We start from the raw sequence: 137,171 nt of genomic DNA, 5'->3' as shown, positions 1-137,171 counted from the left end.
GAAGAGGCTGAGCTGTCTGAGCTTGACTCCCTTTACCAGGCCAGTCTGCTGGCTGGAAAGACAGGTGCAAAACACACTTATTCACACACACACACACACACACACACACACACACACACACACACACACACACACACACACACACACACACACACACACACACACACACACACACACACACACACAAAAGAGAAAAAACATCAAGCAAGTGAAATGTTTTAGTTCTTTACTTTGAATTACATTAACAATTAAAGTATAATTTGAATTGGCATCCCTAAAATATTGTATAATAAAGCTTAAATGATTAGTTGATTAATTGATCAATCGACAGAAAAGTAGTTACCAATTATTTTGATATCAGATTAGTCATGTAATTAATTTGACTCAAATCATTGTACATTGAATTTTTTTTTATTTTTATTTTTGGACTGTTGGTTGGACAAAAAAAGGAAATTGGAAAGTGACAAATGCAGATTTCACTATTTTGCACATTTAATGGAATAAATAGTAAATTGACTAACAAAAAGAATAATAAGATGAATTAGTTAATAATGAAAATGATCATAAGTTGCAGCCATACGCTGTAAATTCAGTTTTCTACAATATGTTGTATGCACAGTGCTATTAGGATACAATTAGGGACAGTAAAGTTAAAAATACACACAATCATATAAGTAAAATGTGTTGTATGCAATATTGAAATATCATAGAAGAGTGTGTGTGAGGATGCTAACTATTCCAACATGCACAACTTCATATAAAAAGGGAAAAGGAGCCTCTTCCCAGAATCAACTACCACAAGTCAATGTTTGTTCTGTATACTCAGAAAATACTTTGTCATTAAAACTATTAGTAGTATTTTTGCACATAGGTTGCTGCAGTTGATCTGTAGATCTACTGTAATGTTTCTTACTTTTGTTTGTTGTTATTTTTGCAAACGCTCCCATTCTTGAAGAGTGATTTTGTTGTGCTGTGACATCACTTAAATAACTCACACAACTTTATACAATTCTGGCCAAATTTCAAAGTTTCAAAAGGTAAATTACAGGAAAATGTTTATGAATTGATACACAGGAGGAATTGTTAATTTGCTGAAATGGTGCAAGCATAAAAAATTGAATTCTGTGTTTGATTATTTTATTCAATAAGTCTGATATATTGCTTCAGTGGGAAAGAAGCAGAATTTAAATGGAAGGTATAAATTAGGTTGTCAAAAGGTACGGGACAAAATGTTTTACCCAAGCTAAGTTAGGCAACATTTAAGGAATATCAGAGTTTAGGCATCTGACATGTTCTGAAGAGCATTCAAATATGTTTGTGTGTGATTGCAGGCTGCAGCCCATCAGAGAGGCTCATATCCAGGGTGGGAGGGCAGGCTCGCTCCAAGACCCCCAGTGCAGACATGGAGAGGAGTGTGTATGGGGCGGACTGCACCAGCACCCCCACCTACCTCAACAAGGTAACATTGACTTAGTCTTTTTAACAGAATCCCCTCACGTGTTCACAGGTCGTCAGTTAGATCTACAGTCACCTGACAGTCATTTTTTCTCTCTCTGCAGCCAGTGACGTTGCAGGATCTGCGTTTTGGGGTGGAGCCTGATGATGGGGAAAACCTGAGACGAATCGGACGCAGCCTGAGCGGCACAGTTGTGACATCGCAACGCAGCCGCCTGACTGCAACCCGCAGCTTTGTAAGTGTGACTACCTGCGCTCTGCTGCCTCCCTGTGGCCATGCTATTAAACTGCATCTGCCTGATGTCCCACCGTGGCACTTTACGCATTGCTTCACCCTGTGCTCTTCTCCCCTGCTGTTTGTCTTGTTTCTTCCTTTCGTCCTGCTTTTCAATTTCCAATCTGTCCCTCTGCCCTCTCTGCTTCTTCTCTTCCTGTTCCACCCTTCTTCTTTTTCTTCTTCTTCTTCTTCGTCTTCTTCTCTCTGTCTCTTTCAAAGGTGAAGCAGGCTGATGTCAGTGCCTCTCCTTGCTTACTTCCTCTCTTCTGAGTCCCTGTTGCTATTCCACCACTATCATCTCCTCCATCTTCCTCATCACAACACCTTCTCATCACCACCTCCCTCCACCGCTTTACAGGTAAACACTGCGCTGAGTTATGTGACATTACAATTTAAATGTTTAAAAGAAAATACCAGTCATGTGCAACAGAATGGGAACAGTGTGCTTCGCTTCTTAGCTATTTCTAAATGTTTTCCTGATATAAGTCTAAGTCTTTTCCTGATATGTTATACATTGTCTGGTTAAAATGTTACTTTCTGGCCCAAAAGCAAGCTAAACCCTTTATTTGCATGTTACTCTATCCTGGAGATGTGAACTGATTTGTAATAACTATAAAGAGCCAATGGTGATTTTAATCTGCAAATCTGTCATGTCACATTTATTTAACAGTGCAGCAGAAATTGCAAATGCTAAAGAAGGTAATTTCTACATTGCATAAAACAACAAAAACAAATAGATATCTTTCTCACCCAGGAAGAAAAATAAACCTTCAAAATAATGGCAATGGTTCATTAAGTTTGGAAAAATATCTAAAGGCATCAACTAGATCTCAAATTAGCTGTGAACAAATACTGAGATGAGTCATTTTAACCGGCGCCTCCAGCAGAGACAGTGAGGTTTAATTCCAGCTTTCCAAAGTGTCCAAAGAGGTTTGTTTGTGTCTCTTTAGAATTTAAAAGGTGAAAAACCTCTGATGAGCAGAGGTGTCAGCTGCGATTTTCACACTTCAGCAAGTGTAAAAATCGCATCTCACTGTGTAGTTGAGGCTAATGCACATTGATCTTAGAAGTTGTTGTTTTTTACAAGATGATTTTCTAAATGTGTAATGCCAATATTCTCACAGGTGATGAAACCGGTAACTGTCTGGTGTTCATAGTCATAGTTTTAAGGTGGCCTCATATGACTAGGAGCTCTCCTCATGATGAACTGACAACAGGAACTACTTTTTCCTAAACAGATACCTCATTTATTTATACTAAATGTTGTTTGTCATGGTTTTTACCTTGTCTTTGCTGCTGGACTGACATTCACCAAACTAAATGTTGTTATATGCATACAATGACAGTGAAGTATGTTATCGTACAGTTCAAACTGAAACTCTTTATGTGGCAGTTCGTTGTTTGTGAATCAACTCTGTGTTTGAAAGTGGAAAGTGACATTTGTGGGAGACGGTGCCTGACACAGTACAGTAAAGTATTGTAGTGTTGTTGGCACCTCAATAATCACAGCCACTAACGCTCTTTATGTGTCATGTACTGTAAGACTGGATTTATTTTCAGTCTAATATGTGAGTCGTGACAATCTCCTCCATCATATCTTATTTTATTCCCAAAATGTTTTCAGCTATCTTTGTCATTTTTAAGATTCTGGTAATCTTTTATGCACTCCAGAAATCAGCTCTGCCTCTTTAAAAGGAAAAATATTTAATTAAATAAATGTTTAATTTTACATATCAATAAATAAAATAGTTAAGTTCAATTATTCAGTGTAATATACCTAACTGTATTACCTTTCAACCTCATTTTGCAAAACACAGTGTGACAACTCTTAAAGGTCCCCTCCAGAAATGTTTTAAGATGCATATAAATACCCAAATATTCTACTTTGAATAATAATTTGTGTCCTATTATCTTGTTATGGCATCTCCTTACTATCCATAGACATATTGTAGATTTCAAAATGTGAACTGCTGGGCACAAGATGTCTCCTGCGTCACTGAGTCCATTCTCTGTGTTTGTCCACTGGAGGACCCAAGGGTGCATTAGTACCCCCAGGCCTCTGACTACTGAAGCTCATGTCACCAAACAACTTTTATTTTATTCTGATAACAATTACGCTGCTGTCAGGTGGAAACCTTATAATCTAAGCCATGCATTTTGTTTTCTTGACATACTAGGTGTCTGGCAGTGACCATAATTATCAAACATGAAGAGAACATCAAACCTTGTGTTGTAATTCTGTGGAGCCTGACAAAAAAAAAGAAGAAAAAAATAAGCACATAGATTTTTGTTCTACCATCCTTTCTGTTCAAGGGCCTCTGGGCACATGCTCAATTTACCTGTATGGTAAATCCGGCCATGGGAGGAACAGTGTTTATAGATACACGCTTTAAACTTTTTCGATTTTCGGTGAGGCCAGAGAAATCACTTTCAGTAGATGAATGTGAACACAGCCTTCTGTTGTCAAACTCTGCATAGACATCATTCTGCACAGTGAAGCTCAAATATCCAACTTAAGGAACAAGAAGCAAAACAGATTTTTAAGTCGCAGAGGACTTAACATTTGTGCATAGCTCTAATCTCTATGTGACTCTACAGTTCAACACATTTCTGAGAACATGTTGTAATCCTCTGAAGTCATAAACATTGCCACATCTAGTTGTCTTGGATTTGTATAGAAGCTCACACTGGTTTGCATGTTATTGTGCGTCTCACCTGTTCTTCATTCTCTCCTCTCTCATGTTCAGGAGCTGACGGGCAGCGCAGGGAGCTTCTGGCTGTGTCTGACGGGGGTCAAGCTGTCTTCTGACCAGAGTTCTCCTCTGCTCGATTAATGTCTCACGGCGTCCAGCTCCACACGTCACGGGGCAGCAGCGCCGGCGTCCTTGACGACCTCGCCTCGACGGACCTGGAATTGGCTAGGGAGGATCAGCTAAACTCCTGTCCAGTTCCTCCTCCCTTCCTCAAACGACATGCACACGCAAACACATGCACGCACACATGCACATCTGCACTGACGTAGAGCCTCCCTCAGCGCCTGCAGCACCCTGCTTAGCCCCTCCTTGCCTTCCTCGCCTTCCTCCCCTTCTCCCCCCTTGACCCACTATTCTGTCTATGCAGTCACTCTGACCCCCCAACTACAACCTCAACCTTCCCCTTACTTCCCGGGACTGTTGTTTCTCGTCTCCCCCTGGGTTTTCAGAGGGTTTCTCTGTGCAGTCAGCCTGGCGAGCATGCCGCTTTTAGTGGTGGTGTTGGCTTGGTCGCTCACTGGCCGGGTCTGACTGGGACCTGAGCTCTCGGCAGACTCGTCCTCCACCTCACAGGATCCTCAGCTCAGGGGGAGGCCTCTTACCAAGTAGCCACGCCTCTTCCTCTTTCTTCACGGGCATTTCCTGTTGGACGCACACGTAGCCGAACTGGGTCTCTTTCAGATGGACAGCCATATTTTTTCTGTTTTTGTTTTTGGGGTTTGTTTAAACCTTTTCGTTTCCTGTGTGCGCGCACAGTAAATCCGCCCGAGGCCGAACTCTCTATTAACTAAAAGTCATGTACAGAAAAACTCATGTATGAAACCTGTATGTTAATTAATAAGACCTTATGGAATGTTGATAATGATAATTAACAAATATTGATAAACTTAAAGTGGTACTTCCTCATGTCTGCATTTCAAATAGAAGTGGAGTGCACTTCACAAGTGTCTAGCTGGAGTTTCCGCCCCCCCCCAAACCGCTCGCCGACCTATGACAGCTCTCCCGTTTCTACCGGGAGATTAAACAAGAAAAGCGCTTCCTTTTTCTCTGCTTCTTCTTTCCTTGTTTCTTTCTTTCTTGTTCTCTTCCGATCCCGCTTTCTTTCTTTCTACCAAACAGGAAACGGTAGCACCAGAAACAGGCCAGCAGGGGAGGAAAGTCGAGAAAGGATTGAGAGAATGTAGGTTAGGAAACCCTTCTCTTCTCTTTGGCTTTATCCATGAAAAAAAAAAAAAGATTCATAAGTGCGCTTTGAAAGGTTAGTTGGCAGAAGTGCACTTTCTGAAGGCTATTTGAATGAGAGGTGCTCTATCTAACTTCAGTGGCACTTATGAATTCACACTTTATTAACTCTCCCTCCCACTGAAACTGGTTTTCGAGACCTCAGATGTGAATAGACGCCCATCTTCAGCCTGAAACAGTGACATGTCCAATATGAATATGCTTTATATGATGTATATGTATTAGAGGTATATTTTCAGCCAGTGAGCTATCTTCAGAGATGTCAACCATTCCTCAGTTGTAACGCAATTATGAATATATGGTAATGAACAGTTAATTCACACACCCTCCCCCCCTTTACTATGTAGCATTCTGACATGTGTAGAGTACATTTATTATATGCTTTATTCTATTAAAAAAATCATAAAATAACAAAGTCCTTATTGAGAAACTGGCCAATGTAAAGTTCTTCAAGAATTTACTGATGTTGATTGATCGTTGTAACTAAACCAAAGGTTGGCACTTAACTCAGAGAGCGTATTTAACATTGCTGTTTTTATTTTCCATTTAGGTTCAGTTCTGATCTGTTTGTTGTTGTTTTTTTTTTTGGTTTCTTTGTTTCTTTCTTTTGGGGTTCTGGATGTGGGAGAATGTAGCCAATTGTAGCGCATGAGTCCGCTATGCAAATCAACCTTCCCTCACGATCCTGTATCAGAGACAGTCAGGAGGCAGACACACCCCACCCACGGGACGCTCTCATGGACTCTGGCAGAGACACGGAGAGGAGGAGATCTCATGTTAATGCTGCTGGTGAACTTTGTTGTTCTGCATCTACTACTATGTTTCAACCAATGGAGTGCAAAAAGAGAGCGACAAAAAAAAACGAGGGAGAGAGAGCGAGAAAGAGAGCGAATGAATGTAAACTAAAGGATGAAAGTGTGTGTCAGGTGTGTGTTTGTGAATTGACGGTCAGAGACGGAGAGAGAGAGAGTGGAGATTTAACTGCTGCAGGTGGTTTATTGTTTGTGGGTGTGTGTAGACTGTGTGTGTCAGTTCTGGGGTGGTGTTGCTCGGGGAAAGAGGGAACCTGTATTTTTGCAATAAAGTTATTACCAATGCACTCCCACAGGGGGGCGTAACCACCGTACAACGTCTGTGTCATTATTGGTTTAAAAAAAAAAAAAAAGATAAGGTGAATAGTGTCCTACTGAAGATGTTGACTTAAGTATTGGGTCTGTTCTAATAAGTCAAGTAGCTACTTGAGTGCATAGACTGTATATAAGAAATGGACGTAACATCCGTGACGTCACCCATTGGTTTGTGGACTGCTGCTCGGAAGCCAATAGTATCGAATCTAGGCAGCGCCATCTTGAAAATTTCAGGTGCATGCCGGGAAAAAAAGAACACGGATTATACTTATATGGGCATGATGTATTTCCAGTAACTGTCACAGTGACCAAGCATCTGTTGAGTCTCCAAGAGTGCAGAGATTTATCAGAGCTCACTGGGACACACATGCAAATACAAATACTATACGTAGCCCAATTAAAAGTGGAGGTTTATGGTAATATACAGTACATATAGGCAATGCTCCAGCAACAGTTGTGGTGTAAAACTTAGACTAACTAACTAAAAACCAATTATGTGTGTCCAGACACCATTGGCTGATACACGTCTGGATGCACATAATTTGTTTTGATAACGCTTTTAAAGAATCTATTAGATAACTGTAATGATACTTTATATGTATGTTGACAGTGTCAGATAAGCCTGTGCGATACAGAAGAGAAGAACAGATTAAATGTTAATATAGCTGATAACCATCTCTGGAGATTCTGCCATAACAAAGTGATTTTAATTATAATATTCATCCTAAATCCAGATTTCCAAAGCTTCAACTTCTTCTGCACTATTGATTATTTTTGGCCAAATTGATGCACAACTGCCAATTACATACTACTATACAGTATTATGGTGAATTGTAGGTTTCACTTGGCTATGAATATCACTCTGAAAAGTTATGAAGAACAGTGTGCACCAAGTGTGTGTTATCTGTAGTGCATGTTGGTATATTTCAGTTGTGGGACACGTTTGCCTCCAATCAGATTCGATTTGTGAACATGCACTTAACTTATCAAGACTGCAAGTGTGAGTATTGACCCAGTCTGTTCCTAAAAACAACATAGAAAAACTTAATTCCATTGTTAACTGTATCTCAATGTTTTCATATATATACAGTCAAGCCCGAAATTATTCATACCCCTGGCAAATTTTTGACTTTTTTTGACATGCCACTTTTTGTTCAAATGTCAAACATGACTGACAATTTTTTTTTTTTTTCCACAATGATGCCTCTTGTACATTGTCTTATTGTCTTCTGGGAGACGCCTGTGTCATTTCCGGTCAAAGAAACAACTTAAAGTTAAATTTTGACTTAAAGTAGCTTTCAGTCAAAATTTGCCAGGGGTATGAATAATTTCGGGCTTGACTGTATATAAAATGTATTTATTTGAGCAGCCCAAACAAATCCATTTGCCGTGGACAAGAAAGATTAGTATTTTAAGCCTTAATTTGATTACAATTAGGAGGCAGTAAAGACGTTTGGGGGAGAAAGATAATTTTATCACTTCTTCCAATGCAAAGTCGAAATTCATTTTAAAAATCTAAGGCCAATTTTATCTCCTTTATCATTTCACATGATAAAATGAAATAAAACTAATTGAGATCTTTTTGAGATGAATTTAGATAGCACTAGTTTAGTCTGAGGATGGCACAGGAGGAAAAAACACATTACCAAAATGAATGACATGTCAGACTTGTAGTTTACATTATGAGACACCTAGACTTTAATCAGTTTAAAGTTTAACATTAGTTTTAGCCTTCATTTTCTGTATTTTCTCTTACAGAACAAATAAATGTTTTAACTCTTTTATTGTTGCTTTTTAAAATGATATTTTAATGTATAATACAGTTTCTGGACTATCTCAATCAAAATAACATTTAAACAATTACTGCTAATATTGGTATAATTCTCTGTGTTTGCAAACTAGTAATATTTCTGCATATATAAAATGTTTCTGTATCTGTTCATCCTTATACCAAATTGTGTATCATCCACACATTAATGAGGAAGTAACTCACAATGATACAGAATCTAAACAGCATTTGTTGCATCTGCTCCTGCTGTCTCTCCAGACACTCCCTCCACATCTAATTTTGTGTCTTCCTAATTGTTGTCACTCCTCCAGCAGCTCCCACTGTTCTCCCCATGTGTTTCAGTGTATGTCTGTGCTTGTCTGAGAGGAGACAGGTGCGCTACAGTCAATGCAGAGCCCCACCAGCTGCACCTAATCCTGCAATCAACCCTGCCTACATATTCTCAGCTCTGCCAGTGTTCAGTCAGAACTATGCTTCTAGCCATTCTTGAGCTTTTGTTAGTTACCTCGTACCCAATCTGAACCTGTTTCTTTGATCCCTGCAGATCTGTCTCCTCTGCTCTCCTAAATTGGACCCACCAAGCTCCACACTTCACCTTTTGGACCTCCACTTGGCACAGCTCTGAACTCCCTGGACCTCACCTGGCTAAATTTCTAAACTTGCAATCCTTAAATTAAAAAAAAATATTTTGCTTTAATACTGTCTCCAGCCTGTCTGTGTCATGCTTGAGTTCGCCTGCTTACAGTAGCTGCCACATCAAGTTAAGTCAAGTCAATTTATTTATAGAGCACATTTAAACAGATGTTGACGTAAGTGCTTTACAGAGAGATAAAAAAGTGATAGTTACAAACCACAGGATCAAAAATAACAACAGAGTCACAAATAAGAAGAAGCAGAAGTATGGTCAGGCATGACTTCATGATGATAGCTGTCTTTAGATGAGTATTTAAACATATGAACAGAGTGGGTTGATTTAGTCATCAGTGGCAGACGTTTGTTTCTTAACTGGGTGTGTAGGATGGAGAGTAACCTGGTGCCAGTCCAAAAACAAACAGAAGAATCTTAAAATGAATTCTGTATTGTACTGGTAACCAGTGAAGAGACACCAATTAACAGTATTACAACATTTAAAATGCTGTGAAATGTATGTGTGTATAGCATTTAGAAAATGGTACAGTATGTGTAAATGTAAGAGTCAGAACATTAAAGCATTGCTGTGATGGCCGGTCTGCAGTTTATTCCTCCACCACCAGATGTAAGCAGCGATACACTGGCCTGTCACATGCATTCACACACTGCCTTCAGTCACCTCCACTCATTCACAGAAACACTGTCATCACTGACACAGAAACACGAGCAGTCTTTGCACTTTCCCAGACAGCCTTTTGTTGTCCAAGTTTTCTTTTCAAGTTGAAGTGGCAGTTAAAAGTTTGACAGTTTTTGTTGAGGAAACAGGAAGAAGGAAAACATAAAAATCCCTGCAGAGGAAAGGTGATGAATCAATAGCCATTACCTTTCACATACAGCTCTCTGTGGTACAGGGAGACATTGCATGGTTCTTTTATATATGTTTGTTTGATTGATTGACTGGGGTCAGGATGTCAGTGCTAATTGGAGGCCATTGTTACTGGCCCTCTCTCCTCACTCGTTTGAAGGCTACAATCTGCGTCAAGTTTGCAAAAGCACATGAAGGACATGAGTGGGCTACAATAAGTTTGAAAGAAGTTTGAAAAGTACTACAGTCTAAGACAGAACCAGTGGCGTAAATATCAACGATGCACCGGGGCCCAGACGCCGTCAGGGAAGGGAAAAAAAAGCAGATGTCCAGCAGCTGTATTGTTTTTGTGAATGAAATAGCTTGGGATGGGTCAGTAATGGGTGTCGCTACCTGATGGGAGGAGGAAATGATAATTTGTTCAATCACCTTGATAGCTGTAAGTCATGATGAGTTGCGATGACATGACGTTGTTTCTCCTTTCAGCAGCGCGCAAAAGAGGAAGGAAAGAAAGAAGCAGGATGAGGGTAAAGCTAAAATTACCAAATTAGACACGTTTTTTACTCAAACCCAGGCAACCCAGGCAAAACCTAGCATGCCGCTGGAGGCTAGCGGTAGCTTGCCAGCTAGCTCCGTAAATGAGGCGGCATTGACCGCCACGTCCCGCTTCTCTGGACTCAGTGGACTGGCTGTACTCTCTACTGAGAACAGCAGAGTGAGGACTTTGGACCTGAGCAGCGTCATAAATGACTTTGCTTCTCTTTGTTATGAAGTGGAATTAGTGGGATTTAAATCTATGGCAATGTACTTGTAACCTCATATGTTGAAAAAAAAAGATTGTGTGATATAGGTCCCACATCCATTCATTAATGCTGTGTTTTTGTAAGGTATATAATGAGCTGTGTTTGTCTTGATGGTTATGCTTATGGACATACTGTGCAAGATATCTTTGTGTAGCTTTGTTAGTGTCGGCTATATTTGAAATTTTGATAGTTTGGAGACATCATCAGGCTTTGAGCCCTGGTCAGGGCAGGCTGTTAGATAAGTGTTGATATGGAGCTTCGGCTGCTGTCCAGGATGAGTGTGTGGCCAGTCACCTGTAATGTTATCCTACATAGTGACAATAGCAGTTCTCTCGAGTTCTGTGTGTGTGTGTCCAAGCATCTGTGTGCGTGTGCTTGTGTTTAGGGCGGGGGTGGGGGCACAAAACAATTTTTTTTGTGCCCCCACCTACACTATTACCATGATGTTACGCTACTGGATAGAACTTGACATACCGTATGAATGATAAAGGTTTTGTGTGTGCAGGGAGATGTCAATTAGGATGTGTGTGTGAACTCATCCATTTGATCTTTTGTAGGAGTCTCTCATTAGAGACATTAATGAATGAGATGTTGCTAAGAGAAGTTGAGATCTCGTTACAAAATGTCATTAGCATTTGTCACACATGGAAACCACCAGGGAACAACTGGAATAAATGAGCGTCGTACACGTAGATAAGTGCAAACATGAGAATCTATTAGAACAAACACAGGAAGAACTGAAAAGCAAAAGCAATGACTACCTGTCTAGTATTTGTTGGTGTAGTGCAGAAGGTAAATAAAATGCTTTGGCAGAAACGAAATGAACAGGAGATATGAAAACAGAGGATAAATTAACTCAACTTCAAACTTGTCATGGTTGTTCAAGATAATGTCAAATCATTTTTGAGAAAGGCTCAGATAATAAGAATGAGTTAAGTCTGAAAACATCACTCCATTAAGGCTCATTTAGACTTGAATTGCAGTAATTACTATATGAAAAGGGAAGTGGTGTTGAAGGAAAAAGTTGAAACTAATATTAGATCTTAAAAACTCATGCTGAAATGAAGTGGGTCAACAGAATAAGTGGCAATTATGTAGTTCACAGATAACAGGATAACAACACAGATGATTCACTTTCTGAGTATAAGGACGTCTTTCAGGGCTCGGGTTGCCTTGAAGGAAAAACACACCACTGGAAGAAAGTGCAGTGGCAGCAGTACACAAAGCAGAACTCTGATGAAGACTGATATTTTAGTAGGCAGGCCAACTGGAAGCCTCAGAATTTGCTGGCTATCAACAAAATCTAAATTCAGCAACAAAAACAAAAAGAAAGCAGTAAGAGCTTCCAACTGTGAATGAAATCACATGCCTTCACCACACACCAACAATTGCTTAGTGATTAAAGCCCTCACCTGTGCACATTCACCAACTCATTTGGATGCTATTGAATTTTAAGGATTCCACTTGGGATAAACTATATAGGTAATTTTTCAGGACAAAAAAGGAAGTTATCAAAAGCTTGGATGGCATAGAAACATAAATTGGTCATACTGCTTTGTGGTGGCATAAAGGAACAACATGATATGAGAATTTTGGAACAAGCCAGGACAAATGTAATATCCTAGACACAATCTGTTACAATCAGACTGGGTGAAGGGGAGATTGAGAATTAAAAATTCAACTTCTCAATGCAAAAAGACTCGGAAAGACACTGATGTCATCACTACCACCATCCTACCTGGACACACAGCACAGCACAAAGCAGAAAAGAAAGGAAGGTGTGATGTGGCACTATGAGAAAGAGCATGAAGTAAAAACATTGCTCGCTGAACCATGACGTCAATCGGTGACATTGTCCCTTGATGTATCTAGTGGATTAGGAGCAGTCCAACAACACAATGGAAAACCTGTGAGCAGTGGGTGAAATAAAGCAATGTTAGCATGAAAGATTTAATCAGTTTTTCAATGTTCAATTGTAATCTTATCATAAATCACCTATTATATAAAAGACACAAATAGCTGCATAGTTCATTATCTATCTGAATCAGCTACACTTTGTTATTCTTGGCTGTCCTTTATCATCTTCAACAAACTTTAATTTGATCCAAATATTTTTTCAGCAACATTAGCATATATTTAAAAAGAAGGGACACCTGCACACTGTCTTCATGTGACTTTGATGTAGTGTAATGAATTCGTGTTATTTAGTCTATATTGCTTACTTACTTTTTTCTATATTTTTTTTCATTATTTTGTTCATATGTTTGTTGATATGACACCAAGGTTTCTGACCTGTGTGACACTTTCAAGCTGCCACAATTTAAAAGAGATTTCCTGTTTGCAAACCTTTGTCCCATTAACAAGGATTTCCATCCTCTAGACATCCAGTTATCAATATCATTGATACATTCTGGTAGTGTTTCAATAGGACCCGTCCTGACAGTCGCCTAACTTCATTGAAGTTAGGTGACATTTGTCACCATTTTTAAAACAGGAAGTCCGATATTTTGTTGACCCACATCCATTTTCCCTGACCTCCTTCCTCTGTGGACTTTGTTGTTCTATAACGTCACACAACTTCCTTTTCTTCTGATGGACAATACTTCACTTGAATGTCAACATGCAGCCTTTCTGGGCATTTGCTGAAACCACAATCACAGTTTTTTTTTCTCGGGTCTCAACAATGGAGATATGTAATATATAGTATAAACCTATGTAAACTCTACCACACTGGCACCAGAGAACACTTGTGCCTGTAAGATAATACTTCAACAAGCTAACTGTAAGCACAGTTAAGACTCATGAACACTGAGCAAAGACTGACATGGCAGAGCTGAGCTTAACAAGCTGTCTTCAGTATCACAAAATGTCCACTGTACTAAAGACTCTGTAATACCAACCTAGTAAAGCAATGATAGCTGCATAGATACCAGGCATAGCAACACAGGATCTAAATTAGTGTGCACATGATTGAAGCAAACCTACGTGTCTACTGTCAATTTTGAAAATATATGAAAGAACTCAGACAATGAGAAAACATATCATACAGTATGTAGGAGTATGTAGGTGCATATAAGAGAATCCACGCACTTATGGAATTACAAAGACGATAACGAGCTTTGATGGGGTTCTCTTCAAAGGATGGAATAGATAGAATGAACGTACCACAATTTCACTGACAAATTGCATTCATTAGAGTCACTTTGGGACTGAAAACTGTTGAGGAGATTCAAGGTTATGATCCAAAGAAATTACAGAAATACTAAGCAGCTGTTCGCAAAGAATAGAGACGTAGATGACATAGATGAAGACTTGAGTAGATCTCTTGCGTTTGAAGCTCTGTGTGATGACTTTTAATAGTGAAATATTTTGAATATTTACCAGTTTTGTTGCTGACTAGTGCGGTCAAAATTCTGACCATCTGAACTTCAAGTTATTGTTGCAGGAGTTATTTGTTGGTTAATCACTGCTCCCTCTTAGTTATGTAAGGTTATGGTGAAGCCTGAGAACTAGTAATATGTTAGTTTTTGTTCCCTTTCTGAAATACAGCTTTAAGAGTGTACAACTAAACATGCAACCTCCTTGTTTTTATTACTAGAGCTTTACACACAAACATGGTGACAGAAGTCAATGGAAGAATGCAAATATTAGCGACTGAAACGTCTAGTTATTTGCCAAATTACTTGAATTTAAACATCTGAATTCTCAACTGTGGGAAATGGAGCTAGTTGGCTTAGCGCTCTAACCATGGTTTCCACCATTCAACCATCAGCTGTAATAAAAATGGTGGACGACTTGAGCCCTAACAGTTTTAGAAAGGAATTCAAACACTACCTGCTTGCATCTAGACTGAAAGATAAACCAGTTGAGGGGGAGGCTGCAACTCAGAGGAAGGAGACGGGCAATCAATACAGTCACACAAAGATGTCTGATTTCTGTGTTAAACATGGCCGAAGTTCCAAAACTTGATTTGAACGTATGCTCCGTTTGCTGTCACCTCTACTTGCTCTTTGAACTGACTTCTTTATTGCTCAGGTTGTTGTGTGGGTTGTTCACTCATATTCATATATATTGGATACAATTTCATCTCAAACAAGTATGGATGTATTTGAGAAGTCAACATTTTGAGTAAAGAATGAGGAAAAAGAAGTGAAATCCTACTTCTACTGTTTGTTTATGTAGTCTCCAGGGTCTGCTGAGAGGAAGCTTCTGAGAGCTGACCAATCAGACCAGAGATGTATGATATGTCCCCTTTAAAGCCATAACACAAAACAGACTGGGGAAAACATATCCCCACTAACGGTGTCTCAAAAAGCACACTCTGCCAGATGACAGCAACAGTCAGACTTGGTTCAACCTTTTTTTCCGGAGCTCAAATGTAGCTTGTCATGGTGGAGATTCCAAAACTACATTTCTAACCTGTGAACAATACATAAGTATGAAAAGGTGTCTGAGAACAGGCTCCTTTATAGTGCAAAAACAGATGAAGGCTCATATAGTAACCAAACCAGCCAAAGATGTGCTGAAAATCATCTTCAGACGTTCCATATTGGAGGTAATATGTCAAGGAGGAAGCTGGACTTGAAAAGAACAACTGCTGATCCCAGATCATACATAGTGCAAACTCCAGATGGGCGAGTCAGAGAGAGAGAAAATCCCTTTTGAAAATGAATGAGCTACAAAAATCTGAGAATAAGACAGAGAACCCATATCAAAACATGCGGGTAATACTGGAGCAAAATCTTGACCATGTGTGATCCCACTTCAAACCCTCGAGTGGGAAAAATGTTTAGAGACTACAGACGGCCTTTCTTGCCAGGAATAACAACAAGAGACAAGAGACACTGAATCCAGATCCCATTCACTTTCTAGTGAGCTACATGTTGCATGATGGATATGGCGAGTTGACAAGACTAAGGCCTGTGTCTGAATTTGCATAATTATGACTCAACCTCAACTTTATGCAAATGAGGTCCATCCAGCACAGTGTGGCTAGCTTATAAAACTTTGATCAAACTATCAGAAACAAACTCTAGCGTACTGTTTAGATATAAAAAATTAGATTGTGTGTAACATGACCTCCATGTTGAAAACAGTAGAGCAAAAAACAAATATCGCCCAACTCGCAAGATGTCCCCCCTGGCTGGAGCATTTAGATCTATCTGCAACATTCATGTCTGTTTGGGCTGATCGCATTAAGATTGGCTGTCCTCATCTCCAGCTTGTATCAGGACTCTCTTAATTTTTAAAGATGCATTTCTGCCTTTAATGGAGAGCTCATGGAGATGCAGACAGGAAACAAGGGGAAAGAAAGAGGAGTATGATACTGTATGCAACAAACATCTCAGACAGGAGTTGAATCGGAGCCACAGCTGTAATGAGGCATGGTAACCTTTCTTCTACCAGGGTGATCTTTCCTTTTTGAAAATGAATTCATGCACGTCAAGCTTGAGTAGGTTTTCCACGGGTCCGTTTCGGATCAGCTCCAACATTTTGGACCCATGAAGACCTCTACTTTGTCCTACATTGTCCAACATAAACTTCAGTACAAAGTGAAGAGGTTGTGAAATGTAGCTCAACAGGTATGTGAAGCTCTCAACCTTTCTTATATACAGTCTATGCTCTGTACCCAAAACTTTGTTCCCGAGCATGTGCAGGGGTGTTGGCCTTACAAGGAACTACTCTCTGGAAATTGAAAATGTGATCACTTCTATCACTCTTTGGAGCCGTTTCCCAACAACCGACCTTAACTGCAATCTTTGTGGTTAAAGGAACATGTCACAGAGTGTAATTGTGACTCACTTACATGTTTTTAATAGTTTTTGGACAACAATGGAGGCCTACGGCTCGAAGTAATAAGATATATCACAGTTCATGGTTGATTTATCTCTGCACATGAGATTTGGGAATAGGAAACATAGAAAATTGCCATATCCCTCAACAAAAAAGTTTTTTTTTTCCTGATGAGCAACATGAAAGAAGATATCTATTTATGTATCCACCTATTCTCCTCCTTATTGTCTTTCTCATCTCCCTCACCTCCTCCTTCCTTTCACATGCTCTTGGCACCGGCGGCGGTGGTGCGGGTCGTGTCTGACGCCTTGGCTGCCTGTCATGGTGAGGAGCGCACGTGCGGAGGACTCACGTGCGGTGGAATGGCAGACAGACGCTCACGCTCTCGGTAGGAGAGTCATCGAGGGCTAAAAATAACCCACCAGTGCAGAAGGGAGAGGAGCTGGAGAAGACCACAGTGGAGAGAAATAGAAACTCCAGGGTTATTTTTAACTCTGTGTCCCTCCACTGCATCTTAGGCGTGACTCCTTCCCTGTAAAAACCCTTTTGCCTTTTTTATTTATTAGTTTATTTTTGTCTGCATGCACCCTTCCTGGTTTCTAAACTCTTTGTTCAGTTGAACTTTTCTTCCTCAGGGAAGCTATGACTCAGGTTTACAATGAAAATGGTTGGCATTTCCTCTTCAGTGGAGGAAATGCCTAGAAAAGATGCCCCACACATCACCACTTACAGACAGGTGCTGTCCAAGTCCAATTTTTTGGACAAATGACTGTCCTTTACCTCCAACATGCAGAGCTGGTTGTTCTGAATGAATGTTCAAGCAAGGAATGAAATATGTACAGTGTGTATATCTCAGACAGACAGCACTGTTACCGTAGCAACTATCACTTGCCCATCAGCTTATTACACGTGCACAGTCTGAGCCATTCATTTTCTCCTCCATTCAATGATTAGTTCATTCATTTAGTCACATATCGTATTTCTGTCCACAGCACTCATTGATGTTTTCCTGTGCTTGTGAGGGTACTGCAGTAACTTTCACAGAGACAAGAAAAATAAACAAATCACAAATTTAGTTTTGGAATCTGTGCAGCACATGACACCCTCTATCCTTAGATTCTCGATTCGGATATGGAAACACACACACACACACACACACACACACACACACACACACACACACACACACACACACACACACACACACACACACACACACACACACACACACACACACACACACACACACACACACACACACACACACACAGAGCTTTGTACAAGACAAAGGGAAGAAACCTGAGAAAGAACAAAAAAGAACCCCCACCTCCCAAATTGAACGATGTGCAAATGTGGTGTTTCAGGAGTAAACACCAGTACAGTTACACATGAATAGTATAATCTTGCTCGTATTAATAGTAAAAAATCAGGTCCTAAAAATGTCCTACAGCTGTAGATAATTGAATTGTTGACACTGTGTTAAATACATTTATTCAACTGTATGGACATTTTCAAATCTGTAGTTAGGGATGCCATTGTCTTTGGATGCATTATATTGTAAGATGTTTGTTATATTTCTGCTCCTCCGTCCTGTATATGTAAAGGTGGACAAATTATCAGAAACAGAAACATATTTTGATATGATGAAGTTCAATACAACATCAAGAGCCACTTCAAAATTTAGAACACAAACAAGTTAACAGCACACTTTGTGTCACAAAGGTCCAATTTGTAGCTTCAGAGCATTCACCTGCATCACATGTTCAGGACATGTGGGATGGATGATGCGGGAGTGTAGCAAAAAATATTAAATTGAATTAAAATGCTTTCTTACTTCAGTAGTAATTTCATTGAGTAACTATAGCCAGAGTTGGAGTAGTATAACTTTTCTTTGGGTGATGCATCAGAAATGGGGGATTTCATTGTGGGATTTCTACGTGGTATTACAGATTATTACAGATTGAAATTATGACATGGATGGATGTTATCACTGCAGTGCCTGAGGCATCAGATTAGTTTGTCCTTATTTAATTAATATTTGAATAATTAAGTAGCAACTATCTAGCCTAAAATCAAATCTGACTGACTGGCTGACAAAGACATCGATCAGCCAGAGGCAGCCAAACAGAGAAAAGGCAGTGTGAACTGTCTCACCTTGTTCAGTCTAATCTAATGAACACAAATAGAAAAAAGCAGTCTGATCTTTTGAAAATCAGGAACAAACTATAACATTCACAAGACGATCTGTACCAAATGCTGGCGCGCAGGTTGCTATGGAAACAGAGTGTTCATTGACTCACTTCATAGATGTCCCTGTACTCTGCTCAAGTTTTAAGAATGACTCTAAAAACAGGAAAATCTGTTTTTATCTGTGAAATAATATTAGCTAATGCTCTGTACAGCTACCAGATAGATACCAGTTGGATTTATTTCTGCACACATTTAGGACACTGATATTTTTCTTTGTAATTGGTTGCCATGACAACTAATGATTGAGAGTCAATTCATATAATATGTATGCCTGTAGTCATTTTGGTAATGATTGCTCCATTAACATGATTTGTAGACTTACTGTATAGTAGGCTTTGATCCCTCCCTGTGGACGTTGATTGACACTTGGCTCGGCTACTGCTCTGCCCTGCTCTGTGACTTGCATTTAGTTGGACTTTTGGAGCCTCTGTGTAAAGAATAGATCGATGATTTTTCTCCAGGCATGCACTTCAACTGTATTTTTTGGCTCAGGAATTCACCTCACATGATGTTAAATGAATGATGTAATTCAATATTTCACAATAAACACAATTTAGCTAAAGTAGTGTGCCTCAATGTGTGCCCATGTGTTAAACCACTCGATATTCCTAGTAAGTTAGCGTTTGATTCGGTCCGAGGTGGCAGGGTGTATTTTAAGAGTGTGAAAAGCAACACCCTGCACCCCTTATTTGGAAGGTCCTGGCTCCAAACAGAAAAGATGGCACTGACCATAAGCAGTGACTCTGGGCTTCAATGAAAACCACACCTCGCTACGTCCATCTTCATACAGACGACTACTTTTTTCCCTATAAAGATTTGACAAAATGTCCTTCTCTTAATATAACAATGAAAAATTGTACTGGAAATGAATAAATAAAAAGGTCTGTCGGGGGGGGGGGGGATTTGATTACTCATTACTGAAAAAAGTAACTCTGTCAGTAACTCTGTTTATTCATAACGCCATTATTCCCATCACTGTTCAACACATGCATACAAACTCATCAGACTGGCACGACTTTCTATGGTCTCGTTCCAGTCTCGGTCGCCATAACAAAAGGCATCCCACAAGTTTCAGTATTAGGACCAGTCCTGTTCAGCATTCATATTTAATGATAGTCTTGTCTTTACCTGTAATGTCCACCATTATGCAGATGACACTGTTTTATACTGTCTTTTTTCACTTTGTTGGTATTTTTCTAAAACAAGGTATCTTCCTCAGAATACACCGTTAGCTTTCAGTAACTCTACCCTTAGTTTTTTTTTTTCCTTCTTGACATATCCCATTATGTTTGGTTTCTCTTCTTACTGATTTTTAAAAATATAATACAAGTGTTGTATATTTGGTTACATGATTCCCCTCTTGTGTCTGGTTACATTTCAAGTCCATAGGGTTAACAATACAGTAAATTCAATTTATAAGTGCACATTCAATCAGCTGGTGTGGAATAACATACATTTCAAGCTCTTATCATGATCCCTTCACATTTGATTATCATTTAGCAAATACAACAATCACTGTCAGTAAGTAGTTATCTTTAACTCCACAGAAGATAGTAGAAGCAATCATTCTCTCAGTGCTAGATTATGGTGACGTGATTTACAGACATGTAGAAACCTTCACTCTTATTATATAACCTTTAGATTTATAACTGGAGACATCTGTGCTTCTCATCACTGTACTCTTTATTAAAATGTTGATTGGCCTTCTCTTTCCAGTAGAAGAGAGCAGCATTTATTTATGAAGGGTTTCCATAATAGTTGCCCTTATATTATAGGTTTTGATGTCACCTATTGTCCACTCAGGACTGGATATTGCTGCAGATTACTAGAATTAACATTGATCTGGGAAACATTATATACCTAGATTTTTTTATTATTTTCATTGTTATTAATATTATGGTTTTATTATTAATTATTATCATTGATATTGCACATTTTATACAGTTTGTTTTATGTTTCATAGTTACATTTATATACTCAGGTTCTTCTTGAAAATGAGATCTCAATCTCAATGTGACTCGATTAAATGAAAGTTCACAAAGAATAAAAGTCAAAACTTGCTTTTAGGGGTTTTTGATGACATTTTCTGCAGCGCTTTACATGTGATTCCTGAGCAGTGGATGCTTTTTATTTTTTAAATCTTCTCTTCAGCTCTGCCTGCTGACAGACAGACAGAGAGATTGAGCAGATTTAATGCAAGCTACACAGTTGGGTAGAGAAAAAATCATTGCAATTATTATTATTATCAGTCTCTCTCTCTCTCTCTCTGTCTCTGTCTCTCTCTCTCTCTCTGACAGGAAGTATTCCACTCTTTTATTAAGGGCTCCTAGTAGTAACCTTTTATCTGTCACAGAAATGAGAAATGCTTGGTGCCTATCTCTATATATTTTATTTTATTTCCACCTCTTGTTCCTTCTTTTGTTGTTCTCTTGTTCTTTTTCCATCATGCCCCTCTTCCATATTTTTCCAATACCATCCTCCCTGTTCTGGCATTCTGGTGAGATAGATTTTAATTGAAAAGACTGTGGTGTCAGAGGTGACAGTGGTCTCTTGAGTGGCTGATAATCAATATCTCACCCCTGTATGACCTCCTGCCATGCTTTACTGCAGGTTTCTATCCTTACATTAAATTCTCACTTGTTCATCACGCAGTCTGTCTTTACTTGTCTCGTTAGTCATTCTCTCTCTCACTGTTGCATTATCATTATCATTATTATTTACAATTTCACCCTATTTGTCTCCATCTCCTTCTCATATTCTGTTCCCTTAAAATCATTGTCCCTTCTCTCTCCTCCGGTGTCTCATATCGCTGTGCTTCATCCCTCCAGATCTGGTGGCTTAACTGTTCCCTGTCATTCATGTAATAGCCACAGCCAGAGGACACATTATTAATAATATACTCAAACAATCGATTGAAATGTTACCTGAAGGGAAAAAAGGAATATTACATTTTAATGTCAGACAAAATAGGCAACATGGTCAGATGAGACCCAACTGACTTGCTGTGATAATTTGATGTTCAGTGCCAAAGTCGCTATTAATTGTTGGTTTCAGATGTGACATATTTCACGCCAGTCTATTGTGTGTTGCAATTGCAACTGTTTGCTTTCATTCACTTCAGCTTAAACCCAAACAAATTGAGGGATTCCCACATGCATTTGTATATTATGGTGCAAGCTCCAGCTGGCTTTGATATCTTCACCACTTGAGTATTGTTTACCATTGTTTAATTCTGACCTACAAATTCACACAGCCAGTTAGCCAACAGACTGTTGTGTTGATGCAATTGTATTTTATTATCTTTATTCATCTTGTAATTATTTCCATTGCTTTTAATATATATCCTTATTATCTGAGTTGTGTGTATAGTATGGGTATTTTTAAATTAATCTTTGCAGAGAAGGAGGAATGATGCTGGCAATTAAAAACTATTTCTATATTTATTTGGGCATCTGATTATTGTTTGAAGACAGACTTTACAAATCTGTAAATCTGTGAACCTCTCATTTAATGTCTTAATTTGTTTTTATTGTGTTTGTTTGCATGGTATTGTATTTTTATGCTCCCTTGCTGCAAAAAAATCCTCTTGTGAAACTATGAAGCATTGTTATATTGGTGTGTCATCATCACCATGTTTTGCACAATATTGCACCACAATAATCAAACAAGTCAAATTGTCTCCCATTGACTCATTATTGCAGTACTTACACATCCTAACAATTCAATCCAAATCTGCCAACGTTCAGTGTGGGAAGTCCTGTGCCTTGCATGTGTCCTGTCACAGACCTGCATGTTACACCTATCATTTTTGTTACCAAAACCAAAACACACTATAACCATTAGATTAGATTAGATTAGATTAGATTAGATTTCTTTATTTGTACCCGCAGGTAAATTTGGCTCGCAGTGAGAGACATTCATACAAAACAGAAAAATGAAAACAGTAAAATAGCCACACAACTCATCATCATCCCTTTCATCATTCCATGCTGCGTCATAAAGTGCATTAAATATGTAGGGTGGCTACCCTAAAAGTGCATGGCATAAAGTGCGTAAGTGCACTCATCATCATCAACACAATCATTGTCAACATCAACATCATCATCATCATCAACTCCCCAACCATCATCAAGGGATCACAAGTTCTTATTAAGATGTATGATGGCTGCAGGGACAAAGCTAGACCTGTGCCTTTTAGTTTTGGTCCTAGGTATGGTGTACCTGCGGCCAGATGGGAGGAGCAGGAAGTCACTATAGAGGGGGTGAGACCTGTCCCCTAAGATGGAACCAGTGAGCCGCTGCAGCTGTCTTATATACAGGGCTTCTGGGCTAAGCTGTGTCTCACCGATCGTCCTGCTAGCCCATTTGACAACTACCATATTTTATTTGCTATGATCACTATTTTTGAGTAACCTTAACATTGGCACTGCACTTAAAAAAATGGTCATGTCAGTGTTTGTTTGGCAGAACGTCTTCCAGGTAAGACCTACGTTACAACATTTGAGCTTTGCTCTACATGCAGCCTGGTCATCTCTTGTCATCTGTTATCCCATCATGCAAGCCAGGGCTTTGGTGCTTCTCAGAGGAAAAGAGCGAGAAGGGATGGTTTTGTGTGGCTCACTGTATTTGGTTGGGTGCTATTTATTTAAATTGTACAGAAAGAGCACAGAAACTTCCTGCACTCATACTGAACATTGGCACAGTACAGTATGTAACTTGTGTCTCGTAGAGTCATCCAACATATGTGAAACAGAGTGGCTGATGTGAACGCACATTTTTTCCATTTCTGGTTTTGACGAGGAGCGACGGTTGGCATTTGGTATTCCTCGCAAGACATTTCCCTCTCCCCCTTAGCGTTCCCATCATCCATTCACCTTTTCTGACCAGCTGAATCGTCCTCATACAAATCCCCCAAGGAACAGTCATAATTGAACGAACTGCAGGACACCATTCAGATTGTGTTTTTATGCCTGTACAGTAGAGTCATGTATTTTACGTATACCGAGCCAATTTAACGTGGATTTACTTTCTTAAAAAGATGTTTGTTTACATGAGGACATCAGTGCAGTATTTTATGAATCATTTCACACAGGCTCAGTGTGATATGTTTACATAAAATCCCTATCTGATCTCTAAATATAGATGGAGAACTATCTCACCGAGCTCCCCTTTCTCTTTGTTCAACCTTTTAGCCAAATCCCATCTTATTTGTGACGTTTTTAGCTGGCTTTATTGTGACTTTAATAAGGTCATCTTAGATATCTGGTTAGCCCACAGGGGGATCCTATGATTCACAGTACAAAGCCATATGCCTCTAATTTCTGAGTATTTGTAGTGGTGCTGAAACAATTTTGTCAGCTAAAAGGAATATGTCAACATTTTGGGGATGTGTCATGAGTTAGATGAGAAATTGAATAACACTATTATATCTGTCCATTTAATATAAACTTCAGTCAGCTTAGCATGAAGACAGGAAGCAAATGTTCCTGTCTCTGACTCTGACAGCTCTAAAGCTCACTAATTAACATGTTATCTTCTTTATTGAATCCATAAAATAACAAAACGTGTGAATGTTATATTAAGAAAATACATCTTAATAGCAATTAATGCTGTAAAACTAGGCAGAGGGAGAAGGGAATTTGAATGTTGTGTATATGTGCATTTACACATGGGTCACACTTTGCAGGGCTGTGTGTGCTCGAGGGAAAAAGGAGATTTGCGTGTTTACTTTCTATACAGTATGAGCAGGTGGTGCGGTCCTGATTAGATCTCATTTACGTCCTTTCTTTTGTTGTCAGATGTTTCAGCAAGAACATCAAATGTCTCTCCGCGTCTAAAAATAATGTTTTGATTTGGCTGTGCTGTCCACCCACTCCTGACCCACCATTATGCTTGCTTTTTTTTTTTTTTACCCCAGAATGCTTCTCTTCAAGGGTCACTCAGGAGTAGCTGGGCATATCTGTCACATCCTCTTTTGTAACAGAAGTGGTGCACCCTTTGACATATTATAATTTTTTCCCCTTTCATTCAGTTGTTATTGTTTGGTTTTCATTCATTTTCCATATTTAAAAGCTAGTCTCTCCCACTCACACAGTCTTCATTCCCGTCTGCCCTTTTCAAAATCACATGATTAATTTTTTCTCTCCCTCATTCACTCTCTCTCTCACCTAATCTCATCCTTTTATAACCACAGATACTGGCGGAGAAAGAATCCAACTTGCTGTTTGTCAGTTTTGACATGCCCTCGTTCATCTCATCTACCAGCTGTATAAAATCACTTCCCCCACTGTGCCACTTTAATCTGTTGTATGCCATTTTAATTCAATCTGTTTGCCTTTTATATGAGGAGTACTCGGGGCAGCCAGATGCTTTTTTGTGGTAACTCCATCAAATGAAGACACACCAACCATGTTGTGATTAAGTGATGTCCTCTGTTTCATTTATTACCATCCTTTAAATCAGTACCTTGTGCACACCCATGCACCAAACTGCAAAAACTGCTGTGCAATCTCCTACTCGACCACATATCCCATATCACTTTATGAGCAGGTAATCATCTCATGCATCATACTGCAATTTTATTACAATCAGTAATATTCAAACTGTTTAGTCTTTAACAAATCCCTCCATTTCCTGTCTTATTGGAGATGCTCTCTGCTCTGCCCATCCTGGCGTGTTTATTAGGTTTATCCCCAGAGAGTTCAAAGTCTTGCATTCTTCTTGTTAGGATCTGTTCTGGGATTACATCGTTACATCACTCCCCTTGCATGTGAATTAATGTTTCCAGTGGAGCAAATCAATCATCCACCAAAGCATCAGTCCTAATTTGGTCTGCAGCAAATGTGCAAATGCAACCATGCAAAGGTAGAGCCTTATTCTTTCTTAAATGACATTTGTAAGATTTATTAAAAAATATTGGTAATATATAGTGCAGTAAAGACAAAGCACACGTTTGATTTCTACAGACGTCTGAACAGCCTGATCAATGTTAGAGGTTAAAAATGCACCAATTTAATAAAGTGGGTGCCACTGTTTTGCCCTTGAACAGGGAAAGCTCACTCGCCTCCACTTACCTGTATTGAGAACTTACATATTATCTCACTAATGTAAATTATATTTTTAACCAGTGTACAACATGGACTGTAACCTACATGCAAAATATTTTACCTTAACCTATAAAGTCCTTTAATGACTATCTTGAATTTAAATAATGGTGAAACAACAGTCGGACACTATAGCAATATGATAGCAGTAGATAACTTACATGGTGGCTGAAACTCTTTGACAACATAAAAGTACAGCATTTGTCTCTTGCTTTCACAGAACAGCAATGACATTATACCGGTTCCTTCTCAGTCATCCAGTGAGATCAACCAAAGTCCTTCTAAGGCAAGTCATCTCACTCGGCGGCAAAATTGGCCACGCCTCCGGGCAGCTATTTGGCCATAGGAAGACCAACCGGCTATCTAAATGAATAGGGAGAGAGCTGTATCTCCATGTCCCGAGGTCTAAGGGACATAAAAAACATATGTTTTGAAATCACGATGAAAATCAAACTATAATCGCTGAAAGGGTTTGATGGTTTGGTATCAAATTAGCGTTTTAAAAGCCTTTTTCCTTACAGGCATCTTGAACTGCGCATGCGCAATACTTCACAGCAGAGACAGGAGTTTGCTCACAGTCAACTTTCCCAGATCATGCCACAATTTTGGATAAAGCATTACAAAATATATGTACACAAAGTAGTATAAACTGCTGATCATGTGTTTTAAAATGTCTCTGTTGAAAATGACTTCCAAGTGTCGCAAAAACGTGACCGCGTAGGACCAGCAAAATGATTGGAGCAACGGCACCAGAAGAGGCGGGACATGTGCAAACACCGGCCATCTTGGCGTTACGTAGTTTCCCTATGCATTTCAATGGGAGTGATATGTCTCCTCTTATTATAATGTCTCTGGATCAACACCTCCAAATAAGTCAAGACTCTCAGCAAAATCTTATGCGAAATCTCGTGCACGGTGAAGTCTGGCCATGAGATCTCGTTAGACATGGTGGGAGCTGCTCAACTGAAGGCACCGCCCAGCTTAAAAACAGATGTCTGGATTCATTTCAGATTTAAAAACCACAGGAAAAGTCATATCGTAAAAGATTAGACTCAGGTTTAATTAATCGATATCATGAAATTTATATGATGATCGATTTGAATCGGATTTTTTTTTTTTTTTTTTACCCAGCAATAAACAACAATTTATATACACGTTTATAAAGCTTTGTGTCGGTAATGACTTTAAACAGGGGTAGAGGGATGAAGAAACTAGCACACAGCTCTTGCTTTTGTCTATAATGAGTGAAGAAGAGGAGCACAATTCCTCCTACTGGAGCCCTGAGGCATCACCCATAGATCCACTTACAATTAAACCAAACAGTCAAGAACCTGGTTGTATATTAGTCACACTGATACCCTGAGCAACATAGCTGAAATAAGAATTAAATTATGTGTTATGAAAATACAATACAAGTTACACACTAACAATGAAAATAAATGATATGCTGTTTCTTGTAATAGTTTTAAATTCTCCTATTAAGTGTTCGAGAACATGAAAAAACGAATCATGTTTTTTGGTTTGGCCAAAAATATGACTTGATGCTGACATGCTGCTGTCTGAAGAGCCGCTCTCTGAGATTACTCTGAGCAGCATGCATGGGAATAAATCACAATAAAATAAAATACTTTTCTCCACTGCTGTTGTGATGCGCTGTCTGTATCCTCTTTTCCCCACTGCAACGTTATCAGTGATGAATTTGTTTTTCACAGTGTGAGAAAATGGACGTGTGGTGTGCCAACATGTAAAAAGTGTCAAATGCGTGATTCTCATGTTCAATGCAGGAGAGTTGGCATCTCAGGAAACATTAACATTCATTTGGAGTTATGTATTTTGTCCAGTAGATTAACATAAGTCCAAAATTCACTCTCCTTTAGCTTAGAGGGAAATATCTAGGTTCTTAGCTGCTAAATGTTCCACTATGTTCAACAGCTAGTCACAAACTGTGTCTGTTTGGTGCTGAGCAGGTGTAGCAGGTTCTCAGAGCTTTTTCCATGAAACAACAAATCAAATAATGTCCATATGGGGTTGACTTGGAGTGCACTGAAAAATTAATCCTTTTTTGGTTTAGGCATGAAAACTTCTTGACAGTGTCTTATGGTTTGGCAGATGGAGATGGTCCTCCCCATTTTCATGAAAAGGAACAAAAGGGGTTGTTCCAGCTATGCAGAGCCTCCCTCACGCCAAAGCCAAGGAGAAAGGAGACTTCAGCCAATCGTTTTGTGTCAGAACAGCTTTGTAGATTCTGTCCTGGTCATGAGACAGTGGAAACAGCTTTTATTTTAGCTTCTCAAGCATAGATCCAAAAAAAGGCAGCCTGCCTCAAGCTGTTGTAGTCAAGTTTTTTTCATGTGATATGGTTTAGGTATCTTTGGCTTTTATTCACATGTGAGGGTGAAAAGGATTAAAGGGAAAGTTCAGAATTTTTTAAAAGTAGGGTTATTTGAAGTGCTTATCCATAGTCAGTGTATTACTAAGCAGTAGATTTGGGTTGGCACACTCTCAGTTTTGGGGTGCAGACAGGCATACTGACATGGAAGCTAAGCAACGTACTGCTGTGGACAGGGCCAGCAGTATCAATTTAAGTGTGTGTTATATTTAGAATATTTTACACCTTTACCGTGCCATCAGACAGCCCTTTCCTTTGGCAGTGGAACAGTGGAACTTCCCTCAGCAGCATAATACAGTGTGCTGCATGAATAGTAATATGGAAGGATATTATGATATGTAATATAAGCAATATACAAGTTCTACAAGCTCTTCGGCCTCCCTCACAAATCCCTCCATAAACTTGAAGTGGTCCAGAACTCATCTGCCCGTATCATCACTCGAACTCCCTCCATCCACCACATCACTCCTGTCCTCCAACAGCTCCACTGGCTCCCGGTTCACTTCCGTATTCAATTCAAAGTTCTTCTGTTAACATTCAAGGCCATCCACAACCCCCCCCCCCCCCCCCCATATCTGTCCAATCTTCTCCATGTTCCTACTCCCTCCCGCTCCCTCAGATCCTCTTCCTCCATACTCCTGTCTGTCCCCTCCGCCCGAGCAGAGCATTCAGCCGCTCTGCTCCCCGTCTCTGGAATTCATTACCACCCCAACTCAGAAACATTGATTCATTCCCCCTTTTCAAATCACAGCTCAAAACACATCTGTTTAAAACTGCCCATTACATCTGATGTCAATTGATGCATGCGTCACTTTTATATCCCCTTAACATCCTTCGTCCGCCGGCGGGCGATTTGCCCCTCCCGCGACTGAAATTATGATACGCAGCAATATATACAGCTTCAACTTCCGTCAATATGGACATGCTATACATCGTTAGAAAGGTTAGAATCTCCGCAATGCAACAATGCAGTTGATTTTACAGAAATCATGAGCACCAAACCATAAATCATTAATATTTACCGGCATGGTAAACGTGAGGTACATAAAATAAACAGCGACTCCCTACCTTTGAAGCAGTCATGAAGCCCAATTATGTGTCCATTCCTCAATTGTTTATATTCATTCTGTTCATAAGACTCCACTGATCAAAAGTATCAAAATGGTTTTTCATAAAATTATTCCAGCTTCTGAATATTGTCCTGTAAAGTCCATTGTTCACCGTCTGCCAACTTTGTTCGTCAAATAAAATCCAAACTTTCCCGAGCCTTAGCGATATTTTCCTTAGTTCCTGTATAGTGTTGTTGGGTATGCTTGTTTTTCTTATCTTCCTACCTACAAAACAAAAGTGTCCCTATCTTTTTCTGTTGAGTTTTCATCCCGGTACACCCCGTTAAAGAGACCAAGCGCTCCCAGTTTGGAGGACCAATAGGCTCGGTCTTCTGTTCTTTGAGGCCCAAGTATAGCCTAGGCTTATTGGCTATCGACATGTCAATCATTCAGGATTGTAGCCAATAAATTTACCTTTCCAACGATGGTAGGCATGTCCATGGGGGGGTTTGCATTGACATATATATATGTCTATGGGGGTTCGTAAGACCTAAACTATGAGGCCGCCTAACCTAACGTGCAGTCTCACTTCTCAGAGCATATCGGCCACCGTAGCGTACTAGTGACGCACGCTCGCCTGGACATTTAAACTTTTTTCTACGGCTATTTTTTGGATATTTTACGACGCCGAAAGCTACAAAGAGGACCAAGTATGTACTGGAAGAGGCGTTGGAGGCTTTTGGAGATGGTTATGGTATCTGAAGAAAGTGAAGATAGTGACTCTGAGAAAGAGGAGATGTTTACTGACGGACTTCACTACATCGTAGATCGGTGAGTAACGGTATCTTTGATAATGCTTTATAGATTGTATCTGTTTATTTATTTATTAATTTAGCCATGAATGAAAGCTGAATGAACGTTAGTGGGTGGGTGGGGGGGGGGTTATGCTTATTCAGAAGTACAGTAGAAAAAAGTGAAAACAGTACAGTAAAGTAGCGTTTCACAAAATGGCTGCCAGCCACTAAATCAGAACAACACAGTGAAGCCAAGGAGTGGTGGGGGAGGGGAGGGGAGGGGAGGGCGTCTGATTATTTAGACTTATTTAGACTGTAAAATACAGTAGCGTTTCACAAAATGGCTGCCAGCCACTAAATGACAACTACACAGCACAATACTTTGCAAATTGTCTCCTGGTAGCTCTAGTTTCAACTGTAGGACCAAAGTTATGCTTTTTTTTTTGTTGTGTTTTAGAATTAGGTGAGGGCAAAATAACCAGCTAGTTTTAATGCAGAGTGGGTGCAATCAAACTATCATTACCACCAATCCTAGAAGTGACTAGATTGCGGACACACTGCTAACAGTAACATCAGTAAAGATGAACAAGCCGAATTTGAACTGTGGAGCAAATGCTGTATTTTTGCTACCAAACTCTGTACCTGTCCATAATGTGATTGTCAGAACATGTTCATAAACATGTCAAAGGAGGAATGCACTATAGTCTGAGTCTATATGAGTCATTAGACTGAACACAGAAGGAACAGATGTCAGCTGTGAGGATACCATTACCATCTGTGTACTCCTCTTTTTTTCTTTTGTTTACCATATTGCTATAGGAATGCTATAGCCAAAGTGATTATCACATGCTTTAGACTGAACACAGAAGGAACAGACGTCAGATGTGTGGATGCCATTATCATCTGTGTACTCCTCTTTTTTTCTTCCTTTTTACCTTATTATCCACCCACCTATTCTGTGTGTCTCTATTGGCCTTTACACATGAGAGAGCATAATAGAGTATAATAGAGTATTGTTCAAGGATACATTTATAAGGTGAATTCAAAGCATATATCATAGTAAGTGGTACAGTATCAAACTGACGTCACTGTGTGTCCTCTGACACTATATCACTGATGTGTGTGTGTGTCTATATCGATGGCTGTGTCTATGTGAATACTGAGATGTAGAGGGTTTACTAATGGATTAACGTTGACTCTGATAAAACTGAGAAATCCCATTTTGTCATTCTGCTGGTAATCCCTGGTCTTCCTAATCCCTTCTGCCAAGCTCAGGGGCCTCTATAGGATTCAAGTACACATTCCCAACTCTTCATCACTCTTCATCTGGTGCTTTTCTCAACATTTCATCTATCTCTGATCCTCCTGTCTTCTTCACCTCTTTCCTTTCACCCTTCTCTCTCTCTCTTCACCGTCTGTGATGTTTATAAGCAGCTGTCTTTCTTCACATAAGACAGATGGCATTTATTGTCTTATGTTGTTCTTTAATATTCATTAGATTATGTGATAATTCCTTTTAAAAGCACCCTACTTTTGACTAAAAAGTGCCCACCATTCAGAATCGTTTGATCTTTTCGTTTTTTCACCATATTGTCTTACAAGTTTTAATTTGTCAAAGTGGTTCTATGGGAGCGTATGATCAACTTTATAGTGCTGACCTGTGGTTATTAATGTAAGCAGTGGGTTGAGGTGCAGGAGTATTGTTCTTGGACATTTAGGGTGCTTTAACACTGAACCAATGTAGTTCAGTTTAAACAAACAGGAATTTGTGGTAGTAGACAAATCAAAAGCTTAACTACAATCTAATGCTCAAGAATTCATTTTGAACTGACCAAGACCACATCCTCAAAGGGCTTTTTCAAACCTGCACAAGTTTCAGTTAAACAGCTCATAGTTCACTTGGATTTTTCTGTGTGAAACGCATCTGAACCAAGGAGAAAATTCAGTTTATCTAGTTTACCAACTCATCTGATTCGGACCAGAGCACTAACTATTGTCAAGTACGAGACGGAGGAACCAAGTGCGTTCGAACCCAGAAGGGCATTTATTGAATTAGGGAAGGGGAGTGGGAAGGAGAAGTGTTCAGGGTTCTGGGCTTCCAAGGGTTCCAGAGTGTCCAAGGTGCTGTGTGTGTGTGCCTCCCCAGGGAAGTGGGAAGCAAATCCTGGAGCTGGAGAATCCAGGAGGTCCTGGGGAAAACACACACCACAACAGCAGCAGATGAAAACAAGGCAGCGGCACAGTTCAGGGCAAATCCAAGTCAAAAGAGTCAAGCAGAAGGCAGGTCGAAATTACCGGGGCAGAAGAAAGATCGGAGTCCAAGACAAAGGCAGGTCGGGTTTCCCGGGATGGGAGAACAGGGCAGAGTTCAGGCAGGTCCGGGTACAGGAGTCAGAGAATGTAGGAGCAGACTGGTAACACGAGTGAGCTTGCAGATGATCTGACAAGAAATGACTGCAACACAGGACCTTAAATGCAGAGCATGGTTAATGGCAAATGCAGTGCAGCTGGAGAGTTAACGAGGCTAAGGGAGACAGAGCAGAGTGGGACAGGTGAAGGTGATAAGGGCCAATCGAGTGTAGTTACCAGGCTGGCAGAGGGAATCCATGACAACTATAGGTTTGAAAATGCCCGAAGTGTCTAGATAGGGTTGTTTTATCCACACCCAAGTATGATTGCTCTGTTCAGATCTGACCAAACATATTGCAGCAAGGGGGGAAACAAACTGGAGTCTGATTAAACTGAACTAAACAAGGCTTTGGTTTGATGCCCTCACACTGTCTTGGTGCAGTTGTATACTCCATAACCTGACAGCTTTCACACCAGCATAAATAAACCAAACTAAATAGGCAATGCACCAATTTAAACTGTCCAAAAGAGGTTAGTTGTGAAAGCAAGCTAGTCATAATGTGAGGCTGATCGTATGCACTCAATGCTCCACTTTGTGAATATGGCTGTGCACTCTGATTTGGGAATTGAGGCCTGCATATTCATTCCTAAATTAGCATAAAGCCTCAGTAAGCTACCTGATGAACTGCAGAGTTTTCATTGACAGATTTAGCTTTCACTGCTTAATTTGTTCATATTGAAAAATGTATTCCACTTGCACAGCTGCACATTTCAGCATGAAAAATAATGTGAAGAAACAGCTGCAGCCGAAGTTGATCCAGTGAAATGATTCTAATATTAATATTAGTTCATATTTAGTTATGAGATTTGCATGGTATCTTTGGGGAGAACTGGACACAGCAACTTGACACATGCATGTAAATCCCAGGTTCCCACGAATATTTTTCATGGAAAAAGGAAGCTGACTTTGACAAGTATTCCAGGATTTCCCTTCCCAGTATTCAACCTCACCTATCACGTGGGCCTCCACTAGCCCAACATTCATCTAGACATTGTAGATTCACAAGATGTCTTTCTGTTGTCACCTGTGAGCTCTTTGTCACAATTACCGCTGTGAGTCTTTTAGTAATAACAAAAATGCTGTGTGGGTTCCTGAGAGGAAGAAATCATTGAACTGTATAAAAACTGTTAGTGGTTGTTCGATTTTTTTTTATACAGCAATAATGAGAGTAAGCCATCTTCCTCAAAAACAAATTCAGTCTACTTCTCAGAGCTCATTAGCATTTTATTTGGCATTTGAAATGTTTTGTTTATTGCCTGCATTGCATTTAAGATACAGGCTTCCTTTTTTGCAATTAATGATTTCCAATGAAGAATATATTGTTATTCCATTTCATTTAGAGATATACGATTGTTACCAATTCAATTTCAGGCAGGAGTTACATCACCAATTAATATGATTATTATGAAGCTGCTTGTCAGAATAAGAACACATCATATAGATAAGTCTGCAAAGAGGATTCTGATGAAGAATCAATAAATATACAGCAGTTTGTCATTGTTAGTTTAATAAGCAATAATAAATTGGGAGTGCACGGAGGGGATGTTTGTGCAGTGTTTCAGGCATGAAGTAACAGAAGGTCACTTGTATAACCCAGGTTCCCTCCAGCTTCCCGTACATGGAATATGTTGAGTAGAGAGAGAGTCCTCATACTATACAGTAAGACTGATATTCTCTAATGCTGTGACATCCATCATTGCTGCTAATTTTTCCCTGAAGGTGCTCCACTTGAGTGATTTTATGGAACATCTGCCCTCAGCCCGAACAGCTCCTGGAGAAAGTGTTTCACAAAATACATATACCCCTATTTTGCTAAGTAGTATTCACTAGGCCATTTTCATATTTATTCATAGTAGACAATATTTATTTTGTTGTTACATTGATTTTCAACCACAGCTGTATCATTACAGTGTAGGTACTATATGCAAATTAACCAATGTAAAATATGTGTCTCCCAAAACACTCCCATCTACCATGTTACACTAGTGATAGCAGACACTCAAATATAATGTAATACTATTAAATACTTTAAAATATCAGTACATTTGGAAGAAAACTAGCTCCATGATTGAAGCTCTAATATTGTGTTGTTTATACAGATACAACAGAGTCTGGGAAAGAAAGCACCTGGTATGTTTACACTGATCCATATATATACCTAACTCCAGCTTACTCCAGCTTGCTGTTTTTGTTATGATCACTGCACATCAGTTCGATATATCCAAACTCAACGAAAAAAAAAGTTTTGTAAGTCAAAATAAGCCTCAGTAAAGAGATATGATGCTGCTCAATAACTTTGCTTTTGATGCTTTGCTGGGCCAGAACACACCGTCAGTAGAGTTAGTGAGTCGGGTTGGACTGGACGCATGCAATGCATTCTGGTTGTTTTAGGATTGCCTCTTAAGAGCCTTTTCCCAGTTTTCTCTAGTCAGAAAAAAAATAATTACATTTCTGCAGTGTAGGTGATCTAGTTTTAAGAAATCATCTTATTCACAGAGGAGACTATGATGATTCCTTTAAAGTACATCATCTGTGCTTTGCTCATCCCTCTTTGCCTTCAAACATATTTACATCAAATAATGAACTGAAACCAAATGGTTTTGGTTTGGAGTGCCCCTCTCATAGTCCATAGGTTGTTATCCACCTAAGTAGGGCAAAACAGTTTTGTTTACTTTAATACAATTTTTACAAATAGCCTCGAGTGAAATAGTGTAACAAGTAATAAGTCAAAACAGCAGCTTAGAAAAAAACAAAAACATGTTTGTAAGCTTATGTTACATAATATTGTTACTTAATCGCATTACCATTATCCCTGAGTTGAAAACCTTTCCCCAAACATTTTATTTAAAATGTATGACAGTGTTAATAAGTGTAATGATCAAACCTTATTATAACCTTATTATATTACACTTAAAGCAGATCATTGCAATGTGGGGAAAACATGACTGCATGATGCATTAGATATTGTATTTGACTTTTCATTGCATACCAACAAAGAAACGTAGACTTTTATGTGTCATAAAGAATAAAATAATAATAATAATCCTAATAAAAATAATGATAATTCATATAGGGCCTGCTTACAACCCAAGGACGCTTTACAGAGAAAAAAAAAATCAAACGAAACAGATCAAAACAAAATGATTTTGTGTAGTTGGTTTGTATGGAAGTGCTTTGCATTCAGCATGAATGAAATGAAAAATTAATGGAGGTGTTATCTCATAATTTTGACTTCCATATCTCACGATTTTGACTTACTATCTCATAATTAGGGGAAAGATCTAATTATGAGAAAAGTTTAAGGTGCTTATCGATCATAATTTGAGAAGACAAGACAGAGTCATGATGACCTGATTTATTCCACTTTTATATTCACCTTGAGGAGAAAAGATTGGGTAATTAGCAGATAACAATGTTGTTTTATCATGTGTCTTTATGTACATGAAGCATCTCATAGAGGCCAAAGTGACCTTACTAATTGTAGTGCTTGTTGTCATTGTTTGTGTGTGTGCTAAAAGTGAATTCAATCATGTCTCTGTCTTCTCAAATGATGATTAAACTTTCTTATAGTCATATTTTTATTATAATAATGAAATCCCACAATTAAAAGAACATATCTCATAATTTACGAGACCTTTTCTTGTAATTATGAGATAGTAAATCATAATTATGAGACAAGGGCCTATGATCATTTTCATCGGTGGATACAATGTGCACAGGTGGGTTTCCTCTCACTCTAACAGTAACCTATCAATACATTACTTTACAAGCACTATTTCAATATTTTATTATATTGCCTGTGTGGATAGCAACAGCTGCAGTTCATTAGTGCTTGAATAATTTCTGTCTGTGATGTATAAATAGTCTGCTGATGTGTCCCATAATGTGCAGTAAGTCAGTTAGTGTTAAGTTCATAATACAGAGCCTGTTAACATGAACTTAGAGTCTTTCTTTTTCATGTTCATTTCTCTTCCTCTTCTTTCCAGCTCATGCCAGAGGCTGTCCCGTATCCAGAAGTTGCACTACATGTGGTATTTGTATGTTGCCTTTTTAGCCACAATGCTACTTTTTCTCTTGATTTCACCAGCTCATCGTTGTCAGGCTCTGACATGGCTTTCCACTCTACGTTGGAGGGGTGGGGGTGGGGGTGGGGGGGTGTAGAGAAAAGAATAAAAGATGTTAAAGCCATACAAAACTGACATAAACAGAAGATACTTGAATGTAAAGTAGTAAAGTAGGTATTTGATTTACTCACCTCCAATTCCCCATGATACCTGTTCCATGACTGCCTCTCGTCTGCTCCACTCCCTCTCCAACAGTCTCATCCATCTCTTTAGAGGGTCCGATCCTACATCATCTTCACGTCCTACTTCAAAACAAGTCTTAAACTGCTCATCTTCACGTGTGTGCTCCATTTGTTCTTCCTCTCCTCCTGATTCCTCAGACTTCTGCTGGTCTTCATTCACTAGTCAGGAAATACAATAATCAAATTAGTTCTATAATGAATACAACTAATTTAAGATACTGTTGGAATATACTCTAATAGTGTATGACTTCTTTTTTTTTAATAACTCCATGACATGATTTGCATAGACAGGCTCTATTGGAGCACCTAATGTAATGCAGCCATGGTTAGTTCCAGTTCCTGACAAACAGTATATGCATGACTGTACGTTAGGAGAAATTAATGTATTTGTGCTGTTTTGATAAATGAAATGATGCAATGTATAACAGACTATTCAAGTATCAACTCTATACCCAGATAGCAAAATTCTTTTGGCCCATATCTGGCCCACACCTGACATGTTCATCCGGCCCACATACAGCATGGAATGATGGCACTTGGGCGGTCCGCTCATGTTTGCCAAAAGTGGGCCATAACCAAGCCATCACAATGCCAGATGTCAACCAAAACACACCAAATAAACCAGTTCGGCCAAGACTGGCCCAAATATGTTTCAACAAAGGTGGGCCAAGTATGTTTCCTTATATGTGGGCCTCTTTAGGCTCACATCCGGATTAGTCATTGCCATACTTGCCATATTTCGGCCAAAGATGGGCCATATTCGTTTTGTGATATTTGGCCCAAATGTAGCATTTACTACATGGGCCAGTTTAGGTTCACGTCTGTTTTGTCCGGGCCAGAAGAATGCCTACAGTGCCGGATCATTGCCTCAAGTGGCCCACATTTGCATGCTATCTGGGTAACACTACTGCCCATTAAACTTTGCAAAGAGAAAGATTTTAGATGTTTTTGTTTGCCAAGATCTTCATGAAGCGCCTATCAACATCCATAATTTATTTCAAGTTTTTGCAGCTGTGTTAGCCTCTAATTCCTTTCTGCATTGCATTATAGTGTCCAACAACAGCAGATTTAAAAATCAAGAGGAGGTACCTTTCCATTTTGATTGGCCCATTGGTTTGTGTTATTTAGGTGTCAAAATTGTTCGCTCCCTCCCCATAAACATCATTTTACCAGTTGAAGTGCTGTGACTCCCTCCCTCTCTCTCATGGGCAGAATCTAAATTTAACATTCCTCCCAGACTCTTGTTTATTTCCCAGGGTCTTCCAATATTCCTATTAAAATCATTTGTACAAATGTTAGACAAAACAATTAAAACGTTTATTTGGGCTGGCAAGAACCCCAAGAGCATGTAGTGCAGTACTGCAGCGAAGCAAATGAGAGACGGAGGGCCTTGCATTGCATAACCTTTTATTTTAGGGTTGGGTAACTAAAAGTTCATGCCTGGTGAAACTCTTCCAACCTTGATAGACATATAACTAAAGACAATTTGTCCCATCTATTGTCTCTGGAGGCTCTAGTCTTTGCCCCTATTACTTCTTCTTGTCCCAAATATATTAAAAACCCAGCTGTACTCTCGTCTTCAAAAATTTGGAAACAATTCAGGCAGCATTTCAAACTTTCTGTCCAAACTCCATGTGGCTCCATCACTTGTTTCTTCTCTTTACTTTAGATACAGCCTTTACTTTGTGGATAGAAAAAGGCTTGGCTCCTTTCCCAGCTTCTATTTAGAGAGCTCATTTGCCACTTTTAATGATTTCCACGTTAAGTATAATCTACCACAATCTCATTTGTTCTGGTATTTTAAAGCTAGTAATTATGCTCGCACATCTTTTACATCTTTCCCGCAGCTTCCAGCAGGTTTTCTTGTCATTAAGGTACTTTCTCTGCCTAAGGCATGGGGTATGACCTAAATTTTATATGACCTTATATGACCCTCAGCTATGGCCTCTTATGGAAGTTGTTAGGGGTAATTGGGAGGGAGTTTGAGCTTGATGTGACAGAATAGTGGGAAGAGGAACTAGTCAGGATCAACTCTACATCTTCATGTGCCCATCTAAGTTTAATTTGGTTGAAAGTCCTGCATTTCACAAACGCTAAGCTTAGCTGGTGGTTTCCAGATATAAGTGATAGGAGGAATTTGTAACAATGCCACTTGAAAAATGTCAGTCATAAAAAATTGTGATATTGATGATTTGAGATTCTTAATATTTTCTACTCCACTGTTTGTTTTCACATTTCTTGTCCTACTGGGTTATTTTATCCTAATTAAGCTATGATGTATTAAAACATATATTTATGTTAATCTCTCTGAATACTTACAGGTTGGTGGTAATCCCAAACTGTTGCTTCCTTTAAAAATATAGCGGGTTTCCCAGTTTTTGCGATCCCACTCAATAATAAGCTGTTCAGTGATTTCCTTGGTTGGCTTCTCATCTCTGTTTTTTTCTGACTGTTTGTCACTCCTGTCTTCCTCTGATTGTGAATCATCTGTGTCAGGGTTGGCACTGTAGTAAAAAGAGCTATTTCCTGCTATCATCTCCTCCATCTTCTCCAGCAGTTCTGTTACCTGAGCGCTGGCTGTGCTTGTATTGTTAAAGACATGATACCTTTTCCCACATTTCTCAATGAGCCAACGGAGAGGCTTTCCTTCACTCTCAATGTGCTGCTCAATAGTTTTGTCTCCCAAAGTGTCCCCAAATGTGAACACCACAATCACATGTCTCCATACTCTGTGCCCAAGAAGCCTCATGTTGCCCTCTGTGACTCTTCTCTGCTCCTCAGTAAAAGATGTGTCAGTCGGCACTACCAGCAAAATGACATTTGGTGATGGTGAGCATAGAGACACGCCTTTTGAAATCTCAGAATTCACAGACGAGGGGGTAAATGTCACTGGGAAAAATTTCCACCATCCAGGAGTGTCCACAATGACAACCTGTCTTCCAGCCACCACACCATTTTGATTTTCAGCTGTCATCGTTCTGTTGCCAGATGGAAACCCCTTGACACTCAAAATACTGTTTCTGGTGGCGCTTTTTCCAGAAAACACCCATCCAAGCATCAAGATTCTCAGGTTGGGTACAGCATCTGCATAAACATACACAACCACACATTTGTCAATTTAAAATGGAAAAAATCCAGTTTATTACAACATGGGTATTATTTTTTTTTTTGTTCTTATCATTATTTCAATTGCAACCAAATAATCCAAGTTTAAATATAATATATGTTTTCATAGCTACTGTATCAACCACATAGCATGGTATGCAATAGTTAATGGAGCTTGCTCTTGATCAGCAGCTTTGGAGAACAGTACCTGGAGGCAGACATCAGCTGTGTATGTACAGACCAAAACAGTTCAACTGGGAGCATCTGGCGCCAAAGACCATGTGAGACAATAAATATGATCTCCATGTCATAAATGACCACCTGTTATCATGTGATGACGCCTGAAACCAGCTTGATTTCCCTAATTAAGAGTGTGAGATGAGGTCAAAATGTACTAAGTAGAGATGTACAGTACCAATCTATCAACCACCAAACTGGAGTTACCTGTCGCACAGAGCAGCACAGACAGTAGTAACACAGCCTCATACGACATGTTGGTGTGGAAGTTCTTCAATATGAGAAGAAGCTCCAAGTTTTTTTTTAAAGTTCATGTTTTATAGGAAAATACAGTTGGTTTCCATTAAAGAAAGGTCATACAAAAGATTTTGTAATTTTGTAAAGAAAATTGGCAATACCCAAACTTTGAACTGGCAAGTCAGATTTGCTCAAATCATTTCTGTTGGCTATGATGACACAGTACTCACCAAAGCAACTTCTGAATGCAGCACTGCCTTGAAATAAACACACTTATACCTTATACATATACTTTGGACATTTTAAAAATTTGATCTTAAACATCCCGACATGTATTTGTAATTGCTTTGTATTATTGTATCTTACTTTATCTTTATTATTCATTTTATTTTCCTCAATGATCTCCTGAGTATAAAAAATGGTTGCTACTTGGTGACTATACAATGCCATTATCAAGATGAATGATGGTCAAAGTTATGAAAATAAGAATTTTCCTTCAAAGGGAAATCATATTAATTATTAAGCAATTCAACCAACCTGCCAGGAGATCTCTGAGCTTTCCCCTTTGTTCTTGTGACTGTACACGCAGCTCCTCAGCTTTTTTGTACACCTCCGTCCTAGCCTTCTCCGCGCTCTGCATCAGCATGCTCTCAGTTTCATAAAGGCTCTTTCCTGTCACCATGGCGTCAATATTTTCAAACAGCTCTTTCACCCTCATGTCATCGGCATCATCACAAATAACGTGATATCTCTTACCACAGGCCTCTAGAAGTGACTGGAGTGGTGCCCCTTCCCTCCTAATGTACTCCTCAATAGTTTTGTGTCCTACATGGCCTCTGTGGCTGAAGACCACAATAGTGTGACCCCAGACCTTCTCACCAAAACAGTGCTGCAAGTGCTCCTGTGTTGCCCTTTTGTTCACATCTTTAAATGGCATTTCAGCATTAATCACCAGGATAAAACAATGAGGTCCGGGTGGACACAGAGACACGCTGAGTATGGCTTCTGTCTTGTAAAGTTGTGGTGTGTCACAGAGGTGATATCCTCGAAGCCATCCGGGGGCTTTGACCAACATGACTCTTCTCCCAAATACTTCTCCCGCTCCCCTCTGGCAGCGGGATGTTTCATCTCCAGGATCAAATGCCTTTTTTTTCAGGATGATGTTACCAACAAGATATTTCTGTGAGCTTCTTGATCCCACGAGCACTGCGTTCAGCTCTGACAGAGAGAAAGAGACAGAGATAGTAAACAGGAAAAAATCCACATGAAGACAGAAAGACTAAATAAATCATCTATCATACACAGTTTGAGAGTTACTTTATGGTCTCACCTTTCGCTGATGCAGCTTTCTTCATATTTTCTAAAATGCGTCTTTAACAATGAACAAATACGACTTCTAATGTGTTTCATTCCTTTTATGTCTTGCTGTTGTCTGTGTAGAGCAATGACTGCAGCTGGAACTGTTTTTGTGGCAGTGATTTCCTCGTGCAGAAACAAGACCAACAGCATATTTTCATTTCGATGACATCACATAAATGGTACAGTAGGTGCTGCTCTGATAAACATTCAAATTTTCCTGGTTGATTTCTAATCTGCGCACTTGCAACTTTCTATCACTTAACACATGTGCTGATAGTTTGCTTCCTCCTTTTATACTTTTTTCTTCTTTCAAGTGTGATTCATTGTGATTTGAGAATTTACAACTACAACAACATATGAGTCATTTCTCACATCTCATCTCAAAAATCACGTCTCACAAATTCTCACAGCCTCTAAATGCAAAACACTAATGAACACTGATTTACTAGAAGATAATAACATTTTCCTAGAGGCTCAACAATGCCTCTCCAAGATGGTTTTTGGCTCTCCTGGCTGTCTCCATTTCCAACAGTTTTGCACCTGGATTCAGCCTCACCTCTTGTCTCTTCCTCCCATGTGTGATCAATGTTTTTGTCTTTGTCTTTCTCCATTGTGGGCATGGCTTCCCTCTCTCTTTTCCTTCCTTCTGTGTTTGAATGGTGTGACGTGTGTTGTACCCGGTGCGTATGTGTTATCTGTCCTCTTTCCAGGTCTCCATGATCAGAGGAGGTTGTATAACTCAGGTCCTATCTGTTTAGCAGCACCTGCAAGTTACTCAATGCCCTTCTGATCATATGCTTCATATGGGTTATCAATATATCAATCATTTAATCATCCTGTTTATATCTATTGCATGTCTGTCTGTTATTCTATATGGTCTTGTATTTTTAATGATCACATTGTTTTTGTTGTATCCTGTAACCATATTTCCATTTTGTATTTTGGTATGAGCAGGAGAGAAATGTTAGCAGCCAGGAGAACAGATAATTCTGTCCGTGTCAACTACTGTGTCCTAGAAACTCTGACATTACTGACGCTATGTTGTTGGACTGGTTGATCTGGATCAAATCCAGGTCCCAGAGCAGCTTACTAGTGTCAGACTCTACCTGCTGTCTCTGCCAACTCCCCTTACATAACCAAATTAATAGGAATACACACACACACACTCAGATACTGGATAATGTGTTGTAAATATGAGTTCAACAAATCGCTGACAGTGATTTCATTATGTGGTGGTCATGACACCCAACTATAGTTTGTGCTTCTATTAGAAAATAAATAGATTGGAAATTTGTTTTGCTTTTTTTTTTTTTTTTTTAAATAGCTAGTACATCTAATACCAGTGTGCCAGAAGGGGGACATGGAGAGTCCAAGTAATTATTCATGTTAATCCAGCTCCATGGAGTCAAACAGTACATTGTTTATTTTGGCCATTAACAATCCACAATGGTTTTTTTCTTTATGAAAGTCCTCTATAATTCTGGGTTGGAAAATTGCACTATTACACATTAACATAATTTGTACTATATGTTAATCGGATTACTCTTCTTGTAATTTAAAGAACAAACTTCTCATGAGGTTAAATGTTGGCAAATACACTGTGCTCCATTTTTATTCAGGAAATAAGGAAAAAGGTGCCAATACCCAGAGAAATATTGATTTGATTCTCGTTAATATTCTTCACTATGCAAACATTTTTCTCTTTTCTGTTTAAAAAAATAAATTATAGATAGATTATAGATTAAAATAAGTATTGCATGTCCTTTATGTGCTACAGTGTGTTTTCTCTGTACATGGCAAATTGCTTGTTATTTTGTATCATGTGATCTTTTTTGTTTGCCTAAACATGAGCGTGCAGGTTGTAACATTACATTAATAAAAACTTGTGTGCTTGCAAACTCAAATACCCTTTTTGTGCATACTATCTACCTTTTCTGTTTAAATGATCTGAATAAGACTCTATTCTTTCTATTTGGCTGCTTATCAAAAATCAACCTGATAAACACACAAAACACACAAAATATCATTTAAAACAGCTGAATAGAAAAGTTTGAGGTTGTTTGATGCAGCATAGTTGATTTATCTTTGGTTTCTGGCTACCATTTAATAAAAAAAATCCTCCAAATATTTTCAGTTCAGAATATTTCATTGACATAAACCTTTTTTCTTTGACAGCTGTGTGAGTCCATTTTAAAACATGCCCAGGTGCCTTTAAAGCTCAGTTTGGGGAAGAACAACTCAGTGTCAAGAAGGTTAATGACCCAAAGGAGGGTCCAGTGCTGAATATTATAATATAATATAATATATAATAAGTTATATAATTACAAAATAACAATGAGCAGCTGATTAGTAGTTGAAAACTGTAATTATATATTGAATACCAGCACCTCAACTGACATCTTAAAAGGTGTTTTTGTTGCTATGTGTGGAAGAGACTGAGAATATAGCTAAGAAAAGATTGCCTTTACCATCATCAAACTAACAAGAAACCCCCTTTGGGAAATTCCTTTGCACTTCCTGCAACCTTTTAGAGGAAGTTACCATTGTTTTTAACTCTGAGACAGAGGCTACTCTGTTTACTATGCTACTGGAGGAACATTAAGCATGTGGATGTGTGCTTTGATGTTAGCACACATCCACATGTGTGTACCTGTCATCTTTATTTATTCCTATTTTGTCTGACAGCCTCCCAGCCCTGTCATGGGTGTGTTTATGTGACTGCAGGTCTCAGTAACTGACATGACACCTACAGTGTCTGCTGGATTAGATGCCCTCAATCATCTTCACCAGCATGTCTTTGTGAAGGTAAATGTGTCCCCCAAAATCATCATTGCTCCTTGCAGGGTTTTGTATCTCACAGTACAGTTAATGGGTGTGAGAGTTTGACTTCAGGGGTTAGAGTGATATAGCGTACTTTTTGGAGGTTGTCAGCTCCTAAAGTCAGAAGGTGTCAAATAGAAGAACAAATTGCAAACTTCAGCCTTTAAGCCAAAATGGACAAGAAGTTCTTAAAGTCCAGATTTGAGAAAAATAAAACACTTTGTTCCAGACTGAAATATCTCAACAACAATTGAATTGATTCTCATGGAATACAAACATGTATGATCCCCAGAAGATAAACTCTTTATGACTTATGTAATCTCCAGACTTTTCGCATGTTTTTGTTGATTAGATGGATTGCAATGAAACATTTATGTCTTCTTCTTTTTTTCACTTAAAAAACAAACATCAGCTTGTTTGCAGACAAATAATATCTCAAATTGAGCTGGAAATGTTCTCGCTACCAAAATGAAAACTATCTTTTGGTTTATAAGTAATTAACTATCAAAATAAACTCTTATAGTGTTCTGTTACACAGTAAACTCATTTTGTAAACGTATCTTTTCATCTAACTGTTTTCTGTTACATAGCTGACCCGTCCTATATTTTTCAATGTACCTCTGTCTTAGTTTTCTAGCCTAGAGTTATCCATGTCTTCATCCATTATTTGAAGTAAGTGGTGATTTCTGGGAATTTGTAATAACAGTAGCACATTCTGACCCACTGTGTAACACCCAGACAGATTTTTTTAAATGTCAGTTATCTTTGGTCTCACACTAACCTCAGCTGTCAGATATGGGCAAACACTTTAAAAGCAGCTGACTGTAATCTACTTGTTTTTGTACTTAATTTGAAAACAAGATCGAACAATCCGAGAGCTGTCTCTGGTTTACCAATTTACGACTCCTTTTATAGTGTGAAAAAGAGCACTCTGTCCTCAAAATGGACTGACAATGTTGCCTAAGGGAACAATTTAGTAGTTCCTATGAAAACAGGAAAAAATGGGTTCATTGTAGTAATTTCCTAGAAAAGAAAGAAAACTGGAGATATGAGTCACACCTTGGACCTCCATCCACTCATACATTGCTTTTATGCCCTTCTGAATGCACATGCTGAATAAGCCAAGACAGACTTGAAAGGCCACTTTCACCTTTTTTCATCATATCACTTTGGAGATGGATGTAGTAACTACTCTTCCTGTTGTTGAAGAACCACAGTTGGATGGCAGCATCCTAAACCAACAACGGTCAGGTCTCCTTCTCTTAGATCCCTCTAAATTCTCCAGCACTGAACCACGTCCACACTAGGCTGGCTACGTTTTTAAATACATTCCTTTCTCTCAATTTTGGACTTTTTATCCACCTAAAATTGAATTTTTCCAAATGGAAAAGCATGTATAAATCTGAAAACACTGGCTTGGCTTGGTAGAAACACTTTCTTTCTCTCCCTGAAATTGTTGTAATCATCAATCCAGTCAGTCTGGCTGCCCCTGGTTGTATAACAGACCCATGGTGCTGCCTTGGTCAGCCCACAGTTTTGGGGGCTTTGTCTAAGGCAAACGGTGCCAAACTTAAGCATCCTATCTGTGTTTTTTAGGGATGGACTTGTGTCTGTGGGCTTTCTTTCCCATGAACATCTAATTAGTTATTAGTGTGGTTTTGAATATTTGAAATCACTGCTGGGTGTGCGGCAGTGATGTCACAGCGTACAGACACACCCTGGGATATACCTCTACATCAATGCTGGAAGATGTGAAGATGTGAAGTTCAAACCAAGATTGTCAGTGAGTGTAAAGTTGCTTTAAAAGCATTGGAGCCATTATCAAGGCTGTCAGTCACAACCTTGCTTTACTTGCAATGACAAATGTCGTTAGCATAAACCAGTTAATTTAAAGATCCTTTCCAGATATGTTTTAAGATGTATAAAAAACTTAATTTTGAATAATAATTTGTGTCTAATATCAGAAAATGATCTTGTTACCCTTACAAACATTTCCAGCATCTATGAATATATAAATAGTTTTTATTTCAAAACTTTAACTGCTGGATGCAAGATGTCTCCTTCTTCACTTAAAAGTCAAATATCAGCACACTGGAGGTTTCAAGTTTCACATCACACTTGTGCAACTTGCATACTGGACCATGTTTGGCTCCAAACTAGCTATGATGTCACAGATCATGGCGGACTATTAATGTGAAAGCAACCTAAGTGTGAAACTCTGGACATACATCATCCTTCACAGTGAAGCTCAAGCATTCAATAACAGAAGTAGCAATAAGCAAACACATATTTGAGTGGAGGAGGACTGTAAGTTTCAATGCCTTACAGAAGAGTGAGTGGGAAAGTCAATAGAGCATAAGGAATTGATCTGTACTCATTGAACCAGGATCATAATTAATAACTGTCATTTTTTATGGTCATTACAAAATGAACTGACTCAGCAATCAGATGAACCATTGTTACAGGCTGGTGTTTATGCATCATTTCAGTGTCATTCCTGCATCAGTGTAAATGTTTGTACTTTATGTTTATGTACATTTTATAGTGTTACAATGTACTATCAGACTTTATAAATTGTTTAGATAGACACTTTGTTTATTGACATGTACAACAGCAGTTAAACATGCCTGCAATATCGTGAACACATAGACATGCCTGACCTGGTTTGGGTCACTTGGATTTGGTCAACTTCATTATTCTTAAATCTGAGCTGCTGCGTTAACAACGTAGAACCTTGGAATTAAAAACAACCTTTTTAACCTGAACAGGAAAATGTAGGATGGAGGGAAGTAGGGGCGAGGGGCTCATGAACACAGAGTTGTATTGTTTTAGCCTTTGTATTAGTTGTGTTGTTTGTATAATGCTACTGTTGTCTAAGTCCAGACCCAGATTCTGATCCTCTTATAATACCAGCCAGAATTCTCCATCACGGGACCAGATATTTTGTTGGTCTTCAGGCTGCCAGAGGGTTGTGTATACACAGCATTGCTTGCTCTCACACATGCAAACACAAACACACAAACCAAGAAACCAAAATAAGACAGCAATAAAAACTTTCAGCACCAATATTTGATTTAATACTAAGGTTGGCTGAAAGCAATGTTGTCACACCATCCTGGGTGTAGTACAAAGTGTTGCTTCCCTCTGGATTTATCAGTGAAATCATTCTCATTTTATTATGTTATCACAGGGTGGCAAGACTGGAAGGCGAGAGGAGTAAACAACAGATACTCAGATCTGACAAATAAGGCCACACAATGAGACAAGTGGCAAAGTCTCAAACCACCAAACCTGTTTTTCTTTAGCCATAACGACTGGGCTGCAGCTGTCATTAATAAGACAAGGCATTGACTTCCATTCATTGTGAACAGCCTTACCCAAACCCCATTGTTTTGCCAGTTGGTCCCCACAATGTCAGTGTTTCTAGAGGTAAGAAAAACACACACACACACATCAGATTGTGGTCATTTTTGGGGACACACACATATACTTACATCATTCATTTCCTGGAGACTTGCATTCATTTCCTGGAGACTTACCCTAAGCCCTAGGGGGGACCCTAATCGTAACCCTTACCCAAACTTTAACCTAACCTTAACTTTAACCACTGACCCAAAAATGATATTTTTGCCCAGTAGGGGACACAGCTTTTCCCCCCCACTTGGACAAGGCATCCCCAATTAGTTGGTCTTTAGTCTGACATTTGTCCGCAAAAGTAGCCTATGACAGTCACACACACACACACACACACACACACACACACACACACACACACACACAGACTGTCAAATGCAAAATATACAACACCCATGCAGGAAGGATATGTTTGTTTGTAGGAGAGTTCAGTGAGAAGGGAAGAGGATAGATAAACGTTTAAACATGTTGCAACCCTAAACTCACATGCACTCTGTCTATGTGTGTGTGTGTGTGTGTGTGGATATTGGGTGATGGAGAGAGTGTTGAAAGTAAATGATTTAGTACAGTGCATGGCATGAGAGAGGCAGACGTGCATAGAGCATGGTGACCTTGGGTATGCCTGGGTCAAGCCTGAAAAAGGTGGTCAATACCCTTTGCACACAAGATCCTGTCAATCAACCTCTCCGTGACCAATCACATCTTTCTACAGCGTTAAAAACCTGAATTCCCACTGGGTTAAATCTGATCCATTGTCTCCAGAATTTCCTCATAGCAACACTTACTATTCCAGAGGTAGGTTAATCTGATTGAATTTAAGAGACTTGAAGAGGTAGTTATCCTGTATTATGGAGTATTAGTCTGCATTAAGGTGCATTAGCAACATATTATTGTTGAAAATTGAATACTATGGAATAGGGTGTTATATAAACGGTAAAATGGGTTATGGGGGCAGAGGTTAGGTTGCCCTTGTGAAGAAAAATTAAAGACAGACCCAAAAGCAAGGATTGATGTAGTGTGGAAAGGAGGTTAGAGAATCAAGGATGTCATAAAAGATAGGCATTGTAAGACCATGCACTAGAATAAACAGAAACTGAAAGATGGTCATGCTGAAATTCCTCAACATCCTTCTTCTGCTCTTGACAATTGGCTATTATTCTCAATCTATCATTCAACCTCTGTATCATTCAGTCTGTCCGCAGGGTAGAGCGCTTTCAGCTAAATGTCATCTTGTATCAGTGAAAGGGAAAACATGCTCCTGTTCTCTCTCTCTCTCTCTCTCTCTCTCTCTCTCTCTCTCTCTCTCTCTCTCTCTCTCTCTCTCCCGCTGTAGTAACTCAGCTAACCCTTTGTACTTTCTCCTGAAATCATGAGACAGACAAATTAACACAGTTATGCATAGATTAGTACATCACTGATCTCTGTTACAGCTGTGTATCCTGCTGCAGCATGAGATAAACATGAACATCAAGCTGCGTGACTCACAAACATGTTTTTCTTTTCGTTCAGCTCGAGAGGGAGAAAATACATTTTTAATTTTGTATTGAAGCAACAAATCAGAGATATGATTCTTACTTTAAAGAGGGCATATTGGGATTTATACTGTAATGATGTCCGATGTCTATATTAAACATGAACCAAGGTCCAAAAGTTAAGATGAGTAATTGTAAAAATGCTCCCTGCCAGTCAAAAGCCAGATATTCAACCTGCTCTGAACACTTCATTGTAAAAGTCAAAGGTTCTTTCATGAGTTGTTCGTGCTGTCCTTTTGCATTGTCAGGCTAGAGTAGAGATCAAACATGTATGAATGTATCTAAGAAGGTTATATTTTAATAAGAATAAGAATTCATTTTATTTTAAAGCACCTTTCAAGAAACCCAAGGACACTTTACAGAGTGAGTACAAACAATCCAATAGCCAAGCAATGAATAAAAAGAATATAACAAGCAACAAAAATAGGATAGAACAATACCCACATACACACATACACACAGTACACAACAAGCCAACACAAGCCCACATACTCACACTCACGATAAAAGCACATTCATAGAACAGCCTTAAAGTTAGGAGGTAAGAGAGAGCAAGATTAGATTTGTTACATTGGAGATGGAAAAGCCAATCCGACCAGGTGAGTTTCAAGTTGTGATTTAAATGAAGCAACCGATGTGCACTAACGAATATCCTGAGGGAGAGCGTTTTCAAAGATTAGGACCTGCCACACCGAAGGCCCGGCTGTAGCCCATGGTGTGGAGCCTGGAGGGGTGAGTGATAAGTGGGCATCAGAGGAACATAGTGTGTAAAGACATGGATAGATAGGTAAGGAGGTGCCAGACCATCAAATGATTTGTAAATGAGAAGATTATATTCATTTTGAGTAAAGAATGAGAAAAAGAAGTATAACTTGACTACTGCTGTTTATTCAAATAGCAGAAACTTCCAGAATCAAACCAATTAGAATAGAGTCACTGGGATGGGGCCCTGAAGGGACAGGAGCTAAAACAGCCTGTTTTAGAAATCGGCTGATTTGAGGAGCTGTTTAAATGGCCAGTATAAAATAATTACGGAGTTTTTTAAAAACTGTAAATCATGCAAACATATTCCAGTAGAGCTCTAGGACATAAACATAGACTGTTTATTTAAGTCCATCTATAATAGAGATAAATTATAGTATTTTTCAACCCAATTCATATTCTCATACTGTAATTGTTGCCATTCAGACACCTGTTTTCCTACTGCTTCACATGCTTCACAGTAAACAGCCAAAGTTTGACAGACATTTCCATTAGAGATTAGTTAGAGACAAAAATGCCGAGCTGAAAGGAGACTGAATATTGTACTTCCATTCTTCAAGTTGACAGAAAAAAAACTCCAAATGAATACTAATGTTGCTCCACATCTGCTGGATGTGTTATCAAGCAGCTGTTTGCTAATAACTTAAAAGGTGTTTCTATGTCTTCATGTTCAATTTTACATTAAATAAGTTTACTTAAATTAGGAAATAAAAAAACAAATACAAATAAAATCCTTTACAGTCAGACTTATTTATTGTCTTCATTGTTTTACATTCTTAAGCAAAGAAGTGAAAAGGTTGTGGGGATGTATTGCAGAAAGAGGGGACAAGTGCAGTGAAGGTGGTATGCAGATGTGTGTGTGTGGGGGGGGGGTGGACAGCTCAGGTTCATTACATTAAGCTGCAACAAAACAAACAAAGAAGATGTCCCACGTATTAAAGGTAAATGCAAAAATTTAAGGGACATTATTCATTCCTCACAACCACCACCTATCCTCTCTAAATACTTCATTACTTATTTGTGTGTGTTGATTACAGCGTCCAAAGAGGAATATCCAACTACAGGCTGGAGCATTGCTGTAAAAAATGCTGCACATTTTAACCCATGCATGAAAAATACTGTGTGGTGTACATTAACGTTGTGTAAGTAGAATTACATTAGGATCACATTTTGCATATTGTTACATGCCATAGTGTGGTGTGTGTTTGTGTGTGTGTGTGTGTGTATGTATGTGTGTATGTGTGTGTGTGTGTGTGTGTGTGTGTGTGTGTGTGTGTGTGTGTGTGTGTGTTTTGCAGGTGTGTTCCTTGGATGGTGCCTCGCAGCTGGTGCCAATCAGCAATCAGAGTGGTCTATAGGAGAGGGGCCCGAGGCCGCCAGTGTTCAGTGGACTGCTGTAGTGATCCTGGGAACTGTGTCTCACCAATTCACTGGTTTTTAGTGTGTCTGACATCGATAGTGATATCCTACTAGTGTGTAGTGATTTTGTGTTTGTTTTTCTTTCTTTCTTTAGTAGTAGCCTAGTTTTAGGATCTGGTGCTTTTCCTGAGTTTTGCTTATGGTGCATTATCTTCCCTCCTTTTGAGTGGACTGTTTTCAGTCTAGGGTTAGACCTTGTCATATTCAGTTTTTGGAGGATCATCTTGTGTTCTTGCTTAGTTTTTTGAGTTCATCACTGATGGGAAATTATAATGTCAGCACAGCTTTACCACAGTTGATCTGACAAAACAGAGACTGGGGAAAGACCAACTTCCCACATTTCCCACTCAAAAATAATGAATATAATATTTTGGTTAGAAAAACAAATATAGTCTAAGCACACCTTACAAATGGTCCTGTGTGAGGGGCACTGTGTACAAGAGTGCTCTTAATACTTAGGCAGCCATTGATTTTCTAACAATTTCATAGTCATCTACACCTCCCAGAAAATGAAACTGGTCTGTAAGATGGACTCTGGAGGTTTGACACATAAGCATTGGTACTTATACAAGTACTTATTTATTTTGGCTCAAGCATTATGTGAAATTTGTTCAAGATTTTAAAGTGGCCATCAGTTTAAATAGACATTATTCCTCTTCTCTTGACGTCCCACTGGCTTGGTGCATGTCAGGGTAAAGCAAGTAGTCAGATAGAGGGGATTATTCATTTTGGCCTGAGGGTGGTGCCTGAGGAAAAAGTCATAGGTCATTAAAATTGAAAAGTTTCATCTACTGAACACTACTCACTAATGTTTGTGGTAATCCACCAAACAGATTTAGATATGTATTGCCTTGAGGTAAAGACGTAAATGGACAACTGACGCAGACAGCCTTAGGGCCTGCCTGAGAAAACACTTCAGGAACTGCTGCAGTATTTCCTATACAATCATGTGTAGAGTTTTGTTGAATTCATTAAGACTGTGGACCAGATAAATTAAGTAAGACTGTGGACCTGATAAATTATTGAACATTGTGGGCCAGATTAATTAATTAAAGAAAAGGGGAAGAATTGTGGCTATATAAAAACATAAGTGCTTTACCTCACTTCACCTGAGCGTACATGCACAAAGATGATCATGAAGATGAATCATTTGAAACTCACTAAGGCTGCTCTCTCATTTTTTTATCTGCCAGATGACTCCCCTGTTCTGGGAAAGGCTGTCTGTGTGTTGGCTGGCTTTATCTGAAATGCTGTCCCATCAGTTGATCTAATAGCAATTTTTATTGAATCTCTTATTTATAAGAGGGTTTGAAGTGCTCTTTTGTGGAATTCTAGGATAAAGTGAAGTGAGTACAGATGTTATTTGGTAATGCAAGAATGTTATTTTTATTTGCCTAATAAAATCTTTTAGGTACGTAACACAACTTTAACATATAACATAAAACCAAGTAGGGTTGGGTGGTAATGCAGGATCATTAACTCCTATAGGTACCATGTAGCTCAATACCTGCAGGCTCAGTGAAGTTCAACATAAAAACCACCTTGTTGTGGGAGATGGTACAGCAGTTAACACAAATTCGGCCTTTAAATACCCTTTAAGTGTACAGGTCGGTAATACAGCTTCATTTCACTAAATGTAGCTGTACATTTTCTAAAAAAGGAGACGATTTTGTGACCAACAAGAATCTTTCCAAGTCAGTAAAAGTAAGAGTGATTACTTCCTTTCCTCTGACACAGGAAGGTTTGTTGCCTTCCTACACACTTTAGAGTGAGCAGTCTCTGATCTCTCTCTGGCCTTATAGCTTTAGTATGGCACACACCATGTTTTTCACTTGATAGTCCTGTGCTCAGGGTCCTTACCCTCTTCTTGTTGGACTGAAGTAGTGGATGCTGCCTCAGGCTTCTCTCTAAACTCCTATTTTGGTCCGGGGGGGGGGGGGGGGGGGGGGTGTGAGGGGGTCCATGGTCTAAGAATTGGAAAGACGCTGTTGTTAAAACAGATAATTGAATCAATGGCTTAGTTTGGGATATTAACTGCTCTGTAGTCAGATACTGTCTTACAAAGTTGCCAAAAAATCGATGCTCAGATTTGGCTTTGGCGTATGCTTCTACAAGTGTCTGCTATGGATCCATGCTTAAAAAAATCAATATCAATATAGTGTTCCTAATGACTGGCTCATGTCTTACTACCCTTTATTTATCATGAAAGGACAATTTGGTGGATCTGCTTTTGCTATATGACTGTTAGTATGAGGAACTCCTGTCCACCCAACAGGGACTAAAATGAATTACTCCAATGGGGGAGTCAGTGGGCTGACTTCTTCGGATGTGTGAGGGGAAATCTTTGGGAACCCTTTGGCCCTGTGAGAGGGACTCAGAGGGATTCCTTGGGTGGGACCTGACCTGTGCTTTGGGAGGTCTTTATGCTTCTTGCTGTGAACAAAAGGGGAAACAATAAATCAGGAACAAAATGAGGATATTTCATTCAACTGACCACTAGGTAAGTAGAATGAGCTCCATTACTTGAACCTAATCTAACACATCAGAATTAGAAATATTACAGGGTGGTAAATCAGGCAAATACACTATATGAAACACTGCACTTGAGGTGTTTATCTTTAATAGCAGCAGGGAGAAAGATTGTCTTCTTTAGTGTGTAATTGCATTCAAAGAAAATAGCTCCTGACCTGAATCTTGTATGGGAGAGCGAAGTGACACATCCACAACCTGCTTAACTCACTGGCTGTATGGGTAAGTCATGTGGACGCCCAACTGGACCCTCAAGCAGGTCAGCTTGAATATCTTACAAGAATAGATCTATCTCGCTAACAAACTGACACCTGCTCTCTAGTATAGCTGATGATCAGGTACAATAGTTAGCTAGCTGTCTTCAATGTGCATGCATGCACAATGTCCAGGTCAAAGGACAATGTATAATTAATATTATTATTATTGTTGTTGTTTTATTTTTAACACATACATTTTTTAATTGGTATTAAGATCAAGATATAATATAATGCTACTAACATAATAATAATGATGACAAAAATAATAATAATAAGGCAATAAATATTCAAGGTATACATTTAATTTGTATGTTGCTGAAGACTTGATCTTGTTAAAAATGTCACCTGTGATTTAAAGTATTGTATTCATCTTTAAAGTATTGTATAAAACTATTCATCATTAAACGACTAATGACATTATTTCAAAGAACCTTCAACGGACGGTCAGTCACGCGCCCACTGGTCACTGACACTGTGAGGCATCCCCGGGGCAGGGATTGGACGAAAGAGAGAGAAAGAGAGAGAGAGAGTGAGAGAGAGAGCGTGTGTGTCTTTCCCACCCCTCCACAGCTGCTGTACTACCAGTGGCTCTGTTAGAGCGGGATATGAGAGCAGGGCGGTGATGATGAGTGGCCACTTGGACTTTTAGACCATCTTATCTGGACTCTACACCTCTTTAGTCCACTTTTCACTAACGCAGCCGCTTTCCATAAACTACAGTGGACTTGGAATGGATTCTAGGCTGTTAATTGGATCGGGGATCCCCACACCGGATGCGACCACCCGGGCACCCTGGAACATCAGCTCCATCACTCCACAACGGCTCATGGAGTTGTCTCCAGTCGCCACAACTGTAAGTATCCCGCGCCCACTTTTATTTTAGTTTTCCATGGTGGCTGGAAGGAATACCCCGCGGTGTGACTGGATAGGTTCTGTGCGCCGCAGCGATGCGTAAATGCGCCGAGATCCAGTGCTGCCAAACGCAAATTCACAAAAACTGGCAAAACAGACAAACATCTGTCGGGTGCTCTTTTTTTCTCAAACAAATCATTCATGATATTTTAGGAATACAGCAGAGCAAGGTGTGAGTGAGCGGGATGATAACTCTCAGTGAATGGATCACACCATCCTCTGCTGCGCATCTGCGCTCCGTTCAATCAGCACCGGACTTGAATGAAGGCAGGAGCACGGCGCAAATTCCGATATCTCTGTTGTTTCTTCTGCGTGTTGCAGTGCAGGAAATGGTTGTTTAAAAGCATCCGTGGGTGTTGTGTGTCACGTCTGTGGTGGAAGTGTGGATCCTTTTTTTATTTATTTTTTGCTCCAGCATCTGTGTGGAAATATGTCGTTCGTGTAGTTTCCTTACAGTATTGCTCATAATTAATTTAATCTGTGGTGAGTTCAGGTACCACTCCTGTCATCCATTCCAGATAATGTTTTGTGATATAGTTCTATATTATCACTATTTGTGCCATAAATCATATAAGCCCTATAATGGCTTTATCTGTCAGGAGCGATTTTAACATTCTTTTCTTTTCTTTCTTTTCTTTTCTTTCTTTCTTTTTTTTATCAAGTCAACTCTGCCACATTATTAATTCACAAAGTCAGGTTACTCCCAGGAAGAATGTTTTCATTATTAAATCTCATGGATGAATCAGATTCCATCTCTCCTTGTCTCCCTCTCTATCTGAGAGTGGGATTAGTTTACATGTTTAGCCTTCAGGAAAATCATTTTAACCAGTGTATCCACTGGTCTACACTACATCCTCTGTACTGTATGTAAAAAAAATGGTATCAAAAGAAAGTACACTGCCTTAACTTTGCCCCAGGAGCCCCAGACAGATATTATTTGCTTTGAGAGAGAAACAGCTGATTGAAAGACACACTGAGAAACACATGGGTGCACTGCCACTGTAAATGTAGTTCAGCAAGTGGGAATGGTTCAGTTCGGATTGTGACTTTGAAGCTCAGACCTGCAGGCTTTACTGTCTGCAGTTTTTGTGGTCTTGTCTTCATGGTGGGAGTGCTGGGAAAGCTGATACTGAAGTTATGCCTGGGGGCAGCTACTACAGAGACAGATGGGATCTTCTACTCAAGAATAAGTGTGGTTTTCATTTAAAAACTCTCTAGGTTTTCTTTGTGTTTCTCTCTGGAGCTGCCTTTTCCTTTTACCACTGTTTGTTTATTCCCCCCCCCCCCCCACCCCCATCATCCATCTAATCTATAGTTTCTGCACAATTATGAAAATATGTGTGCAACGAATGGATGCTTCTTTGTAGGTGTTCATGCATGCAGCATGCATTAGTGCGCAGAGGTGTGTTTGTGGAAATGAAACCATGCATGTGTGTGAGTGCCAGTGTGTCTGTATATCTCTAAACAGAGTGTGTGTGTGTGTGTGTGTGTGTGTGTGTGTGTGTGTGTGTGTGTGTGTGTGTGACACTTTGATTCTTCTGACTGCTCTGCAGTTGATTAAAGTGTTACCTGGCAAACAATGCCTCTGAAGTTGCTGAAATCCATTTATCTACCAACTTATTGATAGGCTGATTAATGACCTCCTTGTGACATTTGGCTTGGGGTCAAATTCACTGGGTCAGTTAGTTTGAGACCATTTGTTATGTTGTGGAGCGGGGTTTCCACTGAGGCATAATCCCAGATCCACTGTCTGTAGTAGCCTTTCATGCCTAAACATTACATCAGTTGACATTTAGGTTCTGAAATTTTTATGATAGTTGTCACTGTTTTAGAGCTCAGAAATTTGCACTGACATGACACTGTGAGTAATACAAACTGTAAACTTTAGACATGCCTGACATGTGACCTTGTTCTGCCAAATATTTAAAACTGTGTCAGTTTTGCATGCTTCTCATACACTGTAAAAAAAAGAAAAAAAAAGAAAAAGGACTGCCATTTTGAAGCCTCAAGTTTGGCCATTTGACGATCGCCATCTTGAATTTGACTGATACCATCTTTGATTTTTGTTATGTAATCAACATAGTCATCATGGTGGTGACTTGTCAATCAAAGCATACCCTGCTTTATTTTCTACTTTACTCTAAATGAGACCATAATTTACTAAATGAACATCAGGCTGAGATGACTTAAAATTAGGGATTGAGACCATAAACGTATTCGGAAACGGTTTACTGAGGTAATAAATCAAGTGAGAAGTTCGGTCATTTTCTCATACTTTAATCAGAGTTGTTTTGGAGCCAGTGAAGTTGTCCTCTACTAGCTACAATATTAGAAAGAATGCAGATTTAAGGCACTTTTCAGACTGGCTGCTACCCGCTTGATGCTTGCTGGGTAGGTAAATGGACCTGCAACTGTTCCAAAAAACTACCTGCAGGTAAACTCAGATCCTCTAATCATACCTTTTTGAGTGGAAAAATAGGGGTTCTGACAGGTGATTCAGAGCATGGCACAATCACTCCCACTAATAGCAAACTATTGAACACTGGTGTGATTCCCTCAACAGTTTCTGACTTCAGGGGGTATTGTTGACATGGTCAGTAAGTGCTTTTAGGTGTCATCCCTTCACTAGTCATATTTACCATTGACTGTTTGATACATTTATTTTTTTAGTTCTTCTGAATTTATTGTGGGAAAACACCAATTTCAATTTGAGGCTATTAGACTGATCTAAAAAAGTATGATCTCACCCCAGCGAATGAACTCACAGATGGGCATCTGCATGTTTTTAGCAAGGGTGAATATTGCACTCCTTCTCCCTTGCTTATTCATTTGACTTCTGACAAGGACTCCAAAAAAGGAGATTTGGCCAGTAACGTGCCATGTGGGTGTGACCAGTGGACATGGAAGAATTTAGTGACAGCAGTGTTAATGTTTTGCAACAATGAACATATTTCATATTGCCAATATAATATATTACTGCATAACAAATCAGTTTCCTGTCCCTTCTTGAACAAACTGTTTTCAAAATCTGTTTCCCCTTTTTCGCTCACCCTGGCTGTGCAATGTAGGTCAGCTGGTTTCATAAACATGTGGGAGTCAGACATCAGTGTGTGTGATGCTGATAATAGTTTTGAGGCAAGAGACCAGTTGATAACAGGTCCCACTGGTAGGTGCATAGAGGGTGGCTTTGTCCCATTCGCATTTGCCCTCTTCACTGCAACACGGAATTAAACCTAGAGCACACATTCAATCTCTTGCCAGTAATTTTACAGGGCAGCATTTGGAGAACAGAAAAGTGTTCTCCATTACTTGTAGTGACTCTTAAAGGGATACTATATACTTCTTTGACTGTAGTGCCTGCTGCTACTACAGTATAAATATATCTATCTAGGAGGAGTCAGAGACTCACCTTGTTTTATTATTGATACTGTTGCCTCAGAATCTAGCAGAAACATGCTATCTCTGTCCTGTATTTCAATAGCTCTTTTGAAATACTTGTTTTTTGAATGTGTTTGTCAGTTTCTTAAGTGAGATTGGTCACAGTCACCTGTAGCCTTTGTCAGGCTGTCTAAACTTTCACAGTTCTGTCTTCGTTTCTGCCATGAGGCCCTCTGGATAAAGCATGTCCTCAGCCCCTGGAAGATCCACTACACCCTTGACCCCTGCCCCTTCCCCACTGTGGCATTCGGATGGCCTGAGTGGCTCTTGCTGCAGATGTCTGGATTTTTCCAGCATCTATAACATAGTCTTGTATTGTTCAATGATTTGGAGCAGGGTGATTACATATTCCTGGTCCCCTTGACTGCATTTGTCAGGGAGTTCGCTTGTCACAGAGGCCATTTCTTCATGTGTCCAAGGGCGGTAGACATACATTATTTCCCATTTCCCATTATAACCTCCATCATTTTTCCTCTTTGTCTGCCTCTGGTGTGTTTGCAGGGAGGCTGTGGATTGTGACTGCTTTGCTTGTCTTGACAGAGTTTCTTGGGTTGAGTCTCTAGAATATGAAGAGGGCTGAAGACTGTCCCATCGCTATTCAGTCCAGGTAATCTCAAACCCTGTCACACAGTCCTTGACGTGTGTCTGGTCGGCTTGCCTCTGATTGTAGTAACTGGTCTGGAAGTGGAAACTCACAGGGCTTGATACTAAGATCCCAAATAGTGGGTACTAAATTTCAAATGCAGTGCAATAGATTGTGCGTTTCGTTTTGCGGGTGATCTACTAATAATAACTGTGTAAATGAAAACAGGTGCAACAGGGTGGAGACAGCAGTATTTAAATAAGGGTTTTGCGTGTCTGAATGGAGAGTTTGAACGAGCAGAAAGCTGCGAGCGCAAAATGAAATGTGATCAGGTTCTAATGGAAGAGGTTAACAAATATATTGAGTTATAACAAAAACAAATATTACCAGAAAAATCGACATATGGGAGATTATTTGTGACAAAGTCAATGCTGTTAGTAAAACCAAAAATATTCCACTCCAAAAATATTAACATGGGTGGAAAAACTCCGTCCTGTGCGTATTCTGTCATTGTGCCTCCATCTCCTCCTCTCCACAGTAACAGAAGTCACCAGGGTGCAGTGCTCAGCTGGTTAATACCTGCCCTTCAAAGGTTTTATTAATAGACGCAGAAATACCTTCAGGTTTGGTAAATCACAATGCGTGTGCTAAATAACGTATTTGCATTTTCTCCTCCCTGTATTTTGCGCACTGGGGTTGAAACGCCCCACATTGCATATTCATTATGGCAAACATGCTTAATGGACATTTGAAAGACGCTAACCTCAGTGTTAGTAGATCAGCTTGCATATTTTTTGCTGGTGATGTCAAGTTTGCACACATTTTTACACACGCAAACCTTTAGTAAATCAGGCCCACAGTGTTTAATCCACAACTATAGCTGCCTTCAAGTGCCTGGTCTATGGTTTTCACTCATATTGATAACATTTTTTAAAAAAAATGTAAATATATATAAAGACAGAGGCATGAAAAGGTTGCGTATACCACTGTGTGTTTGTGTTTGTGTGTGTGTGTGTGTGTGTGTGTTTGTGTGTGTGTGTGTGTGTGTTACTTACTTATGGCCTGAGTGAAGAATCTGTTCTTCAGTCTGCTGATATGTTATTTGAGAGTCCTGTAGATCCTACCTGAGGGCAGCAGGGAGAGGAGACTGCTGTATGGATGTGATGTGTCTTTAATGTCTGCCTTTACCTTTCAGATGTCTTTCATGGTCTTCAGTACTCTATCCTCCTTTAATGTCAGATGCTGTGTCACGAAAACTGTTGTATAATCCTCACAGGCAGTCTCTGCTCGTCAGAGTTGTTTACAGACTTTCCTCAGGGGGGGTAGACTTTTCGTGTCCTAGGCGACTTGTAGTCCAGCCACGCGCAGAGTCAAACCTATTTGGGAACAGATGAAGAAAGGAATGAGAAAAGCATCCCAGATAAGCCTCCAATTTGTCTTGGCAATTCACCTCTTGCACTTGACATTAAGGTTTCTCAGTACAGTATTGTCACACTTTCTTTAATGCTCAGAGCATGGCTCACTCACACTCAATATGGACATACAAGCTGCTGCAGAGGAGTGAGCCCTGAAGAGTGGGGTGAATCCTCCTTTCTCTTTCACACCAAACCTCCAGGAGGTCTTGTGACTGTTCTTTGCATGGTTATACCCATACAGGCATGCATTTATAAATGTTTAGACAATAATATGCCTCACACAAGCAGCTTTTTAAACTTAAACACATTCATCTTGTAAAAGCAGGATTTACTTTTCACCAGTGACTACTTTAGGGCTGGGTAGTCTATTTTCAATCCGTTGTTAACCAAAAACTATTAAGAATATGTCAGTGAGCCACACCATTAGAGTCTGAAAATGTGATCATTGTTGTTAGCCTTTGAAACGGTTTCTAAACACATTAACATATCTAAACTCCTCAGGGCAAAGGAACAAATCACCCAGTGCAATCATGTGGCTCACTGACATGTTTTTAATAGTTTTTGGACAACAACAGAGGTCTATAATACCTTTAGATATAGAAGGCGTTGGATACATACACAATATTTGTAACTAGAGTAACTTCATTGTTGGTTTTACATGAGATTTGTTGACAATAAGTAAATTACAGAAAAGCACTGACTTAAAAAGATCTTTCTAATATTGATACAAAATATGGCAAATGTTTGAAATATTGCATAATCATTTCCAGTGCAATTAACAATGTTCCACTTTCATGCATCACATCAAACAAACTCTTTATTCATGTAAAACAACTATTTAAATAAGTCATGGTGTTAATTTCTGCATTATAATGTACTTGGCAGCAGTATTTTTCACATCAGAATCTTGAAATAATCTATGATATGAGATATAAATAGGGAATAATAATATTTGACTGTAATGGATCACACTAAGAAAAAGATAGCAAAGAAAGAAAAACAAACACATATTCAGACTGTGTGATCACCAGAAATTAATGGCCACCCTCCACCCTATAAGAAACTAGAATTCCCAGTGGCTATTACACACTGATCAATACTGGCTATAGCCTACGATATATAACCCTAACCCATATATAAGTGAATTTTCATCTATTGTTAATGCCCATCAGCTGAATTACATTGTTCCACAGCTATCTGTTAAAACAGACCTGACACAGATTATAAATACTTGTTTCTAGTGAATGAATACATTTCTTTGTTGTAAATGAGCCTTTAAGTCAATTAGTTTTGGCTGTCATAGTGATGTTTTCTACATTTTCTATCCATGCACACAAGCACGAGTGTGTATGTGTGTGTGTGTCATACAGTATGTTGCCTATAAGCAAACGTCTTTGCATTTACATGCATTTACATGTCTTTGTAAATGTTTAAGCATGCATATCCAAGTGTGCATGGCTATTTATCATTGTATGTACAGGCATGTGTTCCTTTTTTTTAATTCCTATTTAATTCCAACAGTGGACGTGTAATTCTCACTCTGTCTCTCGCTCCCTTTTTGTCTTACAAATCTTTGTCCTTCTCTATCTCAATTTATTTGTCTTTGAATCTTAAATCACTGTGCATTAGACAGCCACAAAACGATTTACATTTATATTACTTGCTCTCCCCACTGATGAAAAAAAACCCACTGGTACCTTGGCTTCAGCACGTGGTCACAGACTTACAGTACAAATGTGTGCCCATCTCAGAGATACAGACACCCACCATTTCCAGCTTTAAATCCCACACCAATACATGGACTTGCATGCCCTGCTGCCTTTGCTTGCTGCTCACTGTGCATCTCCTTCCTCCTCGCTGTGTGATCTGCATTAATCTGGCCCCGAGCAGCTTGAGCTGGGAAACACACGACATGAGAGAAAGCAAGAAGGAGGAAAGGAGTGAATGAGAGATTTTGGGAATTGAGGAATAGTCTTGAAGGCGGGAATCAATAAGGATCGGGAATCAGCATTGGTAGCAGAGAGGAGAGAGATCCATCAGGGAGAGCAGCAAACATGTGAAAAGGAGAAACAGACAGACTGGGGAAGAAATGAAGCAGGCGGGGAGAGAGACCTTGAGTGTGATCCACCACATCACTGTTGGCGGCGTCAGACTGGATCTACGTGTGTTTATATTCCACACATTCACACACACACACACACACACACACACACACACACACACATACACACACACACACACACACATACACACATATCTGCATACCACCTTCACCGCACTTGTCCCCTCTTTCAGCAATACATCCCCACAACCTTTTCACTTATTTGCTTACATAACCACTCAATCACTTTTCATGACACCATTCAAACGGCCTCCTTTCAGTAATGAGAGCTTGTGACTCTGCAGAAAAGTAGGACTACTGAAGCAGATGTTGGACACTCAAGCACATGTGTGTAAGCAGACGCACACAGAGACAGACACACACATGAATGCTTAAGTGTGGCTGCCAGGATTAATGAAAGGAGATGTGTGTGTGTTCCAGTTGAACACTAAGGAAGAGTCCTGGCGGGTATGTTTCTGTTTGTGGATGTTATTGTGCATCTGCTTGTGAAAAACACAGTGAGAGTCACAAGAAAAAGGTTAATGCATGGGTGTGTGGAAAACCTTTCTGAAATGAATTCTCAAGTGGACCTGTGTGCTCTGTGATGCAGAATACTGCTGTCAAGTGAAAACCATTGACAAAAAGTTAATGGTACAGTGATGGTGTGTAAGTAAGCACATTTATTTAAGTACTGTACTTATGTAGTCTACACATCTGAGGTACATGTGCTTTACTTGAGTACTTCCATTGTATCCTACTTTACACTCCTACTGTGCTGCAATTCTTGCTCTATTACATTTATTTGACAGCTTCAATTATGAGCTACAGATTCTGATTTCGCATGAATGCATCAGTAGTAAAAATCCAATAATATAATAGAAACATGCATTTATTTTTTACACTAAACGCATAATGCTAATAATACTTAAATATTTTTACATAAGCACTATTTTCAAAGCATGAATGCAATGGTGTATTTGTGTATTGTAGTATTGCTTCTTTTACTTTAAGGGGACATATGCGTTTTTTTTTTGATTTTCTGTTATTTATATACCGTTATAATTTTGGATATCTCTGTTAAATGTAGGCTAAGAACAGGTAAAAAGGCTCCTTTCAAGCTTTAACTGCTGGTGATGTTAGATTGTTCACGTAAAACAGCCATCTGTTACATTCAGTTACAGTCTTTGTTGCTAAGGTTGTTCCTATTGTACACTCACATATTGAGGATCAGATTATGGCTCGAACATGCACAGATGTACAGTATTTGAGAGGTTTCAATTTAAAGTAAGGAGAAAAAAAAACATACCACTATTATGTAGCCTCCTGAGCGAGAAGTCTGCCGAGATGCAGCTTCCAGGAGCTAACCAATCAGAACAGAGTGGGCTCACAAGGAGGGGGGCCTTAAAGAGACAATATCTAAAACAACCTGTTTCAGACAGAGGCTGAACAAATGGGCTGCAATTAAGGGTAAGATAAATAATTTTTCTCCAAATGATTCAAAGATATTCTAATAGAGCCACATAATATAAATACACACCTGGACATGTGTAAGTTATTTCCTGTGAATACTTCTTTTACCACTTAGAGCAGGGGTGTCAAACTCATTTTCATTCAAGGGCCACATACAGTACAGACCAATTTGATCTCATGTGGGCCGGATCATTAAAAAGATGGAAGGAAGGAAGGAAGGAAGGAAGGAAAGAGGCAAAAGGAAGGAGGGAAGAAAGGTAGGAAGGACAGATGGGAGGAAGGACAGAAGGAAGAAAGGGAGGAAGGACAGAAGGAAGAAAGGGAGGAAGGACAGATCGAAGGAAGGACAGAGGGAAGAAAGGGAAGAAGGACAGATGGAAGGAAGGACAGAAGGAAGAAAGGGAGGAAGGATAGATGGAAGGAAGAAAGGGAGGAAGGACAGATGGAAGAAAGAAAGGAAGGAACAAAGAAAGGATAAAAGGAAGGTAGGAAGGACAGATGGAAGGAAGGAAAAGAACACAGGAAGGAAAGTGGGCCGGATTGCACCCCTTGGCGGGCCGGTTCTGGCCCACGGGCTGCATGTTTGACACCCCTGACTTAGAGTGTCCTAAAGACTAAGGTGGTAGAAAACTTTGTGCGTTCATAACTCAAATGCAGTGTTTTTATTTTAAATTCTATGGATCAATATTTTTCGTCTCATGTACAGTACATCAACATGATGATCAAAATTCACAAAATGAATTTCAGTGTAAGCTGAAGTCATATCAAATCATGTTGTAGAGAGGTGATTCAGAGCCAACATAAATATGTCCACGCTCTTTAAACCAGCGAATAGAAGAACACAGAGTTAACATCAAAAAGGAGAAACACATCTGGATGAAGCAGTAAATCTACAAAAGAAAGTAAAGCAGTTACACACAGTCTTTTCAACAAAAGTTTAAAAAAAAATAATTTAGAACCTGAGTTCATTCTTCATTCAAAACAGTTCATTGATAGTTCATTGAGTAGGTCAGCATCACTCAGCCACTGGATTTCAACTCAGTTTTATTTTCTTTCGTGACATCATATATTCCCTGTGGGTCTTTATGAGGAGTTATCACTGAGATTGATCCGTACTGATTACAGCTTAATTTCCTCTGGCCATAAACTCTGGGCTGGTAACCACTTGTGTGTGTGAGTATGTGAGTTTATGACACTGTATATCACACAGTGTGGAAAATACAAGGACTCTAGGTGCAGAGTTTAACAGGAGTTAACAATGAGGAGGGGACTCAAAAGGCATCTCTGCTGGTTCAAGTAGGGTAGGAATATAAAAGGTAAAGGGTCGAATATAAAATCATGTAATGAAATATAAATAGGATCAATTCTAAACACCTTTTCTGAAGTCATTTCAAGATGTATGAAATAAGATTTTTATAATTGATCATTATGCAAGTCATAGTTAGATCCAATATAGATGAGATTATTCTTAAGACAAATACAAATAACAATGTATTATTTGCATTAGTTGAAAAATACTTAATACACATTCATTTCTCACTCTACCACATTTATCTGAAAACTGTACAAACTAATTTACAAATGAAGACTATACATGCAAAATATATATTAATTTATATTTATGACGAATCATTACAGATATTTTTATCCGATTTTTATACATACATACATACATCTATTTATTTTTAGTGCTTTTTCCACTGTAGTATATGATATAAATATTCAATACCTTCCATGACTGCTTTATAGTGTATCTCTGCCCCTGAGCCATTGTACTTGTTCTTTTGTGTTAATGTGAGTTTTCAAACCTTGTCATTTACAGATAAGTGTGAGCCTTAAAGAGTTTTCTTTGTTGCTGACAGGTCGATAGAACTCAGTCTCTTCATGACCTTCAAAAAAGAAACATCTACTATAATAGGATCAACTGTTAAGGGAGGACACTTATTTACGGTATGCTGCATGAAGTCCCCTGACAGTGTTTTTAAAGCTTGTAATAACACAACAAACCAATTAATATTACCATAATTAGTTTACTCAAAATACTATCAAACTGCCTGTATTATCTGAATGGAATTTATTTGTGGATGGTACATTATCTCTTACTTTAGGGGCTTTATCTCACACTTGCCAAAACATTGACATACAGTGTTTTACTGTAATATGTAAGCATTAAAGAATAGCTACATGTTGAATTGGTATAGCGGAGTACAGATTTATGTGTTTAAATGTCAATTACAAACCTTTTTATGACAAAAAACATAAGAGGGTTAAACACAATACCAAGTTATCAAATTTCCTTGACAGCAGTGATCATGAGACCAGCAGTGACATCAGCACTGTTTTTGGATTACATTGCTATCCCATCATGACTTCATATCAGGATTTCTTGTTAACACATCCCTTCTTGTTTTTTTTCTGTTTCTAGGGTTCCCTTGTTCCAAGCCACCCATTTCCAACGGCAGACGTGCCGGACCATGCTCACTACACCATCGGTGTTGTCATCCTTGCTGTGGGCATCACGGGCCTTTTGGGAAACTTCCTAGTCATGTATGCTTTCTGCAGGTACTTTTTTCCCCATTTCAGCTTCAGGTTATGAGCGAGCTTCCTTCTTACTCAATGCCAAGTATTTGTGTGTATTGGTGATATTAATACATGTGATAATGATATCCGATATATTCATTCATAGTCCAATATTCATGAAGGTATTTCAATAGCTCTCTCTCTCTCTCTCTCTCTCTCTCTCTCTCTCTCTCTCTCTCTCTCTGTGCGTGTGTGTGTTTGTGTGCAGGAGCCGGAGTTTGCGGACACCATCAAACATTTTTATCATTAATCTGGCAATCACAGATTTCTTCATGTGTCTCACCCAGACACCGATCTTCTTCATCAACAGCATGCACAAGCGGTGGATCTTTGGAAGGAAAGGTAACACATGCAACTTTATTATGTAAGATTTTTACACTTATTATATTTAAAAACGCAGCGCAGAATACCTGACACAAAAACCAAAACACGACCTTGGGAAGCAAATCACAACTTCACAAACATACTAAGCATATAATAGACTCTTTCACTTGTGCATGTGCATGCACAAAGAAAAATCATTAACATTTACGCACGTACTTTGATTTCACCAGGGACTTGTATTGTTTCCTTATCCTTTAGAGTGTGACCTACAGTTCAATTAAGATTCTATACATGCAGACACATGAACACATACAAACCTGCTATCCTCTGTCATCCTTTTATGCCACAAAGGAAAAAGCAGCACCAAAGGCTTACTCTGCAGTATAAAAATTTGATCAATCAAGATACAAGATCCAAGATTTAGTTTATCATTTTCTTGTGTACGTGCATGCACAAAAGACAAAACAAAATGCTGGACCTCCCAGCCTTTAGCAGTGCAACAACAACGGAAAGGACAAAGATATATATCTAAAAACATAAAAATCCCAAGAGGAAAAAAAAGGATGAACATTTAGCAGCAAAGTGTATTAAAGTGCATTTAGAGAGAAAGGGCATGTTTCAGTTTGAACTTGACAACTGGTACATGTCAACGAGTCAACAACAATGATAACTGGGTTAAAGGGTAGGTCGGCAGGGGTGGGTATGTTCTTTTGGGTGGGTGGTACAGTCTGTTGAGGACCCTGACTGCTTGTGGGTAAAAGCTGTTTAGCATTCTGTTGGATTTTGTACAGATGCTCCTGCAACTCTTCCCAGACGACAGGAGGGAAAACAGGCTGGGACGAGGGTGGTGGGGATTCTTGATGATGCTGGATGCGCAGTGGACACAATGTTGGTGGTAAATCTCCAGCAGGAAGGGGCACCAATGATCTTAGTAGTTGTCTTAACTATGCTGTTGAAATGATTTTTAGTCACTTTAAAGTTACCATAGGGTTAGTTTTTGGAGGATACAGAGGGAATACCTTCACCTCATATTTATAAAAATGTTGTCCCCTCAATAAGAACATGAATAACATGCTGAATAACAAGATGTAACTAATGGTGGGTCTTTTTTCTTCAGTACTGTGTCTTTTTTTACACACACACACAGACACATATACACACACATTGTCGTGATCTCTGTCAGCAGTGGCACAGCATCTGCTCCTCTCCTCTGGCGCTGTGTGCATACAGGCAGGTTGAAAACCATGGAGGAGCCAGAAGGGAAAAGGAGTAGGAGGTCAGATATGAGGACATTTTATTCCTAAAAAAGTCTCAAATCCAATTAGATTGTTTGTTGTGATCACAGCTAATGAACCATTATGTAATGTTTTTCGAGTTTGGGGTGGCGTGTGACCAATGTGCATGCAGAGACACGTCCAGTTTAGAGGGGGGAGTGTAACCCAGGTCATTTTCTGTAGCTACAATTTAAAAATGTCATCTAAATACCTAACGTGCAGACTATTGGTAGATGATACTGTTTACAGATGTCCTCTATATGCCCTACATGCAAACTATCTGTAGAAAATACAATTTACCAATATTCCCTAAATGCCTCATTTGCAGGCTATAGGTACATGCTAGCTAGGTGGCTGCACACCAAGCCCTTACAACAGCGCCAGGCTTTGATGCCAATTTGATACAGTGACCAAACCGTGTAATTACAACTTCATGTGATGTTATTGGACACAAAAATACTTCTTCCCATAGACTTACATTGTGAAAGAGATGTCTGTAAATCAGCTGATACATTTGTGATACCAAAAATTGAAAGCAATACAGAATGCCTTGAAATCTTAGTGCATTATGTTTCATTACATTTTGAGTTGACACCTAAATTTTGTTTTCCTCTACAAAAATATAAACATTTCCACCATAAATTGATGTGGAAAAGACAGATATTGCTTCATAAGAAATCACCAGAATGCAGGAAATGAAGTGGGTATGTGTGTACTCCTACCTACTGGGAACAGAGATAGAGAGGCGGTAATGGAGGCTCTACACACCACAGATTAAACACTGATAGTTGAAGCGCTATGTTTTCCTTCAGGAGTTGTCCTGACCTTGATGAAGACAGCCAATCGCTCTCAGATCTGCAGCTCAACTCTCAATGGCAGTGGCTGCTAGTCAGTCCTCGCCTCTTTCTTCTCTAACCACTGCCAATCCCCCAACCACCTAGAAAACCTTCTTATGTTTTTTCTTCCTGCCTATTCATCTCAAGAGAAAGAGGAAGATGTAGATAAAAAGAGAGGTCAAGGTTATAGGGGGTAAATGGAAATCACAAAGCAAAGGCCAAATGAGCCTTGTCATATATTTGTGTTTGTCTTGCTTTAGTCAAATTTATGTAAGTCTAAATATCTAATGCACTCTTACATATCTGTACATAAATGATAGCAGCAGTAAGGATAAGGATGGGAATATCGGGAGGTAAGTTGGATGGTCCAGAATAAAGTACCTCAACAATTATTAGATAGAAACTTTGCAGGGTATAATTTTAGAGGCATTTGATATGATCACTCAAAAGCAATAGTGGCTGCAGGGAAGAGAATCACACAAATTTGTAGTGGGATACCACATACTTAACAGCTGTAAAGAACTGTTCATCTTCACTGATATCTCCATGACTGTGTTGTTACCTGAGGAACTGGAGGCTGTGGAAATTAAAGTTACTACAAGGAACTTTTAACTGGTTATGAAACATTGTTATTATGCCCCTACAGTGTATGACCTACATAAGCAGATGAGACCATCACAAGATTTATTATTTCTATCTAGTTATTCTAAATACCTGCAACCGGGTTGGATGCTCAGCGATATCAGATGAAATGATTTACAGCCGGCAGACCAGAGGAGCCTATGTTTACATTGTAGCATGACCGAGTACAAAAGGACGAGGGGAGGATGGGGGAAGGACATTTCTCTTCATTTAATAACGTTAAAAGTGAAGTGAAGACTCATTTTTTTCAAAGATGAGAGAAAAAGAGAAACAGCAGTAGTCCAGTGAGCTAGAGAATGAATCAAGAGAATGAGTGACAGTAGTGAGAACAAAGCAGTGAATCAGATAAATAAAATGTTATTTATTGATTCTTTCACAGCAGCTACATTGTAAAGTACAAATAAACAAGCCCACACCTCCAAACAACCCTGCAGGGAGGTGATGCATTGCCAGATTTGGTGTATGAACAAAGTTTACCTTGTTTCATACTCCTCTATTACAGTTATTAATCCAACATTGACACTAACTGATACATTACCTCATCTCTGTGTGTCCTGCAAATATCTGTGTAAAGAAAAACAGATGCACACGCTAGCTAAAATCTTGACAACACCAGGCGGTGGTGCTCATGGGAAATGCAGTCTTCATTCCAGGAAAACACTACCACTTTTGTCCACAGGGGCCGCTAAAATCCACACAAAATGATAATTCCTTGTAGTCACTTTAAATAAACCACAAACACACTCTTTAGGGAATGCAAAGTGATTGGCGACTGATATCTAAACACATAACTCCTATTTCACTGTGACGTTGTTCGTCATACAATACTAATTCATTGGTGAGTTTTAAACTGAACATTAAAAATGTTATAACTTCAAACTGTGAGAAGATTCAAATCATGGATGTATTGAGAGAACGCAATTTCCCCATAGACCAAGAGACATCTGTAAAACTGTTGAGAGGACATCTAGAGCATCAAACAAGGTCAAGTATTACTCTTTGTATTTTTAATTTTTAATCCATGAACGTTTTATATTTGCAAAACTTTCTCAGAGCCCAGAAAAATGATAATGAAGTTTGTTACATCATCACAATATAAAGTCTATGGGCTGAACAAACTTTTTTTTGGCTTATGCATCAGGCAAGCAATTTTCTTTTGAGTAAGGACAATGCACGATAAAACATTAACCTTATATAAAATGAGATATGCATTGTACCAGGTTTTAGCAAAATTGCTATTTTCCGCCCATAATCCCTAGACAGATAAGTAGGCACCATCTTTTGCTCCAGTATCCAATTTCTATAATACATCCATGGTTTGAATGTAAACACCAACGCAGGCTAATTGTTACATGTTAAGCATGTTTCTTGGAGAGCCCTGGTGATCAAGTGGTTAGAGTGCATGCCATATAATCACAGAGGTGGTTTGAATCTGGCCAGCAACCTATGCTGCAGGTTATTCCCCTCTCTCTCCCTGTTTCCTGTCAGCCTTTCTTTCATCCACTCTTAAATACAGACCAAAAAAATCCTTAAAATCAATCCTGAAAAAAAAAACATGTTTCTAGTTAAAATGCACATTAGCATGCTAACTGTGGGCTTATTTAACATATGCTCTTTTACTGCAGCATTATATTAGGAAACATTAACCAAGTCTGACAAAGTACAGCTGAGCTTGACAAACTGAGCCTGAGAGCCCAACAGTGTGGCCCCTGTAGGGAGAACAAACCCTTTTGATAAAGGCAATGACATGGCATTTTATCTCTTTTCCTATCAATCCCACAACTGTGCTTTCTGTCATACATCACAGCCACACACAGCCATTACAATATGGACCTTAAATTATATTTTCTTTTGTCATCAATTAAGACAAGTGATGGATGTTACTTGATTGCAAGACCTATTAACTGACCTTTCCATTTCTAAGATGTTTTACATACTCATTATCTTGCCTTGAACACAGTGCTGCTATGACAAAATGCCCCAGGACCTAATTGTGCTTCTCCAGAAAACATATGCGGTTCCTTGGGAGCCAATCTGGATTTAATTTGCTTCATAAGCTTCACTAACAAGGGTCTGTCAAACACACGCATAGATGACCAGGTCGATGGATATTCAGGCAGTGTGATAAAAAATGTAATTGGCTGAATGGCATTTGTTTGAGTTTCTCCACACAGGCAACGCACACTTCAGATTTTGTCCTGTGCCTGGATGTGAGGACTTGGTTCTGTGATTACATGATGTGTGACAAGTCGGTGGTAATCACAGACTGAGAGCCTGAAGGGACAGCAGCTGATAAAGTGATGATTGACTGTTTGTATTTTGTTCCTGTAAGTGTGTGTGAGAGACTGTATAGGCTTGCACACATAACTACAAGTGTGTATGAATGTGTGTATCAGATTTCTTCACACATTATGGATACATTTGATGATAGACGCTATGGAAAACAGCCCTTTAAATTGTGGAAGGAAAAGAGACTGTGGTAGCCTCTCAATGAAACACTCTTAGTAAGCGTGTAATAGGTTTATTATGATAAATATTTAAACACGTATATGCTGTTTGTACATTCCACACTTTCAGCAACCCTCCTCTTGTTTCCCCCATTCATCTATCTTTTATCTTGTTGCTACTTCTCTTTAACCGACACCTCAACTCATTCTTCATCTAGGGATCTCCACATTCTCTACCTTATTTTCCCTTACTCTCCCCTTCATTTCTCTCCAATTCTTTATTCCGTGTCTTTTCATTCCCTTCAAGTGTATGTCTGCTATTTCTCTTCTTTGCTGCCTTCCACCCTCCCTTGCACCCTCCCTTCACATTGTTCTATTCACTCTCTCTCCCTCCTAATTCAATTCAAATGTGCTTGGTTGCAATAAGATTCTATATTATTAGAAAATGATTTCTTTGTCAGCATTGACATTAATAGACTTTAACAATGTCTCACATATCTCTGAATTGGTTGTGTACACATGTTAAATATATAATAAGTTGCAATGTAATAAGAGTGCCATGAAGAAATCACACCAGAACTCAAAATAGTGTGAAGAATGCGTCACCCTGTCTTTTATTTATCCCTAGAAGAGCAAAAAATGTGAAACTTCCACCTGAGTGGTGGTCGAGAAAATGCTACAGTATGTTGTTGATTCTGTGCTAACACGTATATGGACCTTACTGTATGTACCAGACTTTTATTTGAGTATGTTTAAAGGCTAATTACAACAGGGAACCAGTTTTTTTCAACAGCTGTAATACGTCATACTTTTAACTTTTATATCTAAAAATCAATTATTCATGCATCACCAGCTCATCCAGCATGCTAATGTAAGATGTAGCATTATTTTAGTATGTTAGCATTTAAATACACCCTAGGGTGACAGAAAATCTTGGACTAGATGAAAAATCGGGGGATCATAATGTCATTAGGATTCATCGTCTGGGAACAAAAATGTCTGCAAGGAAGGCAACCTATCTAACATTTGATGAGATTGGAACAAAACTAGTCCAATGGACCAAATTGGCCCTAAATATGGGCTATATCCAACAGACAAATGAATCAACTCATCAGCATTGCCATCACTTGAGCAACATAGCTCAAGGGGCGGCAATGCTGATGAATGGTTGTGGTGTGTTCAGGAGCATTCCAAGAAAAAGCCTGTGGTTGTGAAAAAAAAACGTAATGTTACGACTTCGAGATCATATGAACGTTTTCTATATATTTGTGTGTGTGCTTTATTCCCCTGTGTGTAAGTGTCGTGGATCTCTCCATCTCTCTGGGGATCCTGTGTGTGATGGGCTACAGGTGAGCCCAGCTGTCTGATTGACTGGTTATGAATGTGTGAGTGTGTCGGTTGTTCCAGAAATATGATTAGATGCAGCCTTCCGAGATTCCCTCAGCCCCCCGCTGGCTGTCCTCTCCCCACTTCCAACCAGCCTGCCAACCAACATGTTTCTGTGTGAAATGTTGTACATAGATTTGCAAAATTGATGTCATAATAGCCCAGATTCGGGAGGGGTGGATGGCATTTTTGTTTAATCCTTTTTTTTTTTGGTTAGGAATTAGGTTAGTGACTTGTCTTTTTGTTCCTTTTTGTTTGAGTAGGTAATTTTAGGCTGCTCAATTTTAGCTCCCTTTTGTTTATTTTTTTGCTGTTAACCCGCCTTAAAGCTAGAAGATTTTAAAATAAACCTCTACAGAGCTGCAAATCCCCTGTTGCTGTTGGTTCTTGGGAGCTGGGAAGAGGGGAATCTCATCTTTCATGTTGCGACAGTGTTCCTGCCAGCCCGGGTCATGACATTAGACGTCTGTTAATGTAACTGTATCATCCTTTGCTCCAGCTATTTTCAGGTCTATTCATCTATCACACATTGTCAACCATAATGTAGCTTGAATGGAGTCAATCCAATCAAAATGGTCTGCTTTGTTAGCCAGCTAGGTCAAAATACAGATTACATGTAACTACTAGTGATTAGCCTACATCCACATAAAATAAACAGCATATGTGCAACCAATGTTCTCTAGCTAGTAAGATAATAGCACATGCGTAGGACAAAAGTAAATTGGGCAAACATATTTATCCTTCTTCTCCACTGCTTCTTCAGCCCGTTATTACCTCTCCTCCTCCAGGTTGTGAGTTGTATGCCTTCTGTGGAGCCCTGTTTGGTATCTGCAGTATGATGACACTGATGGTGATTGCGGTGGATCGATACGTGGTGATCACCAGGCCTCTGGCCTCCCTCGGGGCGATGTCCCGCAAGAAAGCCCTGAGCATTGTGGCTGCTGCCTGGGTCTACTCTATGGGCTGGAGCCTGCCACCCTTCTTTGGCTGGAGTGAGTACAACTAGACTGAGAGACTTAGATGCAGAGTCATTATTGATCAGCGAGATTCCTCTGAGGGATTTAGTTTCTTGAGCTCTCTCTTTGTACTTCTCTCTCTCTCTGTTCTCATTTTGTCAGTATGTCAAATTCATGCTGAAGGTTGTACTAGTATGGCAAATAGATCTGACTTCGCCAACATGCCAATTTAATATAAAATCAGCTTTAACACAAAAGACTAGACTACTGTAGCTGATATTATAACCCAACAATATTTGTTGAGGCTCTATTTTTCCTTTGTTGTATGTGCTCCGAAGTGGGACTGTGTGTTGGTGTTAACAGATCAACATGTTTTTGGTTAGTTTTCTACTTCTTGAACCATCACATAGAATTCAAAGTGCATGCCCAGCTGTTGAACCAAATAACAGGAAACAGTTGTTTGTTCTCAAAATTCGGACACATCTGTCCAGATGGGGCTTTAATGCATGGGAGAACCAAAGAGCCCAACAAAACACAGCAGCTATTTAGACTGTAATTGATACTGGGACAATGGGTGAAAAATCACACGCATATGCACTTGATCGTTTATGTAGGGACTCATGTCAGCAGTCAAGTTGCTGGAGATTACAATAATGAAGGGAAAATGCAGATGAGTGTCAGCTGCATAATGTAATCAGAGTTGCGTGTAGACAGAGAGCATTAAATAAAGCATTGGGGATCTCCACAGATCAAAAGGTGTATTTGATGGAGTCGAATCCCCAGTAACAGCCGCAACAATGCAACAGGAGTGCTATTCTGAAGATGTAAATAAAACCAATTTAAAACTGACCCTGAGATTTCAAAGGTGTCCATACATGTGAATGTGAATGAGTTCCCTGCATATGATTTATAACCTTTATTTTCAAAATGTATGGATTATCATAATTTCCTTGTGATGAATATTTAGTCACTGGCTAGGCTATGTTTATATAATATATTTCATTCTTATGCATAGCCAATTATACCATGAAATCATTTTTCTTCAGAGTATCACTTTTAGTTATAATCCTTATGTATTGAACTGATTTTATTGATGGTTAGGCAACGTGTCTATTTGTTCAGACACAATCTACATGTGTAGTTGGGCACATGTACTGCTGAACCTTATGGCACTTTCTAACACTCTGTTTCAGGGGTTGTTTTACACTCAAACGTCTCTTGGGGTTCGGAGCCCCCACTGCCACAACAACTTAACACAACATGCAATAAAAGTGACTTATGGCTTCCTTCCGTGTCTGGAGAACAGAGAGTGTTTTTGTGGGACTGCTGTTGTATGTTTCTTAGAAAACATTATGTGTATATGTGTAATTAATTTTGTTAAAAACATATGTGAAGACACAGTATTAAGGGTATCTCTATGTGTATGTGTGTCGATTTTGTTTGTGGATTTTGTGTTAAATGAAGGATGTTGTCCCATATAGGAGTCCCTGCCTGGTGTGCATACAAAACAGTAGAAATGTCTCCACAGTAGAAACAATCGGAGAGAACTGCTTCCTCTGATGGATTTTGCAGCCACTTAAGTTTTATAGTAACATATTAAAGCCTTGACAGCTTTTGCTACACACAAGTGAGTAATGCATAAATCTGTACAACACAGTTTGAATCACCAAAATATAACAACTTGTTGGGGCTTACTAGCAATGATGGTGACTTTTCGGTTGATTCAATGCTACAGTTCAAAGTGAAATATCTCAACATATTATTAGTTATTTTGCAGACATAATGCCATAGACTAAATACATTACTTTGTTTGCATTAAAGTAAACTGAATATTCTTGGAGTCTTGTACTATTATCTGGATAAAACAAGGCAGCTGTCTGATGTTTTATAGATCAAACATATAATTGATCAATGAAGAAATCAGAATAAGAAACAAGTATATTACCAAGTAGGTTTGCACATTCAAGGAATTGGCCATGGTGTTGTGATGCATAATAGGTAATAGAAAATATTTATTATTTATGATCAGCTCATAAATAATGTAAATACAAATTTACCATAAAAACATTATCGTTAAAGTTATAATTTAAATAAGACACTTAAGAAACAGTTAATAAGTTATTAAACATTTGTGAAATGCAAACACTTATTTTCTTTCTTATTTCTATGACAGGATTGTGCTAATGTTAATTGATGAGCTTTAGAGGTCCTGTAGGAGGATTTGTTTTGTTTTGTCAGGCAAGTTTTCTTACCCTGATTCCTGTCTTTATACTAAAATAAGCTAACTGCAATTAATTCATTTTGTTGTTGTGTTTAATCTGTTGTGTGGTCTGTGTTGTTTTTTCTGTATTCCTGCTGCAAATTAAGTGCCCTTTTGGGACAAAGAATAAAATGTATCTGAATCTGGTTTCCTAGCTTTTACTTCATATTTAACATACAAATATGAGGGTAGTTCTCGGCAAGAATTCAAATATATAACACAAATATTTTTCTGAATATTTATTCCTTTAAATAGTACATTTATTCATATTGAGATGCAAATCAGGGATGTAGAAAGCTACGGACAATATGAGACTAGTGTGTGCAATTTGTAATCTACCATCATGGTAAAGCCTGAAAACTGCACTATTCTGTACTGTACGGTGCAGTATGAAATTCAACTCTGCCTACAGGTTGTTGTAAGGAGAGAGCAATTGGAGGGCATTTACTAGGAAATGTGTCATATAACTGACACAAGTAGTTCAAGGCTTTTTAGATTGTGAAGGAGCAGAAAGATAAACAAATCACCAACTATATAAATAGGAATTGTCAGACGTCATGTTGTTGAAGAAACTACTAAAGTGTGCATGTTCTTTTTCAGGCGCCTATGTCCCAGAGGGTCTAATGACATCTTGTTCATGGGATTACATGACATTCACGCCTTCTGTCCGCTCATACACCATGCTGCTCTTTACGTTTGTCTTCTTCATTCCTCTCTCCATCATCATCTTCTGCTACTGCTGCATCTTTAGAGCCATCCGACACACGACACGGTGAGTACATCCATGCTTATTGTTTATGTTTAGTCATGCTCTTACTGTCTTTTTCCATTAAGTCTCGTGTGAGCCAGCAACACACTACACAACCCACACCACCCCATGCATCAATAAAGACATGAGTTTCCAAGACGGTGCGGTGTGTGTGTTGACACTGATGTTTGTTGATTAACAATGTGTCAGGGTTTTGTTATCGATCTCCACTGATGTCTCACTCAACCTGAACACTAATGCTTCCTGTGTGGGTGACATTGGAAACGTATGTGATGAGCACTTTATGTGCAAGTACACACAATCACTGTGTTTCTAAGTCACTTAAAGCTACCCTTACCTTTGTTACATTTTTACACCTAAAAAATGCTATAAATAAGGTAATGGTACTCTAAAACGTTAGAGAGATCCACCAGGCATAGAAACTCATCATTATTCCATTCTCATAATATTCAGTGAAAACTCTGACCAATCATATCATTCGGTCCGCCTGTTTTCTCCTTCTGCATTACGTAATCGCACACGCACCCCCACCCCCACCCAGAAGAGAGTCTGTTGTGGATCCTCAGCATTATAATACATCCATGATCCACAGACATACTGTAGCAGCCACTCCCATGGGAAAAAGAAAACTATATCAGAAGATGTTATTGTAGTGTGTACAACATCCCCAAATTTGGTTGCAACTGAATGGAGCATTAAAGAGTCATAGCCCATGCATCAGGCCACGCCCTTCAAAATCTTGTTAACCAATTATAGACAGACAGTAAGTGATACCAACAAACAAAACTCATACATTTTATTTGGGGTCATCTAAATATGGTACGCATCAAGTTTGGTGTCGATTAGATGAAATATATGCCAGTAGAAGCAAAAAATATGTCAACCAAATATTTAAGCACAAATGGGATTAACCTGTATCAGTCGACTCGTCCAAAGAACACTTTGAAGCTGTAGTTGAAACTATGCAGAAGTAGTGAACGATACAGAGGAGTCATAAATAAAGCTTTGAAGAACTTTGAAGAAGTTTCATAATAATATGAGGAGTGTCTTTGTTTGACAGAGCGATAACAAAAATCAACTGTGAGGGTACCAGAGACTCTGCTAAGAGGGTCCATAGGATGAGAAGTGAATGGAAGATGGCCAAGATTGCACTCATCGTCATCCTGCTATATGTAATCTCCTGGGCCCCTTACTCCTGTGCCGCCCTCACTGCATTTGCTGGGTAGGTGTGTGTGTGTGTGTGTATTTTTTTCAACGAGAGCTGGAGAGAATTTGAGTTATGTCCATACATCCACAGGAACTTAAAAGGGGTGAAGTACTGATAAGGAGGAATAGGTCATAATAATAAAACAGTGCTGATAGTTAAATTCCTTATTAAAGCCGCCCTAGTTAAAGGTCATGCATCCATCACTCAATTTTAACGAGTTGCAGCAAGTGCAACAAAGTCTATTGATGGATGGCTATAGGTTTGAACCTCTGATGACTCTGTGTTCAATCTAAACGCAAGTAAGCATCTCTAGCAGCTTCTCAAATAGATAATCATAGTAGAATAAATGTGCTGCCTGGAAGATGAAAAATGTATCCTTAAAGTAGAAGCATTTCTGTGGGATTTGCACTTAAAATGTCAGTTGATCCAAATCACAAAAAAATACACTTAATCTTAATGGTACTGTATTGTTACATGTGGTTTTGGTTTTATCTGCAGTTTCTTTAAAATATTTGTCCTGCAAATGGACTTACGTTGGTGCTGCTCACAGAATTGAAATCCAGTTTCAAGACACTGAACAACAATGAATTTGTGTCCCATAATCCACAGAAGTTTTTGTAGTGTTAGATGATTGCATTGTGTAATTCTGATGCAAACTGTTCTGCGGATAATCTAACATATTTCAAACCTGTTAGCATCACAATTGTAATTCCATTATACCAAGATATAAGTCAAACCAAATCCATCTCATGACACGGTACAGTATTATTGCTTCTTTAATTTGATGTGTTTGTGTTTCTTACAAAGAGTACTGGGGCGGGACATCTGAGGATCTTAACTCTAAACCAATGGATTACTTGTTATAGAAAAAAGTTTAATGTCATTGGATTGGTAGAAAGATGTTATAACTATTCATTCAGTGTAGAGTCGCCACTGATGCTATACTGTTTTCTACAAAGTTAAAGTGCATATTTAATGGGGTTTTTAAACATTAATACTGTCCTGCTCTTGTGTCTCTTCACTGATTCTGTACTAAAGAACTCATTTCCTGTGTGCCTCATTTCCTTCTCTAATTTTTCTTCCTCCTCACAACATCTGTCCATATCCTCCTCCCTCTTCTCTCATCTCTCCCTCAGGTACGCTGACTTGCTGACTCCCTATATGCACTCTGTTCCTGCTGTGATCGCCAAAGCATCTGCTATCCACAACCCCATCATATATGCCATTACACATCCAAAATACAGGTACGATGCACTCTCAGGTTATTATTTACAAACTGGCCATGTAGTTTGTCACTTTCACAGTACACAATATCTCAATATAACAATTCATGTAGATACAAAAGACAATGAATATTCACAGTACTGCAACACCATACAGAATACACTACATTACACTGTAGAGCCACTTTATAATGGCATACTACATTAAAATCATTATCAACAGGTTTGTTTGAAACAATAAAATAATATATATGTGAAGGTAAGATAAGATGAACAGTCAAATATGAATTATGAATGATCAAAGTACAGCCTATATATTGAGAGAGAAACAATAGAGAGAGAAAATAAAGAAACAACTGAAGCATTTTTCACCTTCAGATCTTCAGACCATTAGACTGAGTAGGGCAGAACTCCTAAATCACTGACAGAACCATATATTACAGAAAAAAAATAATATTAAATGCTAATTAAACAATTTACCATGCTTTTGTTTCTGGGATTCTGAGATAAAATTAAGCTAAATTAAAAAAGCCATTCCAGGTTTTATTCTTCTGTACACCAGAATATTTCAGGGTTTTGTCAAGTTATTTCATGGAGCAGTGACTCTCACTCTGAAGTCATCATAATTTGTACAGCACAAAATAAAATGAGAATCACTTTCCAATTCACCAAATCACACAGTTCACACAGTTGGTTCTCCTCTGGTATTTTTTTGAATGGACCAACCTCGATGCCCAGAGGAAGAATACCAACTTTCAACTTTTCAACCAAATATCTTTAACTTATACAGTACATAACCAAAATGTAACAGATTTCAGGGGCAGAATTCTGTTTGATATGCTATTCCTTTAGATTTGCACCATATCCACCTCCTCAAAAATCAAGTAATGCTCTTTTCACCCGTGGAGAACTGTGTGATTTGCTCCACAGAAACACTTTCTTTTTTATTCTGTCATCTGCCATTTTCCACAGTTGGATCATTTCACATTTTCATTGTACAGACCCTGGTACAAGGCCCATGTTTCCCTGAATTGCTGGAATTGGACCAAATCTATGAAATCTTAGAAAACATTATATAGCTCTACTCTGCAGGGTATCTGTAGTTTTAGATTAATTTATGCCCCGCTACACTGCAGCAGAGTTCAGTATGAGAGAGACACATGAATTATAAAGTTGGGTATATGTAGAATAGCCAAGATCATACACTTTCAATTTGTTAATAATTGACCCCAAAATCTTCCAGCAAAGTCAACAAGGGACTTGATTCCAACCTCAAAAGTTATAAATTCATCCAGAAAGAAACCCAATTTTTTATATACACTAACATATTCTATATTCTTTTAATTAAGTTAATTTTGTATTTTTTTCTAATATCTGTCTCCAGATTGTCACAACTCAGGATTTCATTGATTTGTTTCTCAGTTGCTAGTTGCTGATGATGCCCAGATAAACAATGCTAAATATAATTGTTCACTTTGGCCATGTAAATGTCTTTAAATATTTGTCTATTGTCCACCACTTTGGTCCAGCCTGAAGTTTTTCAAAAAGTAGTTGAATGAAATGCTTGTACAGATATTGATAGCACTCAGAGAGTCTCTACAACAATTGAATCCATTGCTGTAATATTTTGTTCATGTTCATGTAAGTTCATGTGTCCCTCAAGATGACATGTTATCACTGCAAACCTACTCTTATTCCCATCAGCCTTAGTTGTACTTTCTCGATTAGTGCTAATTAGTAAGATGTTGACCTGTCTAAACATTAAGCTGCTTAACATCAGTATGTTAGCCATGAATGCCAATCCACACCGCCCGACTCACAAAAATATATCAGTGAACAACCCGACACCGACCTGACCCACAAACAGAAAATACCAAAAATACGTGATAAATATGACCGCTCAGGTAGAGATACACGACAAAACTTCAGTGAGAAAACACTTGTTCATCTGGTACCACAGCAGAGAGACGAAAACTCCAGTTTAAATACCCTGGTATACTAATGAATGGATAAGAGCTGAATTCTGCTCCATCGCTCAGCCTTGCTGCAGATTTTCCCCAGTGGCCACTCGTGGTATTGCAGCAAAAATCTACTGCACATATTCAGTTGGCCACATTGCGCAGAAGCAAATCTGGAAGCTAGAAACTTTTTTTGGTATATGTACCAACTGACCAATTCTTATAGGACTGAACGGGTGCCATTTTTGGACCAGTATCAAGCTCTTATAATACATTCATGGGTATACTGCAATACTCTGATACCACCCAAGCCTACTGTGAACACTGATGATGTTCTCACAAATTTCAGTGAGCAGGGTATCAGTTGTGGTTTTATGTCATTTCTCAAGAATAAAACTGGTTCATACATGGATTTACATTGTTTCCCTTTCTTTCTCTCAGGTCAGCACTCAGCAGGTATATACCCTACCTTGGGGTGTTGCTGTGCGTTACTGGCAGAGACCGTTTCAGCAGCAGCAGCTTTCAGTCTACCCGCCGATCAACCCTCACCAGCCAATCAGAGAGCAACCGCATCAGCAAGCCCCGCCACTCCTCCCAGTCTGAGAGTGAATCAGTGAGTGTACCTCATATATAATATGGTATATATATCTGTCTTACAATTTGTCTGACAGATGCTTTGAATTACAAGTTACTGATTATGTATGTGTGTGTGCGTGTGTGTTCTCTCAGGCCCACTTCTCAGACACAGAGGAGGAGAGCTCAATTCGGACGCCTGTTAGTCGTCAGTTGTCCAGTGATGTCAAACAGGGGCGCCGTGCCAGCCAGAGGTCAAAGGTGAGGGGTCACCACACAGGAGAATTTCAAAGAACTGGCGCCATCAACCCCACTGACCCAGCCATATGTCACCTCTCACAGATCACTGTGAGTATGGACGACTGGCTTATATCAACAACAAAAAAAAAACATTCAAAAATATACACTAGGATATATTAAATGGGAGATTTATGCAACGATAGCATCATATATTTCTAACTTTATTACTTCAAGTGTCAGACAGGTAGCCTCAAACTGTGTGTGTGTGTGTGTGTGTGTGTGTGTGTGTGTGTGTGTGTGTGTGTGTGTGTGTGTGTATGTGTGTGTGTGTGCTGTGCTCCGTTTAACTTTTCACAAGATAGTTTTATGTTTTTGATGGGAGGTTTTGCTTCTGTTTTGTCATTATGTAAAGGTTGCTCTAAATGCTCTCCTCCTAAATTTGTGAAGTGAGGTCATGTTGTTTTGGAATGCCGTTCAAGTCAATACACTTCATGTTACTGCTCGGTATTTCATGGCACGCAACTCAATGAGGTCATGTCTAGTGGAGCCCTCTCAAAATCCAGACTCTTCACGGTTATGAACAGAATATTTTAGCGTGTAATCTAATAACATCACGCTGCTTTGGTCTCATGTAAATATCACTGATTGTTTTATATGGTTAAACTTTGAGATTCCAGTGTTTCAGTATCAGTTGGCGTGTTGCTTTGGAGTCTGGTTAACACTTCTTTCTTTTTTTTAAATTGATTTAGTCACAGAAATTAAGGTTTCCCAAATTAGCATGAGTTTTACAAAAGTTCCTAAAGTTGAGATTTGTAAATCATTACCTTCCTCTGGACTGGAATAACATACAGTGATGGCAATCCCAGTGGAAACTGATATAATCTATGTGTTGCTTTCAGCCCTTCATTCTCGGTTCCCAATTGGTTAGATCCATGGGAGGATATCGACAGGACTCAACTTTTTTTTTGATACTACCACTAGGAGTCACTAAAGTCAGAATTTTAAAATCCTGCACATCCTGCGTGTAGTGCCTTTAATGGAATATTCAGATTCTTACAAATAGTCCATGATAACACTTTACTCACAATTTTTCAAGTATTGAAAAACACATTCCAATACTTTTTTTCACAATGTTGAGGATTGGTAAAACGCCAGCACTTTATATAACAGTGGTTCTTGAATGAATGTTTGTGTCATGTTTCTAAGCATCAAGCTGTCAGGCTGATGGAGAGTGACGGGTCTTTCTATGTGGGACATTTAGTAAATGGAGCATTTCCGTTTCTGTGAACTGAGATGATTATATCCTTGTTCACAGAAACGGAAAAACACCAGTAACCCACATGTATGCACATATGTAAACACGCGCACATGCTGGCGCACTGCCCTGCAGGTCAGGTTCATTGAGGACTCCATTACAGAGAGTCCAAAGACTAATCCAGTAATCTGGGAGTTTCAGACTTAATCCACAGTTTGCACGACGTGACCCAATGTTTCGGCATACTGCACTTGGTTGGAGACGAAGACGGCAGATTTTCTAGAAGTCTCTGCCCTCCATCTGCTCAGTCTGCACCAAATAGACAATATCAACTTTTACTTTTATCCATAATCCCTTTTAACTTGTGCGCACTGTATTCTTGCAAACAAATGACAAAGTAGAAATACTATTTTGCCAAGATATTTTGGCTTTATTTTAATTGACATTTGCCTCTTATCTTTTTTTAAATTTATTATAATATTTATATTTTCCCAATTTTTGCTCTCCTGAGGCAGATTTTTGTATCTTCTAGAAAGCAAAATACTTCAAGAAACCTTGAAACAAACAACAACGTTATCTGTATTTGGTGAGAGTAGGCGCCTAATAAGTCCAAAAAACCTTATGATTATAACTAACAATGAATGGCTGTGTTTATCTGCGTACTGTTCAGACTCTGACAGAGCCTGAAGACATCTCCATGTCGGACATCAATCTCCAGCCAACCAGTCATCTGCCTGCCACTGTAAGAGTCCACCGATCGCCCACCGCTTGCTGTGTGCAACAGATGTGGCCTTTTGATTTTTTTTCTTGCTTTTTTGTATCAAGAAAATCAACAAATCCCATGACAAGCCTAAAATAAAAAGCTCTGTCTGTGTAGAAAAGCCTGATACTGTAGAGCTTATGCTTACTTGCCGTAGTGCTCTATTATCATCCATACATATATATTTGCACACAATTAAAAATATCATGCTGAGGTCAACTGATCAAAAAATACGTTTCAGATTAAATCAGCATTACTTACTATTACTTCCAGAGAATGATGAATGCCATAATTTGTATTAGTTCATGAGGATTTTTTAGAGTCACCTACACTAACCATAGTCTTTGTAATGGAGGAATATGTCACTCTGTGCAACAGCATGGCTTTTTTTTACCAGTGAAGTTGTATGGAGCACAAGCTACATCAGGGTTTGGCTACACTGACAATAACTGTCTGGTAAATCGATTCCTTGTTTGTTTTGCTCTTTTCAAGGGATTTGTTGAAAATAAGCAAGAGATACAACTGCATCAGAATTATCCTTTTATTTTACCACCTCCCTTGTCCTTGAAGGTGTTTCAGTCGTGTGTGTTATGTCTATTTAAAGGGGCATGTCACCCATTCTACAGTATTGCTCAATGATTCTACCACATTTAAAATATCTCACTCAAAATAACTCTGAATGTTGTGAATACATTTGTTCTCAAAGTGTTTGTGAACTCATGTGAAATGGTTGGCATATCCCTTTTTTCCACCCTGCCCATTCCAGTTGATCCAATCAACCGTGCTTTCATGTGAAAAGCTGTAAAGACAGACTGGCTGTGCCTGACAAACAATATTACATGATGGACTGTTCTGCAAAGATGACAAGTGTATTGTACTAAGAATCAAGCTCAAACATTAATGTCTTGTAAAAAAGGACTGACTATTACAGAGGAATATATATATATAATTTAGTTGCACTTAAATATCTTGATTTGTTCACCAATTATGAAATATTACTTGTAATACATCTTAATCTTAATTATCATCTTAATTATTCCTTATCATTGTAACATTTAATGCTTTTTGTAGATTTGGTTATTATTTTTACCTGATATGATATGCAGGGCAGCTGTTTTCCCCTGCTTCCAGTCTCTAAGATAAACTAATCCAAGCTAAGATAACCAGCTGCTATAACATATTTCAAATGTCAAACTATTCCTTCAACATGGTGAGCTCAATTACAATAGAAAACAACCCATGTTGTATTAGACCAGAGTTACCTTTGAGATAAAAACAAATCTTCAAAAATATGCCCAGCTAGAGTACTTTACTCCCCTGGCCAAAGTTATTGATTTCAGAGGGTCAACCCAGTTTTATAGTCTCCCCTACGTACATCAAGGGCACCATTGGAAAGCCATTCATCAATCCAAACAATCAATGCCTTTGATCAGCTCTGACTGTTTCAGATCTTGCACTGGCAGGTTAAGTGGAGGGGAGCTGTATCGATCCAAATCAGGGCAAGAATTGATAAAACTTCATTCTCTCCCTTAACCTCCAGTCCCGCTCACCTCTCTGCATTTTTCCTTCACTCAACCAACAAATCATGAACTAGTTGACTTTCAGCTACAATACCTGAAATCTCTCTCTGTCTCCCTCTACCCACGCAGCTGGTTGATGTGATGGAGGAGTCGGGGCCAAGGACTGTGTGTAAGACAACGTCATCCGTTATTGTCACCTCCATATCCAGCCCATCTATATTGCATAGCCCTCCTGGTTTCCATGGCAGCCTCAAACTGACCAGAACTTACAGCCCCGTTGCTAAGGAGCCCCTTGACATAGCCAGGCTGGAGACGACAGCATTACCATGAACATCTGGACAAAAGTGCAACAACCGTGTGTAACTATATGAGTGTGTGTGTGTGTGTGTGTGTGTGTGTGTGTGTGTGTGTGTGAGCGTGCATGCGTGGGTTTGTGTGTGCATGAGTGAGTAAGTGATTGCTTATTCCCATGGGACTTTTCCATACCAGCATGCTATTTGCTAGTTATGGTAACTTAAAACCAGATAATGCTCTTACTGTTTGTTTTTTATTTGCATAGTATGTGTGAGTGTTTGATCAGGAATGCCCAGTGATTTGAATTAATATTTGCATGCATATGTGTGTTCTGACATATCATGGTGGTCGGAGATGATTTACCTTAGAACTATAGGCAACAAATGAACCTTAAAAACTAAGTGAAAAGTGTTATTTCTGAGGTTGGGTATTAATTAAAGTAGATACGTATCAATTCCTGGCTCAGATTTATGTCATGTAATTTGAGTAGAAGAAATCAAATTGTGCTTTTATATCCATATACTATATATATAGTATATATATATATATGTATGGCTGTATCTTGCCATCCACGTATACATTGAATATTTGTTGTTAAAAACAAATTATTTCCGCAATTCCATTAAGTGATTCTGGGGCATTATCACTATAACTGAGGACATAGAACATGCTGAAATTACTTTTGCATAGTGTTTATGATTTATATTTGAACACTGTGCAGTGATGCATACATAACCAGCGATGTCATCATTAATCCTTATTAACATTAAATCAAATTACACCTGATTAAGTATGAGAGTTACTAGCACTACTGATCCCCCTGAGAATCAGCAACCTACTTAAAGCCACTTTTAGTTCAGCTTTTTATTATTTTATTTGCTTATTATAAAACTGTGAACAGGATCTCAGGATTTAGCGTAAGTTCTACCTTGTACCTACAAAAGCTACTGTGCACAAACCAAAGTGGCAGAAAGCCAAGGTAAAGGAGCAATTTGCCTAAAAAGGTCAACGCTCCAGCAACACACACAGGCAACAAGCTGTATTTTAATCTTACATAAGTCAGCATGGAAATTGAGAATCACAGTCTTGTCTTCAGTATTCCTGCAAAATTGTGTACATTGGTACAAGTTAATTCCCTACTAAGAAGCCTGTGAATTTACGGCTGCTGCTTCACTTACTGATGCTTGAATTTAAAAAGATAGAGCTCACTTGCCCATGAAATCCAATGAATTGGGTCAACGACTGCAAATAAATTGAAATGCATCTAATACTGTATATTGGCCAGGAGAAATTGGTGGAAAAAATGCTCGTCTTTCTGCCGTCAAGAGGCCAAAACACACTGAAAACCACTATAATATGTGTTGAACTTGTAAACTGGGTAATCAGACACACATACACACACATGCGACAGGACAGAAGAGGGTACAGTCAGCTTGTTTGTCCACAGGCTGTTTAACAATGATTTTTCCTATCCTGATGACATGAAGTACCACGGATCAGGCTAATCAGGACACAAATGTGACACCAATACTAAGGTATGAGTGTGTGTGTGTGCGTGTCTGTGTGTGTGCGTGTGTGTGTGAGTGTGAGTGGGTATTTGTGCGTGTGCGTGTGTGCGTGTGCGTGTGTGTGTGTGTTGGCACTGAAGAACTGGACTCAGTACTGTACTTTGCATTCCTCTTGTTGCCATACCTTGCTGTAATATCTCCTATTAGATATGCAGGTGACAGTTGGCTCACTGATTTTACTGTTTTTATAAGAGTGTGATTTTCTGGATTGTAATCATAGACCTCATCATAGACAGACGCACAAAACCACCGCACCAATAATGTTGCTCCGTCCTTGTCATTGAACATCACATACTCTAAAGCTCTTTTCCTCCACTTAAGTACATTGCTGTTACCCTTGAGATCCCCAATATTGCTGCATTACATTGACTATGATTGTAATAACTTCTGAAGTAAAATCTGACACATACTATTATGTTTTATGTTTGTTAATGATAAACAGCTCAAATACAGATTAGTTAACGAGGGAACAACAGCTGACACATTCCCACTATTGCTCGTTTGTCTTGCAGTGCCCATCAATGAATGTACAATGTAAATATGTTTAAAATGTTATGGCAAAAGTTTTAGCACCCTGACAAAACAAATATAAATATTATATGTACAGTATATGAAGATTTTAATTCTACTCTAATGAAGTGATGGTTTTATGAAGTGATGGTTTCATGTTGATTTTGTTTTCTTTGTACAAAATGTTTTGTGTTGTTTTTATTTATTTTTCTAAATTAAAAGAATGTTGCTATATTCTGCAAATTCTAGTGTGTGTGTGTCTCCATATTTATGCCTTGGTGATGCTTTAACCAAGGGCTGCAAGTAATGATATTAGTGATTGATCTGCTGATTTTTTTTTTTTTTTCAAAAGCTGGAAGCCGTGAATTTCTGACATTTTTGACTGAACAAGTTTCTATTGATCAACTAATCAATTAATAAATGAATTAACTAATCGTTTCAACTCTACATTAAACACATTTTCAAGCCTGTCCTAAAATAAAGGTCAGGTGCATTACAGACATTGCCACATATCTTTCTTGCTGTAATCATCAATCAATCCTCCTGTTCATACTGACCAGCATAGCATTGTTTCATAACGCACTTACAATGTAAGTGATGGTGTACAAACCTGAAGCTAACATGAGGCTTTAGTTGTGTAAATTGGTAAAATCATGTCAACAGCTTTCAAAGTTACCGCCTTTTTAGTGCAAATTTCTCTTTTTTTGTCTACATCCTTCAGCTGCAGCTCAAAATTGAAACACTGTCAACCCTGACACAAAGAGGGAATTTTGTAACAGAAAAGCTTTTAACGGTATAATATATCCCTTTTGTTAGACTAACTCAGATGGCCCAAGCCTCATAGTATCCTCCAATGAACTCTTAAAATGTATGAATGGATTTATCTGCGTTCATATGCATAATGTTTATAGACATTAGCCGAAATGTTGTCTAGACTGTCTAAAATTGATTATTGGACTAGACAATGACCAGTGCACAGATAACCAGATATATGATGGCTGCACCAGGAGCCCCGAAATATTGGTCATTGACCCAGAGACTAAAGTGCTGTCAGACAGATAGGTGATGGTTTCTAAGACTGCACATTACTTGTATTATAAGAGCATTCGGAGGGGAACTTCTAATGATCAATATAAACAAGAAATTATTATAGCATAATTTTGCTCTGGTCAGACATACAAATTCACATGCACACATATGATCATGTGCAGCAGTGTATGATTGTGGTCACTGCAACCTGTAATCCACCATATGTCCATCATTGTGTCTCACTAATGTTTTAGCAAATCATTAGGTTATTTTCCCTAATGGAAGAAATCCATCCGGCACAGCAGATAACATCTGGAACATCCTGATGTAACAGAGTGGCATCAGTTCAGATCATATCTGTCACCATGCCAGAGAGCAGATATGATGGACATTTATCCTGCATACGGTTTGACCTGAATACAGAACTATGGCGCCCCACAGAGGTAAGACTTGGTACTATATTTGAATGAACATATGGTGTAAGTGGGTGGGATAGAGTCAGATAGATATGAATCTGTCATTTCTATTACAGGAACATCTTGTCCGCCTTTTTGTCTCACTGACAAATTAATATTAAAGTTTTCTTTACTGACAGGAAACATAATTTAGTATTGCTCAAACACGTTGTAAAATACAAATAATGAAAGACAAGGAATGGTATGCATATTACTTGCATGCATATTAGTATACACTAATGAAATAAACTGTCATAATGATTAAAACATATATGGGATGAAATGGGTAATACATGGTGAGAACAAAAGAAAGAAAGAGATTAAATTGGAGGATATTTTTATTTTATGAGTTGCTCCACTGGTTTTCCCTCAAGCTCTGACTTGTTGCTTCCTCAGATGCAATGCCAGTGTTTCCTTTCAGTGTAATTAATGAGTTTGTTGAGGTGTGGGAGTATTATCTGTCTCTGCCCTCTCATCTGTCTCTCAGTGTGTCCGATCTCTGACAAACCTGTGTGAGGTCAACGTGTGTATACATGTGCTTTTGTGTGAAGTGGAAGGAGAGACAAAAGGAGCATCAGTGATATGACTCTGGTGTTTAATCATGCTTGTTATTCAACACACCATTGCTGGAAAGAAGAGAGTTTGTTTTTCATCCTGTGCATGTACATTCTCTGGAGGCACTGACGACATACTGTGCAACAGCATGTTATCTTTAGCTTCAGCGCCATACGAATAAATGAATGATTATTGCAATTTGCAGTCGTCCTTTGTCCATTATTTTAATGATGTACACACATGATTGCAGAAACTATGCTATTAAGTCATTTAGTTTATGATTTTGTGCCTTGTGATCTCATGAAACATTTAGTCCTAAATTACTTACAGTATGTGAACATCCAGTATATGGATGTTGGTATTGTTGTCATACTGATGCTTTTTCTAAAAATTAAAAATAAGATAATAATAAAAAAGGTCTTATTTATCAATTCTCTCCTCATTTACTTTATTATGTCTTGGTTTGGTTGCCGTCATCTTGAAAGTAAAAAACAGGCTATCAAAGCTTCTCAAGGTGGCCAACACATTTGGTTTGCATCATGCCCAGCTTAAGGACATTTACATTAGAAAACAAGTATCAACAGTATCAGGAAAGCTCAACTAATTATTAACTGTCATGAGCTTGAACGCCTTCCTTTATGGCACCACTACAAGATGCTCAAAACAACAACCCTCTTTTATTTCTGTAGCCACTGGACTGCAACTGCATCTGTAAGGGAATAGCAGTTTGACATTTTGGGAACATAGTAGATTTATTTGCCGAGCATTAAATGATACAGCTTTTCATAAAGCTTTCTCGTAAAGCCTGTAAGCTTTACGAGGGATATTCTGCCCTTGCAGGTGCGTCACACTGCATAGCCAGACAGATAGCTAAAAGAAAACTCAGCACTGAACACAAAACACTTTACACAGTTACAGTGAAATATGTACAATAATATTGCATTTTATACATTATCTGTTTTACAGGTAACAACCGTATACACATTTTTTTAAACAGCGTTTTTAAAGCATGTAAATAAACAAGAAAGTTAAGTGACCATACTCAGATTTACCTGAAGGATCAAACTCACTGACCCTGCATGTCCACTGCAGTACTTCAACCTGCCTGTATGTGTCAATAATTTACAACAACACTGACTGTGGTCAGAATAAGGGGGAAACAGAGATGAGAGAAATACTGCCTTGTGGTTTTATATCCCTGGCAACCAGTCAAGTTACAGTTTATATCCATTTATGTGCAGACTCAGCACATAAATGGTGCGCAGCAGGAATTTAATAAAGGTATTAATATATTTTTTGGTGAAATGGACATTATCACTATATTGACATATATGATCCAAGTGAACAATTTCCAGTGAGAACTACTTAGAGACTGTTAGACTTTGTTGATTAATTAAATAGTAATTTAATTTAAATAATTAGTTTAAGAATTATTCAGTTATGGCCAAAAACATGTTTTGTGACCTTGACCTTTGATCTTCAACTGCTAAATTCTAATTTGTTCATCCTTGCATGCCAATAATTTGGGCCAAATTAGAATAAACCCCCTCAAGATGTCCTGAGATGAAGCACCGTCATATCCAAGTGGTTACAGCGCATGCCATATACCCACTACGTCCCTGGTTCAAGTCTGGCAATGGACCTTCATTGCATGTCATACCCATTTCTGTCCAATAAAGGCAAAAAGACCAAAAAATAATAATATAAAACAGATGACCTGCGATATTGCATTCACAAGAATGGACAGACAAACAAATATAATGCCTCTGGCCAGGCATAACAATGTTAATTAATAAAATGTAGAGTTGCTTCAAAGAATGTTTAACAAAACACAATCAAATTTGAATGACTTAATAAATAACTTAAATTTGAATCAGGGTTTTGAAGGAGATAATTAATTAAATGATTAATAGATTAAAATGGAATAAGGCACTTTTAATTGATTATTTGCAGTTTAAGGATTTTTAAGGGTAAAAAATCTTAAAAGTAGACCAAAACCCTTTTTTTAAAAAAAAACCTTAATTTATGCCTTTATTTTCTAACTAAGGGGAAAGTTCAGGGGAAGTTGTCATGGGTTTTAGTTCATTTAAAGTGGGATTTTCTTTCAGTGGTAAATTAATAAGGACTTATTAATTATTAATAAGGGGTAAATTAAAAAATGATATTCTTGTCCAAGTTTTTGTGCTAAGCTATCTGTCTCCTGGTTATACTGTAGCTTCATATTTAAAAGACAGACTGAGAGCAGTATTGATTTTTTCACGCACTGTAACTCTTGGCAACAAATTGATGGTAATAAAAGTTGTTTCCAAAAACTTGCTGGAGTGTGTTTGGAGTAAAGGAATTCAATATAAAATCTCCAACAGTGTGTGTCATCAATAAAGACCTTCAACCTTTGGTATTGATAGTGCTGTCTCCACGGTCAGATTAGCCTTGGATGTTATTTTATTGGGTTTAAACATCACACTATGTCTTTTTCACATTTAAAATCAGGCGTTTAGTCTCACTTTTAATACACAAACTTGTCCATTTTAAGGTGACTTTGTGACTCATACGCTAAATGGTTGACACAAGCATCAGGACTTGATGTTAACTAATGCAACAAGTCTGTCACCACCTACTAAACAATGTCTGATTCTGCTGTTTATGTTCGTTTAACCTTAACAGCTGCGGTTGGCTGCTAATTGAATTGCTCCATATCACTCACATATAGAAGTGGCAGCTTAATCAGCCTGGTGGGGGTGTTTCTGGGGAATTAGGGCCAGGTAATTTGTTGTATCCCACCCGAGCACAATGAAAGACTGCGAGACAGAAAAGCGAATGACATCACTGCATAGAGGCTGATTACGGATAATAGAGTGCTAGAAGCAATAACTGATAGCATTAAGAGAGAGAGAGAGGGAGAGAGAGAATGTGTTGCAGTAAGAGGGGTCTATATTGGCAATGTGAATCGGCAGTGAAGCATTCTGGGGCTTCGTGTTACAGGCCTTATAAGGGCCAGGGCCCCTGTATCTCTGCTCGCTTCTGCTATTCTTAGGCTGTCTGTCCCTCACCCTCAGCAACCCTACAGGCAAGAAACTCTTCTCAATTTTAATATAAAGAAGATTTAATGTTGATTTTAGAGGCTTTGGACATTCTCAAATTTAAGGTTTATTGACAAAATTTTGGGGAGGGTTGATTTCATGGTGAGAGTTTGAGGATGTCTTTTAGTTGCTCTTGTCAGGAGACCTAATGCAAAGAGGCTCTACGCATATCTGTGTGTATTTGTGTTCATGAATGCATGCCTGTGCGTGTGTGTGTGTGTGTGTGTGTGTGTGTGTGTGTCACAGAGGTCCCACAGCATCTGACCCACCCACCATCACCACCACCAGCACCACCACCCCTGGGTGTTTGTCCTGAGAGTTGGGAGCAGACGGGGAGAGACGATAGTGAAGCCAGGGCCATCAAAGTACGGGCCGGGACAAAAGGATAGCAGGGGAGGACGGAGAACAAGGGCACGCCGAACAGGAGGAGAAACCACACAGCCAGCCAGCCGGACTTGTTAGCAGGAGGAGTGTTGACGTTTAACCGAAGATGACTACATACACAGTGAATCTGAATGGCCCCGCTCCATGGGGTTTCAGACTACAGGGAGGAAAGGACTTCAACATGCCACTCACCATCTCCAGGGTAAGGACAAAAGTCACCCTCACAAGCTGAGATTTGTTCTGACAAAGCAACTTACAAATAAAGAGAAAGTAACAAGCAAGGTGTCACAAGGTATCTCACAGTCAATGGCAAACTGATCATCCACTGTGACCAAACAATGCACTGACACATTATGAGGAACAACGTACTGCACCAACTAAAGGTCTTCAACACAGTCCAAAATCCACTACAACTAACTAATCCACTGACCAGCTGACTCTGGCAAACTAAATGCAATGCAATAATGTAAACACGAGCCAAGCTTAACCATCTAACTTTAGAGCCTTCACTTTTATCACATGTTCCTGCTTGAATATCATAATTTACATCATTCTGGTGACACAAGGGGTCACAGTGTAAAAACCAAATTAGTTTGAAAAAGTTTTCAGATTTCTAATGTTCTCACTTCAGCAACATTTGACAAATGACTATAAATGCAGCAGGTTTATTATAGGACCTCCTACACTGTAAAATCACGTACTTGAAATAGCTAAATGTAATATAGAGGACTAAAACCCTTCTATTTTTTTAAAAGCCTAATTTAGCCCAGTTTAACCTTTTCACCTGAATGTCACCTTTTTATCTGGTTTGACAACAATGTGTTGCATGTTCAAATTTAATTATGCTGTCTGTTCATTTGCATATGCGTCTGATATGTATGTGCGTAGGTGGGATTTTGTGTGCGCGCGTGCGTGTGTGGGTGCATGAGCGATGGATGGACAGCAGTTACGTAATGTTGCTGTACGTGATGATGACAGGGAGGCTCAGATGTAATCTCTAGAGAGATTTCCAGAATAGAGTAGAAGTGGAAAGACTGGAGCAGAGGTGCTGCAGCATTCGTCAACTTTTACAGCTGTTAGTTGACTTGAAAATGAATAAACACTTTGATCTTTTACATTCAAGCTCAAATGTCTTGTCCACACCCAGATCTTGAGCTTGACAGGTCATTATCAGTTTGATTCATTATGGCTGAAGTGGATTTGCTCAGCACTGCACTTCAAATGATCATCATTTGATCAGTATCATTCAAAATTTAGATTTGCTAAAAAAAAAGATATAATCATCTACTATACAACACAGAAAAGTTAAGTTATTTAACTTTTGAGGCAGCAAGCAAATTAAATGAAAGCACAATTACTTTATGTTCTTGTATGTATACTAAACTTTATTCTCCCCAGTTATTACAGAAGATTATACCCCTAAAGTCAAAAAAAGAGGTGTAACTTTCAGAGGGCAAATTATAACACTAGATTAATTTGGTTTAATTTCTGCAGCAGAGAGGCTGGGTGTCTCTCTCTTTGGCAGGACTGCTGGTGTATTTAGAGCATTTCCTTTAAATAGCATTGGAGGAGAGGTGGATGGAGAGGGGTGGGAATGGGGCGGAAAAGAAGCAAGGAGAGCAAGGAAACCCATGACAGCTTGTGTTACCTTTAGTAAGCTTTATTCCTCACTTATTGTCAGTTTCAATTTCAACCATTTGGAGCTGCTCCTGAGAGAGGACAGCGTCATTGTGGGGGAATGAATGTGTTGGATCGTTGATAGATACATGAGATGAGAAGGGGAAAGGAAAGGAAAGTGTAGAGGTGATGCTTTATCTGACGCTTCCAGCTCCTGATTGATGCTCAGTTGTTGATCAGACTGAGTTTTATTGATTCACAGCTCCAGACATCTGTTACTTTATTGCTCTCTGATCCTGGTCTTACAGTCAACCAGGGGAACTTTGATCCATGCCTGGTATGACATTGTGTCACTGAATTTGTGTTCATCCTGTGGTTAACATAAAACACTGCCGCTTGACATGACAACTCAGGGTGCCATTACAGTTTGACATAACAACCCCACGGGTTAGATTTCAACATACTTTTGCTAAGAACTAAGAAAGGAAAAGAGGAATGAGGACAGTGGATTCCTCACATCTTGTTAGCCAAGTGAAGCTCTGGCCATTAAATATGTGACACACCAAACTGTCATATGTGATTATTAAATAGATTAAAACTTATAAAAACTGCTGAAATAATTATCTCAATCTGTGTCATTCATGTCACTTCACTCTATTCACATAATCTCATTAGGCTGAAATCTGGTCTCTGATTGGCTACAGTCATAAGCTCATGCAAAAGGGAGAAATATGCATAGATTGATTATTGATTGATTAAATACATTTAAAACATGCACGAAAAAAGCTATATTTTAAAACCCCTATGGCAACTCTTTCATTAATATGACATTTTCAAGTTATCTGTCTTCATCTCCAGTGAATAGTACCTTTGTCATCTTGTATCTATTAAGTGTTTGATGTGTATGAAAACATGTATGATGGATAGGATGTGTCTACATGTGTTTGATTGCACTAAAGCAGCCATACAGAAATAACTTTTACTCCATCTGATAACACTAGAATTCAACTACTCAGTCAGGAGAGAGATATGCAAAAAGACAAAAAAAGAAACAGGTTGAACAAGGACACAAATGACAGTCTAAAGGCTGATTTATGGTGGGTTGCTCTACCCTTATCTTGTAGTGCTTGCCCAACAGAAATTAAAGAGTCGCGTGGCGTTTTCAGTTTATACCTTGGCAAAAAGTTTCAGTCATCTTCATGGTAACCAGACACTACCGTATCCCCCAGTCAACTTGTTTAGTTACATTGCATGACCCCAACTGGGATTAATTCAACAAGGATGTTACAAGTGATCTAGCGTTACAGACCAAAATATCTATAAAGAAGTTAAGGGATAACTACAATCTCCATGGTGACGTTAGCAACTACCCAATCACATTGCTCGACAAAATATGACATCGTCTGAGACATAACGAAATTCTCAAGGTGCATGACATGAAAGGCTAGCTCTACCTTTTTATTGCAATGAGTCATTTCTGTTGAGCGAGTGCCAATGACCTGCCATAAATAAGTCTATATTAACAAACTATTTCTATTTCGACAAAGAAAAGTGAACTCAACTTATTCTTTTCATGTTGCACAGCTGGAATACTTTTCTATGTTGCAGACACTGTCATACTTTGCCGCATAATGTGAGTGGGTCGTTTTGCTAATATCACCATGGAGACTGTAGTTTTCACCGAACTCCTTTATTGATATTTTGCTCTACTAAATATAGATAACTTGTAACATCCTTGTTGAATTAGTTTAATTAGCTGAGCTAGCTCACTGAAGCATACATTTAAAAATGCTGCATAGCTATTTAATTTGTGTCGAGTGACTGACTATAAATCAGCCTTAAGAAGAAGCAGAAAGAAGCATTATGTAGTGTAAAAAAGGGACATAAAGCATGTAAAATGTGGATTGTAGGGCTGTAGAAAGGAGAGGATAGAATGAGGGAAGTCTTGTGTGAATGTCAGTAGCAGGTGTGTGGGAGGGGGGTGTGTGTGTGTGTTTGGGGGATGGCGGGGGGCTCAGGAGGGTCAATCACAGTGAAGCCACAGGCATCAACAGCATTGCTTATTTTTAACTCTAATGGGTTGTCTGTAAGCCTAGACCCAGTACTGTATAGCCAAAGCCTCTGAGCTCACTCAAACTTCATGTCTGTGTAGTTTAACCACTGAAGTCTGGTAGCAGAGCCATAAGAAGGAGCATTCAACTGAAGGTCAATGTATGCCTGACAATTAAAAAGTTTGAAAATAAAAACCTACAAGGTAAATCTTCACTTTATCTCCACAAAATTTTTAATTTAACCATCCAGCCACTATACAACATTGAATAATAGTTTGAGCCACACTCACATCACATTTAGACAATATTAACCTACTACTACCTAATACTGCTGCATTCATTTGACATTCACTTCATCAGTGCATTCCAATTGCAAACACAGAGATGCAAATTACACATGGCATCAGAAATAAGATTATTCTGTCCTACGCACTTTATGGCTCCATTACTAGACATCCTGCTGCTTTCCTACTCATTAATTTTGGTGTCAGGCAGCATTATTTTCTGCTCTGGAGACTGATTAAAGTCTCAGGTAAAATGTGGTTCCACTCTGTTGATCAGCCTAACACAGAAATGTTTATCCATCTCTTCATCTGCAGAGCTGATGGATTAGTTTATTTTGCCTCATCAGCTTTTCTCCACCTTTAAGACTTGATCCAGCAGGCTTATTTACTGAGCGTCTACCCATACAGCATAAATAAATGTGTGGAGTGAGGCGTCACATGTCAGCTGAGCTATAACGCTGCCTTGTGCCTTAAAGGTTTAAGGCAAAAATAGTCACATGAACAATTTTTTTTTTTAAGTCAGCCTGGGGAATAAAACCACAAACATTAACCCAGTCTGTAGTATTTGTTTGTGTGACTGCACATGTTTTTCATTTGCTTGTGTGTTTCCTGAGGAATCTGTGTCAGTGTGACCTGCTCTCTTGACCCCTCCATAGATAACTCCAGGCAGTAAAGCGTCGGGCGGCAGCCTGACCCAGGGAGACATCATCTCATCCATCGATGGGGTCAGCACCGATGGGATGACGCACCTGGAGGCCCAGAACAAGATCAAGTGTGCCACCTCCAACCTGTCACTGACCATGCATAAGTAAACAACCACGTCCACACTTACACTACACACTTGTCCCCACAAATATAAGTAGATGATGAAGAAGGGTTAGAGTTAGAGGAGGACAAATCAGTTTGTACATTTTGACACATGGTGCTTAGAATGATGTTCAAAACTCAATGTACTTTTAAAATTAAAACGTATATTTTGCTGTTTAATTTTTAGATCAAGACGCCCTGCACCAGTTCACACAACAATTGCAAGAATGGACTCACCCATGCCAGTCATCCCCCACCAGAAGGTAAAACCCATAGTGTCATTAAATACACAAATCAACAAAAAAAAAAGTCAAACATTAGCTGTATGTCTGCAAACTTCTGTTTGTATGTCTGTCACAAGTATTTTGTCTTGTTGTCCTGATCTTTGCAATTCTTTAATGATGCCATGCAGTCACAGGCAGTGTTCTGCTGCCCTCTAGTGTAAAATATTCACAGTGCATCTGCAGGGAGCCCTGCACAGAGATCAGAGGTCAGAGGTCAGCAATCCACAAACACCAGCTAAATGATGAGAAAATGGAGACAAAACAAGTTGATAAATTTAGTCTCATTTCACTTTAAGCTTTCTTTCCTGTCTATCTTAACCTTTACCTATTTTTAAGGAGTTAAAAGATGAGGCTGGAGTTCACATGGGAGAGCTGGGGGATAAAATGCCCTCCACAAGGAATCTCTTACAAGTACCAAAAAAAGATCTGGAGCTACCGGCCTCTCCGACCCAACTCTCAACCCCGGTCAAACCACCAGCTGCCACCTCTCCAGCAGGCCAGTTGGGGCAATACAATTCCCCAATCGGCCTTTACTCTCCTGAAACGCTCAGAGAGATGATGCTGATGCAGGGCAAGTTGAGAGAGGGGTCGGCAGCTGAAGGTTCGATGTTCGGGTAGGTTACCGTAGCGATACATAACCTCCAGTTATGTAATACTGAGAGAACAACAACCCCAAGTTCATCTTTAATAAGTCACATCATCCCCCTGAACTTTCAGTTTTTTACTCTGGGGGAATGAAGCGTTTGAAATGCACGTCACACCTACCTCGTTTAACCTCACATTAACAGCACTGTGATGAAGAAAAAAAAACACTCAGAACTTTCCATCGCTATCCCAGCATTGATCATTCCTCTCAAACATGGCGCTATTTCTGGAGCATACACACAAACATACCTGGCTAGCCTCCAGGTAACAGAATAGCAGGAGATCAGACTACTGGGGTCATTTGGGGATCTTTATTACAGGCAGATCTGAGACACTTGACTAAAGGTCGAGAGGCCTCAGCGCCCCATTCAGATGTGTCTGACGCTATCCAAAACGTGATTTCAAAATAAAGTGAGAATCACATGCACCGCAGTCGGATATGAATGAGCTTTTATTCACACCATGTGAAGGTACCGGCTTATTAACTGTTAAATAAAAATGAAACCAGGGAGATGATGTTGCAAAAATGACTTCCCTTTTTGAGGCTTTTTACCTTTTGGCAAGAGAAATAAGAGAATAAGCAGAGTTCTTATTCCGGTTTTGCCTGGAAAACCACAGATTTGCTTGCTTGTTTTTTTTTTGATGATTGTTAAATTGCCAGTGAGGTTACAGGAGGGTGAAGATTTCTTTGTTAGCAGAGTCGGGCTGAGGCAAGGGCAAACTGACAATTTGACAGTTAATAAGACCACAACGAGTTGGTCTTTCTTAGAAAACGTTCTGACTTCCCTGTAGTAAACATCTATGGCTCTAACAGCTCCTACTGAAGACGTAAAGGCGTAAAATGCTTGGCCTCTGACATATCACCTCCAGGTATCAGTCTCCACTAATGTGTTCGCCCGCTGGAGCTGAACTGGTTTACAGTAACTGCCAGTGGTAAGTCAGGTGTCAGGAAACGTGCTCCAGGCAGACTGGACGATGACGCCTGTATCATGCCAACGACCCCACCTCACCAAGTACATGGAGACTCTGATTCCACTGGATCGCATTCACACACACACAGGAGAGAACAGCTGTTGCACATGGTCATGGAACGTTCTGCTCCTGTTACACACCATCCTCCTGAATCCCCTCAATGCCTCCTTTGCCAAACCTGAGATAGGATGCCCCCGTCTGTAGAGAAATGTCCCACGTGTGCCGAGCACGTTCCTTTCCACCTACTGTACCCTGAACACTTCCATGTACTTTGTGCGCGAGTGTGTGTGTCTGTGTGCGTGTGTGTCTCTGTGTGTGTGTGTGTGTGTGTGTGTGTGTGTGTGTGTGTGTGTGTGTGTGTGTGTGTGTGTGTGTGTGTGTGTGTGTGTGTGTGTATATCGCGGCTGCAGTTCTGACATAAGTGGATCAGGTGTTATGTGTTGTGTTTGTGTAGGTGTATTTATTTGTGGCTGTTCTGTGCTAAATGTGTCGCTCGTGTGTCATGTGATAGAGACACTTCTGCTCTTGTCAGTCACCCCTGATGATGCAGGGGAAGCTGGGAAATATCCCAGTGATGACAAACGGCTGCTATTCTGACCTGTAGATGGGATTACTGCATAGCACTGTAGTTGGATAGTTTCCTACAAACACACAGTGCCATTGTTATAACCAAAATACCCTTGGTGATTCATTACATTCTCTCTTTCTCTTTCTGTCTGTTCGTCCCTCTCTGGTGTGTTTCAGGTTATCGCAAACACACCTGCAAAGTCAGTATTTCTCAGGATTTCATGTGCATGAAGTGTACCTGAGTAGAGAGTATTTAGTGATGGTGTGAAGTGAAGGTGTGACCAACATGGATTCATGTGCGTGTAGTTGAGCTAAAGCTTTATACTTCATTGCAACTATAACAGCAGTGTAATGCTCATTTGTCTCTTCAGGTAATTGCAACAATAACTCACAGGCTGAGGATTTAAGATGTGTTATTAACATTTGGTCCCCAGAAGTGGAAAGTAAAAAATTATACCCACTCAACTCAAGTATTCTACTTAACTACAATTTTATGGTTTTGCTCCTTTACTTGAGTAGATTATGTGATCATTTCTTTTTCTCCACAACATTTCATGACTTTATATTTATTTGATGGCTATAGTACAAGTTCATTTACAGAAATGGATTAAATATCTTGCAAAACTTATCTTAGGAAGAGTTCATAGGATACTGCAATGCTAAATGACACAACTCCACATTTATTAGATGGAGTAAACATGAATACAGTGTAAAAGGACTAAAATGAATACTTTTAACACTTTAGTATAATTTGGAGCTGATACTTATTCTGACACTGATACTTTTTCATAAATAAACTTTGTAATGCATAACTTATACCTCTAATGAAGAGGTATAATGATATTTTCTGATGTCTATGTTTTCCACCTCTGCCGGTCCTCTTAAATCACTCATATTCATCATGTGAATATGATAAATGGACTATTTATGAATGCATGAGCAAGCTGTACATATGTGCTGTACTTCCATGTTTGGCAGTCACATGTATCAGTAAACAAAAAAAATCTGTGGTGTATGTGTGTATGTTTTACTGTGGCATTTGAAACATGCAGATAATAATCTGGCAGTTTTGCCTGGCAGTTGTTTTAAACATTAGCATGTTTGGTTTTCTTTGGACTGGTATGTCAACTTTACTGTTGGTAAAAGCTTGAATTGTGTTCAGCTTGCAAGTAACGATGGAGTCTCTGTCCCAGTTCCACACTATATAGTAATGCTATTAAGTATAGCAGAAGGGACTTATATCAAACTGTAACTCATGTCATGACTTATTTCATCATTGCTTCAATTATTCTGATGCCATAATGGTTTGTTAGTTGAAATATAAAACATTACTGAAATAGTGGAAAACATTACTGCAGTGTTAGTTTCAGCCCATCCATTAGGGGGCTCCAAAGTCAGAAATTGTCCAATTTTGCACACAGCAGCTTTAACGAGGTTTTCCACATTTTCCACATTTTCCACCACTGTATATAACTCATTCATTCTCTGTAAGCATTGCGGGACAACAGTGTCCTTCAACAACTCCATCCATAAGGGGAAAAAACTCAAAAAGTGGTTAGTTAGTATGTAGTGTGGAAGTAGGACACAGATATAGTTAAGTGTGATGTGTATTTGGACTGCGTTTTTCCAAAAGCTAATATTCAGTGGTGCAACAGCTCCACCTATCTGTCCGGTGCAATATTACTGTTGACCCAATTTACTCCTCTCACTTTATTGCTCTCTGTGCTATTTCTCTCCTTCGATCCCCCTCTTCTCCCCCACGTCTGTAATCTTCTCATCTTCAACCCCCTCACCCCTGCACTTGAAACCCCATCACCCCCTCTTCGATCAACTGACCTCTGCCCTCTGATCCCTTCCCCACGTCACTGACAGTGTGGAGTACACTCCCAGCTTCAACCCCAATGCTCTGAAAGACTCAGCCCTGTCCACCCACAAGCCCATTGAGGTGAGGGGTCCAGGGGGAAAGGCCACCATCGTTCACGCCCAGTACAACACACCCATTAGCATGTACTCACAGGACGCCATCATGGACGCCATTGCGGGGCAGTCGCAGGCCAAGGGACACGAAAGGTGAGGTCACACAACCAAACTAATCCTTTCTCCAACCACGCACTGTTCACACACCAATCAAACCAGACCTCTCCCAAAGCCCACAGGGTTGGTTCACCCAAATTATGAAATCATCCATACTTTCTCACTTTTTGCTAGTGGTATCTATGTCGATTGTCTTGGTTTTATTTGCCCAAAAGTAAAGGTACTCTGAATAATCCACAGAATATGCTGTCAGCTGTTATCATTTGAAGTACTTGTACCAAAGAAATAATGCCTAAGTTTTGGGGTGTCCAGGTTTCTGCCCTTTTCAGTTTCTGCATTGTCAATGTTCTCTGACCTGCAGTTGGAGCAGGATGGGAATCTCTCCTGGCTGATTCATTAGAGCAAGAGGTCCACTACCACATTAGAAAATAATAATATAAAGTGAAACGATACAAGTTTTTGTACATAAAGACTTAAGGAGAGAAGTTAACCCACAACTCATAAGGAACACTTCAATAAGAAACATTGAACCAAGCTCAACTAATGGCAAAATGAAGCTAACAATGACATTTTAAATTAGTCCACTTTCAGATCAGTTCTGATTTGTTCCATTCAAGCCTGACTCACTTCCTCTCCAAAGCAACATTTGCCAAGCTTCATGGGTTTTGAAGTATTTATAGCCATTTGCCCTACCAAAGTGATAGAGTCATGGATCTTCTCAGTGGAAATAATTAAAACTGATGTGTAATTACATAATTGTGTAGCACCAATAAACTGTCTATCTGCACCAAATAACTGAGTAAATCAGAAGAGGCAGAAATCTCAAAGACAGCAATCTCAAAATCTGGGCAAAGAAACAATCATCATGGCTATATTATGCAGTAAGTGAGAAAATATGTATTTTTTGGATCATTTGAATGAACCAACCCTTTTAAAAATACTTTACCTGAAAAGCCCAAGCACATAAAGAGGCTTTAGAACGTACGTGCTAGAACTGGGATGCCCGGGCTTTTCCTTGTTGTCTGTGTCCGTGCCATATACTCCTCCGTGCCTTCACCCACTTTCCTTTGCTCATTCCATCCACAATCAACCACACCTGTGCTGTTCTCCACCCATCCTTCCCCATCCTTCCCTCCTGGTTGTGACCTCAGTGAGGAGGCAGGCTCCCCCCTGGCGTAAGTACAGCGGCTCCTCTATTCCGTCCCGCCTCTCCTCATACGGTCTCCTACTATGTGTCTCCTTTGTCTCACAGCTTGTGCATTGCTCCCATTTGTCTCATAAACTAACATTACTCTTTGTTTCTGAGGTGTTAGATGTCAAACCAAAGTATTTGAAAGACAAACTCACTAACCACAGGGCCCTGATGGACTCGGTTATGTGTCTGGAAGTACTTACATGTAAAGGAACTCTGGCGAAAGTTTGAGTGTGAGTCGTGTTACAGGGTTTTTTGGAGTCCTTTCCTGAAAAAGCAACCAATAGCATCGCAAGCTCGGGAACCTGATGGGATTTCATGGCATGGGAATGTTCTGAGTATCGAATCACGGGTTTTCAAACGACTACTGCCCATTCAATATTGACTCACTTTTCTAACACTCATTAAAGAATGCTGAAAGGAAACTTTATCTTAATCAAATCATGTTGCTGTGTAAACTCACTCCAATATGTACCGTCCGAAGAGTCACCTTCAAACTGTGGATCCGCATAAAAACAGTGAATAAGAACAATGAACACACATACTGTATGTAAAGGAACAAAAATGGCCATTATGTAAAAACTGCCCATTAAAAAAATAGTTTAGAAAGTTTAGAAAGGCTCATAATTGATGAAAATACAATGAAATCTAAAAAAACTATATGTACTATATATTCTTCCATTTTAATTTTATTCATGGTATACTGAAATACTTTGCCATAGGATCACCCTCAACAACTCACACATGACATTAAGGTCCAACTGAAATTAGATTTTTTTTCTCTCTTAATAGTTAATTCCTGTGTTCTCCTTTGACAGGAAAAACAAAAACAAAACAGGAACCAAAAGTGATAATACATTTTTTAAATTATGAATTTTTCATTCTTTGACATGATTCATGATTGCGCCCCATCATTTTACATTATTTTGATGTTACACCTTTATGCCATCCACTTACGTATGCCAGAGACCTTACTTTGAATATAGCAAATCAAATCTTGCATACAGTAGGAACATAGTGTTCAATCATAGCAGATGTCACACTGAGCCTGATAGCATCCAGATACTCAGTACAAGAGCCAAATACTCAACCCACAACAACAACCTACATCCTTCTTCTTATCTAATGTACAAACATGAACACACACCATGTTTTTATTGGATACACCGCTAATGTTAGTTATCAGGCTAGATAGCTAATCAGCTGCCCAGCTGCAACACTAAAAACAGCATATCTGGAAATATTACTTCAGCTCAGTTAGAGTCATTGCTCATCAAGATCCCTTTTTTTATTCTTTTTTTTCTCTCAGTGAAAGTCTTTTATTAAGCTCCTTAAAAACACAGATGCTCCTGATTAAAGGAGGTACGTCAAAAATATTGACGTGTGCAGAGAAAACGTAATGCACAAACAGGTTTGGGAGTTGGAGGAAAACATATTTTATACAGACAAAAATAGTTGGCACAACAATCTCTGGTACAAGGTACCTAAATACCTACAAAAGCTACTAAATGGACTTTTTGTATACTTTTGACAGTCAGTATATGCAGTTTTGCTGAAATACTGGTTCATTTTCATTTGGTTGGAAATGATTGTTAATTTTCCCCTGTGAGGCAGAAGACTTTTTTCAATGTTTTTGGTGTCCCATTTTACCCATGATCTATGCTATCTATTACTGTATAAATGATATCAGTTACTTAGCTTTAATCTGGTTTATTATTCAGTCCATTTAAGACACAGAACAGACACTCAAACACACTCACTAAAGATCACAGTCATATCCTCCCTATGCTTATAGAGGATTATACATGGGCATTAATTACATCATGATCCATTTTTACATTTCGGCCTTTACATACAGTACATACCACAAACTCAAAGCTCTGACAGTCCTCTTTGCCCTGCAGTGGGTCTCTGCCTATGAAGGACCCTGTGGTAGACTGTGCGTCTCCAGTGTACCAGGCAGTGATCAGGCCAGGTGAGAACTCCCAGGAAATGTCTGAGTGGGCTCGCCGTGCTGCCAACCTGCAGTCCAAGAGTTTCAGGATCCTGGCCCACATCACTGGCACCGAATACCGTCAGTACCCTGATTCCTTTATTTTGTCCTTCTGTGTCCTTACACTCTTAATGTTCTTGATTCTCTTCTTGTTCAGACTCATTTATCATCATTAGTGACCAAAACTTCTTGTTCTTTTGTCTCCATGCAGTGCAAGACCCAGATGAGGAAGCCCTGCAGAGGTCGAGGTAAGAGAGGACTTTTAAAGAGGAGTTATCAGTCTCCTCACTTTTAAAGACAGTAGAATTTTAACTCAGTGTAAATTTTGTTATTGAATACATAAAGAAAACTATATTTCTCCCTTTATGTAACCCTTGACAATACAAATATTTTTCCCTCTTCAGAGAGAAGTTTGAGTCGGAGGTGAAAGGGCCCCGCTTTGCCAAGCTGAAGAACTGGCACCAAGGACTGTCTTCACAGATCCTCAACATCCAGGAATAAAGAGGAGCAGGAGAGAAAGAAAGAGAGAGAGAGAGAAAAAGAGAGAGAGAGACAGAGAGGAGGAGGACATGTAAAAGAGGACATGGACAAAAGCACAGGAGATAACAGGAAGAGGGGATAAATTATGGAGGAAAAAAATGAGCAGGAGTAGTAAACTCCTCAGGAATGTGAGATAGTGTTGTAGCCTAGATCAGTAGAATGTGAGACTAATTGTTAGCGTGAGAATGCTATGTGTTCATAAACTCAATATTACCTGTTGACATGTATCTGTCCGCTGCTAAGACCTGATCTCGCATTTGGGTTTTTCTTTCTTTGTTTCCTGTTTGTTTGGGTTCTGTCTCTCTCAAATGAAAGGGAAATTGTACAAAACATAATAGGTATTCAAGTTTAATGCAGAATAATGTTTCTTTTACGCCCCAGTGCATAGACAGCATTCATAAACATAGAAATGATAACACTATGAGCATGCTTATGAGAAGGCACACAAGGACAAATACACACTTATAGATTTATCTACATGCACAGAAACAGTATGTATAAAATGCACTCAAAAATGTACTGATATCAATGTGAATAAATGTTTTCTTAAAACTATATGGCTGAGTTAACTGTTGCAAAATCAAAAGTGAAATGTATGAAATGTGTGTCGTTGTCTATTTGGGGAATCAAAACTGGAGGCATACTGTTGTGTCACGGTCGATAGCGACATTCCTCAATCAATGAGTCACATTTCCTGTCATTTATACTGCCATTGGAAAGGCAAAGGGGGGTGTTTGCAGAAAAGAGCATTGTTCAGAAAGCCCATCTAATATCTTTTGACAGAATAATATGACTGTTTATTAGTTGGTGGCAACATGTGTTTCTTTTGGTCAATCAAACATATGACAGAAGACAGCTGATGATGAAGCAAGAAGATTTTTCCCACTAGACCTTCTACCTCCAAGTGAGAGTTGTTGCTAATTACACATACTGATTAATATATCCAATGTCTTATATTAAAATACATTTTTGTGATTAAAATGAGTAAGTAAAAATTAAAATGGTGTAACAAGCCACCAACACAATTTGAATTAATTATCGCAGTATGAAGTTGGTATGATGGAGAACAGTTAGGGATGGGTTATGCTAAAAAATAAAAGTGATATGAAATTGTTGGATACAGCCCACCCAGTGTTCAAAAAGGTGTATGTGTGTGTGTGTGTGTGTGTGCGTGTGTGCGTGCGTGTGTGCGTGCGTGTGTGTGCGTGTGTGTGTGTGTGCGTGTGTGTGTGTGTGTGTTGGGTGGAGGGTGGTGTCAAAAGCAGTTCAACTATCTGACGAGCACTTCTGATGAAATGTACTGGCGCTTTAAGTATCCATTTGGAGTTGTGTCACCAGCCAATCAAAGTAAGTCACTGTGCTTTGAGCTCTATTTTGAGAAAGATATTTGGCTCTTTACAAGGTGGAGGCTTCATTGTGATTTCCAGCCATAGTCATTAACATTTGTCTGCAGTTTGTTGCTTCAAGTGCACATTCCCAGGTCTGTATTTAAATGCTGGGAGAATCCTTGCATGATTTACTTTAGTTTTTTTTTTTTTTATCCTTATTTAAGTTACTCTGGCACTTTTTGCAGCCCCTTCAAGTTCAGCCTCTGTCTGAAACAGGCCATTTAGCTCCTGTCTCTTTAAGGCCCACCCTCCTTATGAGACCACTCTGTTCTGATTGGTTAGAGCCAGGAAGCTGTCAGCACCAGAGGCTAGAGGTTAGGGGAACTGCAGAGTCAGGTGATAATTATTTGTGGTTTCATCACAGTGAGTGATCCCTTTCACTTTGCACCTCGTGATCGGACCCATTTTTAATTGAAACTATTGATTAGTGCAGCTTTAAGTTGATCAAATGAGGATTTAAGATTTGACTACATACTTGCCTTGAGACTTTAAAAGAAAATACATACAAGCACGAAAAGAACTTGTTCTCGGCTATTTTAACACTAACAGGTGTTCACATGAAGTGTCGTTTTAATGGTCACCATTTAGACACCTGACGGACTTTCATCTTTATTTGACTTTACAAGCACTGGAAAAAACTATCCTTGTGAGTGATGTTTTTACAGCTCTCAAATTGTCCATTTAATGCTTGAATAGTTTCTTTACATGAAGACAGCCATCAGTTCAACCAGCATGCTGATATCATGCCGAGTCATGATGCCGTATCTGTTGTGGCCATGGGTGGCAGTGTGATCCTTTAATGGAAGATCCTCCTCTCTGCAACAGTAAAATAGCTCTACATATATCAATGTGTCCAAAATATATCACTTTATTCCTCCCTCACCTTTGCTCAGGTATATGGACCAAGGCCAAAAAATATATGTAGTGATGCACCAGCTGATGTATATTTGTCCTCATTTTGCTAAAAACATGAATGTAATTTTGTGGAGTTAACAAAAATCATCCACAGGATTGCTGTGCTGCTGAGTCGGCATGTCTGGGAGGAACGGGACGGAGGAAGAGGAGGAGGAAGAGGAGGAGGAGGGGCAGTTGTGACTCATTCAGGTTGAGATGACAAAGCAGTTTCTCTCCTCTCACAGTAATGAAAATGGCTGCAGGGTCTGTCATTGTCTCTCCCAAATAATTCAGTTGAATGAGGCTTCATGGGCATGATATTACCATGAATACATACAAATGTGATTTTAAGTAGCTTACAGAAAACACTATGTGAAAAATACTCAGATAATAATGAGAAAAGGGAATTATATCTTTGCGGCATGCTGTGTGGTGTGATTACAGACGACATGATAAAATCTCTCAAAGCATATGATTTACACAAAAAAAGCCTGTTTCCTCTCCACCATAGTGCTGAAGCTCTGCTGGTTATGTAACAGCGCTCACAAGCCCAGCATCCAGAAAGGTGTGTCCAGAGCAGTGTGCCAATCACAATATGCAAACAGAGTGGAGGCTGCACCGAGCATGAGTGAAAGCCATCAGGAGAAAGATAGATGAGGGGATGGAGTGGTGTTTGAGGGGCGGGGTTGCAGCATGACATAAAAATGCTGCAGCATCCGGCTGTCTCTCCTCCTCCTCTCTCCATCTCGTGCATACCGGCTGTTTCCCACCCCCTCTTTCTCTCAGTCTGTCTGCTGTAGCCCTGCTGTGCGGTCCTCTCAGCCCTCTGTTGTAGCACCAAAGGGAGGAGGAGCCACCGGCACGCACACACTCACACAGCCACACACTCATCTCGCACATCATCTCTTCTGCACGCTCACTGTAACCACCATCCATCCAGCCAGCCAGCCAGCCAGCCAGCCAGGTCCGTTTGGAGCAGGAGAGCCCAGCCGTCTCGTCGCCCAAGATGGATGTACTGATGAAGGGGTTCTCTATGGCCAAGGAGGGGGTGGTGGCCGCCGCAGAAAAGACCAAAGCTGGAATGGAGGAGGCAGCAGCTAAGACCAAGGAAGGGGTGATGTATGTAGGTACGTAACCTCCAGACTGTGAAGCAGTAAGGAAAGTTGTTCAGTTCAGGTGATATGCATTCCTTTTCTTTTGTGTGTGTGTGTGTGTGTGTGGTTGAATCGTGTGTTTTTGCAGGGCTGTGAAATGTGGTCCCATGGGTGTCCATGTCTGGGACACTTGTGAGAAGTAAGGAACAGAGGGAGGAGGAGGAAGAGGAGGAAGAAAGGAAGGAAGGAAGGAGGGGATGGAGTGAGTGTTGGAAGGATACTGCTGCAGGACTGGCGCATGGCAGAGGGTGGGGGTCTGAGATAGAGACGGATAGACAGACTGGGGGGTGGTAGATGGAGGTAAAAAAAAAAGTTGTAATTGGCTGTAGCTGGTGGAGGAATGGTCTGTCTTGTGGAAAGATGATAATAAATTATGAAGAAGAGAAGAGAGGAGGAAAGAGAGGCACTGCAGTGTTCTGTGATGGCATTTTTTTTAAATCACCTTTCCTATTTTATTCAGTTTTTTGTGAAGCAGTTTGCAAAGGGACATCTGGTGATAGACTTAATGCAGCGATGTAGTAGCAGGAAAAAAAATAAACTCATTTTACCTACCTTTTTTTAATTTGCAGAACAGAGATGACCTACATTTGACAGACTGCCATAAATATTTTGTGAGATGAATTCATAAATTCACAATAACTACCATAAAAAATGCAAGTAGACAAGGTATTTTAAATAATAAAAAATATTATTGTATACCTTTTTTAATGTAATTGATTGGTGATTGTTTAAATGTGTTCCTCAAATTCTTTCTAGTCCTGCTGTAGTTTCCTGCACTGCTATATTAGCTTAGACAGCGACTGCGTCACATCTCAAGGTTACCCCTAGTCCCAGGCTTTAAGGCCTTCTGCAAGAGGAGGGGTGGGGGGTGCAAATTTAAGAGGGTGGGAGACGACTGGAAGCCTTCTTCGTCATCTGTAGTCAGTCCCTTCAGCAGCTCTGACTGACAGCTCTGAAGCTGCTCCCGGCACTTTCAAATCTTAATCATGATGATGAAAATGAGCAAGAAAAGATGAAACGGTGTGCGTGCAAGAGTCAATGTCACAACGTGAAGGAGGGGGGAGGGAGGTGAGGTGCACAGGGCAAGGATCACTTGAGCACTGCAGCAATTTGCTCTCTATCAACCCTCCCTCCACCCTCCACGCCATACTAGTGTAGATGCGAAGAGTGTGAGTGCGTTTGTGGCGTTGCAGCAGCAGGATTTGCCTGCCAGTGCGTGCTGCCTTGATGACTAACCACCTTCATCCCCCCACAGCTCTTAAACCCCTCCCACCCACCACTCCCCCCAACCCACCACCTTCCCCACCCCGAAGGAAGGATGGAAGGATAGAGGGATGCAAGTGGAAAGGCAGAGAGAGGAAAAAGGGAGGCAGAAGGGAGGGGTGTTATGTCAGAAAAAGCTTCTGGTCTCGTGGCTTCTGTACGAACAGATGGAGGGACAGAAAAAAAGAGAGATAGGTGACATGTAATGATGGAGGGATGATGGAGGTTGAGGGAGGAGGGAGAGGATGGAAAATGAAACCTTGATGTTCCAAAGAGTACAGGCTAGTGACAGGTTAATGGGCTTCTCACTCTGCCTCTGTCTGTAAACTGAGAAACAGGAGGAGGGAAAGAAAATGCAAATGCAGATCATAGGATGAAGCGACGAAGATGCAGAGAGAGAACCAGAGAGGAGAGAGGAGATGTGATCACTGAAGTGAAGAGGGTCGATGGCTCATATAAACCACTGTATCTGCCTGCAACAGAGTGCATACGTCAGCATGTGAATGTGGCTACACAGTATCGAGGTCTGCATGGCTGCAGGCCAAAACTGGACAGACAGGAGGACATGCTGTGATTAAATCAAAAAATCACACAGTTCACTGCACACAATCAGCCACACAATATCTCCAAAGACTGTAAACTAAAAGTCTGATATATCTTTTAGGAGATCATCAATAATGTGCAAGAAAAAGGCTAGGAAAATATGGCTTTGATCATTTTTCCAGAGACAGATTCATGTCAAAAGCTGTATTGCATCTCTTTAATAATGATTTTAAAAAAATCTAGCAGCTATGATTTTTCAGTCCTGTAATTGTCTTTCCACCCCTCATTAATTATATTGAGAAATTCTCTTATCTTGCCTCTTACAGACTTTCTCATACAAGGCCTGAACTTGTTGAACTTGCACAGCTTCCTTTTATATATGTTGTAAATGTGTCTGTGCAAAGCAATGTGACTGTCTCCATGTATATGTTATATATATTTTATTGCTAAAAATGAATAAAAATAGCACCACTAATAGAAGTTTTCATTAAATAAGGGTGATATTCCAGCTCCCATCTCATCAGGACTGATAAAACACAAATCCTTCTCTGGGAAAAATTGACTTAAGCCACATTTTTGCGCATCTAATATATTATTTCATAATAGGAAAAAGCCTTCACACACTCTAATCTGTGCAATAATCATTTATTGCGGCAAGCTTTCGATCAGGATTATCATTTATTATAAGGATTATTTTAAAAATTTCTCTTTTGTTCTTGTTCTTATGCTCAGCTGTGTGCATGTCGGCTCCTGTTCATCACGCTTTACAGGAATTACATCTGCGTCGGTCCGAAAATCATTTGATCATTTAAAAGCAAGTTCAATCAGAAGTGAAATAGTCTTTCTTAAACACAATGTGTTCTGTGTGGTGATGACAGCAGATATAGATATTCACACCATGCACTGACACTCGGGGGGCTCCCTCTGTTGACTGAGAGAAAGAAGCTGTGTCATTGCAGCGTGATTGTGTGTTGGGCTGTACTGCAGCACTGCTGGGTAGTCAGGCACGTGGCTCATGAAGCACTGGGAGCGTGCAGAGAGATGGAGGAAAGCAGGAGATGGAGAGAGGATGGGTGGATGCAGGATACAGTAAAAGGCATCATCTGCATTTGTGTGAAAGTACAGACAGAACAGTCTGTGTGCTCTAATTAATGTGATACTGTACAATTATTCTCATGTCTTTCCTTGCTTTCGTTTCTACCTTCCTCTAGTATTCCCTTTCATCTTTTACAGCAGATATTTCTCTCTCTTTCTATCCCTGGCAGATTATATAACTACCATTTAATCTGCTTAGGATCATACCGTAATGAGCACAGGGCTGGTAGAGCAGAGATGGACACACAGAAAGAGGCTACTGATCATAGGAAGTTTTTCAATAAAAATGACAGCTGAGCTTCATTGAGCGCTAAAATGATAGAACATTCAAAAGCTCACACAGACAAATAAAAGGAGCAAGAAGCAGCCAGGGATGAACATCAGTCACACTGAGTAAAAGTAGGTCTTTAAATGTATTTTTAGAAAGAGGAATGTATACTGCTGAGCGAACACACTCAGGAAGGTTGCCTCACACTCTAGTGGAGGCAACAGCAAACAAAAAACACAGAACATTACATTTTAACATTAGAGATGTTTCTCTGACTGGCAATTCAACATAATACAAAAATGTGGAAATCTAAACCTGTGTTTATCTAAATAAAATGGTGATGAGCAACATCACATTGTTACATTGATGTAATCATCGTCAAATGGGTGAATTTGTTTAATCAAAGGATATACTTGTGACGTGATAACAGATTTTATTACATTGTCTTCTTGTTATTACAGAATGAACAAATAGATGCATCATTTTAGGTTTAAGGGCCATGGTTCCATAGATGAATCCATCCTTGTTCTCCCCCACTGATTGAAAGACAAAAAATTAACTACTTCACTCTAAGTATGCATACTTGAATGTGACAATGATATCCTTCTTTGATTCTCAGGCAGTAAGACAAAGGAGGGAGTTGTGTCATCAGTAAACACAGGTAAGAAACGCTGTGTGTGTGTGTGTGTGTGTGTGTGTGTGTGTGTGTGTGTGTGTGTGTGTGTGTGTGACACGTAAATCTGATTTTTCACTCGTGTTTAGAGGATTCACCTCCTTTCTTGAGACAAAATGGAAGTGCCATTAACATAACTCATTAATTATTTAATATTAATTTAATAATAATTTTAGGGTAAAGACTCGGTTCAAAGTTAGGTTAGGCTTATGTTAAGGCTGGAGAGGGAGTCAAAAAGGAAAATCTGAGTCTGTTTGGAGCACTGTGATTAATTCCATAGTTAAATTAAAGACATTGCATGACAAATGAAGCATTCACTATTGATGCACACTCTGTCAATACATGTCAATACATTTCAGATCATTTACAGAGCTTTTATTTTGCATGTTCTGTTGACTTTGACTTGACTCAATCACTATGTTAAGAAGGAAGAGTTGGTTATTTTTCATTGTATTTGCAGAAATGTTATGTGGGACTAGGGTTGGGAGGTGGCAGGGATGGAGGACAAAAATGTAAAAAATTAGTCCATAATGTTAATGGGACATAATTGTAGAAGTTACATTATTAATAAATAATAATAAATAATAAATATATATTTTTTTTCTAAAAAAAAGGTTAAAGTAAGGGTTAGGGTTAGGTATTTGGTGGCTATGGTTAACATCAAGATAAGTCTCCAGGAAATGAACATAAATCAGTGTAATGTCCTCTGAAGGGATGGAGAAACAATGCTGTGTGTATGTGTGTGTCAGTTTCACTACTAACCCTTCTCCACTCTGCACCTCAGTGGCCAACAGGACCGTGGATCAGGCCAACATCGTTGGAGACGCAGCCGTTGCTGGGGCTAACGAAGTGTCACAGGCATCCGTGGAGGGTGTTGAGAACGTCGGCGCATCATCCGGGCTCATCAACCAGGTCGGTTACTGTGCAAATGCTAGACCACATCAATATTTTTCAGAAGGTTTGAGCTTTTTTCAAACCTGCATTAGCACCTCTGGGTTATAGACAACAGCTCAGAACAAGGAATCAAACACTGAGCTCCTGCAAGTGTAGGAGTGTTGAAGCTGCCCTCTGATCTCCCTGCAAAGGAGCCAAACACACACACACACATTTTTAGGGATGTGAAAAGTTTCGTAAGAGATAGAGCGCATTAAAGATTTGAACTATACCTGACATTGTACTGCTACAAGCTCAGACAGTCCTGGGGGCATTCACAGGTTCAGAAATAAAATTGTTCCTGACACTGATCTGGTTTACAGGCAGCCACTAGATAGAGCTCTTTCCCCATGTCCAACTCATCAGAGAGCTGCAGCAGTGATGCACCTCAAATCCATCTCTGTTTCTTCCTTTAACAAAGTGATACTACTAAACATGCAGTTTTTGTATGAAATTACTGCACATTTTTATTCTTATTTCTTTAAATGTTTTTCATACATTTATTTATTATATATAAATGGATTAGGGCTGCCTGGAACTAATGATTACTTTTATTATCTACAGGTTATCATTTAATCTAAAAATATCAGAACATTTTGAAAAATCGCTAATTTTGTCTGTCCAAATGAAACTAACAATTTTCTGTCATTGCTGTTTGCTATATTATATTGCTATATTCAGTGATTAATCAATTATGAACATTGTTTATATTGATTAATGGGATGATTGTTTTAGCACTAGCTATTATATATTTGTATTATTAGGTATTTTGTTCCAGGGTTCAAAGTATCCATTAAAGTTAAAGCTCTTGACATTTTTGCCTATGGATATTTCTTTAATTTAATAAGTGACACTCGCAGTCAATTTAACAAAGACAAAAGCCTGATAATCTGACTGAATTATAACCATAATCATTGCCATATCACTGACTCACTGAAATAATCCAACACGTGTTCAGTGATTCAGAGGTGTGAAATTGGCTAGTTTTGTGTTGTCATGCATGTCTCTCTAATAGTTTTTCTATGTGTGTGTGTGTGTGTTGCTTCTTTTGTTGTACTATTGTGGCAATGCTTCTGTCCTGTGTATTGTTGCTGTGGTGTGGTGTGTTGTGTTGTGTTGTGTTGTGTTGTGTTGCTGTTGTGTTGTGTTGCTGTTGTTCTCACTTTTTCTTGTTTATGTTGTTTGTGTCTTATCCCCTGATAGGAGGAGCCTGTATACGAGGTGCCTATTGGACAGGGCTGTGGGGGTGGGGGTCATAGGTCATCCTAGGGTGGTATGGGGTGAAGTAGGAAACAGTGAGGGGTTACTCTGCATGCTATATGCACTAAGTTACCCATGTATTAGGTAGTAGGGACACCTCTAAATCCAGTGTCATAAACCTGCAATAAATCTAGCCTTTTGAGTATAGTATGAACTGTGCCTTTAAAATTCTTAAAGGAATCTTTAAGGCATGTTTTCACTTTTGATATTTAAGTACATTTCCCTGCCAATACTTTTGTAAGTAAAATCAAGTTTGAAGCTGAATCTTCATGTTTAAAGTCAGGTGCACAAATGAACACTGGAATAAGTTGTTGCTGAAACCGTTCCTCCTAGAATATTTCTTCTTAATGTGCATACACTTTAAGTGATGGGGGACAAAATGAACAGTCCTACAGTGCAAGAATGTATTTAAAGCTAAGTTAAAAAAAAAGTTTCAGTATTGAAAAATTTGTCAAATTAAGAGGATATCTTTTAACGTTAGTCTTTTAGTGCCAGATTCCCAGTTTATGTCTGGGAATGTTTCTTAACAGGGAGACAAAAAGGGACTTCATTTTGGTAAAAACCCTGCAGCATTTGTAAGATATCAACTTGATTGGACTTAGACTGATGAAGCCTCATAAGCCTCACATAAACGTTTAAACACATTTTTTAACAAAATAAGGCCTGTGGATTTTGTCTCCCATCACTTAAACAGTAAGCACATATGTAAAGGATGTCTTAATGGTCAATATAAACAGTAGGAATGATTACAGCAGGCAAAACTAGTTTCAATGTTCACGCTTTTGTGTAATAATTACTACTTTAAAAAATTGCGAACCTACCCTTTAAAGGTGGGATTTATTGCTAGACTGTTCTATTGATTGTATCTAATAAATAAGTGTATAGTAATTAATGGCCTGCAACAGACTGAATGAGCATCAAGAGAGGAATAGAGAAACAGAAGCTTATGTGATGCTTCCCAAATTCAAATGCAGTATTTATGCATAAAAGCTTCCATCAAATAATTATATTTGTAAATATTTAAACTCATAAATATTGAACTTAAATATTCTTACGTTCTTACTCTGAATATTGCCAACACTTTCTCATAACCTCTCAGATGTTTACTCATTCATGAGATTGAGGCACCAATGATACTAAACTTTTCCATTTTTAACCATGTAGCTCCTCTGTGTAGCATTAAGTGACATACAAGCTCTCAGCCACATCTTTAGCATGTTAGAATAGTGAATAAATATTCATGGCATGCACATGCAGAGCGAGGCCTGTGCACCTAAATGAGAGCCTTTACTTCACTCTTACATTCTGTAAAGCTCTAATCAACTAACTGACCCCTTTCCCCTGGAAAGTTTTACGCATGATACTTTGAGTCAAGTTCACACAGCATGGTCTTTATAGTCTTAACTGCTTTATTGAATCAGTGCTGGTGGAAAACGAACGCTAAATAGCCATTGGTGCTTGTGGCCCTCCACCCTGCCATCACCTCATCCTGTCATCCTCTCAGAAACGTCCACTTCAACTCTTTTTTTCTGCGTAATTTATTCTAACTTTCCTTCTCTCCTCCTACAGGGAGAGTATGGAGGAGTGGAGCAAGGTGGAGAAGGAGGAGAGGTAAGAAAAGACCTTCAGTTCCATTGCAATATTAGTGCAGACAATATCAGTCAAATCAAATTATGTGTGACATATTTGGCTGGGAGTGCAGCTTGAGTAAGAAAGGATTATTTTTATTATTGATTCAGGTATTCAATGATGTGAGACCTAAACGTTCCTCCACTATATTTCTACTGTTCAGTTTATCTAATGGCTGCGGTATGTGGTTGCTTAATAGGTTCATAAATGCAATATACTGCTTTAGATGAGATCGATTCAACAGTAGATGCAGTAGTTTAGATGTAAGGGTCACTTGGCTTGTTAATATACTGTAGCATTGAATCATCTATTATTCCATTTAAAGTGTCAATATGTGATCTAAACCAAATTAAATCATAGCCCTGCACTTTTTCCTCTTGTTTCAAGAAAATAACATTTCAGGACCCAGTCATGGGCAGAATTGTCTTTTATACAATTGTTACAGTATACTATACACTGTTGAGTAAACTCTGGCTGTATGAAATGAGGAAAATCTTGACCAGCTGTAACAATAAACTGTTACGTACATTTCTGATACTTAAAGTAAATTCTGAGTGTTCTTTTATACTTTTCTTTCCTTTATTTTTGAAGCAAGATTAACAACAGGTAAATTAACAGGGATAGATATGACATGACTGAACACACAGAAACATACAGACAGAGGGAAGGGCCTCAGTCTACAATATGGTTGATTTTGTGCTAACTCAAGTGAATAACTTAAAGCCTGATAAGATGGATTGTGATCTCATGCTTGTGTGTTACAAGATCAATTTTACATTATGACAAGATATTTTTGTGTTATAATGATATACTCTTCGTGTTATTACTAGATGCTAAATTATTCTGCTTTAACATTTAACATTAAAATTTAACATTTCTTGTAATAACAACACACCACTTCACATGAGACAAATATCCCATTAAAACTACATTTCTCATTTTAACATTTGATTTTATTTATTTATTGATGTAGATGACAATGAATCCAAGGGATAACATGTGAAAGTGAGAACACTTGTTTCTAACATTGTCCCTGAGGCCAGAAAAAAAGGACAGACAATGATAATTTAATACCTTTTAAGGCCTTTTTGGGGAAACTGAATTCAATGATTTCTCAAAACCTGCTGCAAATCAGTGGAGTGGTCCTTTAACTTGCAATGATAGTATTGCTACTTCTACTCAAGTCAAAGAATCTAAACTGATGCATCTTTCTATCTTTATTTCCTTCCTCCTGCAGGGGTATTAGTTGTCTTCAGGACCTCCCCTCCAGCGGCCCTTCGCTCCCCTCGCCTTGCTGTACCAGACTCCAGATGTTCAACATATTTTTTTGTGACTTTACGGAAACCAAATCAACTAAAACAGACTCTTCCGGATGCCGCACCTCAGCCCCCCCTCTCTCCCTCGTCACTCCCTGGCGACCCTCTGTTACACCCTGTGTCACCCGCCCTCACCTCTTTTCCTCCCCTCTGATTTTCTGCAGCCTGTAGCTTTCTCCTCCACTGCCCGTCTTCCCCTCGCCTCACCTGTGTGTTAGTGTTGTCCTGATATGAATCCTGGTGTTGTTACCACCCTGCCCCCCCCAAATGCCTACCAACCAATAGGGAAACCTCACACGCAAACACACACACACAGACACACAAAAAGAGACACACCTTCATTATGCACATGCATGCAACACACACACACACAGTACATACAGCAAATGCCAGCACAGATGCACACAATGGGCAATAGATTGACAAGTACAGCTAAGCCTCTGCAGTCCGCAAACAGTAACTCATTGTGTGACTGAGAGTGTGAGAGGGTGTGTGAGCTACTGTTTGTGTGCGTGTGTGTCCATGGGAGCTTATATATATGTGTGTGTGCATGTGAAGCTGCTGGTGTGTCAAAATATAACAACAAAGAGCTCCAGAGGCTTGTACGGGGAAGACAGATATCATTCTGTTATGTGTGCAGTAGTTAGTTAGCTACAGTAGACTGCATGAACAGATGTGTAGAATGACTTGTGATGTGTTGTGACTATAGAGTAGCAGCTGTTCTGTGTAGCTTTGTATGGCTTAGTGTGTGTTTCGCCTCGACGTTTAGAATCAGGGTTATTAACCAGGAAGCAGTACACAGTGCTCATTTTTCTCAGCTGTTAAAAGTGGCGACTTGAATTGTGTTCATGTGATGCATGAAAACGAGAAAAAAAATGACTTTTCTCCATAGAGTTAAATATTTGTGGCAAAATAAGCAACAATCAAAGTTTAAAAAAAGCAGAAGAAATAACATCATCAGTTATAAAATAATAAGAGTTTAAAGTGAAGAATTGTTGTTTTGGTTAGATAAGATCGACAGGGGGGCGCTCCCTCGCATCATAAGCAAACAAATGTTTATTTTTAAATTGTTATATTCTTTTTCATGGAAATTCTTGTTTCCAACACATTGGTAGAAAAAAATTGCATTCATGTATGGAGGACCAACATTACTTATAACACTATAACAAGGCCGATTATTGTCTTTGACCCTGCAGAAGCACCAGACATTATAAACTCATGCAGTGCAGCCAAACTCTGTTCAAACCCTATTCTAATTTCTAGTGGACATCCCAAAATTTCCAAATATGTCAAGCTGATACAAAGTTTTTCTCAATATTAAAGCAACTTGAGGCAAAATTATGGGGTTAAAAAAGGTTTCTGAGGGACTTTAAATGTTAAAATCAGAAGCAAAATGACATATGTTGAACTCAGTCCCAGGAGGAATTATGAATAGCTGATGATGATCACTTCTTGTTATTGTGTAGTTGCTTTTTAGTGAAACTGGTTTGCATGTCATCGAGAGAAACAAGCAGTCTGGACATAATTGAGATTTCTGTGATATAAAACATTAATTCAATCAGTCGGCTGAGAGAGCAGAGTGAATGTCTGGGTTTTTATCATAGATCAGCTTTGTGTGTAGCTCTGTGTACAGCTTGAATTCTGGGATATGTACTGTAGTTGTTTTAGGGTAGTTTTTATTTCACACCAACTAGACTGGCTATTCTCCTGCTCCCGCCTACCAACTGTCTCAGCCAATCAGACAATTCTCCTCTCCTGTCACTCACTGTGACGCCGCTCCCTCCACCGCTAATCTGCCCGGCATCAGTGTGTGTATGTCTGTATGCACTGTATGTGTGTGTGTATATGTGTGTGTTAACATAGAACAGGTCCAGCCAGCAAAGTGTGTGTGCGTGTGTGTTTGAGTTTGTGTCCAGAGCAGGTTTGTGTGTTTTTACTTTGAGGCCAATGGAAACTGATGACTGCATGTTGCCTTATTAAGCAATCTGACATTCACACACACACATACACACATAGTCCAACACACCGCACTTATACTAACACACACATACACACACAGCACACAAATACAAATCCCACCTCAAACACAAATCACGCACCATGTTTAAGTTGGCATCAAAGCAGACTCGCTGATTTTATAAACAGTACCAGTGGAATTAAAAAGGTTTTGTTGAAATCCAATTACTGTGTCCAGAAGTTTTTATTTGTGTATTTCATTTACAGGTTTTGTGCATATGATTCAATGTTGCACACCACACAGTCAACACTTAACTGCAACAACTATGACTACACATTTCAAATATCCTGAATACTACAAACAACCAACAAGACAAACAGGCCATGCAAATACCTCATAATCACTTCAAGACACCATTTATGACCAAAACTAGCATATGGACATCAATCTGCCAAATCATAACCACACTGAAAAACATCTACATAACAGACAGACAGACATTCCTATCATTTATAGATAGATAGATGTTATGAGGAAGGGTTTCCAAAGCAGTGTGTTGCTTTAGGGCTGGGTATCGTTTAAAAAATGACAATACCAGTGCCAATCCAAGTACCCTTAAAGTGATACCGATACCAACTGAGCACTTCATCAGATACCCATTACACATTTTGTACCCTTGCTTTTATCCGGCGTAACAGACGTGTAGTGTAATCACACTTTAGAGTGTTTAGGTGTGATCTTGGTTGCTGAACTGATAAGCGTGCTGACTCAAATTCACCACGACTTCACCACCACAGACGGCTCAGGTTGCAAAAAGGATCGATTACAGGTATCGTTTGACAGGAGACATTTTGATACTACTTGGTATTGAATTATTTCGGTTGCTACCTTAAAGGTATCAAGTACCAATACCCAGCTCTAGTTGCTATAGTAGACTGTGTGGATTGAACCATGCTTAGAAACATAATAATCAAACATGTAAACTATCAAGGCACATTGTTGAGTGAACGAAGAGAAACATAAGTGAAAGTAATTCACTTTCACCAACAGTGGCTGAGCAGGTTGAACAGAAACCAAGCTGAACAACCTATCAATCAAATATACATCCACATTCACACATGGGTTAAAATAATATCTGAAAATCTAACATTAACGCCAACAGCATAATGTTCATCCCTCCGTTTGCTTTCACTTGGTGTTTGATCACGATTTGCTAATGATGTTGGAGAGCACAGCATCTCTCCATCGTATCCTGAATGAAAAGATTTGCATTTATTATCAGCAGATACTTAAAAAGATAGATTTCCACTGGCTATTAAAAGATCTTGAAATGTGCTTTCAATGTAAATGATGGAAGCTGAAATCCACAGTGTGTTATATGTCTTATATGATGCTTCAGCAGTCTTGGTTAGTTATGTCAAGTGGATATCTGCCACGTTTACAGTCTTTTTAGCATTAAATTCCATCTTTGTGTTTCCCTGGAATAAGTAGAGTAACCAAAAGTGAGACTCTGAAACACTAATGTTGACATATATATATACTTGATGTGACTCTTTTAGGCAGTTGAAGCTTAATATTAGTATGGATTTTAGCCTCATAATGCACTTACATTGTTTCAGTCTTGTCATTGGTGTAACTGACTGTTGTTTTAAGACAGAAAAACAAAAAAATCATGGCACATTATTATGGACTGCATTCTTAGTGAATATATCACATGCATGCTTCACTCCAAAATAGAAGTTTTCTATAAGATCTGGGACCCTTACTTGCAGCATATTGGGCCCACGCTGTCATCTTCTTTGCTATGTGGATTTCCTAGATCAGCTTAGCCTGTCTTTGTGACTTTATTATACTGTAGGTGCTCCCTATCTAACAAGCACCTTGTAGCCTTGCTATGTTATTGGTCATCTCATCTGGATACTGCCTTGTTCTGGAGATTGAGTACAAGAAGGTTGGATGGTAATTATGCCCACTGTCATTTATTTTTATTTTTTTATTTTATATTTATTGTACCTACATGCCCACATTCTGCGGTTTTTCTTTTTTGTCGTGTCTAAGCAGTTCTGTATGTTCTGCGTTTTGTGAAAAATGTAAATAAAAATATTTTTCACAAAAAAAAAAAAAAAAAAGAAAAAAGAAAACACCCAGTGACAGCAAACTTCAACTTGATCAGCCACTCTGGACCCGATGGTTGGCTTTGATCAGCTGTTCACTGTTGCATCTCTTTCCATCATTTTTCTGATTACTTATTTCAGCCGTTACTGATAAGCTCCATGGTAAGATGTCCCAACATGCCCCACCCCCACATGCCCCCCACAGATCCCAAATCAGTGAACAGTATGTCACCACAGTATGAAAATGAACTCAACTTCCACACGGTTATATTTTTTTCTGAACATTTTATTGGTTTCCAAAAAAAATGGATGAAACAAAAATAAAAAGTAATTTCCTCCAAAAAAAATATTTCGATATGAGGAACTGGACGGTTAAAACAGGAAAATTCAACCAGGGGACAGGCCACCACAGTGACGCCTCGTCCCCTCCCTGTTCCCCTTTCTTGGCCAGCGGAGGAGTCGGGGAGAAGCTGCTTTAAGATGAGATGAAGCGATGGGAAAGGAAGGGGTAGAAAAAAAAAAAGAGAGGAGACAACGAGGGGAAGAGCATCTATCGAATCTTGAACAATAAAAACACTAACTATGAAAAAAAAAACCTCTTTGTCGGGAATCCTAAACCTTGGCAATTTCACTACTAACATTTACGCCTAAAGAGCGCAGAGAAAAACTCAAAGAGTCATAAAACTGCTATTCTCTTTTATTCACATGAATTTAAATCTAAATCCCTTTTAATTACAGTTAAATTGAAGTGTCCATCTCCCAGTTGGAGCAGACCTCTTTTTGAAATAAGGCATCTGTAGTGCTGTCAACTGAAACGATCGCCGGAGGATCACACATGCATTCATGGATCACAAAAAAGGGCGCTCTGAACATGGCTGCCAAACAACAGTGTGAACATGTAAAATGAGGACTGAGGAAGGGGCAGAGTCTTTCATTCTCTCTCTCAGGATGTAACTCTCTGTCTGCTTTTTCTCAATATAATCTCAGCAAAAACAAGAACAGGGCAACATTTAAAACAGAGATGCCAATACAGTCTAAAGGCAGCACAAAGATCACAGGATAAATACCAGGCTAGCCAATGTTTCAGCGTATGTACTGCATATATATGTGTGTGTGTGTGTGTGTGTGTGTGTGTGTGTGTGTGTGTGCGCGTGTGTGTGTGTGTGTGTGAAAGAGCCAAAGAGCAACAGTAAACACTGATATGTTCTGAAGGCTGTTTACAAGGTTTAAGAAGGCAGGAGAGGGTGATTAATAGCAGGGGGGTGGAGGGGCGGGGTGGGGGGGATTATGGGTCACGATTGGCCGTTTATGTGAAGGTGAGTCCAGCCTCATTGTAGACTTTGAAGACCTTCTCGATGGCGTTGACGTAGGCGGCCGTCCGCAGGTCCAGACCCAGGTTGTACTTGCTTGCTGTGCGCATAATTTGCTAAAAATGCAGAAGAGAACACGCGTTACACATATTACCAATTTGTTTTTATTCTCTTTCTTTATTTCCTGTTGTGGTTTATTTTCTTTTACTATCTTGGTTCTTTTATTCCCCCTCTCCCTACACTGAAATGTGCATTTTGTATCTTATTCATTACTAATGATTAGTTGATTACTGACTGTTAACATATTCAAAGTCACCGTCCTGGAACAGAGACATTCCTTTGATGTGAGAAATTGCTCATGTGCAACAACCCAATCCAAATCTACCCTATCTATAACACCTCCAGCAGAAAAGATCTGTATCTGAACCTACTTTTACTCAAAGCATGTCAAAGCATGAAGCTTCACAACTTCTCACTGTTTTTTTTCCACAAGACACCACACCTGTGAATCTATTAGGTTGAGATTTGTTGTGTAAATTAAAGTGTACTATGGCTTACACACCAGAATGTGGTCCAGTATTTCAGTATTTGGGTGCTTACTCCCTCCAGAGTAAAAGCCATATAAGAAACACCCAAACCCAAAAATGTGTCATGGATTAAGACATTTTTAGGAATGACGGGCCCCTATTACCATTTGAAATGGCTAATGTGGATCCTAATAAACAAATAAATAAATGGACTATTGTAGACAGTGGATAATGGACTATTCATCACTTCCAGCACCACTCAAAGACATATCCATAACCTTCAGCCTGTACTCAGCCCCTTTACCTGGTCACAATCAAGAACTCTCAACCATTCTCCATACAATTTTTATTAACTATTTATTTACCATACAACATAATATAGTACCTTAATCACAAAAGAGGTTTGACTGCATTATGTCCTGTGTGATCACTTACCCGAGCAGATCTCTCCATGGTATAGGCCAATCCAGAGTGAACGATATCCTTCTCAGAGGCACCCTGCAAAGGAGAGTTAAGGTTAAGTTAGGCCAATTTACCAACAGAGATGTTTGTAATATAAATAAACAACATATTAACAAGCATTAGCTTTGTTGTACGCTTTTACAATAGGACATTTGGTGCTTTTTATTACTTCACATTAATCCAAATTAAATAGTAATGTTTACTTTTGTAGACATAACTTGGCTCTCTGAACTTGTGAAGGACATTTTTCATTGTTTTTGACAGTACACTGGCAGAAAATTAATTTGAAATGGAAATATTAGTTTTACAGCTCAGATGCGATTGTTTTCTCAAAGGATTTACACATGCCAGCTGCATTCCTATAATGGGCAGAGTTCACTGCGTCAGAACAAATAGTGGAACAAACGATTGCTGCCCTGCAGAACTATGAATTCTTTTAAAACCCAAACCCAGTGCCTGTGTGTGGTCGTGTGTGCTTCAGCAGATGATACTCACAGCAACTCTGGCCTGGAAGTCAGCAGTAGGGACGATGGGGATGGGTCCTCCCTGCTTGCCAAATTTCCTCTCTAAACTTTCCTGCACAGACACTAGAAGAGAGAACATATGGGACGTCAGAAGTGATATTAGAGAAATCTCTTCTGTGAACATGTGAAAGGTTAAAATGAACTGTATCAAATTTATGAAATTAAATGAGAACGGGACACCCAGAATAAAACAGACTAAGAAGTATTCACCCCACTTTTCAGGGCTCATTCCTCTACACCAGTGTGTGTGTCTGTATTGACAGTAAGTCACTCTCTTCTTTGGTCCTCAAGAGTATCGGTCCGGCAACTATTTCACTGACATTGCTGTCAAAGTCTACATCACACACAAAGTACAAGAGCATGACCTACGAACATATCTACAGGTTTCAATGGAAATAAGTTCCTCTCCTGTTCGACTCATCAAAGTGTTGGCAGTTCATTTCAGACAGACAGATAGCATCAAACTGTGTGTGTGTGTGTGTGTGTGTGTGTGTATCTACTTATTGCAATAATAAACCCCAGGTCTGAAGGCATCTAAACACCACGGCCCGACGTGAGCAAGAGTGCTCTTATATTCTATTTTGCAGTCCACTGCTGCTGTAACAATGCAAATTTTGTAGTATTAATAAAAGGAACATCTTATCTTAACAACTTCAGCCCGTTTATCCAGTTTGAGACCCTGACACATGACATTAGGTTTCATTTTGACTGTGAAACATGATTCTGCTGTTTTATGATTGGCTGTTCGCATTGGCACATAATGATGGGTTGTGATCAAATGGAAATAAGATGGAAATAAAAAAGGAAACTAATTTCTTCCTCAGAGAAGTCATCTCAACAACTTCAGAGATCAGCTGACACCAGGACATCACTGACGCTGCCTTAACTGTGACAGACTACCCCAACCGGTCGAGGCAGATGGCTGCCCGCTTTGAGCCTCCTAATGGCTGAGGTTTCTTCCTCTGTAGACACAGCACCCACAGGCCCTACTCCTTATCTCTGGGGACTTCAATCATGCCTCTCCATCCTCCACTCTGCCCACATTCACCCAGTATGTGACCTGAACCTGAAAAATACATGAACTGCCACTGCAATGACTGAGGTGAAGCACTTGCACTTTAAAGAAGTCACTTTATTGTTATTTGATTTTTAGCTTATTTTTCTTTATTTATAATACTTAATACTAAATCTTACCTTGTGTCTTCTTTTTATTTATTCTCTCGGTTTTATTTTATGTATGCAAATGCATGAGAATGACCATTAAAGTGAATCTAAATCTGAATCTGACTTATTCTATGCAAACACTAAGGGGGCAAACAATTCATCACCCCTGCCTCCCCTGGCAAGTTCAGACCACAACCTGAACCCCTGAAGGACTGTTCGATACAACAGTGTGGGGAGGAACTCTGTGATTGTCATGGGGAGGACATCGACAGCCTCACAAGCTGCATCACAGGCTACATCAACTTCTGCATGAAAAACACTGTACCCACCAGGACTCTATGGTGTTTTTCGAACGACAAACCATGGATTAACACTTAGACGTCCACTATGCCTGATAGGAATGTCGTAGAAAAAGCAAACCAAAACAATCACACAATTTGCCTTTAAATGTACGATTTTCGCCTTTTTTCTCAGTTTTTTGGCCCCTCGTTAACTACCATGGCAAAGACTCTGTGTGTGTGTGTGTGTGTGTGTGTGTGTGTGTGTAGCTGCCACAAGTTGAAGCACTGAATTATTTTGCCACTCCTCTGATATCTGTGTGTGTGTGTGTGTGTGTGTGTGTGTGTGTGTGTGTGTGTGTGTGTGTGTGTGTATCTACTTATTGCAATAATAAACCCCAGGTCTGAAGGCATCTAAACACCACGGTCCGACGTGAGCAAGAGTGCGAGGTCCCCCCCATATTCTATTTTGCAGTCCACTGCTGCTGTAACAATGCAAATTTTTTTATCCAGTTTGAGACCCTGACACATGACATTAGGTTTCATTTTGACTGTGAAACATGATTCTGCTGTTTTATGATTGGCTGTTCGCATTGCCACATAATGATGGGTTGTGATCAAATGGAAATAAGATGGAAATAAAAAGGGAACGCATTTCTTCACCAGAGAAGTCATCTCAACAACTTCAGAGATCAGCTGACACCAGTTTGCTCCAGGACATCACTGACGCTGCCTGAACTGCGACGGACTAAGTAAGGTGACTTCCATTTATTTGTCCTTCAAAATCTTGACAATTTTCATTTTCTACTTCTCTAAACACATTAGTCATGCATTTACAAACATACATTAGCATTAATGTAGATCTGACTAAGATCTGACGTAAATCTTGATCTTTTGCCTTAAAGGAGCAGCTGCAGGACCAGAGTATCAGCCTCCACACCGAGAATAACAACGCCAAGAGAAATACAAGGTACAACTACACAGTAAGTCTTAAGTAACATTTCTCAGTAGCATATTCATTTAGAATAATTTTATTTGTTGTTTTTTTGTTTTTTAACAGATGTGTGCTCAAAGGTTTCCATACCGTAAAGGAGCGAGCGAGAGTGAAAAGGAAAGAACCAGAGCGACCACACTGAACACTCAGAGAGACTGTCTGTTTTTTGACACTAGAGAGAGCGGTGAAAGAAACAACTTAATTTTTTCTAGCACAGCTGTAAGAGAATGGATTGATGTAATGAAGGGACAGTATCCTGAACTTCATGAAACTAGAGAGGGTTACCTACTAAAATTAAAAAAGCCCAAAAGAGGCACTATATGTCTCTATCCTACTGTAAAGGTTGTGGTGTATGGCAAAGACCTGATGGAGGACTTTGAGAGAGATTTTCCACAAATGAGACAGAGGAGTCAACAGATGACTGATTTGTTAGCACAAATAGAAACCTTGGCCATAAATGCTAACGAAAGACGTCCTGATGAGCCAGAGGACCCAACACCAACTGACACAAGCGTGTTAGGTGGAGTTGAGTCTGATGGGCCAGAGGACCCAACACCAACTGACACAAACGTGTTAGGTGGAGTTGAGTCTGATGAGCAATAGATTGTCTGATGTATCCATAACAACAGACAGAAAGAAGTATCATTACAAAAAAGGCTACTAAAGCTTTTTGCTTCAGTTTTTTTTCTTTTTCTCTCTGATTTGCAATACTATGGTGTATATCATTTACAACTTCTGGGCTTGGTGTTTATACATTATTTAGAATTTAGTTTCAAGAATTAAAAATGTCAAATCAAATGTAAAGAAAAAGGTTAAGGTGGAATTAAAGAGCAGTCTTGTACTCACTGAGCAGGTGGTAGTTTGAGTCTCTCTCGTATTTGAAGGTCAGTCTTCCGTAGCTGACATGGTTGAGATTCTTCAGCCACTCGAAATAGGACACAGTCACACCACCAGCATTCAGGTACATGTCCTGCAGGATGAAACATCACATCCTTAAAATATGCTGTTCATCAGTCTTTGCTCTTCTGTGTGTGAAATTATTCTGACTCAATTTCTTCTGTACTGCAAAAATATTTTAAAGATTTGTTTGAGAGAGATTTGACTGTTTGAATTTGTGTGTGAAATAAAAAAATATGAAAAATGTAGAAACACTCTTGTTGTCTCTTCTTTTTTTTAAATAATAAATGTTCTGCTTATTGTTTGGGTTTCATGTTCATTGTTATTATTTAGTTATTATTTAAATGACTATTATGAGTGTAACACTCCAAAATGAGCTAATCTGCTTCATCAGGACTGTGTGGGTGTGGTTTGAACAAATTTGATTGACTTCTGAACACTGCTCATTTCAAACCAGTGAAAAGAGCAAAGACAAAACCACGTATGCAGAAATCAATCATGTGAAATAACCCTGACTGTGTTCATGTAGGACACCATCACTGTTAGGAAGACAATGATTTAGGGCCTTTAAAGCTTTTAAGTTAAGCTTTAAAGTTCCAGTAAATTTTGGTCGCATTTTCATTTTAACGCCCATTGTGTGTACATGTCTCATGTTTAGTCATGAAGCCAATTTATTCACTCAAACTCTCCTTGAAACGATCAATACAAATTTGGGGTTTTGTAATGTTCCAGGCGCTTTCTTAAAATCAGCTTTCTATTGAAATGTAAACACCTTTTTTATGTTATGATCAAAATATAGCAAAGTGTTGTATTCTTATTTCAGCACGTTTGTTTGTGTGTACGTTTATTGTGTGTGCTTACAGGAATAACCATGACGTTGTTCTCCAGGAAGATCTTGTCAGCATCTGGGGTGGTGGGACCATTGGCACCCTCAGCAATGATCTGGAATAGACAAAAAAACAAGCAGAGGCTCACATGACTGTGACTGCTGTGTCCTTACTCACATGAATCCAATTAAGACTTAAAGCACATCACTTTGGTTATATCAGAGTCAGAGCATTTACCTTAGCCTTGATTTTGGGGGCATTGGCACGGGTGAGCTGCTTCTCTCCAGCAGCAGGGATCAGGATGTGGCAGTTAGCCTCCAAAATGTTTCCATCATAGGGTTTGGCCCCTGGGAAGCCCACAATAGTGCCGTGTTGCTGCAGAAAGTGAAAAAGCACACACAAACATGAGACAATGATACTGCTACATAAGAATGAAGAGCTGCTGTATTTTAAGAAAGGAAACTAGAGGAAAAAAGAGAAAAGGAAAACAACTTTGAGAAAAAGAGATCCAAAGAAAGGAGATAAAAGTAAGGAGAAAGTAAAAGGTGCTCATACCAGTTTGTAGTCCTCCAGCTGTTTGGGGTCGATGCCCTCTGGGTTGTAGATGGCTCCATCAATCTCACCGATGCCCACACACTTGGCCCCGAACCTGTGCAGGTACCTCATGGAGTGAAGACCCACATTACCAAAGCCCTGAAAAAGACACAGCAGGATTCATTTGATAAGTAAAATATCATCATTGCCATAATCCAACTTTACTATCATAATCACTATTAAATTATTTAAAAAATCTTTTCCATTAGTTATATCCCATTTCACTTAACCAAAAACTGAGCTTCAGCTTCATGTAGCTTGATACTCTGGTGCCACCATGTGGCCGGTTTAGGCTGTAACATCATCTATTGAATCATGACCTGAAATGACAGCTGTTATGTGCTTGATTAAACTTTTCTGTGTAAATGTGGGTGAGAAAGAGCGACAGGACACCGAGAGACAGAAGGGATGCTGTCAGGGGCAAATCATTCTGTTGCCTGGTTTAAATATAAAAATGTTACTTAGTATATCAACGTTTTAGGATTGGTGATTAATTCATTTGGCAATATGGGTTAATACAGATATGGATACGGTTAATCATCGGTCACAGTATGTGCAAATTTCTTTAATGATATCTAAAAACAATAAATATAAAGAATCCAGACCAATAACTGTTTATAATGGACGTTTCCAGTTGTGAATTAATGCATGAAAATTCTAGATACTTCATTACACTGATGCTAAAGCACCTGCAAATCCAATACTGCCAAAACACAGTCCTGATCACTGACTTGCAGCTTTGCCTACAATAATGTAATACCACCAAGGATATTATAGTGTAGCAACCTCTGTATGAATTATATGGCAAAATCTTGATTGTAAAACAGCCAACACATTTCAGCAACAGGGATAAGCTCTTCTTGTAGCCATGTTTTTTTTACAAAATTTCTATTGTTTCATGGTCATTATAAAGCACATCTGTAGTTCAGATGTAGCGATGCAAAGAGCTAAATTCACAGCAGATTTTTACACAGCTGAGGTGCAATAAGAGAATAAAGCCATGTCTGTTTTCATCATGACACCAAACTGTTTTTGCCTCTCTCTCTAAATCTCTAAGAAATCTAATCTCGGCACAATGTAATCCTCAAACACACACACACACTAACACAAAGAGAGATTAGTTTTTTTAACATCAACGTCATGATTCAGCTGCTGTTACTGCCTCTTCACCTCCTTCAATGACACTCCAATTGTTTCTTTGTTGTTGCTGATGAAAATGTGCCTCTTTGTAAATCCTTATAAAAGCAAATACAGGCTGCTTGTGTTCTGTGATAAGTCTTTTGTTTTTGTGGAGTGAAATGCACCTTTACACAGAGGGTTGGTAGTCAAGAATGCCAGATTACATTATTGTTATCATGAAAAAGTTAAGATTAAAGAAAGTGTTTTAAGAAAGCTGCAATGGCCAGATTGTCTGTCTGTGTGTGTGTGTGTGTGTGTGTGTGTGTGTGTGTGTGTGTGTGTGTGTGTGAGAGTGTGTGTGTGTCCATGACATGTGAGAAGCTGTCATGTGACAAATGGAAGTGAAACTGATAAGGAAAGAACTGCTCTTTGACTTTTTGTCCTCACAGAGGCTTCTGTTCTTCTTACAGACTTACAGTCCAATCAGTGTTATCCTTACAAAAGGCTTTTCCATGATTTTCATGTTTAATACTCTGAATCTGTATTCCACAAAACTAAACATGTAGGAATTAGAGTTGTAGAGCAGGCTATTTTCTCCCAAAAGACTGTTAATTGGTGCCGGTCTCTGAGTGAACCATTGTATGAAAATGAACAAAGAAGGGAAACTCCCTCACTTTAGTGCAGTCTGCTTTGTAAGAGGAGATCAGCGCCAGGCTAAAACAGATGGCACGGCTCTGATTGAGGCACAGCTCTAAGACCTGCCGTCATTTTAAATGAAAACGTAAATCCTTTGAGATTCTGTGAGTAAATATCTGCAGCACATTTGTGTCTGCGGTCTCGTTTTTCCTCTCAAGTAAAATGTTTCTACATTGATCAAACCCTGCCTGCGAGTGTGTACCTGGATGACGAAGGTCTTGTCCTGGAAGCCTGGGGTCAGACCCAGCATGCTCATGTAGGACGCCTCGTTGATGAAGTTCTCAATGCCGTGGAAAACTCCACGACCGGTGGCTGAGATACGTCCATGGATTCCTCCCTGGCTGATGGGCTTTCCTGTCACACAGGCGTGGGCGTTGATGTCCTGCACACACACAAAAAAAGGAAAAGAAAATCAGACAACATAGATTATAGAGTATAGACAAGCCTACAGATTACTTAAGGAGATTTGAAGCTTCATTTTATTCAGCTCCAGTGCAAGCAAATCTCTTCTTAAACTTGCATCTTTCTTCACTCTTTTTATTAACAAAGAGCAATAGAAAACATACAGATAGCATATTCTCATTTATAGCTGATTGTCGACAGTTAAAATCAAATCTGTAGCTCACTAACGTTTATTCTGGAGTGGCTAAAATGAAACCTTCTCCTTCTGAGAAGTTGTAAAACCAGCACTGAGTCCACAATTATTGCAGGGTAAAAATAAATGCTCTATTTCTTTGGAAAAGTTTGAACATTTTGAAAAAGATTTAATAAAGCTTGATATTTTTGGGAACCAGCATCCAGTGGCCATTAGTGGTACTGCGTCCTAAGGCTTCCTGCACTGGCTACTGCTGTCGGCCACAGTGTTGACTGCTTGACATGCACTCTAGATATTATGTGTTCGGCTGACTGCACCTCAGTACACACTACCCACAATCCTCTGCGCTCAGATACCCGGAGCAGGAATGTGTCACCCACTCCAAATCCCTGCCAGGGGTATCTGGTACAGAGGACATGCGGCTGGAGAAGGGGAGGGGAGGTTAGAGAGAGGAGAGTGGAAAAGGAAGTGAGTGTCATGGGGCAAAAGGGGGGGGGGGGGGGGTGTTTCAACTCTTATTAATTAACAACTATTAAAACACCAAATGTAAATGATCTATGTTGCATAACAGTGTATACATGGCCAGATGACAGATGAAAATGCATGAAGATAATTTCAGGTTAAAGCTGAAACATTTATGATAAGGTTTTAGTGCATCTCCAGTAAAAAATAAAACTAAATACATAATCACTAATGCTGCATCATAACATCAATTAATCATTGTTTCTTTATTAAATCATTAAGTCCCAATTTCCTAGAGGCCCGAGGTGATGTCTTCAAGATATCCACAATTTAAAAAGGTATTAAGACTGCTGAAACCAGTGAATGTTTGGCATTTTTACTTTTTACTGATTGACTACCCAAATCTTTCTTGATTAATTTGTGTCCTTTAAGCTATCAATTAATCAACTAATAGTTTCAGCTATAAAGGTGGTTGATTACCTTTAGTCTAGTGTTTAATCTCTTCACACTAGATCTTCCTAACTCCTTTTGAATTCACTTTTATACCATATAATATCACAAAGGATGAACATGTGACATTATGACTGATCAGTGTGGATGTGTTTGATTTGCCTGTAACTGTGGTTACTGGGCAGAGATAAGCCTCCTGAATTTGCAGCCAAAATGCTGTCAAAACTTTCATTTACAATCTCCACTGCAGCGTCCATAATCATAGATTGGGACAGAGGCAGAAAAAAGGAGCATGGAGGCATGAGGAAGAGTGCACAGCTAAAGCACCCTAAATAAACATCACTGACAAAAACAAGAAAAATGAGTGCCATCTGCAGAGTATAACAGACGAAAAAGCAGGGGGAGTTAACAGATAGGCAAATACTATACTAATATTATATCTAGAATTAAAATAAGTTCTCTTTCAAATCAAACATCTGAAAGATATGAATGGAAAGTGTTTTTCTTGCCTTTATAATTTCTCTTTCGACTTAAACATAGCTTAACCGTGTCATGTTATGCTACTTCAGTACACTTTACTAGCAAATAGAGACGAACCCTTAATATCCAAGAAACCACACTATAGACACAAGCACTGATTATACCTGTAACACATTTCACACATTAACCACATACAGTACAGCCATATATGTAAAAGGTTTTGATTTATCTAGTTAATAGCTGCAATATACATACACAAACACACAAAGCACAAAATGGGTAAATATTTTCCATTCTTAGTCAAATAAGGACTGTTTGAAAGGTTGTGATAAGAAAAGAATTAACTGATAACACAACAACACACACACACTTCGCGCACACACGCTCACACATGCACGCCTCAGTCTTTAAACCGGATTTTCAGAGGGGAGGAATGTGCATGTGGTCTTCTGGGAAGGGAGAGGCAGGAAACCACTATTCAAGTTTACATGTGACTCATTTATTCCTTGTTCCTAATTTTAAGATCCGTACTGAAGAAGAGAAAAAAAAAGGAGTTCAGCAAAACTCTACAGAGTGTTTGTGCGTGTCTGAGAACTCACAGTGTGTGCAATAGTGTTGGCGTATGTGTCGGCAATCCAAGACATTTCCCTCTCTCCTGTGCTCATGTCTGGGGCCGGGACGTCGATGCCAGGTCCTGTTGAGGAAAGATGGGTGGGAGAGGAAGGTGACGAGAAGTGAAGAGAGAGTTTACTCAAGCACGCCAGCTACCGTGTAGGAATGCACACAAGTACACACTAAAAACACAAGTCGGTGCAAATGAATAAACGCATACTGTATAACATCAGAAAACAGGCTGCAGTCTTGACTTCAAAATACCTCTGCTGATCTTAAACAACACATATGATGCCAGGGGAAATATGAGTGCCGGGCTTTGCGTCCTTGTGTCATATACACACTACATGTGCCCTGTTGGGCCTCTTATCCTGGAACCAGGTCCAAAAACAGAAGCAGGCATGCCAAGAGGTGGGGGATGGGGTCAAGATGAGAGAGAAAAAAGGATGAGTCTATTTCTCAATAGGGATAGTTTGACCATGTTCATGTTACACTCGCACGGGCAACACAGTGCTGCTCTGCCTCCAGGGTGTATAAAAATTCATACATGATAGCTCTTGTATAAAACCTTACAAAATAAACACAACTACTGCTGTTGGTCACTGTCAATTAGGGGCAAATAAATATGCATGTTGCTTTGTTTTAGGCCTTTAAATATCAGGTTCAAGTTGAGCTTGTATCTCAACTCTCCTGTTTCTTTTCCACCATAATACATTGTCTGTCTGTTCAGTTGACACTGGCACACCCTGAAATACCCCAACCTGAATAAACAGAGGTAGATGACAGGAAACGTTACACCTCTCACCACTTCAGCCATTTCAACAAGAGTCAAATGACAACAAGAACCATTTCGTGGAGTTACATTTAGTTTAAAACAAATGACACATCATACAATGACACAAACTCACCGATGAAACCCTTCTTGGCCAGCTCAATTGTGAATCTCCTGGTAATCTTCTCGAGCTCATTATCCTGCGACAGAGTGTGTAGAGTTGGA

General features: G+C 39.2%; 4 protein-coding genes across 5 annotated transcripts in view; 3 read left to right on the top strand and 1 right to left on the bottom strand.

Moving 5' to 3' along the window:
* Nucleotides 1-55,436: 55,436 nt before the first annotated feature.
* LOC128381054 (melanopsin-A-like) lies at nt 55,437-87,165 on the top strand. Its single transcript, XM_053341001.1, has 11 exons — nt 55,437-55,559; nt 67,051-67,187; nt 67,414-67,547; nt 74,903-75,106; nt 77,931-78,102; nt 79,160-79,321; nt 80,443-80,550; nt 82,929-83,100; nt 83,217-83,408; nt 85,226-85,297; nt 86,965-87,165. The coding sequence occupies exons 1-11, from the start codon at nt 55,437-55,439 to the stop codon at nt 87,163-87,165; spliced, it is 1,677 nt and encodes a 558-aa protein (XP_053196976.1).
* Nucleotides 87,166-94,616: 7,451 nt separating this feature from the next.
* ldb3b (LIM domain binding 3b) lies at nt 94,617-108,251 on the top strand. Of its 2 annotated transcripts, XM_053341002.1 has the most exons (9): nt 94,617-94,912; nt 99,319-99,470; nt 99,657-99,732; nt 102,115-102,137; nt 103,810-104,007; nt 105,123-105,146; nt 107,068-107,237; nt 107,368-107,404; nt 107,561-108,251. In XM_053341002.1, exons 1-9 carry the CDS (start codon nt 94,817-94,819, stop codon nt 107,655-107,657), a joined length of 873 nt encoding a protein of 290 aa, XP_053196977.1. In that variant the 5' UTR covers nt 94,617-94,816; the 3' UTR covers nt 107,658-108,251. The 2 variants fall into 2 exon arrangements, with proteins under 2 accessions (XP_053196977.1, XP_053196978.1); XM_053341003.1 differs by lacking the exon at nt 105,123-105,146.
* Nucleotides 108,252-110,984: 2,733 nt separating this feature from the next.
* Nucleotides 110,985-120,133, top strand: sncgb (synuclein, gamma b (breast cancer-specific protein 1)). The gene is made up of 5 exons (XM_053341006.1): nt 110,985-111,109; nt 114,925-114,962; nt 115,759-115,886; nt 118,737-118,778; nt 120,034-120,133. Exons 1-5 carry the CDS (start codon nt 110,985-110,987, stop codon nt 120,040-120,042), a joined length of 342 nt encoding a protein of 113 aa, XP_053196981.1. The 3' UTR covers nt 120,043-120,133.
* A 4,732-nt stretch (nt 120,134-124,865) lies between these two features.
* The window catches only part of glud1b (glutamate dehydrogenase 1b), an 18,465-nt gene continuing 6,159 nt past the window's right edge, over nt 124,866-137,171 (bottom strand). The window contains exons 4-13 of the mRNA XM_053341000.1: nt 137,083-137,146; nt 136,162-136,256; nt 133,778-133,957; nt 131,722-131,859; nt 131,404-131,541; nt 131,201-131,281; nt 130,289-130,412; nt 126,978-127,069; nt 126,456-126,518; nt 124,866-125,609 (exon numbers count right to left, since the gene is read on the bottom strand). Of these exons, the coding sequence (XP_053196975.1) occupies nt 125,490-125,609; nt 126,456-126,518; nt 126,978-127,069; nt 130,289-130,412; nt 131,201-131,281; nt 131,404-131,541; nt 131,722-131,859; nt 133,778-133,957; nt 136,162-136,256; nt 137,083-137,146 (1,095 nt within the window). The 3' untranslated portion in view covers nt 124,866-125,489. The remainder of the gene's footprint in view (nt 125,610-126,455; nt 126,519-126,977; nt 127,070-130,288; nt 130,413-131,200; nt 131,282-131,403; nt 131,542-131,721; nt 131,860-133,777; nt 133,958-136,161; nt 136,257-137,082; nt 137,147-137,171) is intronic.

The sequence above is a fragment of the Scomber japonicus genome, chromosome 20 (assembly GCF_027409825.1).
Source record: "Scomber japonicus isolate fScoJap1 chromosome 20, fScoJap1.pri, whole genome shotgun sequence".
In the NCBI taxonomy this organism is placed as follows: domain Eukaryota; kingdom Metazoa; phylum Chordata; class Actinopteri; order Scombriformes; family Scombridae; genus Scomber; species Scomber japonicus.
This window is presented reverse-complemented; position numbering and strand designations above follow the sequence as displayed.

Excerpts from the sequence above, each read along its gene's own strand:
- LOC128381054 (XM_053341001.1), top strand. The coding sequence starts at position 55,437 with ATGGATTCTAGGCTGTTAATTGGATCGGGGATCCCCACACCGGATGCG. Across the intron at positions 55,560-67,050 it reads TGTCTCCAGTCGCCACAACT|GGTTCCCTTGTTCCAAGCCA; the intron begins GTAAGTATCCCG and ends TTCTGTTTCTAG. Across the intron at positions 83,101-83,216 it reads CCCAGTCTGAGAGTGAATCA|GCCCACTTCTCAGACACAGA; the intron begins GTGAGTGTACCT and ends GTGTTCTCTCAG.
- ldb3b (XM_053341002.1), top strand. The coding sequence starts at position 94,817 with ATGACTACATACACAGTGAATCTGAATGGCCCCGCTCCATGGGGTTTC. Across the intron at positions 99,471-99,656 it reads CTGTCACTGACCATGCATAA|ATCAAGACGCCCTGCACCAG; the intron begins GTAAACAACCAC and ends TTTAATTTTTAG. Across the intron at positions 105,147-107,067 it reads GAGGCAGGCTCCCCCCTGGC|TGGGTCTCTGCCTATGAAGG; the intron begins GTAAGTACAGCG and ends TTTGCCCTGCAG.
- sncgb (XM_053341006.1), top strand. The coding sequence starts at position 110,985 with ATGGATGTACTGATGAAGGGGTTCTCTATGGCCAAGGAGGGGGTGGTG. Across the intron at positions 114,963-115,758 it reads TGTGTCATCAGTAAACACAG|TGGCCAACAGGACCGTGGAT; the intron begins GTAAGAAACGCT and ends TCTGCACCTCAG. Across the intron at positions 115,887-118,736 it reads CATCCGGGCTCATCAACCAG|GGAGAGTATGGAGGAGTGGA; the intron begins GTCGGTTACTGT and ends CTCCTCCTACAG.